Genomic DNA, 137,746 nt, shown 5'->3' with positions numbered 1-137,746 from the left:
TTAGAAAGTTAAGAGAATGATCAATATATTCAAACGCTTGTGCCTTTTTAGTTGTTAGAAACTCGACCTGTTCTTATGCTGCCGTCGTCTGTGTAACATCAGTCTGTCTGTGTTGTTGTTTAGACACTGTAACATAAAATGTAAATTGTAAATCAATGATTATCATAAATGTGAATGTAGCATGCCGCTTATGGTCGGATTGAATTTCTAATGTAGGCTTTTTATTTAACCAGGAAGTAAGTCTTGAGACCTGGCAGAGTAAGCAGCCAAAACCCATTAAAAGACAACATTAATACAAGGCTGTTATGAATGTACCGACTGGGAAGTGTTAGAATGCACAGATATAAATGAACATACTGATGTAGTAACATCTTAAATTTATTTCTGTGTAGATAATGTGATCCCTACCAAACAAACAAAAACATATGCAAACAGTAAACCCTGGATTACCGCTGAGATAAAAAAGCTTTTAATTGAAAAAGAACAAGCTTTTAGAATAAATGACAGACATAAAGGGAAACTAATACAAAGACAAATATACAAATGAAAATTAACGAAGCAAAAAGGGACTACAAAGCTAAAGTTGAGCAACTACTTACAGACAATAAAGGAAGGGAGGCTTGGCGTGGAATTAAAACAATGATTGGCTTGAACTCCCAACAGAATAATGCTTCATATACAATTGAATTTGCCAATGACATGAACAACTTCTTCGCACGATATGAGACTGGTAGTCAATCCCCATTGGAGCCTGAGGCAGACTGGAGAAAATATGGCACTCCTATTCAAATGACAACTGAGGAAGTGCAGTTTGCCTTTTCCAAGATTAATGTGAGGAAATCCATCGGCCCAGATGGGTTAGACGGTAATACACTTAAAAAATGCTGTAAGCAGTTAGGTCCTGTGTTCACACAACTTTTCCAAACTTCCTTAAATTCACAATTAATCCCAAAATCATGGAAAATATCTAAAATTATCCCATTACCAAAAAAGACAATCCCCACTGAATTCAATGATTTTAGACCCATTGCTCTGACCTCAGTTGTCATGAAATGTTTTGAGCGCATCGTTTTATCTCACTTAAGGTCTGAAACAAACAGTCAAATGGATCCCCTACAATTTGCGCAGGTACAGACTGCCCAGGATGAGGACTAAAAGAGGCATTACATCCTTTGTACCGCGCAGTATTTAGCTGCTTAATAAGAACTGATTATACAGGACGAACTCGGCACTCTGCACTTTATTTAACTTTTTGAAATCCCTCAATCATGTGATGCTTTAGTGTGTTCTCATGTGCTGTCCTGTAAATGTAAGGCAAATTCCCCTAGGGGCAATAAAGGTTTCATTCATAATAACACAACATGGGAAACCACAAACATTTTAAAAACATTATCAAATACACAAGTGGCCCTTCATGAAAAACCACCACATGCCTCTGTCACGAACCTTCTTTATGAGGCTCTTTAATTTGTTTAGCAACATCAGTGTGTCTGTTTTTAGCTCTTCATGAAGAGTATTTCTTGCCCGTGGTGTATTATAAGAAAAGGCCGTTATCACAGATCTGTCAGCGCTCTGAGTTCTGTAAAGAGCAACAAATTCAAAGTGGTAACCAAAGTGACTCCCATGCCCACGGTCACTCATTTATTCTGCGTTTTAAAAGAGATCTACACGTGCTTTTAAGAGCTTACAGCGGTATTTGAATTCAGTATGTCACATTATAGAAAAATGACACCTAAATGATTTTGTATTTTGTGACAAGACTTTGCAGATGTTTTCATTTCAATGTTAGGTGGGATATTCGTACAAGCCCTTAGGGGATTCTTTTCAATTCAATTCAAACAACTTTATTAATCCCTCTTGGAGTAATTGGTGTGGACTTTGTGACACGTCAGCATTTTGTATGTACGTGTCTTCTTCTGTCTTATTTTACTCTTCTGCACATATAAATAAAGAATGAAACCAGTAGGACTGAACTAAAGAAGATGACAGAGGAACTTCTTACAGTTTTGCTTTAGAAATAAAAACCGGTGCTGTTGTCTGCGAATTGTAAGTGATGTCCACACCAACAAATCATATGTTGGTTCATCAATGTCACCATACAGTAATCACACACACAAATCACACACGTTGGTACAAAACAAGTCAACTTAATCCAGCAACCAGCTTTTATAATATGAAAAGAAAAGAAACCTGTCAGTCCGGTTTAGCAGGAAGCTGTTTTATTCTTTAGTTATGCTGCATCACGTTTGGTAAACTGTTAAATGGGAAGACGGAAAACTTCTCTCCCTAATTACTCCAAATGATGAACTGAGAAGCATTTAGCTGAGTCGGTAAGTACTTAAGAGAATTGATGATACCGTCGGTCTCACCTGGTGTCTTGTTTTACCTTGGTGCTTACCTCTCTTCCTCCTTGTGTGAGTGACTGAGTGAAGGAGCACACAGGTGACTTAAATAAAATGATTTAATGTGGGAGAAACCCGGAAAAGTAGACGGAACCCTAAAATAGCTCATGTTTCTGTACGAGCGTATTTTTTCTGATGGACCGCGGGGGGACACTCGAAAAAAAAAAACAAGCCGTCTCCGGTTTGTTTGTTTACCACTGCGTGAATTTAAAAACCTCAGATAGAAGAAGTTGTGCCAAAAGTAGCTGCGTGGTTAATTTGGACTTATTGTGCTGCTGCATTGCGAAAAGTATCTCACTTATTTATCTCGCTTCTTTATTTTATTAAACGACTTTTAACTAAAAACACACCCGGAGGCTCAAAGTGAAGCAGCCCCGCTTACATGTCGTGTACGCTGGTTGGGGTTGGTCCATCCGGGGCTCGGGTCCTCCTGGAGGATGGACGAGCTGTGATTCTGGGCCGGGGTCCGGACACCGGGGTGGCCGATAAGAAATGCTCCAGGCACCAGGGTGAGAAGAGAAGAGACGGACAAGAGAAACACAAACATGGGTCATTTCAGTGACGCACCATTCACGCAGAACCTTGTAGTTCTTATGACGCAGAACCTTGTAGTTCTTATCACGCAGAACCGTGTAGTTCTTATCATGCAGAACCTTATAGTTCTTATGAGGCAGAACCTTATAGTTCTTATCACGCAGAACCTTGTAGTTCTTGTAGAACCTTGTAGTTCTTATCACGCAGAACCTTGTAGTTCTTGTAGAACCTTGTAGTTCTTATCACGCAGAACCTTGTAGTTCTTAAATAAGTTAAAGATGAGTTTAGTTTATTTCGGTAATTTTCCATCTTATAAAAAGTCACATACACATATAGATGTAAATCACAGGGTTATTTTGGAATTTACATGATTCGTTTTGATTTTTTATTTCACTTTAGATTGAATCAGGGAGATTTTAGGTTTAAAAATGTAGGGATGCTCAGCTCCAAAAGAGATTGTGACACAGTAGTTCTGTTCAGTTGTTTAACACACTCCCCCTACTAATTTCACTGAACAGCTCGTGCTATTCTCCTGTTATTATACTAGATTTGATTAACTACCATAATGTAAAATGCACCGATTGGGAAAATCAGGGCTGACACCAAAATTTGCCGATTTTGATACCAATGTTTGTTTCATTACTTCTTTTGGCGTCAGACTCCCACAATGCCGACATTTTATCTCATGTGTGACATTAAAAACAAGTCAGAGTTTAATCCACCGGTGACTTCCTCTGCCCAATAAAAAAACCTAGTTAGGTGTAAGAGTTGTCAGCATTAAATTGATTTGACACAACAAATAAAAAACATCCAATACCGACATCAGTTCATTTGCCAATTTGCCAAGTCAACAGGGACGATATCGGCCGATACCGATGTTAAACCGATGCATCGGAGCAGCCCTAACAATAATATTAAGTAGGCTAACGTGTCTTTTACATCACAAAGTAATTATTTTTGTGGAAATATGGAATACGCTGTTATTGCATATCATCGTCATTATCATACAGTTGATAACGTCGTTAGGATTTTCACATCAAGCGATTTAGAGATGTCACATTCTGGGACACCTGGTCCTGTTTTCTATCGTTTACAGGCACAATGATTCGTGATGGGGAGTAACTGATAATAAAAATAAATGATCTCAGCCCCAATAGCATTCATAACTGTCATTTTCTTATAAACGATTAGTCTTCCAACTATTCCCTCAAATGGCCATCTGACATTTTGATAAATAGTGAAACGTAAAAAGAGGCAAAGCAGACGTATGCAAACTGCAGAATTGTGTTACTGCAAAATGTTTAACTTTCTGTCTCTTATGAAATATGCGGTTAGAGATGTGTGTGTCTGTGTGTTTAAATGATGGTAACAGACTTCATGTCTCCTCCAGTGAAGGTGGTGGCTTGCTATGCAGACCAGGATGTGGTCGTAACTCAGGTATGAAAACAAAGCCTGCAGTGTCACATGATGGTTCAGTTTGTCTCCCTCCCTGCGAAACACTCTGACTAGAACGACACCTCTGCCAGACGACACTCAACAAACACCACACAGAGTTAATATTTGGTGTTGCATAATGAAAACATCTGTCAGCTCATAAAGTTTTTTTTAAAAAGCGATGTCAGCAGACCTTTCTCTTCACTGCTTGGACACACCCTGCTTATCTCCAGTCCTCTAAACTAACTGTATAACAAATACTGAGAGTCCAATGTCCACGCTTGTCCTGTTTTTTTATTCCTCAGCTCGGTCCCAATCCAAGTTCTCTTGACGGCGAGCAGCTGAGCCGTGGCCAGTCTGGAAAACTCAAACACGGAGGCACACTCTACCTTGTTAACCAGAACCATCCATTTAAACTGCACTTTGCTCTGAGTTCAAACGGAGCGGCATCCGGCGCTGCACAGAAAGGACTCAAAACCACAGGAAAGACAAAAGGAGGAAAAAACGAGACGGAAAAAGAGGGAAAGTCCAGTCCAAATCCTAAGCGCAGTATAAAGGATTTCTTTTCTACGTCTCCCATGAAGGTGACACACTGTTAGTCCTTGTGTTTGTTCCTATTAAGTACATGTACATAACTGTAGATGGAAATGAGTGACACTTTATTCTTTATTATTCTGAGTAGTCCTCTAAAAGACGACTGAGCCCAGAGAGTGGGCACCCTGAGGGGAAGCGCCAGAGGAAAGGCGAGGAGGCCTCAGCTAGAAGGAGGGAGGAAGAGGAGGACAATGAGGAGGAGGAGAGGCTGGCGGAAGAAAAGCTCAAGCAGCTGCAAGAGTTGGCGGGGAAGTCTCTGACAGAAGAGAGTACGAGCCTTCAGCCGTCATCGTCGTCTTCATCTGCAAAAGGCTGTCTGAAGAGCAACTGGCAGCAGATAAGCAACCTGTTGCTCTACACGGCTGCTGGTGTCAAAGCGAGTGACAAGGTGGGAGATGTGCCAGTGGAAAGGCTTTACGTTTGTATCAGTGTTTTGGTTCAGGGATTTTACTGTTTCATGGTGTTGAGGTTTGAGCTTTGGTTAAAGGGGTTCATAATTTAGACCTACCAATAAAAACATGCAAAGTTGCAATGAGTGCTAAAAGTTTTGATGTAAGAAAGTAGCTCATGGGGCATAGATGGCCTAGCGGTTAGGTTGCACCACTTGATGGAGGCCATAGTCCTCCAAAGGGGGCAGCCCAGGTTCAAGACCTGTGGGGCCCTGTCCACGATTTCCTACTCTGACTATGACAGTGGAGCTCCTTCAAAATAAAGGTTGTATGTACAGAATCAGACGAGTTCCACTACTGTAAAGGGGGTGGGGGGTGGGGGGTGACAGACGTTATCTTCTAGGATTTCTGTTTGGCCTGTGCTGCTACGATGCAAACGTCTGAACGTGTTCTCTTCTTCTTTCTTCCAGATCGCTGGGTTTGACATAGACGGCTGCATCATCACCACCAAGTCTGGAAAAGTGTTTCCCACCGCGCCGGATGACTGGAGGTATGCCTGCAATCCCCGATCTCCCCCTTTAACATAGTTTGCTTCAGCTTAACAATGTAACACATTTTTTTTGGCTTTTATTAGATTTTCTGCTTTATGGTTATTTTCTTTGCACATTCAATTAACAGGATCCTGTATCCCGAGATTCAGCCCAGGCTGGCCAGCTTGCTCAAGAAAGGATACAAGGTGAGAACGAGAAAAAAAACCGTACTGAACATAACTGGAAACATGGCACTTCATTACCTGGTCTACCCTTCCTCTGCTCCCCTCCCTGTAGGTGGTGTTCTTCACCAACCAGATGGGGATCGCTAAAGGCAAACTGAGACCGGAAGTCTTCAAGTCCAAAGTAGAGGACATCCTCACCAAGCTGAAGCTACCTGTGCAGGTCGGTCACGTTGGAGGTTGACTCTGTAAAATAGACGGGTGTGGACCAAATATGGAAGTTGGTCTGGTAGCTGGAGAGGTGCCAGATCACTTCCTGAGCACTGTCGAGGTGCCCTTGTGCAAGGCACCAAACCCACAAGCACCAACCCACAAGCTCCAAATGCATGATAAACAGAGTGTAAAAACTGAAATTTCCCCTTGCAGGGATCAATAAAAGTAAATCTTAAATCTTATGCTCTCATCCCTCTCATGAAAAAGATGATATCCTCCCCTTGTTTGTGTCTCAGGTGTTTGTAGCAACAGGTCCTGGCCTGTACAGGAAACCCGTGATGGGAATGTGGAACCACTTGTGTGAGAAGGTAACAGCACACACACACCCACAAGACGAACCACACCTCACATGGGCTATTTGCACTGCATTGCTGTTGCAGTGAATTAGATGAGTCACATGAGACGCCCTTTGATGATTCCTCCCAGCATTCTTACTGTTGTCTTGTGCTTTGTGTGACTCTGAGCTGTCTATTTAAGTGATATGCATGAGTTACTTTGAATGTGTGTTTCCTATTCAGGCAAATGATGGTGTGACTGTCGACAAGACACAGACTCTTTATGTGGGAGGTGAGTATGGTTGGGTATATGAAGCAGTGTTGCCATAGAGATAACATCCCATACCTGCAGGTGGATGTGTGTATTAAGATATCTGATGTGTTCTCAGAGATGAACGCATGCACACATTCAGAGTTTAATCAGAAAGACAACTGGACTTGGTTGAAGTTCTTAAAGATCTAGACGCAAACAAGCCTTTCACTGGAGAAGTGAAATGTCTTCAAGAATGTCATCAACTAAGTCCATTTGTCTGTTGGATTAAAGCTGGAATCACCATCACCTGAATGATTGAGAAAATGACACACACACAAGCATCCATCTAAAAGTAGAAAACTGAATTTGTCAGGCACATAGAGCTGAATAAATAACCCTCTCTAATGTGGCCATTAAGCCATGGACTGTAGGTACCATGGTAACAGCTGAATACACATGCATGCAAACAGTTTGCAAACAACAGGCTGTAGACGCTGGAAGAGTCATACGGTCGCCATATTGGAAATATTGGAAATCTGCAACTAAATTAGCGATGATTCTACTAAAAGGCAAAGAGCTGGAGTTAAGGCGGGTCTTAAGGGTCTTAGGCAGTCCTTGACTTTTGGAGCCAGCCTCAAGTGGACACTAAAGGAACTGCACATTTTTTGAAATTCTACATTGGCTTGTCGGCAGAGAGACACACACAGACTCACAGCTTTTGATTCTAACTCTGTGCACAGATGCTGCAGGTAGACCAGAGAACTGGGCTCCAGGGAGGAAGAAGAAGGACTTTTCCTGCAGTGACAGACTGGTAAGTCTGGAGATTTTGACTCTGCTTTGCTGTTGCACAACTCTGGGCCTCCTCCTCCTCCTCCTCCTCCTCCTCCTCCTCTTTACCTTGCTGTGTGTTCTAATTTGTCAGCTATTCTTCATACATGTGATCTTAAACATCATTATACTGCAGCTCAATGTTTCCAGTGCTGAAATAAGAGGATTGTGTTCCAGTTACTTTCTTCCTTCCTGCTTTTGTAGTTTGCTCTGAACATTGGGCTGCAGTTCCACACCCCAGAGGAGTATTTCCTGGGCTGGAAGAGCGCCGCCTACAAGCTGCCTAGTTTTGACCCTGTGAGTACAATTAACAAACTGGCATTGAACTGTATTTTTGTTCTCCAGGAGAAACCCTTGTTTGTATGCTCTGTATTTTTCAATATGCTTCTTTATCTAAAATTTTAGAGGATAATCGACTCCACTGTCAGGCTGTACGACCCACCATCCGCCTCCCTCACCTCAAGCAAGACGGAGGTCATTGTTGCTGTGGGTTTCCCTGCATGTAAGAGGAAGTTAAGCATCACTTTTTCTCACCCCACCTTGCACCACAGCCACTCTGATGTTGTCTCTCATCTCTTCACAGCCGGTAAATCCACCTTCTTCCACAGCCACATTATCCCAAAAGGCTATGTGTACGTTAACAGGGTGAGTGGATTTCCCTCCGGTTCTTAAGACACATTCACATCAAACAAGATTGTAACTGTTTGAAATAGGAGTTTCTAGTTTAATTTGCTGTTTGCTACACTTCTTTAATAATTAGAAAATATATAATAACTGCAAATGGGAATCATTTTGATTCTGTTTGCACATTTATAAATCAGTTTTGAGGACTTCCTCCCTGACACGTTGGGACTGTTCTTCTTCCCTGTTCTGTTTTGCATCAGGACACACTTGGCTCGTGGCAGAAATGCGTGTCTGAATGTGAGCGCGCGCTGAAAGAGGGCCAAAGTGTCGCCGTTGACAACACGAACCCAGATACAGAGTCACGCAAACGGTAGAGCACAAACTTATCAGAAACATTTTGTGCAGATGCACCGATGTGTCTTCCTATTTGTGCACTGATTGTTAAAAAAAAAAAAAAAATCAGGTTCAGGTGTTTTATTCTGTGAACTCTGATTCTATGCTTCTGGATCTCTGTTTTGCTGCATGATAATATTCCCACAGCTAACAGGTACGTGTAGTGTGAATTCATTTTTCTGTGTTTGTATTTTTTTTTAGATATTTGGATGTGGCCAAGGCTGCAGGAGTGCCCTGCCGTTGTTTCCAATTCACAGCCTCTCTGGAGCAAGCCAAACACAACAACAGAGTAAGACCCGCCTCTTTACACCATCACTCTTAATTCATTGTGATGTTTGACCGTGCTGCTGATGTCATTTTTGTCGCCCTCAGTTCCGTGAGATGGCTCCATCCGACGTCAAACATGCCAAAGTCAGTGACATGATTTTTCACAGTTACAAGTAAGTAAAAAAAAAAAAAAAAGCTTTCTTTTCACTCTTTTGTATGGGCCAAAACGTGGGCTAAAAAGCAGTTGAATACATGTCACCCAGTGGTTTTAGCTTGTAAACATTTTAACAAGCTCTACCTCATCCTTGTGAGTTTGAAATTGAATCAATATTTTTTGTATTTCTGCAAGTAAAACTTTTTTGAACAGTTAAACCGTGTCCTAACAGCATGCAATGCGATCAAGCGTCAGAATCAGCTTGATTTAATTGTGTCCTATTTGAAGTTTCCTAACAGCCTGCAACAAAGCAGCGCAAAACAGCACGATGATCCTTTTTGCCCTGAAGCCTCGTTCGTTTCTATTTCAATCCTGCCCTCACTTAGGCACAGGAGGTGGCTCTACAAGGCGCTGAGAGCGTCAGAGGAAGCTTTTCTTTTCCTTTTCTTAATTTACATTGTTAGCGTGTTTTACAAAGTGGAGATATTGATTCATTTTTTTAATATCCACATCCGTGTTGAAATATCTTTCTTTTGACTTGTTTCAACCCCCCGGAGAAAAACTTTATTCTGCTCACAGTGAGCCGTTTATTGACGAGCTTTGAGTGTTGAGAATTGAGTCAATGACTCGTCAATACAAAACACCACGTTATGATATTTGAGAGGTGGTTAAGTGTCTTGCCAAAGGCCACTTCGTACATGTAGCTGCAGGAGCTGGGTATCGAATCCCTGAACTTCTGGTTGAAGGGTTAGCTTGTGTGTATTCTCTACTCACAGAGCAGAGATGTTAATATTTGACGGCTTGGATATGGATAGTGAGCGTCCGATGCTGCTCGATGCAACGTGATATCTAACTACGTACTATCTGCTCTAATCTCACTCCCTCTCTCTGGACAGGAAACATTTTGTGGCCCCTGCGCTCTCTGAGGGATTTTCAGAAATCCTCCAGATCCACTTCGTCCCAAACTTCAAAGACAGCCAATCAGAAACCCTGTTCCGGCAGTTTTCAGAGGGCTGATTCGACTCTCTCATTGACAAATCCATCCTGTGAAGCAGCTGACAGTTGACTAAAAATACACCAAGATTGTCTTTGCGCTGAGATGAGAAATAAAACGGTGTGACAACAAGCAGTTTCTTTTTTTTAATGCTTTACACTGCATGAGTTAAATGCACCACGTCTATACAAATCACAGTATACCATTTGTCAATAAAGCTTTGAAAAGCTTGGACTTTGCTGTTCACGCAATATCAGGCAGGAACTGGATCTCGTCTTTGAGATGCCTTTTCAGCCAGGGCATTATCTTGAAGAGGTCGATGTGAAAGTCTCGAGCATCAGGTGGCGGCTTGTCACTCCTGTAACGCCTCAGTGCTGGGTTGAGGTTGTTGCAGATATCTGTGGTGCCCCAGCTCACTACTCCCACCTGGTGGCAAAAGCAGGAAAAATAAAGTTTATTAATAGAGCACTGACTAAACCAATGTCTCAAAGTGTTTTACAAAGCATAAAACGCTCTGTCTCCTTTAGACTTTATAGAACCAATCAGTGAGATGTGTAGTGAGTGAAATGATAAAGTGATCTTACTATATGATCAGACATTAAGGAAACATGTTATGTTGAAGTGCTGGCTTCTCTGACAACAATGCAGCAGCCAGTATGTCCTCCTTCTAACTTTAGATTCTGGTCCTGAATGCTCTGGATTTGTTCGGACCAGAGGAGGTAGGCGGTTTTAAGGCACCCCCACACGGCCGTTTTGGATGCCCGATGCAGCGATGGAAGCGGGCAAGAGAAGTGATTCAGATAGAAGTGATTGTACCCGATCTAAAAAGCCTCTGCATGTTTCTAATAAGCTCCACGAGCAGAAACGTGCTCAAACTAGGATCAATATTGGAGATGATTTTGAAAAATGGAGAGAGGTTAGAACACAGAAAGGTTTACAGACCGATGCAGAGCTGGATAAACACTGAAGCTACAGTGTCCACCACATGGCAACCTGTGTGAGCATTGACTCTAGAGAGGAGGAGACAGCTCTCTACAATGTTTTGAATGTATTTTGACTGTGGTACCCATTTTAAACACTAGGTGTCAGAGTTACATATTGATCCTTTAAGTTTTAGGTAGGAACAGTGAGGAAATAGGCAGCTAGTGTAAGGTCATTAAAAAAGGAGGAATATGTTACATTTTCTTGATTTCTTTGAAGCCTTGCTGCAGAAATGTGTGTGATGAAAATAGTGTACGAGGTTGTTGTTGTGTGGAAAAGTAGCCCACCTGAAAGTAGCGCTTCCTTTTTTCCAGAAACAGTGATCCTCCAGAGTCACCTGTACAGCAACACACAGAATAATGTAAACTACATGCAATGTAGGTCACACTGTGGTGGTTATAATAACTCAGCAGGGTTAGAATCCCGACCTTTACAGCTTATAGTGTAGTGGTATCCCGAGGAGCCCCCAGAACAGAGGAATCTGTCAGGTACGTACTCCTCCAGTGTCACATTGGTCGGCTCTTTGAGGGTCTGTTTCGCCTTCTCTACACAGCCAGGCCTCTGCACACACAAAACACAACTTAAACACTCTTTCATTACTCTTTGTTATTTACCATCTCCAGCTTTAATCTCACCTCACAGATTTTATGCAGGAATGAGAAAATGGGGTGTTATGTTGAATTTCTACAGATACCTGGCGACTTCAGGTTAGAGGGGAGGGAAATACTGACCAGCTACACTGACCAGTGTAAAGCCTGCTGGAATTCTATCAGAAGAAGAAGTAGCTCACCTGACTTCCTGTTTGAATATAAGTTCCTTTGCGTAGGGAGTTCTTATGAATGAAAAAGGCAGCAGTCTCCTTATCAGGAAGTAGTTCCTCCCCTGTAGGCACACATTCATCAGTGTTAATTCAAACTAGTTAAATCTGATCACGTTGCTCTTTTAGGATCAGTATTGGAGATGCTTTTGAAAAATGGAGAGAGGTTAGAACGCAGAAAGGTTTACAGACCCATGCAGAGCTGGCTAAACACTGAAGCTTCAGTGTCCACCACATGGTGACCTGTGTGAGCATCGACTCTAGAGAGGAGGGGGCAGGGGGAGACAGCTCTCTACAATGTTTTGAATTTGGACTGCAGTACCCATTTTAAACACTAGGTGTCAGAGTAACACTAAGACCAAGGTTTAGACAGCATTTCCAATATGGCGACTGCCATCGATAGGCTTTACACATTTCTGTCAGTAACCAATGGGGGACGTCAATGAGTCTCTGAGGTGGTTTTTTTTGGGTCTTCCCTAAATATTACCACTGTTTGAACAGGATAAACAGATTGAAAGAATCTGGTGTACTCTTATCATGAATGCTTAGGTCATGAAAGGTCACATACTGTGCTGCTGACATGTAGAGTTGACTCTCTTCATGGCTCGGCTGGCTGGCACGGTGCATGGCAAGCAGATAGGTCTGTTGAATGACATACACAACACAAACACTCAGCACTATATGGGGGGAATAAAAGACAATGCCAACACACACACACACACACACACACAAGAGAAAACAAAAGACACCTTTTTAAAAAAAAAAAAATAGGTGAGCATTTATTCTCAGGTCTTACCTGGCCTTCCAGGAGAGAGGGATACTCATGTTCACCTGCACCAGAGCTACATCATAGTCGTAGAACTCGGATACATTTCTGTGTCTCAGTGCTCTGGTGTTGTACTTGGGGTGCATGATCACCTTCTTGGGAACCACCGCACCCTCACCTGGAAACCAGAGAAGATGCTTATTATGATTTCAAAACAACAAGGATTTAAAGCACAGATGGATGACGTGAAAGTTCAAGTGAACCCAACATATGTGGAGCTTTTCCTACCGATCTTTTCAAGATACATGTCTAATAAACATTTTTAGACACGATTTCTGTGTTGGCCGATATTGGCCCTGTTGAAAGAAATCGGCACATCTGCAAAAAACGTGGCATGATGTGTAATGTTTCTGCTAATCTCAAATAGTTTCCGGCACTGACCCTGACTATGCTGTATGACCACCTGCTGATGGATACTGTCTGTACTCGCTCTGGCAAAGCAGTGAGCTGCAGTCAGCACCCAGTTGCTGCTCACAATGGATCCAACACATGGCGTCGACTAGAAGGAAGAAAAAAAGTATTAAAGTGTGAAAATGTAGAATGCAAAAAAAAAAAAAGTTCTGCTATGACTTTCATGTCGTAGTACGTAAAGCTAGCTCCCACCGATTTCACAGAGACGTGCCAGGGTTTGGTGAAGATCCCTTTGACATCCTCCTTCTGCTCCTTGGAGATGTGTTCCTGAGCTACCCCGCACATCGTCACACTTTTGTCACCTGCATAATGAAACATCCACAACGGATATATTGGCATTAAGATTGAATTACAAATCTGAAATGTTTTAAACTGGTGCTATGTGTGTCTGTGAGGTGCATGTGTGAACAACCAGATCAGGAACATTTTCTAATAATTTGTCAGTAGTGCTAGTATGAAAACAGCTATAAAACATTGAATTGTGGAAACACAAGCTCTTCGGCCATGGAATTGAGAGAGGGATTTTATTTTATTTTCACTTACTAATGATGCTGTTGAACACTACTCCCAGTGTTTCGTAGTCCTTCAGAACAAAGACGTGCTCCTCACCACGTTTTTTTGAAGCCAAAGAGTTCAACTGATCTCTTTTCACTCGGTCTCCGATACCAAACACATAGACATCTGAAAATACACACACAAATGGACATTTACTTTACACGCACATACACCACTTACAGTGTGTAACAAGTAAAAAACCATTGCATGCCTGATGTAATGTTGCTTTACTGTGATGTTGTTGAAATGACTTATTATTCAATTATCCATCCATTCATTATCTAAACAGCTTGTCCTGTTCGTCGTGGGGGGCTGGTGCTGATCCCAGCTGTCATTGGGTGAGAGGCGGGGTTACACCCTGGACTGTTCACCAGTCAATCACAGAGCTGACATATAGAGACAGACAACCAGACAGAGTCACCAGTTAACCTAACGAGTATGTCTTTGAGGATTCTAACCAGGAACCTCCTCGCTGTGAGGAAACAGCTCTAACCACTGCAACACCAGAAAACCTTATCTTTTTATCATCATACCCAGCATGGTCTCATGTGTATGATCCGGGGCTATTTTGTGGTAACCCAGCAGGCTCCTGATCCGGGCCAGCTCAATCTGAGGTTTGGAGCCTGTGTTGGTGAAACCTGCAGAGAAGAAAATGTCAGACATCTACACCCTTCAAAATAAGATCCCTTATTACGTTCCCACTTTCATTCAATAAGTCAGAGAGGTTATCAAATGAGTTTTATGCGCTGGAGGATCTCAACAGATATGAGAGACATTGGTTGTTTTTACCATCTGTTTCTATGACGATGATGTTCTGAGTCTCATTAAAATGGTTTGTGGCGCTGTTTTGCTTTAAGAAGGCGATCATCTCACTGACACGCTTCAGGGCAGCATGCAGGTTGGTGCCTGTCTTACTGCCGTGGCCTGCAGATAAAACATTATGTAAAAGTTCAGAGCATACTTTACTTATTGTGATTTTCTCATAAATACTGTAAATGAATGAAGCAGTAATAAACACAGTCCTACTATGGTAGTCGAACTCCATCAGATTCCATATGACGTCGCCAACGCTGCTACTTATATCTGAGTCTGTGATGTTGACAATGTCTTTAGCCACGCTGGCAAATGACACCACATGAAACTTCAACTGCACCTCGTAGCTCTCCAACTAAAAAAAAGACATGTAGGAGTTACAGCCACCGAGACAGGCTGACAGGATGACAGGGAAACAGGTAATCTTTTTAATGCTACAGACCTTTCTTATCAGAGCAATGGTGGCTTCCCTGGATTTTTCAAAGTCCTCCTTTGTAATGCTTCCCGACGTGTCCAGTAAAATGAAGACATTCATGCGACTGCCTTCAGCCACACGGAAGGTACGACCAAAAGAGCTGCTTTCACCTAACACACACAGAAAGTACTTCACTTAATGGGCTGAAATATTGCTGAGATATTTAAAGGAAGAATGTGCGACTTTTTGTCCCAGTAGATGTCGTCCTTCAGCACCAGCGTGAAACCAAAACAAACTGCTGTTTGGCTGCACCTCCACTATTCTGAAGCCTCCTCCTCCAACCACTCTCCACTCGCGTTGGCACAAAGGAGTCAAGCACAAGCGGGAGACCAAATTGTCCTTTGCTTGAGCTGCAATTGCCTGTGGCCTGCATTGTTGTGTTAGCATGCTAATGTTAGCGCCCTTTAGTTAGCTCGTAGCTACACATTGCATGGCCGTGATCTAAAAATGCTTACATAGCATTCATAAAAGGAGTGAGTATGTTCTTCTTCTTCTCTCTAGTCCTTGACTAAAACACCTCTGATACACAAGGGGAGAAGCCGGCCGTCCCGGCCATGTAAACACGGCTCTGACAACAACACAGCCGGTAGGACTCGAGCTTCTCACTCATTGTAGACAGTCATGACTCAGAGAGACATTTACACAGGACATACTTGATTTACTGTATTCTATATTTATGTGTTAAATGTCACACATTCTTCCTTTTAAGACACCAATACAAGTTATACCCACTTTCCTGTTTGGCGTCTGGTGAGAGTACATCCATCTTTCCTGCTAGCGACCCCGCCATGACTGCTGCCACAACACTCGGGGAGTCGAAGGTGTTTGGGGCTGCAGTAAGAACAAAGACTTGATGAATTGACATGTGTCATGATATAACAGTTCGCTGTGTGCTGCTCTGGCATCAACTGATGCTGTCTCTCATTTTCTTATTCTATGGTTCTTTATGATAAAAGGGCTTTATTATAAAAGCCTGTTATTAGAATTTTGCACTTAATCGATGTTTAAAAAGGCTGTCAGTCTGCACCTTGGCAGCGTGGAGTTGAGCCACTCCACTCCCTGTTCTCCAGGCAAACCCTTTCAGCCGAGCCGAGCAGATCCATACCGGCCTGACACCAGTAAGTCACTTTCTGCCCCGTGTAAAACCGGCCTGGTGATCTCTGGGCCCCGGGTGGGATCCCAGGGTCATTACAGTCGTCGGATGAATCTAAAGACAGAGGGGCAACATCCAAAAAAAATACACGATTTCATACAACAATAAGTTTCAAGTAAGTGATTTGATTGGACAAGACGTATTCCGTTGATGTCGATAAAGAGAACAACAGCTCTGGGACTTTTAACCATCGCTCTGCGTCAGGTGTTCAGAGCACCGCCAGCTAAGCATGTCACATTTAGTGAGACAACCTTCAGGTAAACATAAGGCTGACAATGAATCTACAACTCCTAAAACAAAGACAAAAAAATATGACGAGTCATGTCTGGCCCTCTGCTTCACTTTAACAACGGTGGGTAATGAAAAGAGACACACGCCTTCCTGGAAGTTTCAATCATAAAGAAGATTTTCATAGTTCATTTTTTAGGGCGTTGCAAAAGGGGGCCGGGCAGAGAGAGTTTGGGTACCTGTGGCCTAAAGTATACTGGTGTTTGTACTTGCTAGGAATATATTTTTTGTTGTTGCAAAAGATGATTATAAGGTAAAGTTAAGTGGAGTAAATAAGTGTATTCATCCAAATCTACTTTACGACGTAAACCTCATTTTAAGTGTGAGATTAGTCCGAGCATGCTCGCTCTACAATTATTTGCTCTAATACACCTAAGAGCCCCTCGTAAGCTGATGTTCTCAGTAGTTCTCTGTTGCACTCATTAAGAGAAATGTAACCATGTTTGTATTTAATTTAATCATACACAAAGTTGTCTGTCCTCACCATCATTCTCACAGACAGGAGTATTTCCCGTCCACTCTCCTGTCAGGGTGCAGTTCCTCTGGGCGGAACCAGACAAGATGAACCCCTCCTGGCAGGAGAAGCTCTGTGTGGCCCCTACATGGAGCCACTGGTCTCTGGGCCAGAAGTCTCCATGATCCAACTGGAGCTGAGCTGGACACAACACAGCTGGGATTTTGACAACGGTGGACAGACAGACGAGCAGATGAGGACATTTTACATAAGTGAAGTATGAAAATCAAAATTCAGACTCTAACCAGAGGAGACCTAAATTCATTCACCCTCAAAAAACATCACCTTTGCATGTAGCACGAGACACCTCTCTGCCACTTGGTAATCTCATGGAGGACCACTCCCCATCTGCACTGCAGGTCCTGTAGCTGACCGGGGAAGGGTATTGCCCCAGGCCGCAGTGATAGGACAGCACACTTCCCTCCATTCCCCCCTGGAGAGGAAACACATGGTCACTTCTGGAGCTAAATTAAGTGACATGAGATTGTGTCACTTTCCAGATGGTATAGTTCCTTTTTATCATGAAAGGGATTGAACCGTCAGTATTTTTAGTATTGTCTCTCTTCTTTTTTATTTCCAGGAATCATACTGACAGATCCTTTTTTAAAAACAATACACATCCTCTTTTTTGCCCTTTATTCTGTCCCTGGAAACTTGGCTGGTTAAACCCTTTAAGACCTTTGAGTTGCAGTGTTTGAGTGCAAGTGCTAAATCCTGCAGTTCGTTGAGGGTCAACTTGAGGCTGGCTCCAAGAACCCCGAATGTCACGTATACACCCCATTCAAGAACGCATGTTTTAACAGGATAAATTAACATGATTACACCCTGGTTCAAAAATATTTGTTTGATTAGTTATTGTCCTCATGGGCACACACTGTACAGGAAGTGAATTATTTTACAACCCATCCATTTTGATTTTATGAACGATAAGTGTTATCCATAGTTAGGCGCGTAGCTGACATGACTGACAGGTGGGCGTAGTGTAACAGTTTGTCAGGAGGCTTAAAACCTGCCTCAGCTCCAGCTTTCAGCATGTCGTTAGGTTGACTGAAAGTTAGACTGAGACAGGATTTCCAACATGGAGACCGCCATCGATGGGCCTCCAAAGCCCGCTGCAGGAACAGAAGGCTGTCACTTCGTCCATTATTACTTACAGTCTATGGATTTATATCATAGAACAGCTGTTTCTTTAATGTCTACTTTTCCACACACTTTGCTGCCCTGTGCTGCTGTTGTTAAGCCGTTTATCACCTCTGTTTTCAGTGTCTCATTTTTAGCCCGTTTAACTGAAATTGTGTAACTCTATACATAAACCATTAAAGGCTTTATATGTGATTTTCTGATCCAGCAGATGTCGCCCTTGAGCACCAGCATGAAACCAAAACAACACTGCTATGCTGACGATACCCAGCTCTTCCTGTCATTCCCGCCAGACGATGTTACAGTTTCTGCAAGAATCTCATCATGCCTTGCTGATATCTCTAAATGGATGAATGAACGGCACCTTCAACTCAATCTTTCAAAGACTGAGCTCCTTGTCATCCCAGCCAGTCCCTCTATGCAACCACAGATCAATATCCAGCTTGGAACAACCAAACTCATGCCCACAAAGTCTGCCCGGAACCTGGATGTCATGATTGATGACCAGCTAACTTTTAAGGTTCAAGTAGCCTCGATTTCCCGGTCATGTCTATTTGCCCTGTATAACATCAGGAAGATCAGACCTTACCTGTCAGAACATGCTACACAGCTCCTGGTACAGGCTCTTGTGATATCACGCATCGATTATTGCAACTTTCTACTGGCAGGTCTTCCTACATGCACTATCAAACCTCTGCAAATGATACAAAATGCAGCAGCACGACTGGTCTTCAACCTTCCTAAAAGAGCACATGTCACTCTGCTGTTCATCTCCTTACACTGGCTCCCAGTTACTGCTCGCATCAAATTTAAAACTCTGTTGCTCGCTTACAAAACAGCGACAAAAACAGCTCCTCCTTACTTTAACTCTCTCATCCAGGTCTACACTCTCTCCCGCCCACTACGCTCTGCCAATGAAAGGCGTCTGATCCAACCTTCACAACAGGGTCCTAAGTCTCTGACTAGACTCTTCTCCTCTGTTGCCCCCCAGTGGTGGAATGAACTTCCAAACTCCATTCGATCTGCAGAGTCCCTCTGCACCTTTAAGAAAAAGCTAAAGACCAAAGCTCTTTCATGAATACCTACTAACTTAATGATGATGGTCTCCATATTATTGATGATGATGATGATGGTAATGACGATGGTTTTTGTTTGATAACGATGACTTATAAGATGGTTTCTATACTGATTAGAGCTCTCAAGAACTGCCGTCAATGTTGTGCTTTGCCTCTGGTCACTTCCTGTCAGCACCTGTGTGTCCAATCGGACTCAAAGCTGATCGTTTGCTCTTACTGACATTGTTCCCTTTTTTCTAGATCCTTGCTTGTGTTGTACTTATTCTCTGATGTACGTCGCTTTGGATAAAAGCGTCTGCTAAGTGAATTGTAGAATTGTAGAACTTGCGGTGCATTGTTGTGTTAGCATGCTAATGCTAGCGATCTTTATTATGCTTGTATCTTCACACTGCATGTATATTTACCCAAAATGAGCGTGATCTAGAAACGCAGTTAAGCAGTGAGTACAGTATGTTATTCTTCTTTTCTCTAGTCCCTCAATTAAACAACTTTTATTTGCGAGGGGAGGAGTCAATATTTCCCTTAGAGATAAATATGGCCACTAAACTTATAACCTAAAACTCTGACACTGCAGGATGTAATAAAAATTGGTATTCAAATAAATAATAATTAAGGAATTCTTGTTGTATAGCATGACATCTTCAGATTGTTATTTTGTCTGGTCATTAAAGTAAAATTCAGAAAGAAATTCAACTTAAAGATGATTAAAGAAAGAAAAGCAGAAAATCCGAGCCATGAACAGAACATATTTTTATGTTTTAAACAATGATTAATAGATCATACATTTTTTGTGTTAATTGAAGTATATGCTGATCAGTTTCAGCTCCCCTGTTCAGGTGTTTGTTTACCTGTGAGTAGGTGACATGTCCACCTTTAATGCTCTCTGTTGTGGAGCAGTTGAGAGGCTGTAGATCCTCGTATGTTCCATAATCGTATTCAGATTCCTGCAGAAACACTGGAGCACAAACAGTCAGTGGTCGTTATAAACATGTGTACACAGACGCCAACAATGCCAATAACCACACTTGAAATGACAGTAAATGCAACACAAAAAATGTTAGGCTCACCCTCCTGGACGGAGACGAGGAGTAAGATCCACAGTACAGGCTTGACATACATGACTGAGCTCTGTGTCCCGTCTGTGGCCTTTGTGTCAAAACCACAGCAAGAGTGTCTAAATCGACCTGCAGTCAGCCGCTTTATTTGATGACTGATTATCCATTAACACAGACGATCCAATCCGGGAAATGAGGGATTGTGCAATTTTGGACAGCACAGATCTGAACCCTTTACTTTCTTTATTGATTGCACTCATTTTTATAAAAGTCTCATGTCATAGGACACTGTCATTCTTTTTATTTTATTTTTATTTTACATTACCAAATGATTTAAAACAACAGTGAGGTTACTATGATGGTATTAAATGTCACACATTATAAATACACTTTACCATGTTTCTCTAACACTAATATGTGTCTCTAGTCTGTCTACAAACCCCCAAATCATGAGACAAGTCCATCCTCTCCGTCTTTTGCCTGCTCCACTTTTCAGAAAATGTGTGCTCAAACAGCCCGTTCGGAGATTTTCCCTTCATGACATCACAAAGGGCAGTAACCCCTCCCCCAGGTGGGTGACACTCCCACAGCTAGGTGTTTGTTCTGCCCTCTGAGTCTGCCTTCTCACCGTAAACAATAGGACATGGCCTAACATCTCATACAGTCTGGCTCCAGGAGCCCCAAATCACTATTCTCCACTATCAACAAACTCCTCAACCCTTTGGACAACGGTTCCCAATCCTTCACAGCAGACAAATGCACCTCCTTCCTGTCATTCTAGAATAGACACCATCTACAACAACCTGGCACCTCTTTTACCTGTCCCGCCTTCTTTCCCTTCCCCCACCTTAACCTCTCAGCAACTTTCCCAGTTCTCCCCTGTCTCCCTGCAGAGCTCTCTGGCCTCATCACGGGAATGAAAACCTCCACCTGCCTTCTGGACCCCATCCCCACCAGTCTTGTCAAGGCCTGCCTTCCCACCCTATCCCCACTCATCATCTCAACAGTTAATTCCTCCCTCTCCACTGGGGCCGTTCCACTATCCCTCAAACTTGCTGCTGTCACCCCCATTTAAAAAAAACCTGGACTCAATCCCGACATCCCAAACAACTACAGACCCATCTCCAACCTCCCCTTTCTCTCAAAACTTCTGGAACGTGCTATTGCTTCACAACTCAAAATCTACCTCTCTGCCAATGACCTCTATGAATCATTCCAATCTGGTTTCCGTTCCCACCACAGCACCGAAACAGCTCTCCTCAAGATCACCAACGACCTTCTCCTCTCTTCTGATGCCGGAAACCTCAACCTGCTCATCCTACTGGACCTAAGCGCAGCTTTTGACACCATCAACCATTCCATCCTTCTCTCCCGCCTTGAAACCACATTCAACATCACCGGCACTGCACTCTCCTGGCTCAAATCATACCTCTCTGACAGATACCAGTTCATCAGCATCAACCACTGCAAATCCCCCACTGCTCCTCTCTCCCAAGGTGTTCCCAAAGGTTCAGTACTAGGTCCCCTCCTCTTCATTATGTACATGCTCCCCCTTGGTCACATCACCCGCCGCCATGGACTCCAGTTTCACTGCTTTGCCGACGACATCCAGCTCCACATCGCCACCAAAGTCATCACTCCTGCCACTCACTCAATCCTCACTGACTGCATCACAGAAATAAAATCCTGGCTTCAAACCAACTTTCTCAAACTCAACTGTGACAAATCAGAAGTCATTATCATCGGCCCCAAATCCCTCATCAAATCCACCAACAACTTCTCCCTAACCATCGATGGCTCCACAGTGCTCCCTTCCCCCCACATCCGTAACCTTGGTGTCATCTTCGACCAAACCCTCTCCTACGACAAAAACATTAAACAAATCACCAAAACAGCCTTTTTCCACCTCAGAAACATCGCCCGCCTCCGCCCATCACTCTCATTCTCAGCTGCCGAGACCCTCACCCACGCATTCATCACCTCCAGATTAGACTATTGCAACAGTCTCCTCTATGGTTCACCATCCAAATCAAGAAACTTCAACACAGTCAAAACTCCGCTGCTCGTCTCCTCACACACTCCCGCACCTGAGATCACATCACCCCTGTCCTTCATGACCTCCACTGGCTCCCCATCCCCCAGCGTATCCACTTCAAACTCCTCATCCTCACCTACAAAGCCCTCCACAACCTGGCTCCCCCCTACCTGTCTGAGCTCCTCCACCAACACACTCCCACCCGCACTCTCAGGTCTGCGGATGCAAACCTCCTGTCCCCCCCCTGCAGGGACAGGGCCTTCTCCATTGCAGCTCCCACCCTTTGGAACTCTCTCCCTAAAAACATCAGAGACCCCCCCACACTCACTTCCTACAAGAAATCCCTAAAAACTCATCTTTTCATCACCGCCTACAACCACTGACTCTCATCCTCTTCCCTTGACACTATTTCTATTTTGTATTGTTCTCTTAGTTTTTGCTTTGTTTTTTTTGTTTTTTTATGTTTCCTGTCAAAGCATCTTTGAGTATTTAGAAAAGCGCTATATAATATAAATCAAATTTATTATTATTATTATTATTATGGAGCAAGAAAGCCAGAGCCACACGAGCCCTTCCAGGGAGGGGAGTGGTGAGACACAGCTCATTTACATTTAAAGGTACAGACACAGAAACAGCCTGTTCTGAGCAGGGCTGAAATAGAGGGGTTTATAGACATGATCAAATACAGGATCAGAGTGGATTTAGAACAAGAAACTTCACACACATGTTTTGAGGAGCTCTGAGACATATTGAAACTGGTTGAAAAGGAGGAGAATATGTGACCTTTAAATAAAAGTCTATGTGGACCCTCATCCTGCAGCATGGGCCTCTGTTACTCTCACCATGCTGCTTGGTGGTTAAATAAACTCTGCTCTGGTGGGCTGCAGGTGTGCCAATATGTCCAGAGGCTGCAGCACCTGAACTGGGTAGAACCCTGCTCACCTCCACTAGCCTGAGCTTGGGGTCCTGCCCCCCTGTGCTGGATTGGCTGGACCGTTTCCCCTGGTTTGCCACACAGTGACACCGTTTGGGTGTTTGTGGTGTTTGGTGGTCATGTGTATCTGTATTTATGTGTTTGTGTACCTGTTCACTCAGGTTTTGTCCAAGCAAACATGCGTGTGAATAACATTTTATGAACTTAAAAGATCATTGCAGAGATTATCGAGATTTAACAAGGACCCCCACCTACACTTTCACCCCCATCCTTTCTCCCCTTCCCCCCTCCTCCGGGCGGCTTAGTCCTCTCAGCTGACTCGGCTTTGTTCAACACTGTGAAGGAGTTTCTAACAAGTCTTTTGTAACCACTCGCATTAAGAAATCAAGAGAAGTTCAGGTCGATGCTGGTAAAACGGAGAGAGGTGGCAGAGGACAACATGGCTGTCTCGACAATTCTCCTAATGTGAATTATATGTTTGTTTTTTTCATTTCTATCTGGGTTACACTGATGGATGTCCAACATTGGGCTCTGCTGGGCTGGACGAGCGAAGGCCGGAAGCTTAAGGAACGTTAGTGGAAGTTTTCTTTTGGAGTGAAAAGGTGAAAAATGTTAAGAAACCCATGTTCTAACAGCACTGTATGAAGCTTCAGTTCTCTTCACAATGTCGCCACCACGGGATAATTCATCACGACATCAGACTCTCTAAAAAGAACAAGTGGCAGCGGACTAAAGATGTCTGACCTCAGCCAAGTTGCAGTGTACTCAGACTCTTCAGATATTTACAAGGTGGGTGAGGATAACGAGACGGATGAAGATGTTAAATAAAGATGATGAGTAATAAACTTTGAACACAGTTATTAAGACGACTATCAGTATATTGTTCAATACTCATTTTGCACATTTAACCCTTTAGGACCTTTCCCGGACAGCTGTTTAAACGTTTGTTTTATATGAAGTCACATTTTCTTTATCTTTACTCAGAATGTGTTTTACTATTACTTTTACTACTTAACAGTGAGCCGTTTATTGACGAGCTTTGAGTGTTGAGAATTGAGTCAATGACACGTCAATACAAAACACCACGTTATGATGTTTGAGAGGTGGTTAAGTGTCTTGCCAAAGGCCACTTCGTACATGTAGCTGCAGGAGCTGGGTATCGAATCCCTGAACTTCTGGTTGAAGGGTTAGCTTGTGTGTATTCTCTACTCACAGAGCAGAGATGTTAATATTTGACGGCTTGGATGTGGATAGTGAGCGTCCGATGCTGCTCGATGCGACGTGATATCTAACTACGTACTATCTGCTCTAATCTCACTCCCTCTCTCTGGACAGGAAACATTTTGTGGCCCCTGCGCTCTCTGAGGGATTTTCAGAAATCCTCCAGATCCACTTCGTCCCAAACTTCAAAGACAGCCAATCAGAAACCCTGTTCCGGCAGTTTTCAGAGGGCTGATTCGACTCTCTCATTGACAAATCCATCCTGTGAAGCAGCTGACAGTTGACTAAAAATACACCAAGATTGTCTTTGCGCTGAGATGAGAAATAAAACGGTGTGACAACAAGCAGTTTCTTTTTTTTGATGCTTTACACTGCATGAGTTAAATGCACCACGTCTATACAAATCACAGTATACCATTTGTCAATAAAGCTTTGAAAAGCTCGGACTTTGCTGTTCACTCAATATCAGGCAGGAACTGGATCTCGTCTTTGAGATGCCTTTTCAGCCAGGGCATTATCTTGAAGAGGTCGATGTGAAAGTCTCGAGCATCAGGGGGCGGCTTGTCACTCCTGTAACGCCTCAGTGCTGGGTTGAGGTTGTTGCAGATATCTGTGGTGCCCCAGCTCACTACTCCCACCTGGTGGCAAAAGCAGGAAAAATAAAGTTTATTAATAGAGCACTGACTAAACCAATGTCTCAAAGTGTTTTACAAAGCATAAAACGCTCTGTCTCCTTTAGACTTTATAGAACCAATCAGTGAGATGTGTAGTGAGTGAAATGATAAAGTGATCTTACTATATGATCAGACATTAAGGAAACATGTTATGTTGAAGTGCTGGCTTCTCTGACAACAATGCAGCAGCCAGTATGTCCTCCTTCTAACTTTAGATTCTGGTCCTGAATGCTCTGGATTTGTTCGGACCAGAGGAGGTAGGCGGTTTTAAGGCACCCCCACACGGCCGTTTTGGATGCCCGATGCAGCGATGGAAGCGGGCAAGAGAAGTGATTCAGATAGAAGTGATTGTACCCGACCTAAAAAGCCTCTGCATGTTTCTAATAAGCTCCACGAGCAGAAACGTGCTCAAACTAGGATCAATATTGGAGATGATTTTGAAAAATGGAGAGAGGTTAGAACACAGAAAGGTTTACAGACCGATGCAGAGCTGACTAAACACTGAAGCTACAGTGTCCACCACATGGCAACCTGTGTGAGCATCCACTCTAGAGAGGAGGAGACAGCTCTCTACAATGTTTTGAATGTATTTTGACTGTGGTACCCATTTTAAACACTAGGTGTCAGAGTTACATATTGATCCTTTAAGTTTTAGGTAGGAACAGTGAGGAAATAGGCAGCTAGTGTAAGGTCATTAAAAAAGGAGGAATATGTTACATTTTCTTGATTTCTTTGAAGCCTTGCTGCAGAAATGTGTGTGATGAAAATAGTGTACGAGGTTGTTGTTGTGTGGAAAAGTAGCCCACCTGAAAGTAGCGCTTCCTTTTTTCCAGAAACAGTGATCCTCCAGAGTCACCTGTACAGCAACACACAGAATAATGTAAACTACATGCAATGTAGGTCACACTGTGGTGGTTATAATAACTCAGCAGGGTTAGAATCCCAACCTTTACAGCTTATAGTGTAGTGGTATCCCGAGGAGCCCCCAGAACAGAGGAATCTGTCAGGTACGTACTCCTCCAGTGTCACATTGGTCGGCTCTTTGAGGGTCTGTTTCGCCTTCTCTACACAGCCAGGCCTCTGCACACACAAAACACAACTTAAACACTCTTTCATTACTCTTTGTTATTTACCATCTCCAGCTTTAATCTCACCTCACAGATTTTATGCAGGAATGAGAAAATGGGGTGTTATGTTGAATTTCTACAGATACCTGGCGACTTCAGGTTAGAGGGGAGGGAAATACTGACCAGCTACACTGACCAGTGTAAAGCCTGCTGGAATTCTATCAGAAGAAGAAGTAGCTCACCTGACTTCCTGTTTGAATATAAGTTCCTTTACGTAGGGAGTTCTTATGAATGAAAAAGGCAGCAGTCTCCTTATCAGGAAGTAGTTCCTCCCCTGTAGGCACACATTCATCAGTGTTAATTCAAACTAGTTAAATCTGATCACGTTGCTCTTTTAGGATCAGTATTGGAGATGCTTTTGAAAAATGGAGAGAGGTTAGAACGCAGAAAGGTTTACAGACCCATGCAGAGCTGGATAAACACTGAAGCTTCAGTGTCCACCACATGGCAACCTGTGTGAGCATCGACTCTAGAGAGGAGCGGGCAGGGGGAGACAGCTCTCTACAATGTTTTGAATTTGGACTGCAGTACCCATTTTAAACACTAGGTGTCAGAGTAACACTAAGACCAAGGTTTAGACAGCATTTCCAATATGGCGACTGCCATGGATAGGCTTTACACGTTTCTGTCAGTAACCAATGGGGGGCGTCAATGAGTCTCTGAGGTGTTTTTTTTTGGGTCTTCCCTAAATATTACCACTGTTTTAACAGGATAAACAGATTGAAAGAATCTGGTGTACTCTTATCATGAATGCTTAGGTCATGAAAGGTCACATACTGTGCTGCTGACATGTAGAGTTGACTCTCTTCATGGCTCGGCTGGCTGGCACGGTGCATGGCAAGCAGATAGGTCTGTTGAATGACATACACAACACAAACACTCAGCACTATATGGGGGGAATAAAAGACAATGCCAACACACACACACACACAAGAGAAAACAAAAGACACCTTTTTAAAAAAAAAAAAAAATAGGTGAGCATTTATTCTCAGGTCTTACCTGGCCTTCCAGGAGAGAGGGATACTCATGTTCACCTGCACCAGAGCTACATCGTAGTCGTAGAACTCGGATACATTTCTGTGTCTCAGTGCTCTGGTGTTGTACTTGGGGTGCATGATCACCTTCTTGGGAACCACCGCACCCTCACCTGGAAAGAGAAGATGCTTATTATGATTTCAAAACAACAAGGATTTAAAGCACAGATGGATGACGTGAAAGTTCAAGTGAACCCAACATATGTGGAGCTTTTCCTACCGATCTTTTCAAGATACATGTCTAATAAACATTTTTAGACACGATTTCTGTGTTGGCCGATATTGGCCCTGTTGAAAGAAATCGGCACATCTGCAAAAAACGTGGCATGATGTGTAATGTGTCTGCTAATCTCAAATAGTTTCCGGCACTGACCCTGACTATGCTGTATGACCACCTGCTGATGGATACTGTCTGTACTCGCTCTGGCAAAGCAGTGAGCTGCAGTCAGCACCCAGTTGCTGCTCACAATGGATCCAACACATGGCGTCGACTAGAAGGAAGAAAAAAAGTATTAAAGTGTGAAAATGTAGAATGCAAAAAAAAAAAAAGTTCTGCTATGACTTTCATGTCGTAGTACGTAAAGCTAGCTCCCACCGATTTCACAGAGACGTGCCAGGGTTTGGTGAAGATCCCTTTGACATCCTCCTTCTGCTCCTTGGAGATGTGTTCCTGAGCTACCCCGCACATCGTCACACTTTTGTCACCTGCATAATGAAACATCCACAACGGATATATTGGCATTAAGATTGAATTACAAATCTGAAATGTTTTAAACTGGTGCTATGTGTGTCTGTGAGGTGCATGTGTGAACAACCAGATCAGGAACATTTTCTAATAATTTGTCAGTAGTGCTAACAGTATGAAAACAGCTATAAAACATTGAATTGTGGAAACACAAGCTCTTCGGCCATGGAATTGAGAGAGGGATTTTATTTTATTTTCACTTACTAATGATGCTGTTGAACACTACTCCCAGTGTTTCGTAGTCCTTCAGAACAAAGACGTGCTCCTCACCACGTTTTTTTGAAGCCAAAGAGTTCAACTGATCTCTTTTCACTCGGTCTCCGATACCAAACACATAGACATCTGAAAATACACACACAAATGGACATTTACTTTACACGCACATACACCACTTACAGTGTGTAACAAGTAAAAAACCATTGCATGCCTGATGTAATGTTGCTTTACTGTGATGTTGTTGAAATGACTTATTATTCAATTATCCATCCATTCATTATCTAAACAGCTTGTCCTGTTCGTCGTGGGGGGCTGGAGCTGATCCCAGCTGTCATTGGGTGAGAGGCGGGGTTACACCCTGGACTGTTCACCAGTCAATCACAGAGCTGACATATAGAGACAGACAACCAGACAGAGTCACCAGTTAACCTAACGAGTATGTCTTTGAGGATTCTAACCAGGAACCTCCTCGCTGTGAGGAAACAGCTCTAACCACTGCAACACCAGAAAACCTTATCTTTTTATCATCATACCCAGCATGGTCTCATGTGTATGATCCGGGGCTATTTTGTGGTAACCCAGCAGGCTCCTGATCCGGACCAGCTCAATCTGAGGTTTGGAGCCTGTGTTGGTGAAACCTGCAGAGAAAAAAATGTCAGACATCTACACCCTTCAAAATAAGATCCCTTATTACGTTCCCACTTTCATTCAATAAGTCAGAGAGGTTATCAAATGAGTTTTATGCGCTGGAGGATCTCAACAGATATGAGAGACATTGGTTGTTTTTACCATCTGTTTCTATGACGATGATGTTCTGAGTCTCATTAAAATGGTTTGTGGCGCTGTTTTGCTTTAAGAAGGCGATCATCTCACTGACACGCTTCAGGGCAGCATGCAGGTTGGTGCCTGTCTTACTGCCGTGGCCTGCAGATAAAACATTATGTAAAAGTTCAGAGCATACTTTACTTATTGTGATTTTCTCATAAATACTGTAAATGAATGAAGCAGTAATAAACACAGTCCTACTATGGTAGTCGAACTCCATCAGATTCCATATGACGTCGCCAACGCTGCTACTTATATCTGAGTCTGTGATGTTGACAATGTCTTTAGCCACGCTGGCAAATGACACCACATGAAACTTCAACTGCACCTCGTAGCTCTCCAACTAAAAAAAAGACATGTAGGAGTTACAGCCACCGAGACAGGATGACAGGATGACAGGGAAACAGGTAATCTTTTTAATGCTACAGACCTTTCTTATCAGAGCAATGGTGGCTTCCCTGGATTTTTCAAAGTCCTCCTTTGTAATGCTTCCCGACGTGTCCAGTAAAATGAAGACATTCATGCGACTGCCTTCAGCCACACGGAAGGTACGACCAAAAGAGCTGCTTTCACCTAACACACACAGAAAGTACTTCACTTAATGGGCTGAAATATTGCTGAGATATTTAAAGGAAGAACGTGCGATTTTTTGTCCCAGTAGATGTCGTCCTTCAGCACCAGCGTGAAACCAAAACAAACTGCTGTTTGGCTGCACCTCCACTATTCTGAAGCCTCCGCTTTCCTCCAGCGACACACCTCCAACCCCTCTCCACTCGCATTGGCACAAAGGAGTCAAGCACAAGCGGCAGACAAAATTGTCCTTTGCTTGAGCTGCAATTGCCTGTGGCCTGCATTGTTGTGTTAGCATGCTAATGTTAGCGCCCTTTAGTTAGCTCGTAGCTACACATTGCATGGCCGTGATCTAAAAATGCTTACATAGCATTCATAAAAGGAGTGAGTATGTTCTTCTTCTTCTTTCTAGTCCTTGACTAAAACACCTCTGATACACAAGGGGAGAAGCCGGCCGTCCCGGCCATGTAAACACGGCTCTGACAACAACACAGCCGGTAGGACTCGAGCTTCTCACTCATTGTAGACAGTCATGACTCAGAGAGACATTTACACAGGACATACTTGATTTACTGTATTCTATATTTATGTGTTAAATGTCACACATTCTTCCTTTTAAGACACCGATACAAGTTATACCCACTTTCCTGTTTGGCGTCTGGTGAGAGTACATCCATCTTTCCTGCTAGCGACCCCGCCATGACTGCTGCCACAACACTCGGGGAGTCGAAGGTGTTTGGGGCTGCAGTAAGAACAAAGACTTGATGAATTGACATGTGTCATGATATAACAGTTCGCTGTGTGCTGCTCTGGCATCAACTGATGCTCTCTCTCATTTTCTTATTCTATGGTTCTTTATGATAAAAGGGCTTTATTATAAAAGCCTGTTATTAGAATTTTGCACTTAATCGATGTTTAAAAAGGCTGTCAGTCTGCACCTTGGCAGCGTGGAGTTGAGCCACTCCACTCCCTGTTCTCCAGGCAAACCCTTTCAGCCGAGCCGAGCAGATCCATACCGGCCTGACACCAGTAAGTCACTTTCTGCCCCGTGTAAAACCTGCCTGGATATCTCTCGGCCCCGGGTGGGATCCCAGGGTCATAACAGTCGTCGGATAAATCTAAAGACAGAGGGGCAACATCCAAAAAAAAATACACGATTTCATACAACAATAAGTTTCAAGTAAGTGATTTGATTGGACAAGACGTATTCCGTTGATGTCGATAAAGAGAACAACAGCTCTGGGACTTTTAACCATCGCTCTGCGTCAGGTGTTCAGAGCACCGCCAGCTAAGCATGTCACATTTAGTGAGACAACCTTCAGGTAAACATAAGGCTGACAATGAATCTACAACTCCTAAAACAAAGACAAAAAAATATGACGAGTCATGTCTGGCCCTCTGCTTCAATTTAACAACGGTGGGTAATGAAAAGAGACACACTCCTTCCTGGAAGTTTCAATCATAAAGAAGATTTTCATAGTTCATTTTTTAGGGCGTTGCAAAAGGGGGCCGGGCAGAGAGAGTTTGGGTACCAGTGGCCTAAAGTATACTGGTGTTTGTACTTGCTAGGAATAGATTTTTTGTTGTTGCAAAAGATGATTATAAGGTAAAGTTAAGTGGAGTAAATAAGTGTATTCATCCAAATCTGCTTTACGACGTAAACCTCATTTTAAGTGTGAGATTAGTCCGAGCATGCTCGCTCTACAATTATTTGCTCTAATACACCTAAGAGCCCCTCGTAAGCTGATGTTCTCAGTAGTTCTCTGTTGCACTCATTAAGAGAAATGTAACCATGTTTGTATTTAATTTAATCATACACAAAGTTGTCTGTCCTCACCATCATTCTCACAGACAGGAGTAGTTCCCGTCCACTCTCCTGTCAGGGTGCAGTTCCTCTGGGCGGAACCAGACAAGATGAACCCCTCCTGGCAGGAGAAGCTCTGCGTGGCCCCTACATGGAGCCACTGGTCCCAGGGCCAGAAGTCTCCATGATCCAACTGGAGCTGAGCTGGACACAACACAGCTGGGATTTTGACAACGGTGGACAGACAGACGAGCAGATGAGGACATTTTACATAAGTGAAGTATGAAAATCAAAATTCAGACTCTAACCAGAGGAGACCTAAATTCATTCACCCTCAAAAAACATCACCTTTGCATGTAGCACGAGACACCTCTCTGCCACTTGGTAATCTCATGGAGGACCACTCCCCATCTGCACTGCAGGTCCTGTAGCTGACCGGGGAAGGGTATTGCCCCAGGCCGCAGTGATAGGACAGCACACTTCCCTCCATTCCCCCCTGGAGAGGAAACACATGGTCACTTCTGGAGCTAAATTAAGTGACATGAGATTGTGTCACTTTCCAGACGGTATAGTTCCTTTTTATCATGAAAGGGATTGAACCGTCAGTATTTTCAGTATTGTCTCTCTTCTTTTTTATTTCCAGGAATCATACTGACGGATCCTTTTTTAAAAACAATACACATCCTCTTTTTTGCCCTTTATTCTGTCCCTGGAAACTTGGCTGGTTAAACCCTTTAAGACCTTTGAGTTGCAGTGTTTGAGTGCAAGTGCTAAATCCTGCAGTTCGTTGAGGGTCAACTTGAGGCTGGCTCCAAGAACCCCGAATGTCACGTATACACCCCATTCAAGAACGCATGTTTTAACAGGATAAATTAACATGATTACACCCTGGTTCAAAAATATTTGTTTGATTAGTTATTGTCCTCATGGGCACACACTGTACAGGAAGTGAATTATTTTACAACCCATCCATTTTGATTTTATGAACGATAAGTGTTATCCATAGTTAGGCGCGTAGCTGACATGACTGACAGGTGGGCGTAGTGTAACAGTTTGTCAGGAGGCTTAAAACCTGCCTCAGCTCCAGCTCTCAGCATGTCGTTAGGTTGACTGAAAGTTAGACTGAGACAGGATTTCCAGCATGACGGCTGCTGCCGATGAGCCTCCAGAGCCCCCTGCAGGAACAGATGTGTGATGTCACTCAGCTTCAAACATTAATATTTACAGTCTTTGGTTTTTTGTCGCCCTGTACTGCTGTTGTTAAGCCGTTTATCTCCTCTATTCTCAGTGTCTCACATAACTATTTTAACCCCTTTAACTGAAATTGTGTAACTCTATTAATAAACCATTAAGTACAAGAAAAACAACACTGTTAGGGAAGTTAAATTATGCAGAAACAATGCCATCCTTAAAGTAGCAATCTTTCCCTTAGAGTAAAAACTTACAACCTAAAACTCTGACACTGCAGGATGTAAATTAAAATTGGTATTCAAATAAATAATAATTGAGGAATTCTTGTTGTATAGCATGACATCTTCAGATTGTTATTTTGTCTGGTCATTAAAGTAAAATTCAGAAAGAAATTCAACTTAAAGATGATTAAAGAAAGAAAAGCAGAAAATCCGAGCCATGAACAGAACATATTTTTATGTTTTAAACAATGATTAATAGATCATACATTTTTTGTGTTAATTGAAGTATATGCTGATCAGTTTCAGCTCCCCTGTTCAGGTGTTTGTTTACCTGTGAGTAGGTGACATGTCCACCTTTAATGCTCTCTGTTGTGGAGCAGTTGAGAGGCTGTAGATCCTCGTATGTTCCATAATCGTATTCAGATTCCTGCAGAAACACTGGAGCACAAACAGTCAGTGGTCGTTATAAACATGTGTACACAGACGCCAACAATGCCAATAACCACACTTGAAATGACAGTAAATGCAACACAAAAAATGTTAGGCTCACCCTCCTGGACGGAGACGAGGAGTAAGATCCACAGTACAGGCTTGACATACATGACTGAGCTCTGTGTCCCGTCTGTGGCCTTTGTGTCTTTGAGCGACCAAACTACAGAAACCACAGCAAGAGTGTCTAAATCGACCTGCAGTCAGCCGCTTTATTTGATGACTGATTATCCATTAACACAGATGAGCCGATCTGGGAAATGAGGGATTGTGCAATTTTGGACAGAGCACAGATTTGATCCCTTTACTTTCCTTTTTGATTGGTGGTTAAATAAACTCTGCTCTGGTGGGCTGCAGGTGTGCCAATATGTCCAGAGGCTGCAGCACCTGAACTGGGTCGAACCCTGCTCACCTCCACTAGCCTGAGCTTGGGGTCCTGCCCCCCTGTGCTGGATTGGCTGGACCGTTTCCCCTGGTTTGCCACACAGTGACACCGTTTGGGTGTTTGTGGTGTTTGGTGGTCATGTGTATCTGTATTTATGTGTTTGTGTACCTGTTCACTCAGGTTTTGTCCAAGCAAACATGCGTGTGAATAACATTTTATGAACTTAAAAGATCATTGCAGAGATTATCGAGATTTAACAAGGGTCCCCACCTACACTTTCACCCCCATCCTTTCTCCCCTTCCCCCCTCCTCCGGGCGGCTTAGTCCTCTCAGCTGACTCGGCTTTGTTCAACACTGTGAAGGAGTTTCTAACAAGTCTTTTGTAACCACTCGCATTCAGAAATCAAGAGAAGTTCAGGTCGATGCTGCTAAAACAGAGAGAGGTGGCAGAGGACAACATGGCTGTCTCGACAATTCTCCTAATGTGAATTATATGTTTGTTTTTTTCATTTCTATCTGGGTTACACTGATGGATGTCCAACATTGGGCTCTGCTGGGCTGGACGAGCGAAGGCCGGAAGCTTAAGGAACGTTAGTGGAAGTTTTCTTTTGGAGTGAAAAGGTGAAAAATGTTAAGAAACCCATGTTTTAACAGCACTGTATGAAGCTTCAGTTCTCTTCACAATGTCGCCACCACGGGATAATTCATCACGACATCAGACTCTCTAAAAAGAACGAGTGGCAGCGGACTAAAGATGTCTGACCTCAGCCAAGTTGCAGTGTACTCAGACTCTTCAGATATTTACAAGGTGGGTGAGGATAACAAGACGGATGAAGATGTTAAATAAAGATGATGAGTAATAAACTTTGAACACAGTTATTAAGACGACTATCAGTATAATGTTCAATACTCATCTTGCACATTTAACCCTTTAGGACCTTTCCCGGACAGCTGTTTAAACGTTTGTTTTATATGAAGTCACATTTTCTTTATCTTTACTCAGAATGTGTCTTACCATACTTTAAATCAAGCCCTGTAGATATGGAGCCGAGCCGAGCTGTGCCAGTTCATATCTGTTTAGTCGTACTCGTAGTTGAAGTTTAGATATGAGAGCAGTTATCAGGTCAAACCAATAGGTGTTGCAGCGATGGAAGCGGGCAAGAGAACTGGTTCAGATAGAAGTGATTGTACCCGACCTAAAAAGCCTCTGCATGTTTCTAATAAGCTCCACGAGCAGAAACGTGCTCAAACTAGGATCAATATTGGAGATGATTTGAAAAATGGAGAGAGGTTAGAACACAGAAAGGTTTACAGACCGATGCAGAGCTGGATAAACACTGAAGCTTCAGTGTCCACCACATGGAAACCTGCGTGATCATTGACTCCAGAGAGGAGGGGGCGGGGGGAGACAGCTCTCTACAATGTTTTGAATTTAGATTGTAGTACCCATTTTAAACACTAGGTGTCAGAGTTACATACTGCTCCTTTAAACAAATGTGCCAATGGCAGATAGAGCTTTGTAAGCGTCACTATTTTTCCCAGTTGGCCAAACAGCTGACAACAAATCAATGATAATGTTGCTCCCTAACTACTAGATATGCAAATAAAAGACTGTTTGCTTAGAATTAAACTATTGTTGTGTTTAAGACCTCTTTCTACTGTCTAAAAGTAGCCAAAATAATCCGTTTATAGCTGTTCTGATATGTTGGATTAGAAAATGTTTGAAGTGTATTGACTCAGTAATGGTCATTAGACGTGAATTTATCTAAACTACTCAAACTTCAGCTAACAGACCAGGTAACATTGTTGAAAAAAGACCCTTAACATGATGACGTAAGCTAAAATGTGTTGGTCGAATTAAACCTTACATTTGAAAGAAGACGGAAATGTACTTTCTCCAGAGGTCACAGTTCACAAACGTCATCTTCTACAACTAAATAGTTTGTTTGTATTTATTTTCTGTTCTCCTTTCTGCAGAATGTGTTTTGCAACCCTGCCTTTGAGCTGGAGGGGGAGCGAGAGGAGAGGGTGGAGGGATTCAGGACGTCATCATCCACCCCTGAACCAATCAAACCACCAACAACAAGTGAGTCAGCCAGTCGACTTGTTGCTTTTTGAAACTAAACTTTATCACATTTGAATATGTTTGTTTGTTGGACGAGAAGTATTTTTGTGGCCAATTTTCCCTCCAGTTTTTTGTTTTTTTGAGAAAGGTCAGAAAATGTGTGTAAAACATTGTGAATCTGATGACCTAAATCAAGGATTAAAGGTGCAATTCAACAGTTTTACAAGTAAAAAACAAAATTAGGTTTGTGCATCAGAGGCAGTCTGTCTTTGTGGTTGAGTGGGAAAACAAGCCTGAAAGTGTCTTAATGCACACATTCTCTACAATTATAGAGAAAAGCGTATATTAGAAAATCCAGGAGTAGTGTTTGACAGACGAGGATGTTTTCTAGACAGTGAAGGGTCTAATGAAAGGTTTAGTTCCAATATGAGAGACATGCAGGGTATAGGTTTTGTCTTAAATTCCTTACAGGGACTAAAATGACTAAAAGGACATTTTGATTTATCTTTTATCGATCAGGAAACAAACATGGAAGTTACAATAAGAGGAGCAAATTGAATTAACACCTCAAATAAAATAAGACAGTGGGCAACGTCTTATTTAATTTTTAGTGTTTGTTTTGATTCATGATAAACTTTATATATAGGAGGGGTTGCTGTTTTCTAAATGTGTCACAAAAAAAAGGACTCAGGTCAACATACTGTGGGTCTTCTTTGACAGTAAACACTGTTTGCATGTGTGACACTTTTTATGTGTGTGTTTGTGATCTGTCATTCAGACCTGGCCTGGGGTGTGTTCGGTGTGTGTGCGATGCGTCTGCGGGGCCCTGGTTGTGGATGGGGTGTTGTGGTGATCTCTGCCGCTGCCCTGCTCCTGTTGACAGCTATCGGACTGGCACTGGCCCTCATCCTCACACGTGAGTCACCGCTCTAAATCGGCACAACTGAAAAGAAAGACCAATTGGAAAGGCTTCAGTTTGAAGTTTGATTCCAGAGTGACAGCTTTTCTCATTTTAAATGAGCTTCTTCAGTTATCATTTATTATGTCCATGTTTGCATCATGTGATTGTGTTTTCTGTCTTTGATTTAGAGATAAAAGGCCAGGAAGTGGAAGATCAGATGTTGTCCACCAGCCCTCCAGACCTGCAGAGTGCCGGAGATGGAGCGTCTACGTTACCCACAATGCCTGCTAACAGAAGTCAAATGGACATCACAGCTTCACCCCATCCTGCTAGGATCCCACCATCAGAAAAACGTACGAGATTCAAGCTAAATGGTCATTTATACGATATAATCTGATCAATTAAATGCACATGATTAACTTCATGTCCATCATCAACCAGTAAGCTTGTTATCTGCAGGATTTTCCTTTCGGTGCATAAGTCAAAGAAGGTGTTCCTTTTCGCTCTCTCAGGTTGTGGAGGAGTTTTAACTGACTCAGAGGGAAGCTTCAGTTCTCCAAACCACCCCGGCTCCTACCCTCCAAACCTGCTGTGTCTGTGGGTGATCCGAGTCCCACCCCCCTCCCTGGTCCAGATCCATGTTTCCTCTCTGACCATAGAGGGGCCTTCTCCCTGTCTGTTCGACTGGCTCGAGGTGCAAGAGCAGAGGGAGCAGAGCTCTGTGGTTACCAGGTTGGTCAGACCTCCATGTTTCCTTTAATCACTGGTGAACTGAAAATAATAATAATGATAATAATAATAATAATAATAATAATAATAATAATAATGCAATTTATTTTGGGTGCCTTTCATGTCACTGGAGGTCACCTTACAGAGAAAGAAAACAGTGAATACAAAACAAGAACACAATCAACTACATAAATAAAAATAAAAACAACAATAGAAAGAAGGGCGTGGTCAGAGAGAGTAAGCTATTCTAAAAAGGTGTGTTTGAGGTGTGATTTGAAAGTGGGGGGAGAGTTGATGTCACGGATGGTTAGTGCGAGAGAGTTCCAGAGACGGGGGGCTGCTCGGCTGAAGGCTCGAGCCCCCATTGATGATAGGCGGAGAGGAGGTGTGGTGAGGAGCATGGAGGAGGCTGAACAGAGGCTCCAGTAGGTGTGTGTATGTGTGCAGGAGATCAGAAAGGTACAGAGGAGCGAGGTTATGGAGAGCCTTGAAAGTGAGAAGGAGAATTTTAAAATCAATACGATATTTGACAGGGAGCCAGTGGAGTTGTTGCTGCAAAAGTCAAAAGTGCCCTCTGTGGATGATAAAATATTCCACTCTATCGCCCCATCACCCTCTCATGGCCCAATATGTGCAAGAAAATGTAATTAGGGTTCCATTAGGCACTCACTGTCACACTTGTACATAGTATACTAATAAAAAATGCATAAAATGTTAATCGTTACATCTCTATCTCACTTACAAAGTAGTGCCTATCTTTTGGAGGAATTTACAAATTAAAGAGGAAGCAAACTATTGATGTGTGGTCTCTAATAAATTTAAAGTTTACATTTGCATTATTGACTCACTTTTTAATGATTCTGAATTATTCAGAAATGTTTAACTCACTCTTAAAACATTGACTTTATTATGTGCCATGTTGTTACCTTAAATTGCCACTAGATGGCACTAAAGGTGTGTGCATAATTGGAGAGTATACTTCTGTAAAAATACAACAGGTTCCATTTAAAAATGGCATGATTTGTGGTTTTAATAAAAAAGTGTCTTTCTCGTGAATCCTTTTGAGAATTTAAAACAGAACAGTGCAGAGCTCAGAGGAGTGGAGAGAATTAATCAAAGAAAAGTCACGGATAATGAACAGATGTCTCTTTTTCTCCTACAGGTTCTGTGGTAACGTAGCACCGCCAACAGTCAACACAAACAGCAGCGCGGTGTGGGTCACCTTCCGCTCTGATGGCAGCATCACAGGCAGCGGCTTCACGGCGCAGTACAGGGCCATACTGCCTGGACACAGTCAGTAGTGTGCATGTGTCTGCATCCAAATAAATACATTCACTCCTATCCATTTGAATTCATGTGCATCCGTGCATGTTTTCTGCGGTGTGTTTCCTCAGAGAGCTGCTCCAGAGAAGAGTTCATGTGTGACGGTGGTCGCTGTCTGCTGCCTGTGTCTGTGTGTGACGGTCATCCAAACTGCCAGGACCAATCAGACGAGGCGAACTGCAGCCATAAACACAAAGGTGAGAGTTCACAGACAGAGTTGATCTAACATGGAACACACATGAAAAGGTCTATGAACTAGAGTGGACTAATGCACATTGTTTCTTGTCTGTTTTGTCCCAGAATGCGGCGGGCAGAAGACCGAGCCACAAGGCTACCTGTCAAGTCCAAACCACCCCAAGCCTTATCCTCACCAGCAGGTGAACATTAAACTGTCCAACACACTCAAAGCTGCCTTCAACAGGCCTGCCAGTGTGTGTTTTCACTCGTCTCCTGTTCTTTTGTTTCCGTTTAGTTTTGCATATGGTACATATCCGTCGAGGAGGGGAACGTCATCACACTGAGCTTCAGGAACTTCAGCCTGGAGACTCAGGATGTGTGCGAGTTTGATTATGTGGAGGTGCACGACAGCGCCGATCCCGGAGCTGGAAGAGTCCTGGGAAGGTGAGAGCCCTCCCCAGATGTTGGATTAAAATGTACAGTAATGAAGTTAATCCTTGTTGTGGAAATCCATTATGTTGAGGGTAAATAAGGATGAATGCTCGAGTTGTGTAATCACAAAGTTCTGCGGCGGCTTTTGTTCGTCTGCCTTTGTCTCAGGTTTTGTGGTAACACCTTCCCTCCTGAGCTGACCTCCTCTGGGCCCCACATGACAGTGCTGTTTGTGGCTGATGAGGGAGTGGCAGACAGCGGCTTCAATGCAACATACCAGGCTGTGTCTGTGCTGGACAGTGAGTTCTTGCATTTGTAAGGCTAATTCTTAATAATCTAAGTGCCATCTGTTGTTTCCTTCACCTTGAAGAATGATTCACCTTTGTCCCTTTCTTTTCATATCTTTAAGTCTTACCTCTATTTGCAAAGGGGGGCAACGATCCAAAAAGTATTCAATCAAGTGAAAGTACAGATATCTGTGCCAAAAGTCTCTGGTAAAAGTAGAAGTCATGTTTGAACTTGTATACTAATAAGTACAGGTTGACTGATCCTCACGTCACATCTTTGAGACTGTTCAAAGACACATCCCAGGATGCACTGGGACACGTCCTCAGGGATGTTTCATGAGGTCAGTGGATGTTTCTGGTCTCACAACATCTGGCACCTTCTGTCAAGCAGCATAGCCAGGGTTGATCCGGCTGCATTGAACCCCAGTTTGCACCTCCTGATCCAAAGTCGCCTAGAAGCCCTCTCTGCAGCCTCCATTGTGGACTTGATAGCCCCTCCTTTTGGCAGCTCCTTTGACGCCAAGCAGGGTGTAGACCTTGCATAGTGCATGGTCAGCAAAGCCTCTGTACCCAAACTCGATGGGCTCAGAGCTCGCTTTCCAGCCTCTCCTCAGACGCCGCTCTACCAGCTCCTGTTACTTTAACCGCTTGTGCTCATTAGCCTCTTCCATGCGGTCCTTCCAGAGGACGGCCAACTCTATTAGGAGCACATGCTTTGAAGAGACACATCTGGCTACAATAAGTTGACGTAATGCGGTCAGGGAACTTGAGCTGCGTGCCCAAGTCTATTCGCACACATAGTTCCCAGTCCGATGTCAATGTGAGCAGGCCGGCTGCTTGTCATGCCGGTGGCTACAGCTGCTCTCCATCCCTGAGAAAGGCCATGCACCTCTGACTTCAGACCTGCTGGTTATTGGCCACAGCTTTAGAGAGGGTCTCTGCCTCTGATTTGAGCACCTGGTTGTGTTCAGAATGTGTTCAAGTGAACCCTGCACACAGCATAGAGAACATGCTGGTCTGGCTTCCCAAGCTAGGTAGGACGTCATAAACAGCTTGGCCCATGACCCGTATGCCCCGTGGTTCAGTCCAGGTTCCAAACTCCCTGCTCCCACATGCCCACCATCCTGCTAGTCCGCTCCCTCTTTACACCTTCCTGACTAGATGGCGTCTGTCCTTGCCATGGGCCTTGTTGTTTCAAGGCTGCAGGATGGCCACTAGTTAACTTCGATCGATAGACTTGAATGTTATTTATTTCAAATGAAAAAATAATGTGTAGTTGTATGTTTCTTCACTGTCATTTACATCACCTGTCGAGTTTAGCTCTGCTGTCTGCTTCATCTTGATTTCTGTCTTACAATGAAATATTTACACCTTGTAACTTTTTCTTTTTTTGACTTTATGCTTTTAAAAATCTGACCATTCATACCCGACTCCTTTAAACGCCCCCCATTCTTTCCATTACAGTTTTCCTTCATGCCTCTCTCTTCGTTCTTCACGTCCCATTTTGCCACCTGTAACCGGTTCGTTTTGTGTATTCTTCTTTGTTCAAAGGGACGTGTGGTCCCAGCCAGTTTGCCTGCAGTACGGGGGAGTGTCTTCAGCAGCAGTGGTTATGTGATGGATGGAACGACTGCCCTGACGGAGCAGATGAACAGGACTGCAGCAACTCCACCTACCCTCTGTTCAGTGAGTCCCTTTTATCTGTGAACCCAATCACAGTCCCACTTAGAGCTACTGTTTTTGTCTCCAAAGCCAGAAATGTTCACATGGAAATCTCGCTAAAAGAAAAAAAAAACTCACCAGAGATAACGTTTGTAGTGACTTGCCAAAGAAGAGGAAAAATAAGCCTTTCTTTGTACTCTGAAAGCCAAATGACAGAAAAGTAATGAGTTGTGTTCTGCATGCCTCCAGCTTCTTCGTGCGAGTCGATAGAGGTGGAGATGTGTCAAGGCCTCAGCTACAACCTCACCTCATTCCCAAACATCTGGCTATCTATTGCTGACCAGAAGGAAGCTGCCACACTCCTGCGAGCATACCAGGTAAAAGCTTCTTACTTAAATCACCACCTTAAAGCTCTTCTCAGGAACTTGTGATGTCTTTGGCGACCCTTGTTTGTCTCATCTCTTTGCTGATTTTGTCCTGAACATGTCCAAGAGTCTGCTGCTAGCTGTTAATCACACTGTGTTTGTGTTTTAGTACTTGAAATCGGTCTTGGTCTCAAGACCACTTTTTGAAGGTCTCGGTCTCATCTCAGAATCGAAAGCATTTTTACTTGATATTGCCTCGGACTGGGCGGACTCCGGATTTTAAATGAGCCAGTCAAGACCACCACTGATAGGCAATTTTTCCATGTCATTACTGTGATTTGAAAGAAAAAGCCTTTTTCTAAAAGAACAAATTACTTCACTTCTTTCACATTTCGATTTTTATCCCCCAGTTACAGCAGCAACCTTCCCTGTGTTACGGTCTAAGTAGCCTAAGTGACATGCCCGCTGCACACAAGATCATGATTTATCAGTGATCTTTATGGTCTTGGCCTTGACTTGGTCTTGGTTAGTGTGGTCTGGACCACAACACTACACCGTCTGACACCTACCCTGCGGCAGAGTTTTCAGACATTCATTGTAACTATATAGAAATAATCAGTCTTGTCGCTGATCGTCTAATTTGATCATATAGAGACATTATGAATTTCAGTCATTTTCATAACCGGCTTAAAACTCTTCACAGGAGCTTTAAATTACTAATGGACATTAGAGACACTAAAAGGTTTTGCTGCTACCTGCAGGTAGCACCAACAATGTCAGAAAAAACAGAAAGCTGTTTCTTCAACATGCTGTTTCACCTCATTCTTACCTCTTTTTTGTTGTGCAGGTGCTGATGGAGCTGGCTTGTTTCGAGCCCTTGCGGACGCTGGTGTGCGGGATGTTTCTGCCCCAGTGCAGCCCTCAGGGCGGCGTCCTCCAACCGTGCCGCTCTGTCTGCTCCTCGGCTCAGCAGCAATGTAGCCACGCGCTGGATCTCTTCTCCTTCAGCTGGCCCTTCAACTGTCACCTCCTGCCCGACTCACAGGACCCCATGGAGTGCTCGCTGCCTTAGTGTCAGATGATCATCCACAACCTGGTCCAGTTTGATGACACACCATATGCAGAAGTGATGAGGACCTGAAGACCTGCATTTGGAGGGACTGGTCTTTACCAATAGATCCAGAGCATTTAAGACTTGTTGTGTGAAAGCCTAACTGCAACCCTCCCCTAAAAATCCTTCAGTGCATGTATTAAATGGTTTACAGTATGTGTAGCTATTTTACTAGAACATCTTGAAGATACAGGAAGATGAGAAGATTTATTTCAGTTAGATTCAGAAACCAGCAAAAATATTTCCTCACTATTTATTGCTTTGATTTATGATATAAAAAAACACATCTTACCTCCTACCAGTACAGAGAGAATTTCTTAAAATGACCTTTATTGTGTTGTCCATTATCACACCACACATTGTGCTTTAATTGTTTCAGTGCTCGTCGAGAGAACAGTCCAGATTTGAGTGTGTGGAGGATTAAAATGGACGGGTGCTGAATCAGATATACGAGCTTCATATGGCAAAGGTTCTCTCAGAGATAAAGAGATCAGTTTAACTTATCAAAATGATAACTTAAGGTAGAAATTATTTCAAATTGAATTAACGTTGTCTCAACGACCAACAGGGTTTCCTGTGCACAGCCGACCTACGATAGCAGGTGCAGGTCGGTTGCAGGAACATACAATGAAAACATAAATAAATCATGGCACACTGAAAACGACTGTACTGTCACTTCATGGTGAGCGGACAACACATTTCACCTGTGAGGAAGCTAAAGGTGAATCCATAGACTGTAAATATTAACGGATGAAGCCTGAGTGATGTCAGCCATCTGTTCCTGCAGGGGGCTCTGGAGGCTCATCGGCAGCAGCCGCCATGATGGAAATCCTGTCTCAACCTAACGACAGGCTGAGAGCTGGAGCTGAGGCGGGTTTTAAGCCTCTTGACAAACCGTTACACAGCGCCCACCTGTCAATCGTGTGTTTTAGGCTGTGGTGTGTTTGTGACTTCCGGTGTTCCTAGAGCCAGGCTCAAGTGGACACCTGGACGACCTGCAGGATTTTGCACTTCCGCATTGGCTTAATTTTTCAAGAACGGAGGTTGCAGTTTGGGCGAAGCGCGTTGTTCGCTCACAATAAAGTGACAGTAAGGTCATTTTCAGTGTGCCACGGTTGTGCCATTAGTTGTGAGCATTCAAAGAAATGTAAGCGGTCGATTATACTGAAAATACTGGTAGTTTATGGGTTTCAACCAATCAGGTGAGATGATTTTTGTTGCTGCAACTCCTCTTAAAAAGACTTCCAGCACCTGCACTTTATCAGCTGGCCCCCGTTCTATATTACACATCCATCACTCAGAGCGTGCATCGCTAGGAAAATAAACCCTCTTCTTAACTGTGCTGCTGCAGAGAGAAACAAAACTCATCTTCAGAAATAACCATATTTTATATTCAGTGATTCCTGACATGGTATTGTTGAACAAAGCTTGATTGCACATTTTATTCCACATTAAGATCTTTCAGTCACATGAAGGTTGAGGGTGTACTTTGGTACCGAAAAACTGAACTTCAAACTGGATTAGCTGCGAATGAGCTGCTAACGAGGGACAACGAGTTTCAGGGTGTAGTCTAGGGCCATAGCCGTGAGACCCCACACTCGATACTTCCCGTTACGAAACACTGGCAGAGTGTAGCCGTACTTGTCACCGGTGCGAAAGTTTGTGTAGCCTCGGTTCTGAGGGTTGCACAGGTGGGACAAAGACATGGTGAAAATGTCCTCCACCTGGAAGGGAGGCAGAGACAGGAAGGACAGTTTAGAAAGAGTTGGCTGTAAAGAAAGCAACTAGAGGGTGGAGTCATTTGTTTATCAGCCTCTGCCAATGAATGTGTTTGTTTTTGTAAATAGGTAAACATGTTTGGGTCTGTGTTGTGACATCGAGTAATCAGGTCATTGGTCCAGGAGATCATTTGTTGAAAGTGAAACGATGATGTAGACTGCATGTTATACTTCTATAAGCTGTATCTGATCAGAAATGTTTACAATAAAAATATAAGCACACTCATTACGACATTCACACATGACAAAGGGTAGGATGACAATACCTCTCCGGGATTTGGTTTGAAGGATAAATCCTCTAAGGGGCCGAGGTTAGCCAACACAGGAGCGATGATCATCCCCGACTGGTGAGAGAGACAACGACACAAAGAGCATCAGATTCAGAGACAGGATTGGTGTTAAAAATTATCAAACTTGGGGCGCCGGTAGCCGAGTGGTTAGTGCATGCGACCCATTTACAGAGGCTGTAGTCCTCCAAGCAGGCAGACCGGGTTCAAATCCGACCTGTGGCTCCTTTCCTGCATGTCATTCCCCCCTCTCTCTCTCTTCCTGATTTCTACTCAGTCCTGCCTCTACAATAAAGGCATTAACAAGCCCAAACAATAAATCTTGAAAAAAAACTTGAAAACCACAATGCTGAAAAATAAAAGATGCAGGATAATCTGTGATTTTGGTGAGATTTGCATTTTAACAATGTTATCATGAACGCTTGGAGCTATTCAATGAGCACTATTTACCATTTTCATCACATATTTTGGGTTTGATTTTTTTGATTGATGAATGATTAATCCAAACAAACGTTTATCAGATTAAACAATTTTAAAATGATGCATCAGTAGCAACAAAACAGCCAATTTCACACATGCACACCAGAGAAAACATGCAGCTCAAATCTTCCTCAGTAGCTTATTCACACATGTCCCTCACAGCAGGTGTGGGAAAGTTTTCCCTGTCGGACAGGGCTGGGTCGGGAAGGTTAATGCTGCATTCATGTGCTGCTCGGGTAGTCCAAGTTCTTGAGTTTGGAAGTCGTTCTTCCGACTTTGGTGTGTTCACATGATTTCAGTTCAGAAAGTCAGAAAACAAAAGCAAAAAATAGCGTTGATGCTTCGAAGAAGATAAGTGAAATGTTACTGTTAAAAGTTATATTTGAGCAAAAAGTTGATGTGCAATACGTCGGGAAGTCAGGCGCCTAATTCTTTTCTGAGTTTCCGATTTGTTGTTCCGACTTGAGCAGGTGTTCATGTGCATTTTTCAACTCGGAAACTCGTTTTTCTGATGTGTTCGATACCACATGAATGCACCATAAAACCTGACATAAAAGAGATGCGGCAGCATTCCAAGATGGCAGACAAGGCAACAGAGACTGTCACTTTAATGACAGTGTTTAGCCTTTATATCACTAACGTGTAATTCCCCGCATTAATGAAGAGATCATTCTAACGGGCAGAAAAGAGAATGAAGAAGGGCCGCATGACTTTGGAAAAAACTGACACTGTGATATCTCTTCGATCCGCAAGAAGTTTGCATTCACACCTATAGTAAGTACAGCTCATCCTTTCCTCACATTGCATACGTTAAAATTAACCAGCACTTGCACTCACCCGGTCCCTGAGAGGCTTCATGGTGCCCCAGACCCTCTCCATTGGCACAGTGACGCCCAGCTCCTCCCTGGCTTCCCTCAACGCTGTGTCCACGACATCTCTGTCTGACGGATCACTCTTACCTCCTGCAAAGCTGCAAATTATTGGAAAATGAGGACACATACAGAGCTCTACTAGCAATGTGTTTTTCACATTTCTAGCCTTCTACTAACCTGACATCTCCTTTGTGCCGGCCCTTCAGCATGCTGGAGCGCAGAGTGAAGAGAAAAGCCGGCTCCCCGTCGACAGAGCAGAGGGAGACCAAGACTGCAGCCCATCTCTCCTGGTTCTTTCCCTTGCTTTGACTTTGTCCTATTTTTATCTTGTCTGGATCGTATAGACTCAAGTTGGGCGCCAGCCTCTGTCGACACCTGCGTTCATTCTCCAGGGATAGACAATATTTCCAGGGATCTGCTTCATGAGGGGCCGCCTGATGAAGAGCTCTGTCTTGGTCAAACTTGAGGACGGAGGGGTGCGGTCCATTGTGAGAGTGGTTCAATAGCCATTGTGTACGTGTACACGAGCTTAAAGGTCTAACTAAGTGATGTCTGTAATATAAATTGCTGTGAGGAAGTTTGCACTGACTCCTGTTGGTAAGAAGGAGTGAAGGTTGGCAAATGTCCCAAGGCCTTCCCCGGGGTCGAAGGCATGTTGTGTTGACCAAACAGTCTGGGTAAGAGCTCACAGCTTTGACATTTTTATCTAAATCTTTCACAAAACTGCATTTCAAAGACTCAGACACTGGCTTGGCGTTTACAGATGCAGGAAACTTAGAGGGGTGGTGTGCGCTGGATAAAATAGCATTGGATAAGAGGTTTTTAAATGAAGCTTTTCTCAGCTGATGAGTTTCACAGTTCAGGCTACATAAGGGCTGCTGCACTGAAGGGGATACAGTCTCAGACCCCTCCTTACTGTCACAGACCCTCTCATATCTCCTCTCCTTGAAGTCTCTTGCGGGTCCAGTGAACTCAGACAACGCAGAGAGGTGGGATTCTCTCAGTATCAGGAGAGGTCTTATGGGGCAAGACCAAGCCAGGATCTGAGGGCCCCGAAACATCCTTTAAAGAGAAACAGAAACACACAAAGACAGGCTTGATTAAGCATAGGTCACACGTTAGTTAATTAAACCCTAGACAACACCTGTCTCTACCTGCAGGGGGAGAGAGGAGATGATTTTGAGTCTTGTTTGGGAAGGTCAAAATCCAGCTGATCTGATCTTCACCAGAACGTACTGTAATACTGTGATATCGCAATCAATCGTCTTTTTAGGCATATTATCCAAAACTGATTTTCCCAAATTGTCACAGATCAGCTGTTTGTGCCCAACTTTCCACCCCTGTCAAACTTTAGCTTTGACTCTGTTAAAGCTAAAGTTAGCAAGCTTAACCAAGTTTAACATACTTAACTAAACCATTACGACAAATGTATAATGTCAGACTTCTCTGCTCTAAACTCAAGATAAGATGCGAGCAATTGTTTTAGGCTTAAAAATCAACAGCTGACTTGTATGCAGGCTAACTAGCATGCTACCACGTTAGCATAAGGCTAGCACACACAAAGCTAGGTTGACATCTTAAGCCGAAACTTTTAAATTAAAGGGGTCCAGCACGTCTATCAGATAATAAAGAGGCGTGCAGAAGACATATTTACAGCATGGGTACGCATTCTTTCAAAACGTCAAACATTCACCTTATAGGCTAAGTAGCTGGCCTCTCGCCCGGCTAGCCGGTTGCCACTACTCAATATGGCGTCAGGTAGCTTCATGCGCGTCAGTGTTGCCCTCACTGCGCTGTGATGACGCCAAATTGATTTCACAACCCCGCATCTCTTCTTTGTTTAGCTTATTTTTTTACTGCAAACCTTAAAGATGGTGTGTACGAGACAGCTTGTTAGCATTATTCATTGATAAAACAATCCTATTATGATTTAAATAATATCACTAATCAACCAGAGGTGTAGAAACCAGTCTGTCCTCAAAAATACCCTTACTAAATTACGTTTCATGAAGGTTTTATTTCATAGCAGCCTATTACTTCACCTTCATATATTTTGAGCACTATAGCATATGTATCTACATTTAATTTTGTGTTAATTTAAAAGCACTATAAACTAAAGTAACCATTAGTCCATTTAACCTCAAATGTATATTTTAGGAAACGGGGAAGCAGGAAAGAGTGACATAAACGAGAGTAAAACCTCACCCCACCTGTTTTGCCAGCTCCACCCTGAGCCCAGGTTCCCTGAGTTTTTAAGCAGCATGTGAGTCATGTGAACTGGCATTTCAGTCTCATCATCCTTGTGTGTTTTGTTAAAACTAAAAGGGACTCTGTAACATTTTTTGTGGCTGTCCACACTTCTAGTTGTGACCTCCAGGACATTTAGATATTCAGTCTCTGTTTCACCCAGCACCACATGGCCTCTGCCTGGTCTGAAGAGGAGACCTTTATCTGCTCAATATGCCTGGACACCCTGAAGAACCCAGCCACTCTGTCCTGTGGACATTCATACTGCTTGGCTTGTATCCACAACCACTGGGACAAAAGAGACAGCAGAGGTGAGTACAACTGCCCCCAGTGCAGGCAGGTCTTCAACCCTAGACCCTCACTGGCTAAGAGCACTGTGCTAGTGGAAGCTATGGAGAAACTGAGAACCAACAGCTTCAAGCAGAGCTCCTTCACCGCTGGGTCTTCTGCCCCACCATCAATGCCGATCTACATAGAGGTCCTACCAGACAGAGGGCCAGAACGACAGGGCAGCATTTACCCTCAGCTTCCCACAATGGAACCCAGGCCCTGCCCTCAACACAACCGACCCATGGACCTGTTTTGCCATGAAGACATGGAGTGTGTGTGTGAAGTATGTTGCCAGCAAGGACACAAGGGACATCATGTGGTCAAACCGCATGAGGAAAGGAGGGAGAGGCAGGTGCGTAATAGTCAAGACTAGGTGTGACCAGGTTTATGATATCATTGCTCCCATGCTGTTTCTAGTCTTTTCTGTCGTCTTGTTCATGCTGAATATGATGAAGTGACGGCAGGTGAATCATGAAGTGTGCTTTCATATGTGTAGCATTTCCAAAATGTGGCTGAACTTGAAGTTCTTGTAAGACAACAGCTTTGTGTATCCCTTGAACAAACGTGGAAGCGTTATTTCCCTGCTCTAACGCGATTTTCTGGCCAAAGTGTTTTGTAACTTTACCGATGACTTCAGCTCAATCCAATGCAATTACTACTCCAAAATGTGCGTGGGTATGAGATGCCTCTCTTTTTTAGTTTGTATTCTAAGAATTTAATTATATGTTTTGTGTTTCTAGAAAGAGCTTGTCCAAATGCAGGCTGACGTGCAGAGAAGAATCAGGGACACAGAAAAGACGCTTAATGTGCTTCCACATGTTTCCCGCCAACACAAGGTAAAAGAGTGGTTATGAGTTACTTGTTTTTTTTGTTCATGATAAACACAATTACATTCATTGCATCCTCTTTTTTTTCCTTACTATTCCCTCACTCCTTGCTCTTCTCTTTTCCCGCTTCAATCCCAGGCCTTGGTACAGGCTCTACAGCAAGAGAGCTCAGATTTGTTCTCAGAGCTTGTGAAGAGCGTGAATCAAACTGGAATCCAGATGGGTGAGCTCCTCAGCACCCATGAGGCCTCGCTGGGCAGCCAGGTAGAGGGGCAGATCAACAGCCTGGAGCAGGAGGTGGCTCAGCTGCACTGGAAGAGTGAAGAACTAAACAGGCTGGTGGGCATGCAGGACCACATCTGCTTCTTGAAGGTAAAACAGATTTCAGAAGAAAGAATAAGGCTTAGCATTGATAAAACCAAAAGTGTAATACTTGTATTTGTAATACTTGTATAAGAATTTCTTCACCATGGAGCTGCCGGGTCAGACTGGTGCCACAGGAGAGCCAAACCTGAGTCAGGATCAAGCAGAGGTGTCCTCCATCCGCTCAGCCTTCAAAGAACTTCAAGAGGCAATACAGGAGCAATGCAAAGCAAGCGTGGCCAAGATCTGCAGCTTATGTCAGTATTACTCTTTCCTTTTGTTGTTTTACTCCATTTTCTTTTCTTCCTAAGTCAGTCAAAACTTTCCTTTTCTTTGCAGTGAATCAGGACCATGTGGCTCCAACAACCAACGGCACAGAAGCAGCAGCAGGGGGCGCTACTGCAGCTGATAACAGTGGTCAGTGCAGTGCAAGAAACACAGGTAAAAGTCCTGTGAACAAAATAAGCCATTGCAATTTAAAGAAAAAAACCTTTGTTAAAAAGAGAGTTTTTGCAACGTATGCACTTTTTTTCCTTAGTATATGAGATGACAACAGACCCTCCACCTTTGCCACCACCACGATCTCAGGGTGAGTTCATTTAAAATCTTCAAATTCTGTTTGATTATCGTTCATAGAATAAATGCTCATGTTGCTGTAGTAATACTGGTTGTTGGAAAGTGCCTCCTTGAGTCAACATGTTCGCTATCTATCTATTTTCCCCACTCAGGTCAGGAGTCGTCCCCCAAATCTCAGTCTCTGCGGCCTGCAAGTCTTCATGGTAAGAAGAAGAGCCTGTTCTAAGAGCACTTAAAACAAGTACTTGTGATGTTTAGTTAATCAGCTCCTTTGTTGCTTTTCTTCTGCTCTCTCTCTCTCTCTCTGGACATGAAGCTTCAGCCCCCCCTCCTCCGTACCTTCCTCCTCAACCTGAAGGTAAATACAAACAACAACCCTTTAGTTAGCACTAAGTGAAGTAGGCATGACTTTTGATTTTTTTTTTAAAACCGACAAAACATGCAAATTAAGACAACCAATAGTTCTATTTAAATTTCCATTTATACATTTTGTAAACCTATAAGCTGACAAACTCTAATAGCAGAAATAGTAACCATCCAAATCATAAATGGTGACAAAGTTTTTTTTTGAGTAAGAGGTTATAAATATTTAATCATTTGATTCCATGAATCTGTTTTGTCCTTTCAGCACCTCCTGCAACTAAACTGGGACTTGCTAATCCAGACCCAAAAACCAGAGGGGAACTGCTGAAATGTGAGTCGTTCATTTTCTACATTTTATAACAGACGAAAGAAGGAAATGTGAAACCTTTATGAGGGTCAAGGTTGTTCACTAAAATGCATCTCTTCCTTTAGTTCGCTTTGAACCCACCATGGACCCTAACACGGTGTACCGCCATGCGCAGCTGTCAGATGGAGGTCGCAATGCCAAAATGCGGGCAGAGAACCTGAACCCACCGGACCATCCAGAGCGCTTCGACTTTTGGAGACAAGTTGTCTGCACAGAGCCCCTCGCAGGGAGTCCTTACTACTGGGAGGTGGAGTGGACTGGCCAGAAGGTGAGCGCTGGGGCCTCAGAGGAGGGATGGGTTGTTTCAGCGAGGGTGTTTGCTCGTTCAGCTTACAGGGGAATCCTTGTTATTTGACAAGAAAGTTAATATAACATTAAAGCACTAATTTTAGGCTCCAACAAAGGACTGTGAACTTCAGGGACCAGTTGTTCATAATGGTTTAATCCAGATGAGAATGATCCGGATTTGGTAATCCTCTTTTTTTCTGGCAAGAATCAACTAATCGAGCTCAGAAAAACTGATTCGGATCACCCAAATCCAGATACAGACTTTTTAAACGATTACCAAATCAGGATTAACATTGACACTACATACTTTGTCCACAGAGGGTGCCAAAACTCACTCTAACGTAAAGATCCTCACAGTTACTTTAAATTATACATTTAATGTTTAATTAATGTATGTTTTTTTTTCAGTGGTTAGCATTATTGTTTCACAGCAGGAAGGCATGGCCTGGAGTTAACATGTTCTCCCTGTGCATCATATGCTTCCTCCTAAAGTCCATAGACATGCTTTCTAAGTTAATTGGTGACTCTAAATTGCCCTTAGGTGTGAGTGTGTTTTGATATTTGTCTCTGTATGTCAGCCCTGTGATAAGCCCTGGGGTGTAACCCCACCTCTCGTCCAATGACAGTTGGGATAGGCTCCAGTCCCCTGCAACCCCAAACGGGACAAGCAGTACAGATAGTGGATGGATGTTTGATATTGCTGCTATTTGGGACGCACTTCTTGCAAGTCATTCTAAAATAACAAAATGAGAAGCAGTGAGATTTTGGGGAACACGTGTTGTCCACTGACAAACCTCTAATGATGAAATATTTCCCATCAAGATTTTACTTTCCTAATCTATATCATCCATCCATTGCTCCCCACAGATCACCATCGGCGTGGCCCACAAGGAGATGGAGCGTAAAGGCTCCGGTGACACAAGCCGTTTGGGCCACAATAATCTCTCCTGGACCTTGTACTGGTCCGGGACCGGCTTCTCCTTCTGGCACGATGGCAAAGAAAAACATCTGGGCTCATCTAAGGCCCGACGAATCGGGGTATATCTGGACCAGCATGCAGGGATTCTAGCTTTTTACCGCATCGCCAAGAACCAGGCTGAACTCATCCACCGCCACCAGACCCAGTTCACAGGTCCGCTGTATCCAGGGTTCAGGTTCTGGGCAGGAGTAGGGACAGGAGTGACTATTTGTCCGTTGGATTAAACTGAATCTGACTTGTGATGATATTCTGTAAATGACATACGATGTGATGGTGTTTAGAAATGTCTGGGTTTATGACATCATTCTGTCTCAAGCCTGTATTGTTGTGAAGGAAATGTTCTAAAGTTATTCTTTGTAATTTAATAAAAAAGCAGTTTACTCACTTTACCGTCACAGTTCTTTTTTTTCTTTTTTTACATAGTACAAGTTTACGACGAAGGTCTAGTCCTTTCCTGAGGAAAATTGTGACTGCTGATTACGGTTGTCATGGTACCAGAATTTCAAACTTAGATGGGACACTAGTAAAAGTCAGATTTCAGTATTGGATAATTTCTTGTTTTTAGTTACCAAAATCTGCACGCAAACTCCTGCACACTGTCTTAATTTCACAAATACACAGACAACAATTTAGTACTGAAGCATTAAGAAAATGCCTGAAGATCAGTAGGTTTTTTTACAGGGTTAGGATACTGTTTGACGCTGGTTGATTAATTTTATAATAACGACAATGGTATGGTTTTAAATCATGTGGTGTTGATAATCCTAAAAAGTTTTGACTGCTCTTGACTTTACGGACCCCATTAGCAAACCTCCCCCTTCTTATGTGACTAAAGGAATAACCAGGATACTGCTGATGTTATCTTTCATCCCAACTTCTCACTGACCTGGATGCTTTTCCCTCTCCTCCTCCATACTCCAGTTATCTGTAGTATCTCTTCTATTCCCACATGGATTGGGAAAGAACTTCCTAAACTTTCTTTCTATTGACGCTGCAAAGTCTGGATTTGTCTTCCATCAAAGATTCAATTTGACCAAAGTTGGTACATCCTCACTTATTATCTCTTGGAGCCAACATTTTCTAAGTCGCTCTCTTTCTTTTTCCAAACCTTCATAAGCCTCTGTTTGTACCAGTAAACTCTCGTAATACAAAACTATTCATGGAGGGACAATGACGCTCTCATTTTACATGTGGTGGCAACAGGTTGTCCTGACAGAAACAAGTGGACAAAGCACTGCTGGCTTCTGGGTGAAAATATGTATCTTAAATTAGAGATTTTAAAATCTGATTGGAGGAAAAACAATAAACACAAACACATGACACCCTTCGCGCTCACTTCCTGGTTTAGCCTTCCATAACAGGTTTATGAGTTGAAGCCCCTGAGAGGAGTTTTTACCTCGTTATGAAACAGACTGAAATGAATACTGATGCGTCAGAATTACCCACAGAAGCAAACAAGACCATCAAAGTGACAAACACTGTTTGTTTGTAAATTGTTTATAAATTATTTATGACTATTTCTGTTACTGCTGCGACGGGATAGGTGTCAGACAAGATGATTTACAACAAGCTGAAGAAACAGCATTTTAGTCCAGCGGAAAATTTCACATTTAGTGTGTTTACATGGACTTGAGTATCCCGTTAAGAGCCTCCTCCTGGTTTTCATCACATTCAGGATGTGGTGTTTACCTGCACACAGAAACCTGGTTGTTCATATCCCTGTATACATTATAAATAAATACAAGTATCCTGTTTTCTGATTACTGCGTCTTATTTGTTCAGGCGTCTACAACACAAACTGCAGCAATTTAGAAATCTGAGAAAAACGAGACCACTGTGGTTTATTACGGGATTAGCACTATTAAATGCCAACATTTCTTCATCATTCCAGAATAAGACGCTCTCATTGCTGCCGCCATGTTTGTTTTGCTGGTGGACTTGGCTGACGCCGTGCCATGTGCGGGTGGTAAAGAAACCGGGGTAAAGCATTTACAGTATCCTGATTTCTTTTGGAGTTCATTAGGTAGTGAAATCTGGTTCCTCAAAAATCAGGATATGATGTTTACATCCACAAACACAAAATCGGGATACTTAAAAAACAGATCAAAACCAGGATATGTAAACGCACTCACTAAGTGATACGTTGAACTGTTTAAAGGAAGCAGGATGGGATTTTTCTTTATATAATGTTATTGCCACATGCACAAGACAAGAAAAGCTAATAGGTAATATGTACCGCTTTGTCCACAGGGGGCGCCACGCAGAAGCTTTAATATTTGCTTTTTCAGCGCTGCAATCTGACTTTGTGTGATACATAATGACACGTATATTACACATGTGAACACAGGAAATAGTCTTTATGTGCTAATGGGAACTCAGAAGCAGGTTGCCTTAGAAGATAGTTGATACCTGACCTACATCTAAAACTCAAAGCCCTGGAGGTGTATGTGCGTGCATGTGTGTGTGTGTAAAGCCATCAAAGGTAAAGAAAATGTATATATGTGTACAGGTGGTAAGAAAAGAAAGGTGGCCTGTAGGGTAAAGTGGGAGGAGCTGTTTGAAAGCTAGAAGACTAGAACTGATGGAAGACATATATATATACAGGTGTGACCCTGCATTGGTCCATCACGCCTCCTGCTCTTCTGAAACCAGCATCAGTTTCCAGTCTGACTATGAGAGGTGAGACTACACGTTCATTATATATCACTAAAAGTGAGACTTTTCGGACCGTCATATTTTCTGTTCTCACACGAGTGCAATGTTGGCAAACTTTTTGGGTTTTAGTACTATATGCATTTGCTCTTCTGCTCCCAGGTTTTGTATTGCTGTGCTTGCTGGAGGCGGCCTTTATCCAGGCCAAACATTATACCTGGGGTGGGCCTGGAGACACTGGCAATGGAGCTGTTGATCCCAACACAGAAAATTGTGAGAGACTGCCAACCAACTAGTTAATGGTCTGAATGTATCTAATCAATGTCGCTGCCTATCCATGTCTGCTGCAGTTGTCTGTTGTTATGTCGATTTTACAGAGTTGTTGTATCATGTGTGTTACTTCCTAAAAGCCTAACCAGGGACAATGACCGCAAATTAGCCATGGCTAGAAGTCCTATATACACATTGCATCAGTTGCACTTTAATCAGATGTATCAATCAAATAAACTGACTTTCTGTTTTCTTCTGTGTGTGTGTGTGTGTGTGTGTGTGTGTGTGTGTGTGTGTGTGTGTGTGTGTGTGTGTGTGTGTGTGTGTGTGTGTGTGTGTGTGTGTGTGTGTGTGTGTGTGTGTGTGTGTGTGTTCAGTGTGTCTTGTGGACCAGGCCTCGTGTGGCTGCTGTCTGATGCAGCAGCAAATCCACAGGATGAAGGAATTCTTCAACATGAGCCTCAATGAGCTGGAGAGGGAACTGACAAAGACAAAGACGGTCCTCAATAATGTCAGAGGTGAGACAAAAATGCACGAGCTACAGTAACCTCCTCAATCACTCTTTGAAGATGTAATTTAGGGTTTATACACATCATGGTAAGCGTCAAAAGACAATTAAAAACCAGAATACTTTCATTAAAGTTTCTGAAAACTCTCTTAGTATTGGGTTGCAATTAAAAGCGGTTTTGAATGAAGTCTCCCAGCAGCTAATTTGCTGTTTATTTCAAACCTTTGCATCGTTCTTGTCAAAGTCATCACAGTCGCTGGTTTTGAGTGTTGACCAAGTTTGACTCAGCTGTTTGCTTTTCCAAATGCATCCTCACGTGTTCCCTCTCTCCTCTGTCTCTGCAGCCAGCCGCAGTGCCTTCTCTGTCGCCCTAACCAGTCAGAGCAAACTGGAATGCTTCGGCCCCCACCGCGACGACAAGCTCATCCGTTACAAACATGTCTTCATCAACCTGGGAGAAGGCTACAATGTGGACACAGGTGTCTTCAGCGTTCCCCGCTCTGGGGTCTACAGCCTCGCCGTCACCGTCTACAGCGACTCTGGTTCTCCTGGTAACACCTTGGCAGCCTGCGCGGGGCTACTGGTTAACGGACTGGTGGTGGCAGGGTCGAGAGAGAAAAATATGCAAGACCAAGAGGACAGTGCCACCATCGTCATGGCCATCCACCTGAAGGCTGGGGACAAGGTGGCTGTCAACCTGCCCATTGGATGTTTCCTCTGCGATGACAGCAGCCATTATAACACTTTCACTGGTTTCCTGCTTTATGCTACTGACTAAGTTAGGGAAGAGTCGCCGCTCAGATGCTTCGACAACCCTTACCCGCCTGACTAGAGTTGAGTGATGCATGAAATCTTTCAGCTGTGACAATTTCTTTAGTATTTTTATAATGGATATGACCCATATCCAAACACTTACGCTCTCATCTACACTTTGCCTGATGTTTTGGTAATGTAGGGAAAGTAAAAATGCAAGTTAATTGTTGTGTTGTTAAGATGTCTCTGTTCGAGCTTTCCTCACCACTCATTCCTGTCATATCGTTTAAGTACTTGTGTTTGAATGAATCTGGCACTCATTGGTTCGACTGTAATGAAAACTGTGATTGAAATCTGTGACATAGGCTACCTAAAAAATAAATAAAAGTCTACATAGCTGTAGACGCTGTCTTCTTGGATTATTCCTTTGCACAAATACATTTTTCGTCTACACAGTCAGCCCCAGATCTGGTAGTTGCATCCAAACAAAAAAAAGTACTTTAGTCAGCGCCTCATCTCTTTTCAGTTCAAGGAAAGACGGACAAATAACCGCCTACTTTGGGCTTCTAATTTTCCTTACTGACAGTAAAATTAGTCTGTTATTATTGGCTGCAGAAGTTAAACCTGAGCTCCAGATACAGAACACCTCACCTCAAGAGATAAGTGACACCAGGATGGCTTCCTAAACAAAGCTGTGGAGGGTGTGTCTGTGGGTGTGTGTGTGTGTGTGTGTGTGTGTGTGTGTGTGTGTGTGTGTGTGTGTGTGTGTGTGTGTGTGATATTTATAAAATGAGAGCTCCTAGCGACGTAGAAATAAATTGCCAGAATTTAGAGATTAAAGGGCGGAGATTAAAAAAGAAAAAAAAAAACAAGACAAGGAGGAGCAATGTGTAAAGAAGAGGATTAAAAAATGGAGAGGTAACGAGGGAGGGGCTCCATGAAAAATATAAATGCACAAATTGTGTCTCATGTTCGCTCTGCACACCTTCAATCCTTTCTGATCCGTCACAGTTTCCCAGCATCAACATGAGAGGTGAGAGTGAATATGAATGTTTTGGAGCTTTACAGGCTGCTTTGACTCTATGACTGCAAAGTTTAAACATTATGGTGAGAGTAGTCGTGACTAAGGGTGGTTCATATCCAAATTGTGAAAAAGTAGAAGTTCTGTACATCACAAAAATGCATTTAGAGGACATGCAAATTCATCTTTAGAAGAAATTATGTAAAAGGTCGTACTTAGAAAAGGTCTTAAGTCAAGATTGTACAACATGCTGTCTTCTGACTCGCCTAAAAATTCAGAATATATGATGAATGCGAGGAAAGAAAATGTGCATTCTGAAATATCGGATGAAGATTGGAAAGTATCTTGTGCTTTCTCACACTGAGTCTGTAAATACATGCGTTAAACTATTGTAACATAAGTGGTGGTTAATGGGGACTCAGCCAAATGTACATCAATATAACAAACCCGTGGTAGTTATCTGCATAAAATATACGTAAATAAGAGGGATGTTCTGTCATTGCACTGAGCCATGCAGAACAATTCAAATGTTTAGAGAAGAGGAAAGACTTGCAAACCGAGAAGATCTTTTCAAAATCAGTCGCTTTATCTTTCTGATCACAGTAATGACGTGTAAAATAGCCCATCAGTGGTGGTCTTGACCAGTTTTGATTTAAAATCTGGAGTCTGCCCAGTTTGAGACCGAGACATGACAGAGTAAAACTTCTTTTTCGATTCTGAGACGAGATCGAGACCCTCAAAAAGTGATCTCCAGACCCGAGTACTGGATTTCATAGCCACCTTCTTTTCATTGCATGTAATCTCATATTCCTACCGCTTACTTCTTAATTCTGACATTTTTAAATCTTTATCATCTCATGTAGCATCACGGACCTTAGAGGAACAACATGCCGTCTCACTGTGTACTTTGTAAATGGTTGAAATGACAATCAAGAGAACTTGACTCGACTTGTTCTGGTGGTAAAAGCATCAACTTCTCGTCTAGAAGTTCAACATGTGAATGTAAAAAAAGCTGTATCTTATTGTGCAAAAACTTAAATAAAAAACACTGTGGTCAAAAGGAAACGTTTTTAATATATTAAAACAAAATGCAGAATAACCTTTAGTATACTGAAGTTTGATAGTGTAACTTTATTCATGAACGGTCCAATCTCAAGAAATGGCTGTTAAATAATTTGTAAATCTATACATTGGTTTTTTTGTTTCATTATTTTTTTGTGTTAGTCTGATGTCACTCTTGCCTGACACCTTATTCGATCTGCCATCTTGTACTGTGATAGAGGACCACAATGGAAATAAACCCTCAGGCTTCTTCGTGTATTTTAATACTCGACAATTTTTTTTTCTTAGAAAGAGTCTGACATGATCAGCCTGCCATGTACAGTATGTGTTACATTTTGTCAAATAAATCAATCTATCTAACGGTCTTCAACTGAGAGACAGGACAGTGGATAGAGTAGGAAATCGAGGAGAGACAGAGAGTGGGGAATTTCATGCGGCAAGGGAGCCTCAGGTCGGATTCGAACCCTGGTTGCCCACTTAGAGGACTCCAGTCTCCTTACATGGGGCGCACGCACTAACCACTAGGCTACCAGCAGCTTACATTTGTCTGAAAATTACAAACTGGCAGGAACAGATGTTGTCACACTCGGCTCAATGCCTCTAATAATCAATACTTTTCTTCGTTCACCAGCTGTAGTGCTGCTGTGTCTCCTCCACGCTGCTTTTGGCAAACTTGATGGTAAAAAATATTCCTGGACCGGACCTGATCACGAAATGCTCTGGCCAGTTGACTCCAACCAAAACCACAGTGAGAGATAGATTGTTCAGGTCTTTTCTTCATGTGTCAGTGTATCTGCATGTGCCCCGTGTTAACGACCTGATGTATTAATGTGTGTGTGTGTGTGTTTGTGCTCACACAGAGTGCGAGTCGAACATGTTGACGTGTGGCTGTTGCCTGATGCAGCAGCAGATGTGGAGGATGGAGGAGTTCTTCAACTACACCTTTGAAGCGATGAACACGGAGCTTACAATCGCAAAGAGGACCCTCAACGATACAGGTGAGCGATGAATCTGTGAGTAGACCGAGGGACAGCAGGACGCCATCAAAGAGTAAAAACCGACTTCTCATACCTCCAGCTTGACTTTTCTCTTCTTCTGTCTACATTTCCAGTCAGCCGCAGCGCCTTCTCAGTCGCTCTGAGCCTTGACCAAGGCTGCTTCGGCCCCTTCGATGACAGCAGGATCATCATCTACCAGCACGCCTTCTTCATCCTGGGAGGCAGCTACAGCTTGAGCACTGGTATCTTCACCGTTACCTGCTCCGGGGTCTACAGCCTCTCGGTCACCATCTACGGGGCTCGTGTTTCTGGGGAGACCATGTTGGCCTGCGCCAACCTGGAGGTCAACGGCAAAGTGGTGTCTTCCCTCCTGGAGAGTAATGGCCAGGACCTTGAAGACAGTGCCACAGTTGTTTTGGCCATAAATCTGACGGCCGGGGACGAGGTGGCCGTCATCTTGCCCAAAGATTGTGTCCTCTGTGACCATAACAACTACTATAACACGTTCACTGGTTTTCTGCTGTATGCTACGGCCTAGTCTGTTAGATGAAACACGTGTGTTGTCACATTTATGACTTGTAGTGTCTGATCTCCAATGGATCTTTGTCTGGTTACGCATCAAAAACAATAACGAAGTAAACCGTATTGTGTGTGTATTACCTTTCTTAGATGACCCGCTTATAAACTCGATAACGTCTTTGTTGCGTCGTGCTGTGAAGAGTCTTTGTTCTATAAACTGATCATCTTGAACCGGTGAACAATGAGATTATATCTGTATTAGAAATATGAATAAGAAACAAAACGCTGTAACAAAACTTACAGAAATAATAAACTGCACTTTAAAAAAAAAAAATTACTTGTGTGCTCCTTTTTTTTCATTCTTCAAACCTGAATCAAAACAAGAGATTGTTGCTTATGTTGGATTATTAATGAATCAGGGGATCAATCCTCAAAGAGCTTTAAAAACTATCATTAATCTTGTTTCCATGGAAACGGTATTAATCATTACTCATGCTATGGATGGAAGAATAAAGGGGGTGGTAATCAGGGGCGTGTCCAGACTTTTTTTTGACTGGGGTGGGCCAACTGGGGCACTGACTCATGCAGGGGGGGCCTGAAGTGTGATGTGCACATACACACACACACACACACACACACACACACACACACACACACACACACACACACACAAATGAATATAAGATATTTACCTTAAATAACTTCAGTCAAATCGACTATAAAACACAAAAAGATGTGTGTTCAAAGCCGCAATTTAAACTACTTAAAACGTTGAATGCAAAATCCTGCACACTTTTAAATTGGCAAGAATACATGACTTGGCAATGTTTTGTAATATTTACAATTACTTTATTGCAAGATTTTAAGTCATATGTAGGTCTCACTGTCTTGAAATAGATGTGCAAAGTATTTATTTAAAGGTTAAAGTACAAACAATAGAAAATATGCTATGCTAAAAAAAAACCTCCAGCACACTTTTAATTTGGCAAGAAAACATTAGTTGGCGATGTTTTGGTCCTGTAACATTTTCATTTACTTGTTTTACAAACAATAGAAAATATGCTACATTAAAGAAAACTACTAGCAGCCTTTTACAACAAAAAAAAACAGTAAGTGTGAACATAAGTCCACCTCTGACAGGGCAAATAGCCAATCACAGTTTAGGATTTTTGGGGCGCCAATCAGATTTAAACCCGCTTTAAATCTCGGGACACCCCTTAGGACACACCCCTTGTGTTAGGTCTGTTTTAAATATTTCATGATGTAAAACTTTAGAGTTCATTTCCCAATGAGAAACAGAAGTTATCGAGGGACTATCTGTGTGAAATGTGGATTTACAGATTATTGGATCGACTCCTCGTTTGGATTAGAGTAACATTTCACAAGTTTTACTTTTAAGTGAACATTAACTTTAGTATGTATTCAAGTGAGATTAATGTTGTAGTAATACTTTGAGTTATATTAAAGATGCAGTCAGGTGTCAGCTTATGACGTCGAAGATTAAATGCATGCACACTCGCTCAAATGCCACAAAAAGTTTTTATTCCATCGCAATCACAGTGTTTGTACCAGAGGTCTTCTTCAGGTGATAACTACTGAACGTAGAAGACCTCTGGTTGAAACGTTATGACTATGTGTGGGTGTATCTTCTTCCTCAGTCTTCTGTTTTTGAGCTGCCCTGCACCTATGTGATATTTGTATAACTACCCCCCTTTTCTTGTTTTTTTAAAATGGAAAATATCGAAAAGAATACAAAGTTTAAATCAAAAGGTATCTCCAGTAATGATTACGTAGAAATGAGGACCTCAGATTAACAGCTGGTTGATAGTTTTTTCTTGCATTATTTGTGTTTTGAGTTTAGGATTTTTGGGGCGCCAAAAATGACCCAGGACAACAAATTATTCAGTGAAAAGAAAAAAAATCCTGCACACTTCTCTTGCTCAGAATCACAAATATATTCAAAAATGTCACAGCGTTTCGGTCTCTCTGAACCTGACCACACTTGACGAATGTTCAGAGGGGCCGAAACACTGATTAAATTTGTGATGCCAAGCAAGAGACATGTGCAGGTTTTTTTTTCTTTTCAATATAAAATTCTTGACACACCATATCTGTTTCAAAAGCCGTGAAGAATATAATCATGAACAGGTCGTGTCACTGAGCCAGTATAACAAAAGGAATGTCTGAGACAACGAAGCTCATCTCTCTCTTTATTCTAGAAAAAAATGATCATCAATTTTTATAGTTATCACGAGATTCTTTGTTGATAAATGTTTCTTTTCTGGAATAAATGTGACATTTTTTCTTTTCACCTCCCAACTGAATCAGCCTACACACAACAGTTCTTACCAAAAGATCTCTTTAATTATCCAGTGAGTGTATTTTGATGATTTCAGTGAATATTTGCAAATCTCATTTTTACAACCTTAGAACAGACAACGCCTCACGTCCCCTTTGAGATATCAGGCGCCCCCTAAGAGAGGCCTGGACCCCAAGCTGGGAACCAAAATAGGATAATAAAATCATCTGGTCTATCGTGCTCATCTCCCTGCCTGTTTGTCTGCTGAGGAGACACACCTTTATAAACAATAGCTCCAGGAGGTGTGAGTCTCTTTGTGTGTGATGTTAGAAAGTGAGAACACCTGGCGACGATGATAAAAAAAAAAAAAAAACATCCTTCATACGGTGTTGTTGTAAAGCAAATTTTGGGCGGATTAAAAAAATAGAAAAACAAGGAGGAGCGATGAGACAGGATAAGGAATAAAAGAGGTAACAAAGGGGGTGGTTTTGGAAAAAATATATATCCAAGCCACTTCCGCTACTGGTCAGTCCATCACTTTCAAACCTCCTGAAACCATCACGGTCAACATGAGAGGTGAGGCTTTCTGCACTTTTAGGAATCGTTAGGATATTCAACAATACAGAAACAGGAGACTAATACTTTTTTTTTTTTACCTTCCAGCTCTTATATTGCTGTGCCTACTTCACTCAGCTCTTGGTGTGAGATACTCCTGGCACCCAGAGACCAAAGAACAACGCAATGGTGAGCAATCCTGCTTACATCATCAGAGTGTCTGCGTGTATTCTTATCTGAAAAAGTTTGAATATGTATTTCTGTTCAGAGTGTTTGGAGGACCAGGGTTCTTGTGGCTGCTGTAAGACCCTCCGAGAGATCGAAAGGATGGGGACGTACTTTAACACGCGCCTGACTGAGTTGGAGGAGGAATACGAACAAACAAAGCAAACTTTCACCGACACGAAAGGTGAGTGACACATGAACGAGTCGCACAAAGTATGAACTAATGCAGATCATAAATTAAACATTTCTTACTCTTTTCGGCTTTTATTTTTTGGAAATGGTCATGACCGGACCTGCGGCCTCAGTGCTGAGTTCAGGAGGGGAGAGGATTTTGGAGTGTGTACTGCTGTGCCTCTCAGGGCGGTTGCTGTCTAATGATTTAGTTGTTTGTCACCTCATTGGGTCGATTTATGCGTAGCTGTTAGTCCCATATAGGGCCGCCTTATGGTGAGGTGTTAACACAAGCCTGTGACTGATATGTGACTGATGTGTTACAGACTATAGCCTCTGTATTTGGGCCGCCTGCTCTACAGACCGGGCTTAACCGTCGCCCCACATTTCTACTTTTTACCCTTGTAATCTGTTCTTCCTTTGCCTCTCCAGCTAACCGCACTGCCTTCTCCGTGGCTCTATTCGAGGATGGTCCGTTTAAGTGTTACGGTCCATTTGCTAACGAACAGCCTGTCATCTTCAAAAAGGTCTTCCTTAACTTGGGTAATGGCTACAATCCAAACAACGGTACCTTCATCGTGCCTCACTCTGGTGTCTACAGCCTCGCCTTCACCGTCTACAGCGATGCTGGTTCTCCTAATAGCAAGCTGGCTGCCTGTGCAAAACTGCTGGTTAACGGCGAGATCATCGTTGGGTCAACTGACATAAACAAACACGACCAAGAGGATAGTTCCTCTAATGTCTTAGTCCTCCACCTTAATCGCTCAGACCAGGTGACTTTGTCCCTTTCCCCTGGATGTTTCCTGTGCGATGACGGGTACCATTACAACACTTTCAGCGCGTTCCTGCTTTATGTGCCTGACTGCGACAGGGAGATGTACTAATTTATGTTTTTAATGATCAGTCTGGTAACGATATTAAAGAAAGCTAGATGAAATCCTTTAGTTGTTCCTTGACTTTTTTGGGACAGATGCATTTTAAAAGCTTGCAAATGTCAAAGTATCTTTGTTCTGTTACAGCTCTTGTTATTCTTGATGCAATGATGTAATGCAGCATTTGAGATCAATAAACATAGCCTGTACAATTAAAAGAAAATAAAACAGGGTTGGATTAAAGTTTCAGTTGAGGACATGGTGATGTCTACATTGAAGAGATTGTTGACCTCCTTTAAGAATTCAAATCGAAGCCTTAATTTGCTCTCAATTTTTGACACAGTAAATTAAAGTTTGGATTGAAATTTCCTTTTGCAGAATGATTTCTGAACTGTAATTCAATAATATATCACATTTTAATAAAGCACTTTAATTACACTTGTTGACTCTTTGTAAGAACAGTTATTAATTAACATCAGGGGAATGACCAACTGACTTGTGCAATTGCAATCCTGCAATCCTGGAACTTTTGATGCATTCATTCTTCTTTTGCACACCTTTATCACAGATAAAGGTGTGCAGATATCAGCCCTCTTTGATAGTATTGATCAATAAAATAAAGAGATGCATCGTTTTAAATGTGTTATTAAAAAGTATTAACAAAGGCATTTTTGACGACCTTATTTGGATGCTTTTAATGGGTCATTAGAATGATGGAGGCGTGGTTACAGTAATATCTCAGGGTGGACTGAGGCTGTGGTGGAGGGATTGGATAAGAACATTTACACTTTCCCAGAGGGGCAATTTGGTTTGCAACCGAGGTCCATAGAGGCTATACACATCATAAAATACAGTACAAAGACATGAATACATATAAAACATAACTCCCATTGATATCATCGTGATAAGTCGTGACTGAGATAAGAGACACAAAGACCAACAGTCCAAAGTGAAAGTGTACTGTCAACAAAGCCTTCAGCTTATTTAGAAACCTAAATGATGATGGGTCAAACAACCTCAGATATTTGTTTGATTTGGACCTCCATAACATAGGTGAACCTCCTCCCTGTTGGCAGAAGTATAAACTCTGCATGCAGAGGGTGCTGAGGGTATTTCAGGATTCCCTATGCCTTCTGATTGGCTCTAAATTGTAAAACACGACCAAGATCACTCAAGTCAACGCTGACTGTATTTACAAGCCTGTTTTTGTTAATGATGCTGAGGTTACCAAACCAACAGATCATCACAAAAGTTAAAATGGACTCCATACAAGAGGAATACAATCTTTCTAGAAGAGATTTGTCAACATTAAAACTCCTCAGGTTTCTCAAGAAGAACAGTCTCTGATTTTTGCAGATAGCGTCAGTGGGCCAAATTTGATTTATTTTCACGGGGCCCATAAATCCTGGAGACCGCCCCTGACTGTTAGCATATAGACCCATTTTGTCACAGGGTTGCCAATGCATGCCGTCAATTTATTGGAATTGCAAGTATAAGCATTCACAACGAGTCGGACTCTAGGCATGAGCAAGGTGGGGCGATGACCCCCCAAAATGACCTGACTGCTCTACCAAATCATCATCTTCATCTCAAAATGTGAAAATAACTGAAAATGTAAATACATTATGGGCGTATGTATTAAAAACCGTGCATGTTATAGCTTACAGTCCTAAAGAGCTTTCATAGAGTACCTGAGTAACGAGTCATGAGGAGATCACATAATAACTGCTGAGCCTCTTAAGAGATACATATTCAAACATTCTTTACAATATTCTGCGGTTATCCATCATCAACCTCTGAGGTTTTGCTCCAGAGATTTTTCTTTCAGCAAAATGGTCCCTGATGCTGTGCAGCTAGACGGCCTCCTGAATTTTCCAAGGACTCTTTATAAAAATGTTCGTTCATTTTTGCCTAAACAGTCTCTTTTTTTTCTCAACGGACAAAGACATGCACACATACATTACGATAAAACAACCAAAGAATCACAGGGATGCCAGTTCATTAACAAAAATATGACTTTATGACAGAAATGATCACAAAAGACTCAGAATGTGGCACTAAATGTTGTTGTTTTTTTTTTTAGCTTGAGGATGGTTCGTTTATTAACTTGTTTTTGTAGGTCAGCTGAAAAACAGACCAAGCATCAATGAGAATCTTTTCGACCTCTGCATCAAACAATCTCAGAAAAACAACTGAGACTATATTTCACACCATTATGCTGTAACTCAAAGCTCGGGATTGAAATCACATCTGAGGTCAGGGCACAGTCCATCCCATCACACTACTGTGCAGGTGAATCTTCTCCAGGACTGGTCTGTTTTTGAAGAGATGTTTGAAAGCAGATATGAAAACACCAGATACACCCTGCCCTCCTTCTAGCAGATAAGACAATTCTGAAGAACCAGGCCAGCTGACGTGGGACTCTAAACACACAGGTGGTCAAAGAAAAACCCACAGACAATGCACTGCCCCAGAGGCCAACAAGTCTTTAAGGATAGCTGTGAACACAGGAAACACCCTGTTATCTAATAGGACTTATAGTGGAACAACGAGGACAGTAACAAATGGCTGTGAAAATTCAGGTTACAAACAATCAGTTCGGTTTGGTACAGTACCCATTTATTGGCATTTCCACTGTCAAAAGTTGGGAATGGTACCAAAAGAAGGGATCGTACCGTCCTACTTTGTTGGTACCCATCTGTTGGGGTGCCAAGGGTACCGATCCGACCCTAAAGGGTCCCTTTTGTTTACTGTGTCCCTATTCTTCTTCTTTGTTGAACTTAATTAATAGCGGGCTACACTATGTTGGGCTGCTATGATGTCACACTATTACATAGCTGATGCGGCTATCTCCATCATGCTTACACTCCGCTTATCAAATAAGGGTACGGTTGGCTGTGGAAATGCAAGTAAGTTCAGGGTTTACCGAACTGAACTGTACCAAACTGTTCTGAACCAAATCGAACTGCTTGGTGGGAATGGGACTATAGAGAAAGGGTTTTTTGGCCAGTGAACCCCAAAATAGTGTGCTAGAGACTGGGGACCCACACTGTCCATGCAGGTGGTTAGACCTTTACAGTTGTGCACAGCAGCCTTTACTTTCCCCCTCAGTTTCTATTGATGAGCGTAAGACCCTCTGTTACCAAATGATGGTAACACAGTCATGGTTACTCATCCTTTAAAACTATAAAGTCTTTGTAGAAAGCAGTTTTTACAATGTTAACATTTAAGTCAGCAAACAAATTAAGGTAAAACGACCTTGAAGACACAAAACAAAATCTCCAAATCAGGATAAAGAATTGAATTGCTCGTCTCTTTGTTTGTCTGCTGTGGACAAACGTCTAACGCGTCCTTTTAAATGGATTTTCTTTGAGCCTGTGATTGAAAAACACAATGAAATATGGCAACACGTAGGCGGCTTTGTGGCTTCATTGAATAATATTCACCCACTGCACAAGGCCATTTCATTTAGATAAATCTGAGATATAGCAGATATCTTGACCCATAACAAACCAGAATCAATACGGCTTCCAACAACATCCAAGGGGAAAGTAGTTATGGGAACACACAGTATCACTTCTCTCTTCCTTCTATCGCAGCATGAGAACCAGGCGGTGTTGTACATTGTTCCCCGATGTAGGCCTGAATCGATGGACTGATAACATTTCCTATTAGCTCTTTTTGTTGTCTTGTTTGTTGACCATTACATCCTCAGGGACCTGACACCAATGATCTCCATATCAGTATTTCAGTAGCTGGTGTCCTCTGAAAGAGTGGCAACCAGACACCACTGTCCCAATAAGGAGCATTATGGTCCCAACAATGGGCGCTGGGAGTTCCAGCGTGATGGATTCTTGTTCTTTTACACCAAAGAAAAACGATGTGAAGCCCTTTGTCACTGATGTGCAAAGCTCTTTTGGAGTGACAGTGTTGTCCTGTGAAACGTGTGTTCATGCAGGTTTGCAGTGTGTGTCTGTGTTTGAGTGCACAAAAGGAGGCGGAGCTTCTGAGATTTACCTCGTCATGGGGAAGATCACCTGTACTGCTAAGACGCTCAAACATTCCGCTGTGTATTACTCCTACTCTCAGTTTCACAAACGCTGAAGAACTTGGTGTCTTCCTTCAGAACAAGAAGAGGGAGGAACGTAAAATAGTAAGTTTTTATTTACTTATTTCATCAATCACCAATTTCATTGTTTAAAAAATGGAACCAATGGAACCAAAATTGGTCTTAAATGCACTAACGTTGTCGTTAAGGCACCTTAAGATAGACTACTTCTAATTTTATTGGCCATGTCTCTTCTCTTGCGTTTATTTCTGCTCATTAATTGGTTTAAATTGATCCACTATAGTTTTGTGAGACATAAATCGGTGGAGTGTTGAGACTATTGAATTTTTAAAAAATCATTAATGTTAGATTATCAGAATCAGAAATATTTGATTAATCCCAGAGGGAAATTTGGTTGTTACAGTTGCTGTTTAACACAATAAAGCAGTAGGAAATATAGAAATAAATATAGAATATATTGAGTCTAGACCACGCTGGTGGTGGTGGTGTTGATACCCCCCTGATGGAGTCTAGACCAGTGATACTCAACTGGTGGGTTGGGACCCAAAAGTGGGTCGCAGAGCTGTTTTCAGTGGGTCGCATATGTATGCTTGGAAAAAAACCCGGTGTCAAAACATCTATAAAGTGCTTTATTAACCTGTTTGTTTTGATCTGTCTCTTTGTTCTGTTACATATTTTGTACCATTTGAGGTCAAATCTGTAAAGTTTTTACTTAAATTAATTTGATTGGTAAAAAGAAAACTAAAATTTGGGTCGCAATTTCTCTTAAAGGAGTTGGTGGTGGGTCCCGAGGCCAGATTTTAACATTTGACTGCAGCAGGATGATTGGTTGAGAGAAGTTGTGGCTTCGTAAATTTTGTTTGATGATACATCTAAACTCAAGTCTAATTCTGTACACACTGACATACTTTAATCAGTCTTCATTATATCATCCAGTTAACGACTGCAGTCACACTCCACCATTCATCACATTTGAAGTCAGAAAAAATTGGGTTGAGTTGGACTAACATTGAGCTGAGTTGTGACGAATTATACAACTGATCTTACCCCGTTGCAACCCCCCGGGGCTGGATGGCAGACATGCTCCAAGGGGGCGTAGCAAGGTGCGTGGTCTGTCAACCCCCTTGATAAGTCACCGTATAGGTTCGACTCCCAATCACAAAGGTTGGCTATTTGCCTTATCAGACGCTGGATTCATGTAAAAATGAACTATTGGGCCACAACAGGCTGCTTGTAGCTTTCTTTACATTTCATCTGAGAACCACTGCCAAAGTATTGTAAAGTAATTTAATTGAGCTACAGGCTGAATTAACCATTAAAAATGCTGCTGGGTGTTACAACAAGTGGAAGTGGAATAACTAATTCCTGCGTTCTGTTTTTTCAGATGTTTGTATTACCAGCTTTGTTCCTGCTGAGGTCGCTGTTTCTCTGTGGCCATGTGGAGGCCCAGTCCAGCATCCATGAAATCATGAAAGTGGCCGCATGTGAGCAACACAACCTGCCAAAGATCATTACTGTGATCCATTTTTACACACATATCAAACTTAACATATTAACAAGTTGTAGATTTTGGTGAATGCTTTGCAAACCAAATTGTTTTCTAAAGAGCCAGTATGTTTACATGAATGAATATGTTCACTAACAAAGACCACACAGAGAAAGTTTATTGTAATATGCATGGCGGAGATGGAAATGATGAGCGAAGTTGGATGATTGGAAGATTGAGTGTAGATAGATGAAGGGGAGGAAGGGATGAAGCTAAGGGTCGAGGGTATGGAGTTAGGATGGGGTAAGAGTTGAGGGATAAAGAGATTAGGGTAAGGATCGAGGGAAGAAGGGATGTAGGGATGAAGGTAAGAGTTGATGGACGAAGAGATGGAGGTAAGGGTTAAGAGATGTGGGATGAATGGATGAGGGTAAGGGTCGAGGGATGGCGGTAGAATGGGGTAGGAGTTGTTGAAAGAAGGGATGAAGGTAAAGGTAGAGGGATGAAGGTTGGGAGGTAAGCGTTGATGGACGAAGAGATGGAGGTAAGGGTCAAGAGATGTGGGATTGTTAAGGTAGAGCGATGAATGGATGGATTTAAGGGTCGGGAGGTGAATGGAAGTAGGGCGATGGGCCAGTGTCAGACAATGTACGGCGTGAGGAAACCAGAGGGGTTGAGACTCAGGGTGGAGGAGCCGTCTCTTTGTTGCTGTCGGTATGGACCCACGTGGTTCCTCTATTTAGACAAAAAGAGAAGTGAAGAAACACGGAGGGGTTTGGGGAGGAGGGATGTGAAATCAGTGTCAGAGAATAGGAATGATTAAGGCGTGCTTAAATATGCATGAAATGGAAATGGGTTGTGTTTGAGGCGTGGTCTATGTTCCTGAACCAAGTTTCAAAAACTACATTTGGATATTAACTGACAAAGTCAAACATATTTGGCCTCCTTGTTGAACATCCTCGTCACAGAACAGATCAGTCACCATTTCTCCCTCTCATTTCAGTGAAACTGGACACACCTCTGACCTGTGACAAGTGGGACTGCAAGTGTGCCTTCGAGCGCCAGCGTAGCTGCTGCTGTGGCGCCAATGATTTGTACGCTCTGGAGGACTATACCTTTGACAGGGTTAAATATTTGTGGGAGGATATCAGCACACTGAAGTACAGTGTAATGGGGCTCACAGGTAAACACACCCATCAATCTTTGTTTGTGTAGCGCCAGCACTTAACAAAAGTTATCTCAAGACACTTCACAGAAAGAGCAGGTCCACACTCTTTGTTATATCAGCAGAGACCCTTCATTAATCCACCATGACCACAGCACTAAGCCACATTTAGCAGAGTAACAGTGACAGGGAAAACTTCCTTTGAGCAGAACCAGACTTAGGTTGAACTGCAGTCTGCTGCTCTGTTGGTCTTGCGGAAAAACCTTCAGTGATGGAGGTTAGATGTTGTAGACTTCAGACTGCTTCACTGTACCATAAACATTCATCTCTCACTCTCAGAGGGATACAAGGTTTCCTTCAAGGCCACAATGGACTCAAGGCTCGGTCCCTGCTTTGGACCCTTCAACACTGATGTGCCAATCCCGTACTCCTTAGTTGCTCTTAACGATGGCAACGGATACAACCCTTCCTTGGGTAGGGATCAAACACAAACACACACAAAACAAACATTTAAGAAGTAAAGTTAAAGGACTTTAGCTGTACCACATATTTTTTAATTAAAGATGACTTCACTGCATTTCCACTAACTGTGCATGGTCGTCTCCAGGTGCCTTCACCGCTCCTCGTTCTGGCGTTTATCTCTTTTCCTTCACGGTCTACTCGGCTGTGGGGAGTGGGGAGCGCCTGTACCATCAAGTAAACCCAAAACCACACTCAAGACACATTATGATTGCCCAATCAACTCTCCAGCAAATGCAAGTATCTTAACCTTTTAATTTCCTTGCATCTTTAGATCCAGATGAAAAAGAATGGGGTCGATATAGTCGGTGTGTGGGAGAATAATCGAGAGGATGGAGAAGACAGTGCCAATCAGGTAAACACACAAAACAATCTATGTTTTGTAAAACCACAATTTTTTGCACAGAGGGCTGCTACATATACGTTAGGTCGGAAATGTATGGAGCCACAAATTTCTTATGACTTTGACAGGATTTTCTTGACAGCTCTTTTCACCCTGCATGCTTTCTTTTCAGGTTGCCATACTTGATCTTCAGAACGGTGATCAGGTCTACATGGAGCTGATGTCCGGGAGGAAGCTCTGTGACCACCTGCAGTACAATATCTTCACTGGTTATATGGTGTACCCCAGCACTGATGACTACTATAGCAGATGAACATCCTGGCGCTCTGAGAATCCGTAATGACCTTCCACAAGCCCCATAGTTTTTAGCAGAAAAAAACAAGAATAATGTAAACACACATAGACTTGTGCATATATATGTAGACGCACACAAATGGGTTCACAATTGTGTGCAATGCAGGAACAAATCAAGTGACACCTTTGGAAGTATTTGCATTTCTAAATGTTTGTGTCAATAAACAACAACTTCAAATACAGTGTGCAGTCGTAGTGTGATACTTTCTTCTTCTTCTTTCTTTTGCAAAGCATTTTCACACCGCAGGTCACACCTACCCATTCACACTGAGGTTAGAGGCTGCTGTGTTAGGAGTCCATCAGAAGTAACTCATCCCATTCATACACATTCAGACACCACTGACGAAGCAACAGGATCAACTTGGGGTTAAGTGTCTTGGCCAAGGACACATCAGACATGTGGCTGCAGGAGCTGGGGATCGAACCCCTGACCTTCCAGTTGAGAGACGACCGACTCTACCAACTGTATATTCCTCTGCACTTCTCATCCCACCCTCAAACACACACACACACACACACACACACACACACACACACACACACACACACACTCTTACACACACACCGATGGAAATCGGTACACCAGAGGCTTGGACATCATCTGGGAATGATAACAGCGGGCTGTAATGTGCTGCCAATGACAGAACTGCAGTGATGTTAACCAGCACCTTTTATGTTATAATAAACAACACCTGGATTGAGTGAAGGTCCTTCCGTTAAACACACAAAAACATAAACACATGATGTAGCAGCTTACACATGCTCCACACATTTTTGCACACATGCACACACACACACACACACACACACACACACACACACACACACACACTTATTGATTAAACAGCACTCGTCGGCCCTTTCACTTTGCCTCAGTTTTGTTATTGACGCACTATTTGAATTCTTTGTTAATCATTTACTTTACTTCACCCACAACAACGGGTTCTTCAAGTTACTTCCCTTTTCCCCTATGAGCTGGGGTCGTAACTGTGAATCATTGTCATTATGGAAATATGTTTTCTTTTATGATTCCAAAGCTGTTCATTCATTAGTCAGACACCGACCCGACCCCTCTGCAGCTCTGACAGACATGTCAAATAATAACTACAGAATTATAATGTTACAATAACCACCTCAGAATTTATATGAGAATCGGCTGCCAAAAAATGACTATAATGCTGAGTGGTGGTGGTGACACACACACACACACACACACACACACACACACACACACACACACACACACACACACACACACACACACACACACACACACACACACACACACACACACACACACACACACACACACACACACACACACACACACACACACACACACACACACACACACACTGGATGCAGCCAAAGAAGACCCTGGACTTAAATGGAGTTCTCTGCCCAGATTATGATCAATGGTTGTGTTTGAAATCACACCCTCGTTCCCTCCTTCCTATGGAGTTCTCTGTAGCGGACTCTATAGTGCACTCATTCAGAACAATCATCATGCTGACACACCACATCAACATGTTCCCAAGGTAGAACATTTGGATTTTGACCTGAAGGGGTCTATAAGTTCAGTTAACCTTGTTCTTCAAGTCACTCACTTTTTTTTAAGATGGTTTACTGTTAGACATCAAACAAATAACTCTGGAAAATTTGACCTCTCCTCTCCTCTCCTCTCCCTCTCTTTCCTCTCCTCTCCCTCTCCTCTCCTCTCCCTCTCTTTCCTCTCCTCTCCCTCTCCTCTCCTCTCCCTCTCCCTCTCCCTCTCCTCTCCCTCTCCTCTCCTCTCCTCTCCTCTCCTCTCCCTCTCCCTCTCCTCTCCTCTCCTCTCCTCTCCTCTCCCTCTCCCTCTCCCTCTCCTCTCCTCTCCTCTCCCTCTCCTCTCCTCCGCAGAATTATTTTCATTCTCCTCTTAACCCAATACATCAATCCTCCAAACAATCCTTCCCCACTGTAGTTTAAACTCAAGAAATTCAAATTAAAGCAACCATATGTACGAGTTTTTGTGCTTTAGCATCTGCTGAAGGTCTTTGTGTGCAACTGCATCGTAGTAAAATACTGTAAGCCTCGCCCACATAGACAACTGGTGCTTCCGAATTGTGTCTACACAATCTGACAGTAGACAGTCCCTTCAAACCATACTGGTTAGTAATATCTGCAGGGATGTACACTCTGCTTCTCGCTCAGTCACTCTCTCCTTTGCTCTTCTTAGCTTCATCCATCACTGTCCTCTTCCTCTTAGCCTCAGCCGTTGTGTCAAAGAGTACAGAGACGTACCCGCTTCTTGCGAGAGATCTCGAGATCTGCTGCTAAACCTCCATGCTATAAGCAGCCGTCGAGGCGATCTGTGAGAGATGTGAGAGATGCTTTTCTGCCTGTTGAAAGTTGCAGTTCTTTGAAACGATTATTTTAATGTGAAAAAGTTACACATTGTTGCTTTGAACTTCATTATGGCATCAAGGCCCCGGATAAATCAGGCAGCCTGATTAATAGAGACTGGATCTGATGTCAGACAGGAGCAGGATGATTTCACTCACAGAAGCATCAAGTTGGCAAAAGATTCTTACAGCTTTGAGAGTACTGACTCTCATTTTTCACATTTTTCTCCTATAATGGAAGAGCTTAAAACATTAACTGCCCTTTTCCACATTCATCGCCTCCTTCTCAATTTCTCTGAGCGCCATCTCCTCTTGCTCCGTCTCTCTCCGTCTCTCTCCCTTGCCCCCATCATCTCCCTCTGCACCTTGTTCCCACTTTAAATGAGTAGCGATGTGGTGAAAGTATTTGGAGAATTCCTGCTGACCAAAACCGACGCTGCCTGTCTGCTGTCTCTACATGGCGCAGCTCTACCCAAATAAGGCCGGGCTTTAAAACTGGACGTGAGGAGGAAGAGACGCACAGGCAGGGAGAGGGAGCTGCTGAAAGGCCATTGCCCATATAAGGATGAACTTTCCTTTTTTTTCTCCCCCTCTTCCCTTCTCTCTCTCTCCTACACCTCCGTCATTTTCCCTCCCTCCCTCCCTCCCTCCTCTCTGTAGACTAGTGAAGTCATCCTTCCTCATCTGCTCCTTTTAAGCCGGCATTTTTGGAGAGGGAGGTCCCCGCCTAGCATATACAAACACTAAGTCAAGCATCCTCAGTCGATCCCACACGCTCAAGTAGTAGCCAGCAGAGAACTGACCTTTTCCTTACACAGTGAGTATACTTTTGTTTTGTTCCTCTTTGGAGGATAAACAGCTGGATTTGGGATTTTGGGTTTAAAAAGTATTTGCAAAAACTTGTGCACATGGCGTCATATTGAATCTAACAGGACAGAAGAGGAAGTTTAGAGGTCTGCGTGCAGATATATCAACTCTGAAATGCATCTGCACTTGCATGTGTGCATATTTAAGGTTGTATGACATGTCTGACCATGACGTTTTTAAAAAGTTGTTCCTGTAGTAGAGCATCATATAATCTGGTGAATTTAATCATGCACGTGTGCTATTTCTGTAATAATACTGTAAACATTATGTGAGCAAAAGTGGTATGCATATTTCTCCTTTTTCTATTTCTCTTTTTTGATTTAAAGAAACAGATGAAGTTGTAGTAATTTCATAATATATGAAATATTTGCCATTAAACGACCAAGATGAAGTATTTACACGTTCAGAGACTTGTATCTTGTATTTAAAGCTCCTGTGAGGAACTTTCAGGTTGCGTTAATTTTGGCGCCCCCTTGTGGACGAACTGGTGCCTCTTATTTATTTGCTGATTTTGACCTGAAAATGTAAAGGAAGAGTTCTTTTCTTTTCTCATCCGGTTAATTGTATGTTAAGATAATCGTACAGAAATATAATGTCAAATTTTAAAGAAATAATTACTCTTGTCATTGACAGTATTGTAAAGTTTTATAGTGGTATCAGTGTTTATCTCAGTCGGTTTCACAACCCCTCCCCAAAAGAAAAACTCCCCACAGGAGCTTTAAGGTCGTTTGTGTATTTAACTGTTCTGTTAAAATAAAACTCAATATATACAGTTGCATTTAATCTAAATATCATTTATGAGTATGATCCATCAGGAATTATTCCCTGATTAAATCCAACCGGTAACATTTGCTGATTTGATGAGGGCAAGGATGCTGACGGAAACATTTAAAAAATATATATTCACAGAAAGGCCGATGCATTGACAGACACCTCTTTGTTACAGAGCATGGTGGTTAAGAATATTCCTGCAACGCTTTACTACTTGTTTAGCTTAAAGATAGGAAGTACATGACTGGAATAGGAGTATCAAACTGGAAGCACCAGCAGCTTCTGAGCAGCAGCAACACGAGCAGATAACACTATCTCTCCTGCCAATCCAGTGGCAGCGCACGAACACAGCAGTCCAAGTCCAGGAACAAACCACTTTGACGTAACAGTGAAGCCCAAATTATATGGAATGAGATAAAAAAAAAAAAAACATTTAGACAGAAGATTTAGTTGAACTTCAGCAGTGCAGCCGCTCATTGGCTCTACGGCATGGATGGGCAAATTTGGTCACAGCAAGGGCCACATTCATTAAATTCTCACTACCAGGGGGCCAAATTGTAGTATACAAAAATGATTAAAGTCAATTCTGTCTCAAATTTAACTCAACATATACCAGTGATCAAATATTATTATGGACATATTTCTGGTTTTCATGATGTCAAGGCAGATTTTGTCATTTCTTCATGTTTCCAATTAATTGATATGTAAACATTGACCTGAGGGCCACGCTGAAGGTTGATGGGGGCCGCATGTGGCCCCCGGGCCAGCAGTTGCCCACCCCAGCTCTATGGTTTGACAGAATTATCAGGACCATGTCAGCGGTTTCTAAAGCTACTTTCAGAGCTCAGTTGAGTCCAAGAAAAACAGCAGATTTCTGTGCTGCTGGCATAAATCACATCAAGTCAAGAAGACAAGAAACCATTATTCACTGTGAGGATGTAGTCAGCCTCAAGAACATCAGCAAGCTGGAAGTGCGTCAAATCAACCCAGTAACCAAGATTAAGCCACTTACTAACTCATTATAACCCCCGACAGACTCTTAAGATTAAAAGCTTAACACCAATAAGTCCCTGGTAGTTCATGCAGACCAGGGTCATTACACGGTGGTTAGCTGGTTAACGGCGGAGGGTGAGGGTGAGGCTGCATGACACTATGTGCTCTCAGACTTCAACGGATGCCACAACCCTCATACTGGTTTCCTGTACTGGCGTGAGGCAGGGTTACCATGGCGATAGAGAAACAGAGCAGGGAAAACACAACTGGGAGAGGAGAATGGATGAATGGAACGGAGGTGATGATGTCATGGTAGAAGAGGAAAAAGGCTCTCTTTTGAAATATGGGACTTTTTTCCATCTCCGCATTTGCCTTTATGTGAGGTACTGGTTATAATTCATATTCAGCATCATTATTTTTATGAATGCTTCCTGCAGTTTTTCATTGAATCAGGTCAGACTACACGGTCATTTTGTCTGTTACTGTACGATGGTTTCTGTGTCAGATCAGGCGTTCAACGAGTCATACATTTGTGCGGTGACTTGATCGACATACATGACGGACTACACGGTACCCAATCATCAGGACCGACGTGATGACGTTTTAAGGAAGAGGGGCGCGGCTAGGCAACACCCGGAAAGAGCTCGGCCATTTTTTAAAACTTGTGACTTTAACGTGTGCAGAGTGCTCTGTGCTCTCATTGGTCAACATCGGTGACATGAGGGAACGCATCATAGAGAGCAGATAAAAAAATCAAACATGTAAGACTTTCTGTCGGGAGGTCTAGAGGGGTCCCAGATGTGGGCTTGATTGTTGTTCACTATAGGACACACTACACGGAATAAAACGATAAAAGGGGTTATAACCTGTTAGCTAAATCTGGTACAAAGCATCTTTTCTCTTCTGAGACAATTACTGTCCCTGATTCAAGTAAACAAAAAAACTAAACTAGTCTACATACAACTCGTATCTCCTTAAAGCTCCTAAAGTAACTTTCAGCTTGTGTCAAGTTTGGCGCCCCCCTGTGGACAAAGCAGTACCTCTCATCTCTTTGGTTTTTGATAGTGTCCTGAACAAAGGCTGTAACTGCAGCTTGCTGTTGACCTACTCATCTGACTCCTCCTCCTTTCAGAAATAAGTTAAAGGCATTTCATGTAGAAATGATCGATCATGTCACTGATGGTCTCGTTTGTCTTTGTAGGTCATAAGTATGACCTTCAGTCTTCTTTCAGAACCACCTAAAGACTCCTCACAGGAGCTTTAATGTGATTACGCTTATCAGTGGATTTAAATGAGCTCACTGGGCTGTTAAAGGTACAGGGGCAGACTTTATACATGGATATTTATATTGTTTTTATTGCAGACCTTTTAGAAGCCTTTTACCTGAGAATTACTTTTTGGGGGAAACTTTTACTCGTCAACATTTAAAAGACAAATATAGTACTTTTGACTCTCGCTACTTCAGCTCTGAAGTCAGCTGATGAATTTCCTTTTCTAAAATCTGATCCAAAAGACAACAAACTGTGTCCCTGGAGTTCTATGCGTGGTTTGTCTACGGCTCTAAGCGGTGTTGCTGTTCCTCTACGTTTTGCATCTTTATGGTTAAATGTAGAGCAAAGTCAGGGCAAAGGTTACTCCGATCAGGCGGTTCATTTAGAGGCGGTTATCACGGCTGCGGCAGAGATGGATGACAATTCTCCACCTGAGAACTCATGGCCATATCTTTGAAATTTGAATGTTTTCTCTCTGTGTGAAGGTAAGCTGACATTTTCCCATCAGCTCATCCGGTATTTTTGGTTGCTCCTACTCTTGACTGCACTCACGCATCGTGAAAATACAACAATATTTTTAATCAGAGTAGTTTTATTTTTGACCAGGAGGATCTATAGTTTGATTTGAGAAGTCATGGAGTTGTGTACTTTCTCCACCACTGGTAATGGACACACAAACTAATACAAATACACATTTCACTTCTTCACATTTTTCACAGGAGAAGTCATTGGGTGCACAATGTGGTCAACGCAGCTTGTATTTCTGCCCCTACAGAGAGCATAATGTGTGTGATTTGCAGTTGTGGTCCAGCAGAGAATACTTTATGAGGCGAGGAGTTAGAGGCCAATGGAAAAAAGGGAGAGTTACTGTACTGGAATACCAGACAAACATCTTTCTGTAATAACAATTATACAATGACTCATGTCAGCCAGAGTAACAAGGGGTAATCGTGTGTGTGTGTGTGTGTGTGTGTGTGTGTGTGTGCAGACAGATGAGGAGTAAATATAGTGTCTGAATATGTGGTTGTGTGTAAGTGAGCATGTTGCCCAGCATGTGTGTTTGGTTTCTTGTGGTCTGGAAAAGCACCGCAGGGAATGAAGAGAATATTAAACAAGGCTGGCGGTAACACTCTGCAGACGCTCTGGGCAGAGATCCATAAACGCTGCTGGCCTGTAGTTTCCAGAATATGCACACAATCAGAAATAAAACTCAATATAGCACCACCAAAAGTTTCATATTCTCTTTAGCCTCCCTTTTACTAGGAATATTCCCATTGACAATCAAAATCTCTTCAACAAGAGGGGTCCTGGCTGAGGCTGCAGCATGAAAAATTCCTCCAAAGAACAAACAACAGACTACATCAGGCAGAAATAACATCAGACAATGAACAGTGACGGACTAAGTACACAACTTGCATTGAGTGCAGTCAAGAATACATGTGCATACATTCAGCTATGTTGTGTTTATTTAGAAAATATATATTTTTTAATTTTTTTATAGTGTTACAATGCTGGAAGTCCAAACTAAACGTGGGCCGCGTTTCAGATCATTTGGGACTAGTGGAGAGTCCTTTGCTTTTGCAGCCAGCCTCAAGTGGACACTCAGAGAACTGCAGTTTTTTGCACTTCTGCATACTCGTTCTTCAATAGTGGAAGTTGCCGATTGATTAGATGCCATATACAAATTCTTACTTTTACAGCCACACTTCAGCAAAATCCTGTTTCTGACCTAATACTCTTGGCTCTGTTTGTGGTTTTTTTCATCGTTTGAACTATGCAAGCGAGATCACAGGAGAGACTAGAAGTGTTACAGTACATGCACAAGTTTCTGTAATCCAGATGTTAATTTTTCCCGCCACATCTACACCTCTTTTCCTGTTTCTAGAGCCAGAAGTTAGTTAGCGGCCACCATTGATCGTGTTTATAAAGCGTCTTTAGAAGCCAGTGGGTGACACCACTGAAACTGCGTCCATTCAATCCATGGTTATTAGCAGCAAGTGTTTTGAAAATGTGAAGAACGAGATCATCTTGAAACACAGAACCTCCACTCATGGTGCAACTCGTGGTCAATTGCGACATTTTGGACATTGGAAAATTCAGTGACCTCTATTTACCCACCAAGACAATAAAAGCGGCTGTGTATTGTTCCCAAACATGACTTTATTGTTCTCCATGGCGACAACAGAGACAATCCTCCTTCACTCAACTCATGGGGGTTTAATACCTCTAACATTTTAACTTTAAACCCTCCCCAGGAACAGGAAGTGGAAGTGACCTGACATCGACATGGCAACAAAGGTTGGATGGTGCAGACAGCACTTTGTTTTGGGTTTTTTTGCACATGGCTGTTGGCCCAAAGGCAATACAGACAAAAAAAATGCTGGCAATGATATGAGGCAATGTGTTGATAGAGACCGAGAGGGAGCGAGTGTGTGTGTGTGTGTGTGTGTGGGTTAAGGACAAAAATATGCAAAATATGAGCTTGCTGGTATAGAGCTCCCATTGTACACCACTTTGCCTCGGACACAGAGACTCAGGTCCTTGTAGGGCTAAATGGTGTGCACTAGGAGACACAATGCTGTCAATGTGGTTTTTCTGGGAAAAGGTATTTAAAATGAAATGCTGAAAATGTATGCTTATATACACGCTTTGTACATGCATGTCTTCAGTGTTTATGTTGGTGAATACATTACGAACAATATCTGTAAATATGCGTTAACCTTCACACGTCTGTGCATGCTTCTGCATAACGGTTACAAGCATAAACTTTGATGTTGTCATTGATATTAACGCTGTTGTTTGTTGCCAAGGTGGGCGATGAGGATGAGACCAGAGAAAATCCAACCTTATTCCTTCTGTTAGATTTTACACTAGTAAACATTTTGTAACACTGTTTTTGATTCTTTCCTTTAATTCTTTTGTCTTCTGTGTTTCCTATCCATCTCTCCTGTTAAATCCCCCTCGCCCACCCTTCCTCTGTTTCATTGCAATCTCTCAGGGAGTCGGCATGGCTAACAAAGGTCCATCCTATGGCATGAGCCGGCAGGTTCAGGATAAGATCGACAGTAAGTACGACCCCGAGCTGGAGCTGATCCTGGTGGAGTGGATCAGCCGTCAGTGTGGCTCCGGTGTTGGGAAGCCAGAGGCGGGCAAAATGGGATTCCAGTCTTGGCTGAAAGACGGCTGTGTGAGTGCCACATGTCTTTTTTAAATACTTATTTATTGGGATAGGGGGAGATGGGCTAAGTTGCAGGAAGGATTTCTCCTTTGTATTCTTCATATTCCTGTTGTCCACACTTCCTTGCCGCTGAGGTGGGGGTCGGAGCAGGCCGTGCATGAATGAGGACGGCGGTGGTTGTGGGGACGACACAGTCTGATGGTGGTGGCTGGGCGTCAGGGTGGTAGTAGTCCCTGATCACCTCGCTGAAGGTTTGGGGAGCTACGAAGATGGACAAGGCCTCCTGGGCTATCCAACGAGTTAGCGATCTTTTTGTAATGCCTTTCCTTTCTTCTTCTTCTGTAACTTCTCTTTAGGTTCTGAGCGAGCTGATAAACAGCCTGTACACAGCAGACAAACCTGTGAAGAAGATTCAAAGCTCAACCATGGCCTTCAAACAGATGGAGCAGATCTCACAGTTCCTCAATGCTGCAGAGAAGTATGGCGTCACCAAGACTGACATGTTCCAGACAGTGGACCTTTGGGAAGGTTAGAAGGTTTTGATGGTCGTACTTTATATCGGGATGAATGCTGCTGGAAACTCAATTTAAAAAAAGTAATCATGTAGACACTAAGTGAGCTCTAACCCTGGCTTATACTTCAACATTTGGTTGAAAAACAAATTGTTCCTTGTGGTTGGCGATCCTCATCGGGCAGCAGGTTTTCAGTCTCAGCAGGAGTTATAGAAAATCTAACTAGCTACTTGCAGTCATTGCAAGTAGCTTTATATATATGCCGTCAGGCTTGCTGTTCGTTTGCATGTTCTCCCAGTGCCTGGTGGGTTCCCTCTGGGTACTCTGGCTTCCTCCCACAGTCCAAATAGGTGTGAATGTGAGTGTGGCTGTCTGTCTCTATATGTCAGTCCTGTGACTACCGGTGACCAGTCCAGGGTGTATCCCACCTTTCACCCAATGACAGCTTGGAGCGACTCCAGCCCCCCCCACGACCCTGAAAGGGAATAGATGTATAGATAATGGATCTATGATTCCTATTGTAATAATCTTTATTTTATGTGTGACTCGGTGCAGGTAAGGACCTTGCGGCGGTGCAGAGGACCCTGTCAGCTCTGGGTAGCTTGGCCGTGACTAAGGATGAAGGCACATATAATGGAGACCCCAACTGGTTCTTCAAGTGAGTCTGAGGCATAAAATGTGAAGTGTCTATAAAACACGGATTGGTTTCTTGTTTTCCATTAAATGGCATTTTCAATAATGTGTTGCAGAAAAGCGCAGGAGAACAAGCGAGACTTCAGCGATGACCAACTGAAAGCAGGCAAAAATGTGATTGGCCTACAGATGGGGACCAATAGGGGAGCCAGTCAGGAGGGCATGAGTTATGGAAGACCCCGACAGATCCTGTAAATCACTGTGCAACACTTACCAGAAAAAAACCCTTCCACCCCTCACACCTTGTTAGAGCCTGTAAGCTTCAAACTGGTTTTCTTAACTCCCCTTTTATCAGAAAACCTTCCCTGCATTAGAGTTTAGTTACTTTTTACAAGTGCCCCCTACCTCCTGACACTGACCCTCTTCATTTCATGTAGACGCTTGCACTAGTTTTCACTGCTCAGACCAGAGCTCACAACCCTGAGTCCTTTCCCCTCTAGCTTGGACCAGTACGACAGAATTTTGTAGTCCTGATTGAAAATAGAACTTTGAAATGACTAATGCATTGATTGGAGGTTAAAACACCAACGTGATCATGTGCCAACGTTGAGCTGTTCCTTCCTCAGGAACAGTATTCCTATTAGGCTAAAGAAATACCTGACCAGTTGTATCTGGCACGTTTCGTCTACCACTTCCCACAATGCTTTGCCTGCTGTATCAGTGCCAATATTTTTTGTACATTGTCTTATTAAATAATGACTTTGAAAAACCTCTCTGGATTTGACTTTGTGATTCTGGGAAATTGGAAGATTGGGTTTCATAGTTTGTACACTGGATTGGTCCTTCACCAACATTTAAAAAAAAGGATGAAGTGTGTCACCCATACTGGGATAAACCACAAACCTGTGTCCATGCACACACCTGTTACTCCTATTGGTGCATCTCACGGGATCTCAGGCAGAAATTCCTAGCTGTTAGTCGTATACATCATCAGAAACGCTCCCTAAAGTCGTAACTCAGACTTTTGGAAACTTGAAAGAACTTTAGTAACCCAAGCTTGAAATCCAACATGGCTGCTCCATACATCGACAGTAAAGTATTAGCTGTACATTAGAGTGTTTATTAGCAACTTAGTCTTGTTTTTGTGTAATTTAATCAATCACACCGAGAGTATCGTGCAAGTTCTATCTGTGGACATGATGTCATGTTGCATTCACACGCATTACAGCACCTAGTGTGTCGTTATCGCCTGGCATGAGCTAACAAAACAAAGGTACTCCTGGAGGCGTCCATGTTGCTTTTCTGACTGGAATGTGGTTCAATCGGTTGTATGGTTGTAACCTCATTCCTGCCTTACATCCGAGGTAAATGGAACGCACCGTCACTTCCTTTCATTTCTGATTTAATTATCTAATGACATTCCTATTCAGACCAGCTGAATGTTATTTCTTAATGCAAAACGACAGGGTAATCTAAGGTGATAACCATGGTTAGCTTAACCTGTCTCGGCTTACTCAGTATCACTATAACATTAACATGTTGGCTCAGTTAAAAGCACAGCTTCATCCATTCTACTGCCAAACAATGATGCAGCTGCAATAGCTGTAGATCAGTTGTGCTTGACAGAATTTTTTGCAATTACTGGAAAAAGTTCAAATAAAAGAACACATCAATTTAAAGCTTATACTCGCCTGGTGTTGCAGCATTTTTCGACAGATAAAGCAAAGGGGCCGTGGCCAGGGTGGAGCCGATCCCAGCTGTCACTGGGTGAGAAGTACTTTACATGCTGGACTCACATTTATGGTGCATTCATGTGGTGTCGGACACATCGGAAAAACAAGTTTCTGAGTTGTAAAATGCTCACGAACGCCTGCTCAAGTCGGAACAACTCGGAAACTCAAAAGAATGAGGTGCCCGACTCCCCGACTTAACGTCAGAATTGTCATCACATGGAGGGCAAACTACGTTTTGTAAATGTTAACAAACTTTTTATGAATTCATGTATTGCACATCAACTTTTTGCTCAAATATAACTTGTAACAGTTACATTTCACTGACCTTCTTCGTTGCACCAACGCTGTTACTTGCTGCTGTTACAACATTCAGACTTTCAGAGCTGAAATCGTGACAACAGACTGAAGTCAGACAGACGACTGACGGACCGATGCAGCAATAGAGACAGACAACCAGCCACACCTGTGGGCAATTTAGAGTCACCAGTTAACCTAACGAGCATGTCTTCACTCAGAGAGGCTCCTCCTGCCTGATGGGGATTCAAACCAGTAACCACTGCACCACATTAAAGACCGGCCTTTTATTGACGCCTGCAGGGTCAAAAACATTTGATTACAGCCAACAAGCATGTTCAGCTTCACAAAATGATGATTTTATTACCATTCAGATCACCTGTGACTTGCACAGCAAAACACAGTTTCCAAATTCAGCCCAAACACTCCGTCACATAAAAATAGAACTCTTTAATACATCCTTTAAAAACACTTTGTAGAAATCAATGAACACAGTTTAGATCTGTACAGCAGGAATACAGCTCGTATATATTACACTTCTTATAAAAATACTTATACAAGAACCGCACTTGAAAACCCCACTTCAAGTTTTTATCAGTAGTTGGTTGGAAACCCAAAGATAATTATAATTACAATGATAATAATAATAATAATAATAATACTACTAATAATAATAATAATAAACCCCAAACATAAAAAAAAAGAGAGAAAAGAAAATGCATAAAAAACACCTCAGAAAATAAATCTTTTCCCTTAAATACATCAGCGCCCTCCTCACATGGGAGGGCGCTTTTTCATGGAAGACGTTGCATATTTCAAGCTCACTCGCTCATATCACACACCCACACACACAATTCACACGCACTCAGTAGTGTACACACACACACAGCAGATTTGAAACCTTTCTCTAGTGCACATCATTTTATCATCCTCCCCCGGATTCAGCCCCCCCACAGGTGTCTGTAAAGTCCCACCAAACTGATACCTCAGTTTTTTGTAAGGTTCACATTCACATACAAGACACACCTGTTTACACACTGAACACTAAACTTCTCCAGGGATGTCTGACCTTTCTATATCTAAACCTTATCCTGATTGGAAATTAAATCCCTCCCCTTTAAAGGCAGGGTTGGTAATTTTCTCCGGATACACTTTTTAAGATTTTGGTTGAAACTGTCTTTAGGTCCTGACAGAAATTAATAACTCATGTGCTCTGAAAATCCGTCATCTGTATCAGTTTGTAAGCCTGTAAAAACTTTGACCAATGTCTGCCACAAGGTACCAATCTGATGAACCAATCAGACGCCTCCCTGTCTCCCTGCTCGTTCTCTACCTCTTGCGTGCTCTAGCCCACACTCAAAGCATGAGCTGAGGTCCACTTCTGGAGCAACGGTGCTCGTGCATGTAAGTGAGGGGGCGTGGCTTTTGAGGGAGCACAGAGGGGAGGGGGTGGATGTAGACGGAGCACTGAGAGAATGCTACTTTCAAAATCATGCTAGTTTTCGAAAATTACCAACCCTGCCTTTAAGCTAAAGGTCCAATAAGTGTCTTCACTTTGGAGGATTCCCTCATCACTTCGCTCCTTATAAAAACTAAAGTAAGAGGGATGGGAGTGTGAAAGCATGCACGCAGTCCTGCGTTTCCTGTCATAGCAGAAAAAACAATTTTCAAACAAGGCCACGTTTTTGGAGAATGCAGACAAGGATAAATACCCAACTCCACAGTCAAGGTAGTCTGCAGACCAGACTGTGACCCCTCCACCACATCAGGTAAGGTAGACCGGGGCCAGAGGCAGTATAAGTAGGCTGGGTGGATGGGGAGTAGTAGGTTCAAGCCTGAGATGCAACAACAGCACAACAATCTGGCTCAGTGCTATGTTGCAGGCCGCTCTCCATTTAAAAGAGACACGGCCTCGGAGTCCAGCACCGTTTGCAACTCCACCCCGGAGTCCCCGTCTTCCTCCTGGCCATCCTCCTCGACTATGGCCTCCTCCACTCCTCTCCCTCGGTGTCCCCGCTTGTTCCGGGGAGCGCCCCGCCTCCTGCTCGGGCAGAAAATGCCTCGGAAGTACAGGTGGGCCAATGTGACCTCCAGTGTGTAGTAGAGAGACCAGAAGAGAGCAAAGCAGCCCAATAACAGCAGGAACTGAAGGGAGGGAGGAAAGGGAGAGAGTGAGGTTAAGAACATCAAAACATCAGGAGAACTGGAGTCTCTTATTCACTAATAGCTTGACGTGAGGACGATGTACAAGAAAAAACAGCAGCAGAAAAGACTAGGAAAGAGGACAAGTAGATGGAGTGTCATGTACATCTTACCTTGAGGCTGTTGGAGGTGAATGGGCTGACTATCTCTGGAGGGATATCCAGGCCTGGTGGGCAGGGCAGAGAGAAGCTGCTGTCCAGATACTTGCCACTCATAGCTTCCTCCACCAGCCTGTCAATCAACACACAGAACATTTATCTAGCTTTCACAATCGAGACGTTTCATCAATCATTATTATCGTTCTTTTAAAGTTACAGGGACTGGATTTCAGTTCAAACACATAACGGACTGACACTGTTTTAGCATAGCATGCTAACTCCAAACAGAGCCATTTAATCTGTTATTTTAACCCAGTTAAACCAAGTTTTCAAGGCTCAAGCCGGGCTCCTGAGTCTGCTCGCTGCTGATGAGTTAGAGTGAAGGGGATTAGCCCCAAAGTTAGCTTCAACATCCGACCTGGAGCAGACACATAGCTCTCCCCTGTCCTCTCTGACTTAGGGTCAGGACTCAGAGAAACAGAGAGATTTAAAATGTATTTTGCAGCATCGGGGGTGAAATCCTCCCAGAGCTAAGAAGTTTTAGGATGTGATGATGTTGCATCGGCTGCTGTTATTAAGTTGTGTTTCTCCCAGCAGAGATAGTAAGAATGCAAGATGGTTGACTCTGCAACAAATCAACTCAGGAAAATGATGTCCACACACAGCATGAAAAACACCCGCAATGACTTAAACAACGGATTGTCAATAATTACATTTGTCCTCAGCTTATTTTGTCATCTAACTTCTAACAAAAAACTTTTAATGCACAAGTCAAACCACATAGAAAATAAAAATGATCTAACAGTATCCATATGGCAGCACAACACGTCTGTAGAGTCTTACATCTGTCTGTCCTTGACCTCGCTGAAGGTCATAGAAGAACCATACAGGGTCAACGCCCACTGCTTCAACACTCCCGCGGCGGCACACTGCAGAGACGTCGGCTCTTCTGCAGGAGCAGAGAGGAGGGTCAGTGTGGACAGGGAAGGTGTGCACAGTTTTTTCTTTCAACAGTGAGTTAGTGAAGGGTGCCTTACTGTGGTCTGATATCTTGAGCATGTACAGGCCTTCAGCTCTCTCTCCCCAGCAGCGCACAGTGGAGAAAGTCCAGTCCTGGTAGCCTGCAGGGTCTCTGTCAAGGAGAGAAAACACGTGTTCATTTGTTAGCCCAGTTGTCTCAAAGTCTGTGTATTACATTTTTCTTCAGTGCTGCTGGCAGTTTGAATTATGATTTCAATTTAAACACTGAATTAACAAACTGTCGTCATTTTTTTGTTCTGATAATGACATGTAGGCTCAGGTTTACATGTGAGTGTCTGTACCTGTCAATGGCACGGCGTGCCCCGATGACTGAAGTCATTCCACTGGGGCAAACCAACACAACCTCCACGTTTCCGCGACAAGGGTGGTTTATTGTCACGGTAACAGCGACATGCTCCAGTGTCTCCATCCCGGAGTGTTTCAGATCGGCAGGCGAGACTGAAGGAGAGGAGGGAGCAGCTGAGTGTCTGAATGTATGTGTGTGTGTGTGTTTGACCATTTCCTCATTTGATACGGGTTAAATCAAGTGTCATCAACGTAATATCATAAATTCTAACCCTGGATGTTTCTTCTTCACTTTCTGTTCTTGAGACCATTAACCGTCTTCCAGCCCACCTCACGCCCTTCGACTGGAGTGTCTGTTATTTCCTAGACTCTGATTACTAATGAGCCGTGGAGCTCTCTGACCATGTAGGGCTGCGCACATCCCGGGGGCAGAGAGAGCGAGGAGTGTAAACAGAGGTGTGGTGGAAAGGACACATCGTCAGGGGACCCGGGTGTGTGTGTGTGTGTGTGTGTGTGTGTGTGTGTGTGTGTGGGGGGGGGGGGGGGGGGGGTTCAGGACAAGTGGAGACTGAGTGTTAAGGGGTGAAGACACGGGGAAAAGGAAAGAACATACAACTACAGGGATAAACAATGCTACACAGATACTAGAAAGGTAGCGTGGTACCCAGCTGTTCCAAACGAGACGTTACAACCTTTGATTAATACTCGTACTTTATGACTGACAGCGTTTGAAGAGCCGTTTTTCTCCTCGTGTTGTGCTGCACGTTACTGTCATTTGTGTGTATTGTTTTTATGGGTTATTAATCTGACTTATTAAACTATTGAAACTAACATCGTTAATAAATCTCTCCCCCACCCTACAAGGCACACAAACTGATGTCAGCTAAATCTGCAACCACCCAGCTGAGGCAGCCTTCCCTTCCAGCTGTGTTTGAAAACAACAGGAAGTCTGACAAAAAGTCACAAGATTAAAAAAGACTGACCCCCAGAGCGCACTCTGCTGGTGACAGCCAGAAAGAGAACTGCTAGTTTATTACAATGAAAGTCAAATGAAATGCTATCTGACTGGTGAATAAATCTAATAATATAGGCCCATATCGCTGATGATCACTTGATACGCTAATATCAGCCCAAATTATCAACTGGATGATTAATCGCTCAGGCTATAAAAATGCTAATTAATCAAATGTGTAAGTTAGTAGTGTATGTATGACTGACAAATTTTATAAAAGCCATGTCATGCCTCTTTTTCTCGTTTAATGGCAGCATGTAAAGTTACACACTTGGAGGACAATATAAGCATCGCTTGTCTGCATAAAATCATGCTTCTTATTTACTGCGATAGCTCGTATTGCTGTAACGATTCATTTTGCATGGGATGACAGCAGTCTGCAGAAATTAAGACAACACATAGAAACTACAAAACTACAAAAACAAACACTGTTGTAAAGTGTGACAAATGTGACAGGCAGACCTGAACCTTTCAGAAAATACTGAGGGTTTAGTTTTATTCTTAGTTAAGATAGTCTTTGCTCCTTCCATGCATGAGACCACACACTCTTCACTCTGGCCATGCTCCTGTCTGGGAGGAGGCCATTCAACAAAAAAAAAGGAAAAGATACAGATTGAAGAGGGAGAAGGGAAAGCTTGTGAAAGAGTGTGCGAGGAAAAAGAAGAAACGGATCAAATTCACAGACGGTGGATAATCAGTGAATCATGGCGGTGAGATGTGAAAAAGGAAACATAAGTAAGTGAGACGAGATGTAAAATAGAGATTTCAGAAGAAAAAAGAAGGAAAAAATAAACGCAGGCCATGAAGAAGAATCTCAGACAGTATTTTCAATGCTGATGCGGGGACTCACAAAAAGGAGAACATTACCTAATAAGGAGAGGCGGACTGACTGAGGAGCAGGCAGGGCAGGAGGGAGGGAGGGAGGGAGGGAGGGGAGCTACGTAGTGCAGTATGTAAACAGGACAGGCAGCAGTCAAATACAGAGCCGAGAGTGAGAGAGGAGCAGATAGAGTTACCTTTCCAGGTGCGGATCAGCTGGTCAGGATATGTCGGGATGGCTGCTTCCTCCTTTATCACTGAGTTCTGATAGGACACCAGGAACGGCACAGACTCCCAAACCTGAGAGACAGAAAACAGTGTCATTTCAGGCTCTGGCGGTAACTTAAAGTACAAGTGCAAATACCTGGACTAGATCATTAATTAAAAACACTTCTGTGAGGAGATTTTAGTTGGTTATGAAACAGACTGAAATTAATATTGAGGACTTTTTATATGCTCCAAAAGTACAAAAGGGACATGAGCATGAAAAAGACAGTAGATGTCGCCCTTGAGCTCCTGCATGAAACCAAAACAAACTGCAGTTTGGCCACACCTCCTCCATACGGAAGCCTCCGCTCTTCTCCAGCAACACACCTCCAAAGCCCCTCCCTTTACGTTAGCATGAAGGAGTCAAGTGCAAGCGGTGGACAACATTGTCCTTGCCTCGAGCTGAAATTGTCTGTGTTCTGCATTGTTGTGTTAGCATGCTAATGTTAGCGCTCTTTAGTTAGCTCGTAGCTTCACATTGCATGTAAACTGACACAGAATGAGCGTGATCTAAAAACTCTTACTAACATCCAAACAATCAGTGAGTATGTTGTTCTTCTTCTCTCTAGTCCTTGATTAAAACAGCTTTTATACACAAGGGGAGGAGCCGGCCGTCCCGTCCATGTAAACACAGCTCTGACAAAACCACTAGCGGGACTCAAGCTTCTCACTCATTGTGGACAGTCGTGACTCCAGATATTTCCAGAGGATATATTTGGAACAAACTCGACGATATCAGCAAAGACATGAGATGTGCCCATTTGTCCACAGGGGGCACCAAAATCGATGTAAACTGAAAGTTCCTTACAGGAGCTACACATGCTAAAAGAGATATTAGATTATGTGTATTACTGCACATACGTACCTTGGCAGCATTGACGAGTCTCCACGCATTGAGCAGACCAAAGCCGTGCTGCGGGCTGTGGTTAAATCCAGCCCCGTTTACCCGCCAGTCTGCACTGGTGTCACACTGTTCACACAAACATAAGGACAACACATACAGGAACACATGAATAAAACCATGCTTGTATTGGCTTTCAAAGGTCATGGAAACGGACAGAGAGACTCAGACTCAGATTGAATGTAATGACCATGCTGATGGGTAAATCTTTCTTTCTGAAAGGGGCAGGCTCTACCTCATACCTGTCTTCTGACTTGTTTAGCTCACTTTTTGTAGAGTAGTAGAGTATCTACACCAGCCTGCATGTACTTATAACTGGTGTGGTGAGAAATGTCATGATGTCATGTCATACCTTGGTGGCGGTGAAGGCGATTATGTGCTGCACGTCTCTCCAGCTGAGGCAGGGCCGGACCTGCAGCATTAGAGCCACCATTCCCGCCGCCAGGGGCGCCGCGGCAGATGTGCCTGTGTGGCTGTCCGTACAGCCCGTCCCGTGCTGCAAGGACCAGTCTGACGTCACCTGCAGAGACAGACAGAAGGACTGAGTGACAAGGATACAACCGAAGAGATTTACGTTTAGTACAAACAGTTCCAAAGGGGAAAAGCCCTGGCGGGAGGCCAAACACAGTCTGCTGTATACATTCACAAGTTACTTTATACAGAAGCTTTACAGGCTATAAGAAACACAAAGTATTCACGTCTGTCTGTAACTAAACTAGGAGGAAAGAAACAGGCGCCAATGTCATTGAAGTGTCCAAACAGAATCTGAAGTTTACTGTACCAGTCAGAGTTCAGCAGTGTTTGTGTACATTTAGAGGACTGTGTGACAGGAGTTTAAAGGCTTAAAGGGGGTCCATTTGTAAGAGATGAAAGGAAGCTGAAAGAAAAGGAACACATAACAACCAAAAAAAGAAAAAGTCGGATAGCTAAAATGTATATAAATGGGAGTGTGAGGATGGAGACTGTATTGATGTAGGAGATTTACTCTATAAGTAGGGGGAACAACAATGGGGAGAATAGGTGGGGGTGGGGGATTAGTAAGTCAGGTTTGTGGTCATAAACAATAATACTAAACACGCCTACAGGTCTGCTCAACCTGGTGAGAGTGTGAAGAATTATTAATGAATACATCTGAGCTGGGGGAGGTTTAAAGGTCGGAAAATATTTGTGGAAATTTCCCATCTTTGATCAATACTCCTGTGTGTCACACACACAGATTGTAAATATTAAAGGACAAAGCCTGACTTTCAGTCAACCTAACGACAGGCTGAGAGCTGGAGCGGGTTTTAAGCCTCCTGACAAACTGTTACATCGCGCCCTCATGTCAATCACGTCAGCTACGCGCCTAACTATGGATAACACGTATCGTTTTCAAAATGAAAACGGAGCCGCTTTTAAAAAATTCAGCCCCCGTACAGTGTGTGCCAGTGATGTGTGTGCCCTTTGGTTTTTTGTTCCAGGCTGTAAACATGTTTATTTATGCTGTAAAAACTGCTTTTCTGCCTATGGTATGCATGTGACTATCTGTGTTCCTGGAGCCAGCCTCTAGTGGACACTCGAGGAACCGCAGGATTTTGCACTTCCGCATCGGCTTAATTTTTCAAGAAAAGGAGGTCGCCGCTTGGTCACACATTGAATGATTAAAAAATCATTGAGGATTTAGCCTCTGGAATATCAGCAATCAATGAGCAGAAGGTTTGACAAGGAAATCTTTAAATACAAATGCACAAGTCGATACTGAACTTTAAAATGATTCTGAAATGTTCTGTTCCCGACCAAGTACATTTTGATGAAATGCATGTGAAGGCAGCTGTTATTGTTGGGAGAGTCCAAATGGCGTCTTCAGAATAATCCACTAAAGGTCAGTGTGTGGTAAGGACTTGGCCAGTTTGTGTTAATGTGGTCACTGGTGGATCAGTCTTGAGAGTCCAAAGAGGGACAATCTGGGTCAAGCTCTTTGATGATCAAATCACTGACAACCCTTACAGCTGTGTTGCCATGGTGACACGCCATAACAGCTGCAAATAAATGTCAATGGATTCTTTGGGACCTCGTGTAAACATCTGATGTTGTCTTTGGATGTTTTCTGCTACTTTTCTGTATCTATTCAAATTTTTTGGAAGGCATCTTGCGACCCGCGTATTGACATCTGGAACCACTGAGATTCTCTGTTAGACCAAATTCAAAATATGCTACTGTAAGACACTTTTTTCCTGGACGTAGCGCGTCCTTTGTGTGTGTGTGAGTGTGTTTTTGTGTGTGTGTGTTTGTGTTTGTGTTCCAGTGAGACCTACAATGCTCCTCAGCTTGTTCCCTCCGCTGCTGAAAGTGACAGCCAGCATGGACGCACACTCCTCAGCGTAGAAGGGCATCCTCCCATTCTCATCGACTGCTCCTGCAACACACACACACACTCCCAGAATGATTATTCATGGACTTATCCCACATGTCCACACGATCTACTAAAAATTAGAAGTGTAATCAGCGTCATCAGGTCACCAGTTGGTTTGAGGGGAAATTCTGAACCAGAACATTAATGCCCCGATTTTTGCTTTTGCATTCTATCTGTATGTTGCGTAGGCGTAATGGGGGGATGAAGTAATCAACCCTCTGTATCGTCTTACTAAAAGAGGCGTTACAGAGGCTAGACAGTTTCAGAGGAGGAGTACAGCACTGTGTGTGTGCACGACTGATTTGTCTTTGTGGAGCTCCCTGCCGTGCTTCCACAACCTCGAAACACAATGTGAATTCACAGTCTGGGACACCGATATTACACTGTCACAGAATCAATATGAATGTACCAAGATGTTCAAGGCACCTCTACATTGGCCTCACTTTTGAAACAAAGAGCCTACACTCACTTTTTATATGCACGGCCCTTGGTCCTTTCTCCGAAGCACAAGTAAACTCACAGGTACACACTCGTGCACACAAGAGAGGCTTCATGGCTTACCGACTGTGATGGTGTAGATGGAGTTGGCGTAGCCGTCGTAGTTGCAGTTGTCGTTGTATTGACCCCCGTTGCCGCTGGCAACCACAAAGATACTCCCAAAGCCTTTTCTGCCTGCGATCACCCCATGTTGCAGCGCTGCCTGAGGGGAAGAAAAATAACATGTTGTCATGAAAAGAGGAACGATTTGATTTCATACAATAAAGAAAGAAACAGTCGACTAAATAAAATCACTGGATGTTTTTTTTTTTTCAACAAGTGTTCCCCTCTCAATATAAAGTAAGTTGATGTGTGCTGCCCTCTGCAGGACAACACAGAAAATAGAATACAGAATAAAATATAGAAAGCCAGAAAAATGTGTTTTACAGGTAAAAGAGAGGAAATATATGTATTTCCCAGGTAGAAAGTATAAATAGTACAGGTTAAAAACCTATATTGAACAGTAAGACGATATACTGCATGACTGAAATTAGTGATTTTTGGGAGAGAAGGAGGGGAATAGCAGAGGTGGGATGATGCATAGAGCTTTTCTCTTACCTTGCCCAGGGGATGGGGTCCGTCCACAGTGTGTCCGTCATCATCTGGACCCCAACTTAAGAGACAACAGAGAGAAGAAAAAAAATCAGAATCCAAGAAGGCTTCCACAATACTAAAGTATGAAACAGCACAATATTACAAAATAATAGCTAATACAAAGGCCTGTGTAATTGATACACATGGTATATGTTCGTGCACATCTGGGATATTTCCATGTTTATTGTAGATATTCACCTGAAGGTCACACCTTTTAATGTCATAGTGAAACGTTCTCACCTGCAGCTGTAGATGTCGTTGACCTGGTAGTGCTTGTTAAAGGCTACAGCCTCCAGGCTGTCAGTCAACGGGCCATCCAGGACTCTGATACCTGAACAGAAAGCAACAAGCAAGAGATGCTTAACCAACTGCACGATTCCTGAAATTTTTACAGGTTTTTAAAAACTTGGACACTTCAACAGTTTTAAAGTAAATAAAGAGTTGTTTTTACCTGCCACCTTGCTGCCGTAAGCCACACCAACGGCACAGAAGCTGTTGTTGGGGACGGCTGCGATCTCTCCTGCACATCGCGTCCCGTGGTGGTTGTCGCTGTGGACGTCCGGGTGAGGCATGGGATCGGGGTCATTGGAGTTCAGATCGTAACTGCCCTCTGCACTCTGACAGGATAAAAAAAAAAATGTTAATGTAAAAGAAAAAGATAAATTAAGTAAATACGTTTTTCTTGGTCTGGACTTACGTAGTTGGGCTGGATGTCCTGGTGGTCGTGCTGCACCCCGTCATCGACCACCACCACCGTGACTCCCTGGCCGGTGATGTTGCGCTCCCACACTCCTGTTACGTTAATGTCCAAACCCTTATTGATGTTGTTGTGCTGCAAGAATAAGAAAAGTGAGGAGGGGTGAGATCTTTTACCGTGCAGGAGGAGACTCAGTGAGGGACTGAAGCTGACGTCTCACACTTTACAATAACCAGCGATATGTAGCAGAAAAATATCTAGTGTTGGTTTCCAACTATTTTTAAACTGAGTGACAGTCTCCATCTCAAAGACTGTATGAAGAATGGACAGCACAACAGCTGTCACTATATATATATATGAGAAGCCAAAAGGGTTAGAGCTCCCCCTGCTGACTGGCTGCAGTATAGATCACATCAAATACATTTTTCTACAACATGATGACGGTCATAATGGTTCGTTCTCTTTCAGATTTATGTCCAACTTTTTATTTTTCTAAGAGGATTAGTTTTAATAAGTCACTTGATGTGACGTCATGGTCGACAGCTCTGTTGACAAACGTTCTTTTCCAGCTTATTAGAGGAGAGCAGGAACAGCAGGATAAAAGGGACTAACACTGACACAGGAGTTTTAAGTCCGTATATAACTGTGACACTATAAGTGTCAGCTTCAAACGGACCCAAGAAACTTTTGTGCTTCAGAGAAATGCATGCTCTGGTGTTCAACAGCACATCACGCTGTCCACACTGCATCCATTAAATATACACCACTCTGCTCTGTGAATCTTAGTTTTCCCTTGTGAGCAGAATGACATGTAGTGCTTTTGTATTGAAGGTGGACAAACTGAAGTGTGGTGCAAGACCCCCAGGCCGCCCCATCCTAGACTTCGAGACCTACATTACTTCTCAAGAAAAGTTGTTCCTCTCTGCTCTGGTGTTTTCATAACAGCCATTAAAAACATAAAATCTAAAGAGTGCACTGCTGCATAGAAAGTGATAAGGCATTTATTAGGCTCATAAGTTGATTCTCCTTTACCCAGCCCAATACGCACACAGTATCATTTGTGTAAATAAAAGAATATAGGAGGAGAGTGGTGATGGAAAAGTACTTTCTATTTAATTACAGTGTTAAACTAGCCTTCATCCGCAAATAGAGAAGTAAACAAAAGTTTGATAAGCGTCCTGACAGAAAAACAGAGCGGTAAACAAGACAAAAGTGAACACAAGGTGATAAGCAAGGACGAAGGGGAAAACGGTAACTCCTGACTTTCTGCATCTTGGCCAGAGAAACTATCATTCCAGGTGACTCGATCAGACAGCGGTGAATGTTCCACATCGGGCAAAAAGGATTTGTCCAGGAGTTTGGATATTGTGACACTGACCAGTTGTTTACATATTAATACTCAATGTGCGCTGTGACTAGATCAAGAGTTTTTGTGGCTCCTCTTTCTCTAACCACCACCTGACACAGTTTCTGGTAAATCTTTGAAGGTTTCATGTGAATGCTTGGGGGATGGAAAGTATCACGAGGACATTCTGCAAGACACAAAGGGGGGGGGGGGGGGGTACTGCAAGGACAAAGGAAAATCATATCTATACTTCAGAGACATACCTTTCTGCAACTTCCAAACTCCCAGCTTTTCTGACGGCTTTAATAAGTCTCCTTATTGAATTTTGCAAGAAAAAAAAAAGATTTATATGTTTGTTTTTTACTTCTTATTTTATTCTTATTGTTTCTTATTTTTCAGCCCCATGTCTGATGTGTCCTTCAGCAAGACTCTTAACCCCAAGTTGCTTCCACTGCTTCGTCAAGGGACTATGAATGTGTATGAATGGGATGAGTTACTTTTGATGGACTCTTTACACAGCAGCTTCTACCATCAGTGTGTGAATGTGTAGGTGAGACCTGCGGTGTAAAAGTGCTTCGAGTAGTCAGAAGACTAAAAAGGAACTAAACTAGCTTGAGTCCATATACCATTTTTTGGGGGGGACTGAGCTTATAAAGAACAAAAGTACCTGTTACTTTTGCTGACTGAAGTTTAAAACTACTAAAGGGGAGTATCAAAACACAGTATGGCAACGTGGAAATAAGGCCACCTGCTCGACTGGTTTTCATATTTAAGTGCTGAGAACAATTCACTTTTGAAATCCAGCACACCCTCTTCATGCCCTTCTTGACTCTACAGAACACGTTTAGCCACAGGCGGATTTCAACAAGGTGCAGGAGTTAGCATTACAGAAAGGCCTTTCCCTTAGCTGCCATCAGACTGATTCATGAGCAGGAACACAAACAACAAAAAGGCACACTCAGGTACAGGAATGGCTGTATGTGCTCATGAATAGATTTTTTTAAAGATTTATGTTTGGGATTTTTGCTTTTATTTGATTGGAGAGCAGACCGAGCAGGAAATCGAGAGAGAGATCCAGAAAGGAGTTGCAGGTCAACCTGGGCCTCTGCTTGGAGGACTATAGCCTCTGTATATGTGGCGCAATCTAACCGCTAGGCCATCAGCACCCCACTCATATTTATACGTATATTTGTATATAGATCGTTGTTTATATTTATTTATTTTGGACACTGGATACTTTTGCACACTTGACATGTTTATCACATTTCTTAGTTATCTTTTATTTATAATTTGTACATTTTTGTTTGTTCTAAAAACATATTTTTGCATTTTTTCTGTCTTGTTTTTATGATCTGAAACATTTTTATGTTGTGTCTTGAATGTGATTGCAGCTCCTGTAACAGCTTCACTTCCTGCAGAGGATTAATGAAGCACCTTTCTACCACTCAAACATAAACAAACTAAAATCATCATGAAGAAAGAAAGAAGTCAGGACTCTCTCACCAGGTGCCACTGTTTAGGGTAGTTCGGATCGTTGAAGGCCATAGATCTCTTGGAGCGGCTGAGCACTCTCTCCTTGGAGAACCACGCGACATGCGGGTGAGCTGCGAGGACGTCTCCGGGGTGCACACTCTTACTCCAAATATCGGCCACGAATTCAGGTCCAGGCTTGTCAGAACACAGCAGGTAGTGGCCTTCCAGCTGTCCAATCTGGCCCTGGTTCTGCAGCCCAGCCTGCTCCGCTACCTGGAACCAAAGGGTACAAACCAAACTGAACAATCCTTCTCAAAATTTGGCAACTTTTCCTGACCTATTAAACAGATCAATAGAAACTTCAATGGAGAAACCTGAAGCACCAAAAAGCAGCACAGTCTTAGAAAAGCAGTTGGTTGTATGCTTTTGTCAATCATTCAAGATGCAATTTACACCTTTCAGTTTTTCCCACAGGTTTAATGTGCAACTGTGGCTGTGACAGAGGACACCGGGTTTACTTCAACACACAGTATGAAAAGTAGGCCTTAAAAAGGAGACGTCACACCGCTATTATTTAGAGCAGAGACATTATACCAAGCCCTTCTTTCTGTGTTTCTCTTCAGGGCATGGGATTACCAGTCAACTGATTTGCAATAACAGGAGAAGAGCGGGGCAAAGCGCGGGGGGATAGTCCACTGATCAGTTACAGATGGAGTTTTTCTCTTGGAGCAATAACATGATGAAAACTACACCACATGTACGACTCCATTTCCTAAAGAGTTGGGACGTTGTGTGACATTTTGAAAAAACAGGTGATGATTTGCAAAACATTCAAACTGCACATCTGATTGAAAATAGCACAAAGAAATGTCAAATGTTGTGACAGAGAAATGTAAATGATCTAGAAAAATTATACGTCCAAAAAGAGGTTAGTGCGCTATTACCAGGACATGATGACGTCACTGTGAAGTTGACCATGGATTTCTAGACATCATGCGTATTTTACCTTACATTTTTCTTCAAAGCTTAAATTAGTTTCAGAAAAGATAAATTGAATTTTGGGGAAATATTCAGGTGGGTGCAATCTGCACGATGCAAACATGTATTTGCAGAATATATTACAGACGTATTGTACCCTGTTGGCTATAACATCCAAGTGCACAGAGTTCTGGTCAGCATCTTCTTCCTCGTGATGTGGTCCGGCGTGGAGGCGGACGGCCCAGGCCTGAGCCTGACCGCAGGAGGGCGACGGCCAAGGTGAGGAGGAAGGAGGTGACGAAAAGGGAAGTGATGGGGCAACCGAGGGCAGCAGGGTCAAAAGTAAAAGGGAGAAGGAAGACATGAAAATGAGGAGAAGGAATGTGGGGAAATATAGTGTTGCCATAGCAACTGAAGGAGACAAGCAGGCTCAAGCAGGTAAGGCCCTCTCATCTGAAGAGCAACCTGGACACGGGGACAGAAACAGACACACAGGGAGAAAAGAAAGTCTTGTTAGTGGTGAAGACAATGTGAGAATGAGTATCATGGTTGCTTATCATCCACGTGCTGCATTCGGACGACGCTCGCTAAATTCACAGCATCACACTAACTGGACGCCAGTTCAGAGAGAGCAGTGGCTGCAGCACACTCGCTGTACGCTGTGGTTACATCACAGCTCCTGTACATGAGCGCTGTGAAGTGGCACAACAGATGAATGCTATTCTAGTAGCACTGTTAGACTACAACAGACACAAGATCATCAGATTTCAGGAGAACTTTAGCCTTTTCTTTGGTGGAGTCTGAGTACATGCAGAACACTTCAGTTATCTCATTGAGCGAAAAATATCAAAAAGCTAAAAGAGCGGCTGGTTTAACCTGTTAGGGGGACACTCCCAAGCACAGTCAACATTAAAAGTTATACACTGCACATTTATTATTTGTACAGATAACCTTTACATCTGTTTCAGAACACTATCAGGCACCAGGTTTTTCCATCTGTTAATTCACTTTAACACAGCTTTATTTCCGACAAGCCCCCCCCACCCTGAGGGTCTTATACCCAGAGGAGGCCGCCTCCTCTAATCCAGCCATGACTTCAATTTAAACTGAATGTAAGATAGATGACCTTAGAGTGACCTCATTCACCTGGAGTCAAATGACACAACAACAACAAGTCTGATCATGGAAACCTAATGAAAAAGTGCAATAACAAAAAAAAACAGAGAGAGGGTAAAACGATGTGCAACAATAACAATGAGGAGAAAAGTGCAATCATGTAGAGATGCAATAACACAAATAATAACACACAGATCACAACAAAGATACATAACAAATACATTTGAAATAACAACAGGACACATGTTCTTGTGTACTTCTTGTGACTACAGATTCATTTAGTTTTCTGCTCTTTGGTTTTTATACTAAATATTTTGTAAAGCACAAAAATGCCAACGTGCCTGCTCTGTCCTGCTCTTGTGCAAATGGAAATAAACATCTATTCTATCCTATCGTATCTAGATGTCACAACTGTCACACTTTGTCACAATCCGCTAGTTAAATCAGACCTAATGTTGGAAGAGCCCGACCCACTAATCAGCCGGCCAATTATATCGGCCGATATTAGCATATCACATGACTATCGGCTTATTTTATATAACTTCAGTCCATAACTTTCTCCTCCTCTCGCATGACTCAGGTAGTGTAATGTTTTGTTTGGTAGTGAAGTTTGTTCTGTAAAAGGGGTGGGCAATAAGCCAAAGCCTCGGCCGGCACCTTTTCTGTCACTTCAATCCCTAAATGTATTTATTTGTAATGGTCATATAGTTTTGTGTTTTTGCTTTGTTTTCTAGCAGTACTTTTTTGGTCCATATTTTGGTTGCAGCACTTCTTCAACTGTCTTAACTAAACAGTATGAGAAAGAAAGTGAAACGTCGTGATGATGTTCACCACAAAGGTTCATTCACTTTCTCTGTGACTTCACTTTAAAAAACCGAGATGACTCAATACGTTCAGGGTGTCAGGAGGTTTTATGACACACATATTTAGGTGTTTCCCAACTGCGTTAAAATCAGCTAGTTGTTAAGGAAACTTGCTGATCTTTTAAGGACGTTCAGCTGCTTTAGTTTCTCTTTCTGTGACATGTTGTTGTATTCACTTCATCCCCCTGTCACCTCCTCTGTCGGCCTCTTTTTATTATTCCAGCTGGATTCAATAAACTGCCACCATGACACCCAAATATTACAGCTATGAACATAAAAGAAAATACAACTGAGGCAGCTTTAACTTAAAACAAAGAGATACAGTCAGAATATCAAGCGAGTTGTAGTCGAGTTTGAACCGAAGCTTTGTAGTTGTTGTTTGTTTATTAGCTAGTTTTACTGACGTTAATCGTTTAGAGCGCTGTTCTTTAGTCAAATAAATCAAATACACCTCCCACAATGTGGTTAATAATACCCTGAAGTCTTACCTTTCTGCTAAATGTGCTGTTCTCGTCGGCTCCCCGCGATTGTTTATGAGTATCGTTGAGCTAGTCATTTCACTTCCGCAACTGACAAGCCTTACGTTCTACGTCATACAGTAATTGCGTAGACGTCGTGCGTGCCACCTGATTGGTCCAAAGCTAGAGCGCAGGTTCTTCTTTTTTTCGGCTGATCGCAAACAATTAAAAGGTGCATACATCCACCTACTGTACAAGAGTATACGTCACGTCATTTACCTATACTATATAAATTCTGCCTGCCAACCTCGTGTCATACATGAAGTGAGCCCCCCTGACAGCTCTTATCCCTTCTCCCTCTGTGCCCAGTATTCCTCCCATATTCCCTTCACGTCCTGCAGCTCTGATTTTCTCTTGCAACCTCTCTCTCTCTCTCTCTCTCTGCTGCATACTAAGTAGGCACAATATAATATAATATGTTCTACATTTTCCTGAATTCCACATATTTCACTGTTCCTTTCCCCCTTATGAAGCCAGAGTAAGATAAGATAAGATAATCCTTTATTGATCCCCAGTGGGGAAATTCATCATTGACCAAAAAGAAATTGCACATTTGTTCCTAACCTAATGAATTTGTACAACGCAACCTTTACCTTAAATTCAGAAAATAAATATCGCTTTTGCACCTAAATAAATGTGCTGTAAGTGATTCATGTGCTCCAGTACTTTCTTTGGATCTTGCCTGAGAGAAGGAGTCCACTGAATTATATCTTGAAAATATATCCTGTATCGCCATTCAGCTTAAAAATGTAGAGATAAAATGTTTGGTCCATATTGCCCATCTGTAGTTCAGGTTTATGTTGCCTGTCCATCAGTTTTTGGAGGTCAAGGTTTGGTGCGTCAAAATAAAAATCAGACCATGTCATAGTTACAATAAGTACTTTATTGGTTCAACAGTGCTGCCAGCGCCTGACAGATAAATATACAGTTCTGAGTTGATCTATTTACAACTTGCAGAAGGACGATACAAACTGTCCCTTGTACACATACATAGCAATCTTGAGTGTATAACATACTTTGGGCTAGCTTCCCCCGTCCAAGCATATATGGTCCCCGTTGAAAAATGTGATGGGTTAGTCGGTTTGTGAAAGAAGCCCTATCAAGTCTGGGTTTGTTAACATGTAATGTAACATGTGCAAATCATCAGATCAGTGCAGCAGGAGGATCATGTGTTTACGAGTGTGTGTCAGCGCAAATAGTACTTCTGGAATGCAAATGTTTTTGTACAATAGTTATATTCAAGCTACCGATACAAGAGAAGAAAGTGACATCTGGTGTTGACCGTGTTCAGTAGTCTTGGTTTTTAATTTTATGCAGTAAATTCTGTTACAATCTTATAGTTCATAAAATTAGCTTCTTTATGCTTTCTTAATGTGCATTGCATTTTTTGAGTCGCTGGCATTTGCAACATGGTGTAATTTCATAAATGCTTTTTATTCTCAGTAGTACAATTCTTCGTTAAATCTTTCTGTATACTCTTCACTTCACGCTAACAGCTGTGCACACATACAGGCATGCTCACACACAAACAATCATTCATAAGCCACAAACAGTAGATCTACAAACACATATATATGCGCACGCCGATATGGTCACATCTTACCATATCACACCAGAGCCGACTATACGACGGATTCCCATCATGACGCGCAGGTTGTGAATTTCTTCATTAAGCCATGAGAGTTTGAATTATCTTCTTTCTCGTTAGTCCCCCCCCCCCCCCCCCATATCCCTAAAATCACTCCGTGTGGAGCCGTGACAAATATTTGAAACTCCCAAATCCAGCTCATGTTTCCGGTCTATTTATACACTATTTATAAGAAAGAGCGGGTTCTCTTTACTTCTTTTTCCCCCACTTCACTTCCTCTTGCCGTGCTGAACTGCAGCAGAAGCTTAAACAGGCTTACAGTTGACGCTGATGACACCTACTTTCTCCGCTTTATCCTTCATGTTAGTAATGGCTCCAGTTTACATCAAATGCGCTCCAAAGTTAAGGGCAGCACGTTTCTCTGTGTAGACACAGTGAGTTTTATTTATTATGTTCCTGCAGAAGGTTTTCAAAGCGCAGCACCGGTATTTTGACATCCCTTTAAAATCAATCCTTCTAAGTCTCTGTGTTTTAAATGGAAGTCTCTGCGACTTCTTTTGTCCCCTTTTTCCCCTCTTCTTCACTTAAGGAGCGATATGTCGTCAGCAAAGTCCCCGTGTGGGTGGAGGCAGCGGGCGAAGCGCCACTGGCAAACCATGAGACACAGAGGCAGCATGAAGAGAGCGCAGATTCCCGCCATGATGTAGGCGATGGTCATCAGAGTGGACTCGTCCGTCTGAGGGATGTTGTAGCCGCAGTCCTCAAGGTCGACACCATGGAACGGTCCTCCCACTGAGGCAGTGCGAAACTCATCGTGTACTGCAGGTAAGCAAACAGGATGGTTAGTGTATGAGACAGACGGAGATCAGAAGGAAGGATACTTTATGTTTACACAGCTTTCAATCTAGTGCTTTGTTGAGAAATCCATTAAAAAGAAATATCCCACATTCGTCTTTCTATAAATATCTTTATTTCTTTTCTTTAAACTGAAAAACATGAAACTTTTAGATTCTATTTCTCATCCCTCCAGCCTCTCCTCCTCACCGTGGCACGTGCTAACAGCGAAGCCGATGCGTTTCTTCTCTCGGTCGAAAACAACATAGAAGCCCTCCATGATGACGGCCCCCATCACTGTTCCAGTACTGGACTGGGACACAGCGAACTTATAGCAGTCCTCCTGGGCCGACGCCACATCCTCGACCGGCCGCAGGTATTGCTGCAAGAAAAAAAGAAGAGAATCTATAAAAGGAGAGAAAATCAAATGGCCGTATTTGCAAATGCAATATTAGGAGATTAGGAAGACAAGTTGCACGACTTTGTCAAAGTGCCCAAACTTTCATTGAATGTGAATTCACTCGAAAGAGAATACTTTTATTTTAAATATCTAACCCGACGACCGCTCACCGACGGTCCAACCAGGACCGACGGCCAACGATCTCCTTGTTGTGTCAGGGCCTTTAGGCTTAAATAGTTCCACTCACTTAGTGTTAAATGTGCACAGCATGCAGCATTGTAACACTATATGAGAGTTTTGAAATGGGGATCAGAACAGGTCAACTTCAATTCTTGTGATTGTGATTAGAAAGTCAACGTCCACCTCAAGTCTTCCACTCTAGTCGACTGGTTTCATTATCTTCACATTCGTCTGCAGAGACAAAGGGACAGTATACATGCCATACAGGTGGATTCAGAGTTCTACCTGCTATTGAAATTACAAGGCAAAGAGAGTCTTTTTTTTTTTTTTTCAAGCGTTTCATTCTGCCGTCAGCACCAAGGACACGAGCCTCCCACAGGTTTACATGTACGAGTCTCTCTTTAAATTCTCCCAGTCTGATCTTCCTCATTCAGAACGCATCAAGGCCTCTCGGAGTGGCTTTGAATCAAAACCGTTTAAGGACTTTTTTCAGAGATTTATGAAAGGCTTTAGAAAAATATATTCAAAGGTCATTCGCTTTCAAACGTGGTCATTATTTCTTTCGTCGTGGGTCATTGCCAGACTTTCATCCATTGAAAGAGTACGGCTGAAGGATAGAAAGACTTTCTGTGAGGGGGCGCAGGAAATGAAAAATCTGAATGTATTCAGATAACAGGCAGTCGGTGAAATCACCTTAAGACCTCTGAATATGAATGAACGTACATGACTCATAGTTGTAACTTACTTATGAAAAACTATTTTCAAGAATTTTCAAGTGTCTTGGAAGCTTAGAGAGTAAATACAACACATGTCCCCTCACAGTATTTAGCAGGACACTATACATTCGTTAGCACTGGAGATTTAATTTTAAAGACTTTTTTTATGCGTTTATTCGAGAGACAGGACAGTGGACAGCGCAGGAAATCAGGGAGAGAGAGAGCGGGGAACGACATGCAGGAAAGAAGCCACAGGTCAGACTTGAACCCGGGCCACTCGCCTAGAGGGCAAAAACCACTGCACATGGTGCGCATGAACCAACCACCAGGCCAGCGGCGCCTCTGGAGAGTCCATTTTTAAAATAAAATATGAGATGCAGTAGACGATGCAGTGAATTACCTGCGGTAGAATTGAGATTCTGAAGGACTGGTTGTGGTTTTCACTCATCAGGTAGAGCGATATGACTGGGAAGATGTGCCAAGGCGTAGTCCCCGCCTGCCAACATACGAGCTGCTCCCCCAGCCAGAACCCAGAGGGAAACTGCTCTGTCTGAAACACAGGGTCAAAGTGAGAGTCATTCTTTTCTTTTCCCGCATCTGTGAATCAAAACATCAAAACATCAGAAGTCAACAACAAAGAAAGAGAGCAGCGTCACACACAGCTGACCACATGTCCTACCTACCCATTCACACACTGATGACAGAGTATCTATCAGTATCAACTAATCCATTCATAAACATCCACACGCAGCTGACGCAGCAGTGTGAGTGGATGTCGTCATCATGTGGCTGCAGGAGCTGTGGATCGACCCCACTGACCTTCCAAGGCAAATATTCTCATTCTAGCACCCTAAAGCAGACTCTGCTGCACTTCCTCTGGCACTTTTTTTTGCAAACCTGCACTGGCTTTATTTTTACAACACATGAGGATGCTGCTGGTGAACACATCATAACTACAGGTGTTGGCAGGCAGGTTAAAGAGGAAGTGAAAAGTAGCTCAATCGACCTCAATATGCCGAAGCTACATCGAATATCTGGGTGATTTAGTTGAGCATTTTTGGCCTCATTGCCAACTAAGCGTCTTCATAGAAATAAATGGGGTCCCTCCTTCTCATACATCAATGATGTAGCCCACTTAACCTAAACTAGTGATTCAGGCAACCCAGCATGGCAAACCAAGGGAAAAAAAGCATATTAGGATTCAATCAGGTAACACAAATGAGATTTTTTTTAAAATCTGAAACTTATCTTTTGTACACAACAGTGACTGGACTGTCCAACTATGCAGAAAATGAAACAGACACTATAGAAGTTTGTGAAAAGATGAGCTGCAGTGCTTTCTACAAATGAGTACTGATTAGGGGGAAAAGATGCAATAAATCAGAGACACACATCCAAACAGTGTTACACAGACTAATAATGAGGACATAAAGGTATCTGGACTGACCGAAGAAGCTGCTTCAATAGCCTTGACTGCAGCCTGGAAGACTTTCCTTGGCAGACGCAGGTTGGTGGTGCCACTGTCTACAATGCTCTTATCGTAGTTGTACTGGAAAAGACACAAAATAATTTCAATTAAAAATCTTTAACATGACTTTAAATTGAATTACAGACTCATGTGTCAGATCTTACCTCTTTACAATCCATGTTCAGGTCCTGTCCATTCACCTCAATACGTACAATAATGACCTCATAGTACCACTCCCTGCGTATGGGTGTGTACCAGAGATCTCCCACGTAGAGGGATGGGTCCACTCCCCCAATGATCTGAGAGCAGAGAGACACATATTCCAGCACAGTGTGAGATCAGAAGATTTGAATGTTAGTGTGTGCCTCTGCGTGTGCCTCACCATGCTGCCGCCGACAGTCGCACTGCCGAGGGAGTAGTTTTGGGTGAAGCCAGCTCCACACAACTGGAGAGAGAAGAGGTTGGGGACAGAAGTCTGACGGACCAAAGAGTCGAAGAAAGGCTCCAATGTCTCGTCTGGCTGCAGAGAGAGAGAGAGTTAGAGACAGAAAGAAGAAGTCACAATCAAACTTCCCCCTGTTTTAAAATGTGAATTTATCAGAAGATTTTTTCCAGGTTTTGAGATATCCGGGTATTCATTCTTCTTACTCGTGCTATGTCAGCGTATGCCAGTCCCAGGATGCCTTCCCAATTTGAACCATTGATGAAGAAGCGATCAGACTGGGTGATGGCGGCGATGTTAGCCCGCAGTGTGGCGTTTGGGCCATGTGGGACAGAAACCAGGTCGGTGCCCAGCTCCCCCTCCCAGCGACCCTGTGTGTAGGGAACATACACGCTCCTACCCTGGTCGCGGTACGAGCCCGAGCTGTGGGGAAGAAAGAGGGAAGAAAAGAGGAAATAGTGGAGAAGAAAGAAGATGAGTTCCGTTTACAGTTACAATTTTGGTTAGAAAAAAAAAGCTGCCACATTCATGATGTTTTTTCATCCAAGCACAAGGTGAGTTTTGATGCTTTTGCGTTATCTGGACAGGGCAGTTGAAGATAGACAGAAAATGTAGGGAGAGAGAGTAGGGGTCGGATTACATGCTCCAAATAGCGTTAGGATCGGGAGTCCAACCTGCCATCGGTGCGACCAACTGAGCTAAGCAAGCGCCCTGTTTTCTTCTTCTTATATTTGTATATCAACGACGTGAAACATGTCAAATTTAGAGTTAAAAATATAAATGCACAGCTTATATGATTATCGAGTTGATCATGTGATTACACACAAAAGGAGTATTTTGAAAGAGTAAACAATGCTTTCTGTTGTTAAAAAGTATACCTTTTTTAATAAGATTGCACCAATACATGTACTCACAGTGAACGATGGTAGTATCTCCGCAGGAAGGGATGAGCAGCTGCACCTACAGCAAAGTTACTGCTTCCTGTATCCACGAGTATGTTCAACTAATGAGACAAAGACAGAAGGGGGAGAGAGAGATTTATTTAAAATATGCATGTACATTTTGCAAAAATCAATGGGCTCGTAAAAGTGACTTCAAGTTTATGATGTGAAACTGATAGTCTTACATCTGTGTGGAACAAGTTGAATGAGTAACACTCTACTTTGGGGACTAATATGATCATTGTGAAACAATTTTCTGTGTTTTATTTTTGATGTTTGCAATAAATGTAATTTATTTCCTCCAATTAATTGTATAAAAGGCTGATATCTAAGTACTAGTGAGCCTCACCTCTGACACATTTTCCTTCTCACACTCAAGTCATTCTCTGTATCCATTCCTCTTTTCCTTGTAGTGTCCTGTGCTGCTTCCTGTTGCCCTGAACGCCCTTCTCCGTCCCCTCTCTGTCTCCACTCTAACCCTCCACTCCTCTCGGGTTGCCCATCCTACTCCCTCTCTCTCCTATCTCCTCCATGACTGTCTGCATCTCTGTGTGAGTATCATATTTTGTGCTATCAGTCAAAACAGTTACTGAAAGTGTGAATGGAGACGTACAGAACCTGCATTATGCATTATGAACTCTACTCTTCAGCCTTTTATAAACCGCTGTATGCCACATATCACAGCTGGAGTTTGTAGCTTCTTTATTGTTGTTATGCTCCTCCGGTGCACATTATGCATGTTGTGTAAGTCATACATTTTAATGCCAGCATTAACTCTTTAATCACGATTGCTTACATGTGCTGATGTTGTAGTTCCAGGTTTCAGATTATTTTGTTTCGCTGAAGTACAGGCACATAACGTTGTATTTTACTGTCTCAGTCTTGGTAATGGATGGACGGCTCGACACGCAAACACCCAAACAGATGAACAGACAGGCAGCCGTAGAGCCACAGCAAGCTGTTCAATAATGGATTGGCTCTTAAAATACCCAGAGAAGTGGTACTGTCTCAAGGGCTTGGCCTGAGAGCTCAGAATAAATACTGACTCTGTCCACCTCACTTTTTCTACCACACACACATGAATCCATCTGCTCCACACAAACATGCCTAGATGCACCGTCTACAAGCGGATCTTTACCAACTATCCGTCACTGAAGAATCTCTGCGCAGAGAGATGTGCTGACTGCTCGGGTTGGATGTGTCTTTCATAAACAGAAACTAAAGGCTGCATCCGGATACACTGAGACCTCATGTCTCTCTCTCTGTCTCTCTCTCTCTCTCAGTCTTCCTGTCCTCCCTGGCAGAGTGCCCGTCTGTTCCAGCCATTATACTTGCCCATCCCCCTTCTGCTGTGGATGAGACATCAGCTACTGTAGTAGTTACCAGAACAGAGCACAACATATCTGACAATAACTGTAAATGATTTGAGATCACTTATAAAACTTTGTGTTAGCTTAGCATCTCAAGGTAAATGGATGGCACACATGCACTACTGCAAATATAATAATTTTAGTTCTGAATTTTGAGTTTTTTATACTATATAAATCCCTGAGGGAAATTCTGGTTTTATACTCTGTTATTGAGAGACATGCTTCTCACACACATAGTCCTGAATCACACACATGCACAAACAGGAGGTGTGGATAATGCATTAGTGGAGAGATGTCAGAGTGGCGCTGCTACACACTGCAACACACCCAGAGCACTTGGGGGGTCACTTCATCGGGTATTTTAAGTGTCCTGTTTTTGTGTTTGTGTCTCATTTTTCCTCTGATTTCTAAATTGCTGTGGTTTGTGTTGTGAAAAATAAATATCACAGGCGCCTGCACAATAAGATGCAATAATCAGAAACCAGGATTCTTGAGTTCACCGCGTATACAGGGATATGAATAACCACACCGTCTGTATGCATGTAAACACCATAATCCTGAATAAGATCAAAACCAGGAGGAGGCTCATAACCGGGATACTCAAGTCCATAACGGACTCATTGCTGCACAGTGATACTAAAAGTTAGGGTCATCCATCCCTCATTGTTTCTCTTTGATCTCCTTCTACCAGAAAAGATAATATACACCTTTCTAATTAAATTAAATGTTCCTCTAAACTCCCTCTTTGTCTCACACGTCTCTTCTTCTCTCTCTCTCTCTCTTGTTGCTCTAATCCGGTTGGCCCTTTTGTCATTTCTTCATTTCTGTCTCACTCCCTCTATCACCTTCACCGGCTCCTTCATCTCATCTTCTACCACCTCATCACTTTCTCTCCCTCCCTCTCTCTCTATCCGTCGCCCTCTGTGTGCCAGCCTGTACACTGCAGCTGCACCCAGCTGGCACCCCTCACTCTGCAGAATTAATGGTTCCATTATCCATCTCATTCAGCGCTTTCCCTCACATTCACAAACTTGCACGTACACACACACACACACACACACACACACACACACACACACACACACACACACACACACACACACACACACACACACACACACACACAGGCCATCTGTCATTGCAGGGCCAGCAACAGTATAGAGCTCAACAGTGACCGCCCACTTTTTCAGCAGCTCTGGTCCCGGAAGTGAATTTCTCCGTTCAAATCCTCCGTTGACATTTCAGAAAATCCTTATAATATTTTAGTCCTGGAATCAAGCCAACCAGGTGCCTTAATACTCATGGTTACTAAACTTTTGATTCGGCGCAAAGAAATTATTGTAAATTTGAAAAAAGGCAAAGGTACAAGACTGTTTACATAATTTTTCCAGGAGTGAAGAAACTACACATCCAACAATGCATTGCGATTCCGACAAGACCCAACTCTCTCTGAACGGACACAGAGCTTCTACATTTATCTTAATTGTCCTGTTTACATTGTTTATATTTATGTTGCTATATATTGTAGTTTGTGTTTATATAGTGGGTCGAACTTCTGAGGACTTCAGTGGTAGCAGCCGACGAAAGTTTGGGGGCTTGTGTAACCATTTCCATGGTAACAACAGCAGGCTCCACCAATCAGAGATGTTGCTATGATACTCTTAGATTGTGGGTAGTGTTGTTATTTTTTTTTGTAGTTATAATGTGAATTAACCATGTTTTTCTTAAAACGAGGTTGATACCATACATACTCGTTTCACACTCAGGTAGCACGTGGTAAGTCTACCTTGGATGGTTCTGACTACCTTGGATGGTTATGACATCATGGCCAATAATAAAATCCGCTATGGAGAACATGAATGGGATTGTTACACCTGGAAACACATTTTTGAGCTCTATTAACAATGTGTTTGAACTTTTATTTGTGTAACATTAACTTTGAAATGTCTAAAAAAAAGTGCAAATCTTAATTTGTCTTCTTTTCTTTCTCTACCCTCCAAGGTGAAGGCTTCCTGTGTTCCTTTGAAAATTATTTCATGTCATGTTGAATATGGAAAAAATCTTTGGAAGAGCAAAATCATCAAATATACTGCTTATGGAGGTAAAAGATCGATTGAATTACATTGTTATTGTAAAGTTAAAACTTGTGAAGTTGGTCTGAACGGAGTAAGAGATGCACATATAATAATGCGTGCCAGTGACTCAGAGCTCACTGGAGGGATTATATATCCCATCTGGCCTGGGAACGCCTTGAAATCCTCCAGGAGGAGCCGGAAAAGTTGCTAAGGAGAGGGAAGTCTGGGTTTATTTACTTCGCCTGTTGTCCCTATGACCGACCTCGGATAGGTGGAAGAAAATTGATTGATGGATGGGATTGATGGATGGATGAATGGATGGATTGGTAGATGGATGGATGGATGGATGGATGGGTTGATGGAGGGAGGGATTGTTGGATGGATGGATGGATGGATGGATGGATGGATGGGTGGATGGATGGATGGATGGATGGATGGATGGATGGATGGATGATGGATGGTTGAATGGATGGGTTGAGGGATGGATGGAGGGATTGTTGGATGATGGATTGTTGAATGGATGGGTTGATGAATGGATGGATTGGGAGATGGATTGGTAGATGGATGGATGGATGTATGGATGGTTGTATGGATGGATGGATGGATGATGGATGGTTGAAAGTATGGATGGATGGATGGTATTGCTGATGTTCTGGGTTATGTTAAGGATTCGATTGGACAGGAAGAGAAATATCTTTACCTTAGGCTTCAGCCTATTTAGTTTTTAGCTATTTACATTTTTTAAATGTTATTGTGTGAAATGTAAAGAGATCATTGGTGTTATTTTCAATCTTTAAGTGGAATATTAACAAACATTTAACTTGTGTTATTCTTTAATAAATGGTCAATATAAAATATTAATTCATTAATAAGCCTTCTGTATTTTTTATTTGCAGGATGTTAATCATGAGACTTGTCTGACATCACTTCCTTCATGCTGATGTCACTGGGACTTTGGGACACTGGCAATTTAATAAATAAAACGTGCCTGTTTTCAGAAAAAATAAAGGCTATGTTAAGTCAAAGAAGACAAACATAGTAGGCCTACAGCAAAATTTGGGCATAAATTGCATTTTTCTATTGCTCAATGTTCAGAGAAAGACTTGTGGGGACATGCAAAAAGTTAACCCTCTGTTACTTAATCAACCGATTTTAAATAATAACAAGGAACATTATTTATGTTGAGCTATTATTTGATAGCTTTAGAATTTATTTTGTGGTTTTTTTCTGTGTATAATAAACATTTAAACTTGGTCTGGGGCACTAAAAGGGCACCTCTTTGACAGAATCACCTAAAAAATATTAATGCATTCATTTCAATTTCAAGTAAATAAAAACACCTTTACCTTCTGCGGAGGAGAGCCCACGGCCATCTCCACGTAGTACCCCTGGCCTGACTTTCCACGCAGGTTATCAATCATGTCCACGAAGCTGATACCGCCCGTTGCCGCTCCTCTCCGCTTGCGCACAGCGTATTTCCGCAGGCTGCCGCTTTGACGCTCCTGGTTCACAGAGGCGGCAGCTGCGGCAGGTGACACGAGCGGCTCAGCGCGAGCGCCTTGCCGCAGTGGCACGCGGATAGCTAGAGGCAGGCCCGAGGTGTCCGAGGCGGAGTGACCGTTACCGAGCAGGCACAACATCGTCCATATGAACACACCTGTCCACCAGCAGGGCTGCAACATTGACGCCCCCATGGCGGTTCTCGGTTACGTTGTCCTTTGATGCGTTTAGTTTAAGCGCTTTGTTCAGTTTGACATCCTGTCTGCAGCGGCTTCGGAGAAGAGATCAGGTGATGCAAAAATGACGGCGTAAACCATGATGGCAGATGAACCGCAAATATGAAGGAGGACAGGGTCACTTTGTTTTATCTCCAGTTTTCTTCAAGTCCAATGAAGACCAAATAAACAAAATTACACAACTAAAACGCAACACGTACGTATAAAACAGCTGACACTGAGAATTAAATCACCCTACAATTAACCCATTAACCTCGGTGTCAGATTATTTGAAGCGACGAGTGATTGCAGGCTCCCCCCTCAGAGCTCAGTGAATCAACAAACCGCAGGCCTTTGTTGTTTTCTCCGCAAATCCGTTTGTCCAACGACCGAATCCATCGTTGGCATGCAGGCTGACCGACGGGCTGCTGTAGTAATCCGCATCCTTCCCCTCTCTAACCCGTTCATTCTGTTCTCCGCCTTCCAGTCTTTCACCTCCTCCTCCTCCTCCTCCATCCACCCCGCTGCATCCTCCAGAGCTGCGAGAGAGCGCAAGCAGCAGCGCCACCGTCAAGCACAGCCACAAAAACATGACAACATCCGGTCAGTATTTACAAAATAAGACGCTCTTACAGAGGCCAACACCTGAGACATGAATCAGTTTAAACCTCAGTCTCGGCCTACAACAATGTGTAAAATGAGAATAACAATAATCTTAATATGTATGAGGACAAAAACAAGATTTTCACATTAAAGGAAACTATTCCAAATATTCCACTTTACTTTAATTTAAATTTCACTTAACCATCGTTAAACCATAGTGAGATGGAAGGAGTTGTATTACAGCATTGATTCAATAGATTAAAGGTATAAAAAACATCAGTGATCACAAGAATTGTCATGTTTCTATAATAGCTCTAGTCTTTATTAGAGATGGGAGAGATCCAATCTGATATCTGTTTCGGGTCTGATATTGACGTATTTTGTATGTTGGATATCGATTTGACGGTGTCGATTAATGTCACCGATCAAGACAGACTGTTGGGTACTTTACAAATTTGTACAATCTTGCTTTCAAGACATTCAGACTGAATTGTACATGCCCACAAATCGTCTCCATGACGACATTCAGATGAGATGGAACAGCTCCTTCTCAAAAATACAATTCTTACACTTCAGTTGAAAATATTTAATTTGAAAACCTTACAGTTGTCGCTGCTTCCTTAAATTTTTATGCATTTGTATTTATATTTTTTTGCTATTTCAATAAGAAATGCAATGGTGCGTTTACTAAGGCTTTGTGCAGCCTTACACATTATACCAACAACATTCATAACAATTTTAATTATGGTTAAAAAACTGTTAAAAATCAGAATTAGTACAGTAGCAAGTAACAGCAGATGGCAGCAGTTATGGTACATTTTCAGTAACTTAAATAGGGCAGTGTACTGGTTAAAACATAAGCACTTCAAATTCTCAGACAGAGTTCATTTGATATCAAGGCCCGCCTTTAATAGAGTAGAATAAATCTCTAGTGTTTTAACAGCAAAGTCATTAAGTGCTGTCAGATGACAGCACTCACTGACAGCACTTTTCTAACGTCGTTGTAAATTTGCACATTTTGAGCCCCTGCTGTACTGCAGTTTAAAGTTTGTCAGCCCTTAGGGGCCCCCTATTGGTTTGGGGCCCCCGCAGTTGCCTTGCCTTGCCTGTTGACTAGCAGCGCCTCTGCCTATGTGTGGTGTGTGTAAAGGAATTATAAATGATGTGTTTTACTTTGAAGGCAAAATCGCTGTTGTCTCATGACTCTTGAAGCACGATCACACAGCAGCATTCTGGGTAATGTATTTTCCATCCTTGTGTAACTTCTGGAATCAAGGGATCACATACTGTTTAATCAGAGTCATTGCTAGGTCCTTTAATCCAGTGTGCATGGTGCTTATTTGGGATATAAGACAAGACGAGGCGTAATAAAGTGTATTGGCATGCAATGTTGTACTCTGGTGCGACCTCTTTTTGTATGCTTTGGTTTATCTTATAGTACATGGAGTCGATGCAGCTTCTTTGTCATATTGCTAAGGACATAGTTTGATGGAGCACCTCAACAATCCCAATTTAATCATTTTGTAACAGTCATATTTTTTGTACATTTCTTGTAACACCCAGATTAATGGTGTGAAAGATAAATAATGTCACTTTGCTCTTCTTTCTTTACAGCAGTCCGCCTCTCTCTTGTGATGATCCTGCACATTCCCAGTAGTTAGAAATAGGGAGAAAGGAAGCCGGTGTTAATATACTCTCCCCATCTTTTCTCTCCATGCTGAGTCCCACCGAGTCTTTGAAGTGATGTAACAGTCCACACTGCTCCTCCAGCAACAGGGCTGGGTCCTCCGCTCCTGAGGAAGCAAGTGAACACAGATTGAAAGGTACCAGTTGCTTAGATACGATGTTATTATATCCTCTAGCTTAGTGATTCCATAAGTGTGGCCCGCACCACCTAGAGGTGACCCGTGGTTATGACAGGGAGGGCCAACAAGGCTAAATAAAAAATGCACATTGTTTTGCACTGCTCGGAAAGCATGTCAGAACTTGTGAGAGGACTTCCAGGTTAGCGTAAGGCTGACAATGAATCTACAGCAGATGTCACAACTACTAAAACAAAGATACATTAAAATGAGGCTTTATTTTGGCATTGAAAAAATCGTGGTGGACTTCCTGTAGACATTATGTTAAGAGGCTTTTTTGTAGGTATTGGCATTGTTAACATGCTAAAGATTCAAGTGCATATAGATGAAACCGTAGCGATGGGCTGAATTTTAGAAAATTTCAAGGGGGGAGCCTCTTAGTCATTTTGCCTTGCACTTCTACGGAAACACATACGTAAATTTCACGCACTCCTGATCTTGGTGCAAAATTTTGTGAGTTTTTGTGCATGTTAAAGCCCCCAAACAAGCGATTCATTCCTTCGCATTTGTTTAGGGGTATGACTGCTTGCAGTGGTACTGTGAGAAAAGCTGCTGTAGCACCAGCGGAGAGGCTAAAGTACAGCGATCTCTAACCTGATTTTTAGCTTATGCACTTCCTGCCATGGACCCTCTACAGATCTAGGGCCCCTATAGGTAACTTCCTGGTTGCCCTAATGGTTAATCCGGCCTTGCCCCCATGCTGCATCAGTGGCCTTTTGATTATGTTTGATATAAGTTTTATTTGTTTGTTTTTTTCTCCAGACAAATAGCTGCTACACTTCCTCTTTAAAATCTGCTTGCTAGTCGATTGATTTGCTGTGGATGTGTATGGTGAGGAGTGGGGGGTGCCTTGAAAATATTTCCATCAGGCAGAAAACGTTTGGGAACCCCTGCTCTAGCTATCAAAACTAATCAAATGAACCACTAAGCGTGCATCTACCTGTGTATTTTAGATTATTTTATTCTACCCGGCTGCTTGTATGAGACATGTATCAGCAAATAGATCCAAAAGATTTACGTCAAAAAGAAAAGAAAATTATGAATGTAGAAATTGCAGAAATTGTGAATGTAGATGTAGTATTACTTTGTTACAAAAAGGGGAAACCTAATCATGATACTGTTTTTGTTTCACTCGACCTAAACTGTTAAGAAGAAGAAAAAAAACTCACTGGATGATGAAGTGTCTGACCCCTTTCTTCTCTGCTCTCCATGTTTGGCACTGAGGTGCTCAGCTCTGCCCTCTGGTGGGCACCATGCTGCCAGGAGTCCAGAATGACCAACCCTACACACACACACACACACACACACATACATATGTATAAAAGTGTCTTTACACACAAACACATACATGCACACTCCCATATTTCACCTCAGTGTCATCATACATGACACACAGCCTGCCTCTTGTGAACAATCTTTGAATACAAAGGTCGATTAGCTAACAGCGAGGCTGCTTCCTTATCACAGTGTGCCAGCTGATAACATGCACTGATAAAAGATACACTCATGATATCGACTGAACTTGGACTGAAGAACAAAAAGAGATGTTAACAAACACTATTTGATCAAGTGGAAGTACAGATACTTCTGTAAAAGAGTTTTTTTTTAAACTGGTAAAACTTATTTACTTAAGTAGAAGTTGGACATTTTTCGGATCGTGTTTTCACCTACTGCAAACCAAACTCTGGTGCTAGTTTGTTTTTTGTTCTGCACCAGAGTTTGTTTTAGCATTAGCACCAAACTAAACGAACTACAGTTTCCATTAAAGCGCACCAGAGTTTGTTTAAAACGGAAATAAAGAAGAACATGTGGATGTTAGGGATGGAGTAAAATAATCGGACGCTGTGAGGACAGATTTAGCCTCTTATTGATGCGTCAAGTAGTTGGACGTATTCACAGAAATCAAGAGGGCGAAATAAAAATATTTTGAGAAAAGAAAATCCAAGTAAAGTAAAAATAAACCACCACTGTACTTAAGTGCAGAAACAAAGTACTCATGCCTCTTCTAATGACTGATAGACACTTACCGGTCCTGAGTGTCTGTAGTCCTGAAGCCTTTAGCAAATGGGTTGCTAGCAATTTTGAGCTGGGTGATCTAGCAGGAAAGAGGGAGAAAGAGTTGTAGAACAAGAACGACATACGTTGAGAAAAAAACCGGGGTGATGTTTACTTTAAGCATCGTTATTCTGGGTTACATACCCGGTGGTTTTGATAGGCAGTGACGGCCATAAAGCGTGTCTCTGGAAAGGAGAAGGAGCAGAAGTTCCTGTATGCATTCAAGTGACTGTTGGGAGCAGGATCCACATACACCACATGGAAGCGCGGCTGATAGCGATGCATGGAGTTCAATATCATCTGGCAAGAAAGAAATCAGAAAAAAATGTATAACCGGTAATTAAAAGAACTATTTTATATATATTATTTTTTTTTTATAGATGATGTGCCCTTTTTTTTCCTGTCTCAACAGTAAAAAGTAAGTAGGATATGTGTAGAAGACATCGACTGACATGCCCGTTATCGTCCAGCAAGTTGTTGGTGAGCTTGAGTGTGTCGAAGGATACAGTCTGCTTCATCCACTGGGCTCCGCAGGCAGGCGAGTCTGGGTGGAAATGCATCCTGCTTGGGGCTACCACATCCGCTCGCCCTGCCACCATCCAGGAGGAGCTGTGGAAAGCATATCTGATACACACACACACACGCAAACATGTTTCAAATGTGTCAAACTGTACAGGTAAGGTAAGGTAGGATAAATCTTTCAGAGGAGTAACAAAGCAACGGATAAAGCGGAGATGGAAATTCTATAAAACATCACAAACAGGCTTAAAAGTAATTGAGTATTATAAACTTTCATTACATACTGAACACCTCTCTCCTCTCTCTGTTTGTCTCACCTGTATCTTTTATTATCAACAGGGATGAAGTCCATGAGGAGGACGTATTCAGCAGCAGGATCCATCCCAGAGATTTGCACCTGGAACGTAGGAAACATCCTCCTGCGATATGTTCACAGTCAAATACACAAATCACTTTTGATCAGAGGGTGTCGGTAAAAGAGGACAAACTGAAAAGTGCAGAAGAAGGTGATAAAGTGTTAAGCCTTGCCTTCCAGCTTTTGTAACAATCATCTCTGTGCTAAGCTGGTCGAACTGCTGCCAAAGTGTGTGCATCTCGAGCTGAACTCGGACACCACTGACTTGGAGGGCCTTGGCGTCGCACACTGACCCTCCGTTTGCACAGCAGGACATGGATAGCTCACAGCTCTGGGACAGCTGCGGACCTAGAGAGTGTGTTAAAAAGTGCATGGGAGGAGAGATAAGTGGTGAGTTTTTGATTTAGTCCCATTTTGGATCAGTCTTTTCTCTGTTGATTTCACACAGGACGGATGAAAACAACAGCCTCTTACCGTTCATAATTTAAATATCTGCAAGAGGAATTGTATGCTTTGTCAGTTCCTCTGATCCTTCTCTTCACTTCGGTCTCTTCTGACGACAAGCAGCAACCCCGCTCACTCCTTCGAACCCCTGTTGAGGACAAAATTCTCTCTCCAATGCTTGGATAGATGTACATCCAAATTGTCTGAGCGCCTGTGTGCAGGAGCGGGCTTCTTTTATACACCATGAGTCTCTCACAGGGGACCTCCATACCTGCCTCATCCATTACAATACCCATGGTGCCACTGACATGCACTAATCACAAGAGCTGCCCCAAGAACTGTGAATACAAGAACGTTCACACACACACAGACACACACACACACAGACACACACACACACACACACACACACACACACACACACACAAAGCCCGTCTAAGGCATCTGGAAATCCCTGCTTGCATTCCCTTTTGTCTAATATAGCCTGAAGCCTTACGTGGAGGTCGTCTTGACCAATCAGTACGACATTAATAACATCCTAATCAGCCTGGTGTTACTGGGTGTGGACAGATTAAGACAACAGCAAACTGCTTTTATTATTCATGGGCAATTTTCCTTTCAGGCAAAGTTTCAACACCGTACTAATTAAGAGTCAGTTACTCCCCACCGCTGACTGAAGCTTGTGTATCTATTATGGTTCATAGAAATGGCAGCATGCAAACATATTTATGAATATTAAAGACATCATACTGCGTCAGGACTCCTGCTTTTATTTCCAGTGTTGTCGTTTCTTTCAATGCTGTGAGGTCTTAAGGTGTCCTCTTCTCGCTTCGCAAGCTTTCACAAGACGTGAATGAAACGATAGGCCTTTATGTTTGTGACAAATCAAAGATGTGTGATTAAAGTGTAAGCATTCAGTGGTTTGCTTGTGTGGCCTCATGTGGCGCTCTGATGAGGCCGTGTTGAAGGGTACTATAGCCTGAGGGATCAAAAGCAGAAAAGAGGACTTTTTCCCGTATAAAAAACACCAAATCTTGAGTTCGTCAATAGACCAGTTCACATCCTGGTTCAGGTCATTAATCACAGCCTTCAGGACCACAAGAAGAAAAACACTCACATGTCATTGGGTGTCTCTCTTAAGTAGAACTGATTGTATTAATATTTCTCTTTTCTAATTGACCTTGTGATCAATGATGACCCCCTTAAAGCGTCGTCGCTGAGATATAACAGTCTAATAAAGCTAAAGGTGTACTGTGATAGTCCTGAGATGTTTAGTGGTAAGCTTTGTCACCCCCATTTAAAATTTCAAGTAGACACATTATCCCCCTTTTCCACCTTTTCAAACAGTCCCCTGTGGTCTAAATGAAACATCTGTGCTGTGCTTTGGTCAAAATATAACATGAATCAAGCACCAGAGGAGGTTTGTGACCCTGTATAAACCAGCTCTCTCAGAAAGCTCCGTTTTGGTGTGTGTGTCTCTTTAAATGTAATGAGCCCCCCCTGAGTTTTCCCGGTAGACATCACTCCTCTGTAGCGAGAATAAAAATGGTGGACCTGTGCAAAAAGTTTTGTTCTAGGCTGGGGGTGGAGTCCATGGGTGGAGATACCAGAGGAGGGGAGGGGATTTTTTTTTTTACCCCACTGTGACGTCACAAGGAGAGCAAATTTCAAATGGAACATTTTTCTCTGTGTTGTAAGACTTATGCAGACCACAAACAAAGGACTGGATGGGTTTATTTCACATTTTGTGTGTCAGTAGACACTCAGGTTACCCAAATATATGTTCAAAAACAATGTAGAAGTGGATTTTTCATAATATGTCCCCTTTAATATTGTTTCATATGGACTTGAGATTAGAGCTACATGGATGTAAAGCAGTGGATTGCAGGCTGTTTTTGATTGTGATGGACGATATTGTATTTCAGTGCTGACTGCGTAGCGAAAAAGACAAATCACATGATACACAAAAACCTTTCAAATTAGAGTCAGAGATTATAGTTGTATTTAACAGTCAGATGTTTATTGATCTGTTTTTCATCAGACAAGCATCATTACACAGAGGTTCAGGTACTTGGTTGTAATTCACATACATTTCCTACACAAAATGTGAGCAATATGCCACAGCATGCACAGAGTGAAGCATGTGTGAGTACATGTACGTGTCTAGTTGAGCCTGCATGTGCACCCAAAACTGTTGCCTGGTAGAGAGAGCAAGAGTCTCGCCATTTTGTTGCAAAGCGTTGCATCAGTTAGGCTTTGGCGTCACCGGGGAGGTCTCCGTGAGGAAAGTTGGAATGGAGAGGAAGGTGGAAGGGATCTTCAGAAAGACGAGGAGTGGGAGGGGAGGTTGGTTGCAGGAACATGGGACAGAGGCTTTATGCCTTTGATATGGTACTAGCGATGGTCTCCATGATTTCGTTCAGCTTGACAGTGATCTCTTGGGCCAGTGGTGTGACCTTTGTGTTCAGGGCAGCCATATCTTCCTGGGTGATGCTACGCAACTGTGTGATAACATCTCCAATCTTATCCTTGTATTCTTCGACGTAGGGATCAGCAATGCCCTTAGCACCCTCCACCCATTCAGTAACCTTGGCACGCACAGCTTCCACAATGGGGATCATGGCGACCTTGGTCTCCTCCACATTGGTCTCAATTTTCTGTTTGAGATCGGGAAGCAGTGGCTCCAGCTTGGTCTTAAGCATTTCCAATCCAGTGTTGTGCATGGTGGAGTATTCTTGGAGGGTGGGGCCGAGCAGGGTTTTGTAGTCTTCCAGGTGTTTGTTGACAATTGTTTCCAGATTGGAGCGGAGAGGCACAAGCTCAAGCTTCAGGGCCTCAACATCAGCATTGATCTTTCCACGGAAGTCGGCGGTGCCTTCAAAGACGGTTCCGACAACAGTGTCGGTCATGGGGGCAACAGCACCCTGAGCCGCCTTGATCTGTGTGTGAAGGTTATCCACACGCTCGACCAGCTTAGCCCTGAGAGAGGGCGGGGGGGGGGGAGCAGAACCATATTAGCATTAAAAAAAATAAACACATTAATATGTAATTGATGACACCTTTATGGGGAAAAAATAAATCAGTAACCCTGGAAATATTAATGACAGGAAGAGGGACTGGCTGAGGAGAATGGCATGGACTTACTTGAGAGAAGGATCGTCGATCTGTTCCAGGGCTTTCACGGTACTGTCCTTCAACTGGGTCAAGTACACATCCATGACGGCCCTCGCGGTTGCCAGATATTGAGATGCATCGTCAGGCAGGGAGGCAGCCTGCGAGCCTGAGGAGGAAAGGAGATGAAAGGTAAGAAGGACAAATAAGCAAAAGGAGGAGCATGGAAAGCGTAATGTGCTCCAAGATAAATTAAGTGTATTTTTGAACTATGAGCAATGTAGGTGCATGCAGGTAAAGAATTAACCAGTGCATTCAGTACTCACCGACGGCGAACACAAGGGTGAGAGCGAGAGCGACAAATTTCATGACGACGGTCTGGAGAGGAGAAAGGGTTAAAAGTTATTTAACTTTTCAATAAAATACAATCACTCCACATTCAAAAGGAGTACATTTTTAAATACACGACCAGTACATCTCGAACCCTCCACCCTAAGCAGTTTGATAGCCAGATAAGTCAAAGTAAGCACTCGGCTAATGCTGCACTCTCATCCCTGAATTAGTCCAAATTAGTTCTCACTAAACATATGGCCGCCTACTCAAAGAAGCTGTAATCTGCGTGGATCAGGGCCAGTTACAGATTGAAGAGACAGCTCGAGCAGATTAGCTCTGGATTTCTACAAAATCCTGATCAAGGTTTTAAAGTAAACCTCGGTCAAAGAATCAGACGTCCACCTCTCTGATCTCAAAGGCAATCTCAATCTGAAGGAAGTTCAGTTTTGGAGCTCTTAAAATGTTGATAAGTGCTAAAATATCCCTGCAAGCTAAACATCTTTAACTCAAACTTGCAATTGAATAAAGTTAAACACATCAGGTACAAAGAAGTTACCAGAATTCACAACCTGATCAAGACTACAGAGCTGACTCTAGAAGTCAAACATATTTAAAAAAAAATCTTCCCAAGTTTTTTCTGTTCAAGCTACTTTTCAGCGCAAGTTGCAAGTTTCAGAGAAGCTGCTTGTCTTACCTGTTGGAGCTCTTGATGAGACTGATGAACTTCAGCTAGAGCAGAGTTTTTATAGTGCCAGAGCGAGGGATGAGTCAATGGGGGGAGGAGAAGTGTCTCCGTGGAGGTGGACCTCACCCCCCAACCGTCTCCCTCATCATGGGGACTGGGCTGTGAGTTCAATGGTCACCTGCTGGGAGCCAGCACACACACACACACACACACACACACACACACACACACACACACACACACATTTTCAGTGCCATATAATGCATTGTGGCTTTTTACAGAGGATCAAACATGAACTAATAGAAGTATCTGATTTAATCTACCTTAATTTAGGAAATATTTGTGAGTAGAATTTGGCATTCGTAGCTCTCAGGGCGTGACCTCTCCTGCCATGTGAATTAATGAAATTTAGATTAAAAACCAAAAAAAAAGTTAACGTGGAGAGAGGGAGATGTAGACCCTTAAAGTAGGCATGAATGTAAAGGACAAGATACATATCTAAAGTTTTTGTATCACACATATAGGGGTCAGACACAGTGAGATAAAGATAGATAAAAAGGGATTAAAGAAGGAAATCAGTTCTGAAGAAGCTGCCTGACTCAAAGTTTTTGGTTATCTTGCAGGACTCTGCTTTGATCTCTTTTTTAAATTAAATCCGAGTGGAAACACTTAAGACAAAAGTCCCCCCCATCCTCTCTGTGGTTTTCTGAAGCTACCATTTGTTACTGAGGAGCATGTGGGGGAAAGCAAAGCATCATTATGAAGAATCTCAGAGTTGCCAAAAGGCTCTTCAAAGACAAAAAGGAAGACCGTCTTTCATTCTTTTCTTTTTTGCCTTTTTTGCGATGAACCATTGAATCAGACAATGAGTGTGTGTGTGTTTGCATACGATGAAGCATCCACTCATAATCAGACCGACCAACATTAATCCCATGTTATCTCAGTTCACGAATAAGAAAGTTTGTGGTTGGTGAGTGAGCGATGATTAATAGTTTAAAGAGTGGGTCGTGTGTGTGTCTGTGTGTTTGTGCCATGCTGTTGTTTGTTTTCCTATCAACCAGTGGACTTTGTCGCTCGGCGTTGTGCAACGTGAGGACTAGGAACAATCAATGCATGAAAAGTGACTCTTTATTTATGCACGGAAAGAACTTTTTTTTTTAATCCACACGAATGAAAAAGAAATGAACAGAGTGAAAGAAGTCAAAGGTGAAATATTCACTTTCAAGAAGCAGAAACTCTTAGAAGTTTTACTTTTACATGTCAGTACAGCAAACACTCTCAGTCACGCCTTTTAAAGCTGCCTTCATTAGATCGGACAGTTGAAGAGAGACAGGAAATGTTAGGAGGAGAGAGCGGGGGATGACGTGCAGCGAAGGGCCGAGGTCGGATTCAAACCCACGGTTGCTGCAACAAGGACTGTTTCCTCTGTTCATGGGGCTTAAAATCCCCAAAACCACTAGGCTATCCTGCACCCCTTCAGTCACACGTTTAACATTTAATTAATTATTGGCGATAGGGTTAGATTTTGATGATTTTACACGGTCATGACTGGAGCATGAAAGAAAGATGTCGCCTTCCCTGTATCAGCAATATTAAATAATCTGCAGGGAAAGTTGGTCTTCAAGTACAGACATGTATTAGGTGCAAGGTTAATCATTGTCAGGGTTGATCAGTGGCGATCAATTCAAACCGACTGGTCTCTGTTGCTCGCATGACATTTGCTCCAGTAGCCCAAATATAGCGCAAATTTCTTCAAATACCATACCATATCAAATTCTTGTTCAGTCAGCCTTGCTCTGAGCGGTTACATTATTAATCATTTTCTCATCATCTAGAGCCGTGTGGTCCCCAAACTATGGTGTCTCATGAGCTCACACACCCCAAACACACACAGCTTTTTGCTTCAAGTTAATTGATTTCATTCATGTAATAGTTGTGCTACTGTGTTTTATTTGATGTATTTATTGAGTGCACATTCATCAACACAATGTTTGAGTTTTATTTGAAAGGTTAAGTAGTTCTCACAATCTCTGATCCCTTTTAAACTAAATTCAGTTCTACTCCTCGGTACATTACAGTCTCCTCTAGTTTGTGCTGCTCTGGTATTTATCTGGTATTTATGGTGTTGCAAGTAAACATTCATGGTAGACCACATTTAGGCATTTTGTGTTTATTATTGTGGACAGAGGAAGAAAGGCTTGGAGGACATTTCCGCATAGACGAACAGACAGAGACTCTGCAGGTTTCTTGTTTTGGTTTTGACCCACATTAGACTGTAGTGTTGTAGTCAAGACCACACTAATCGAGACCGAGACAGGACCAAGACATTTAGGGGTCGAGACCAAGGCAGGGTGAGACCGAGACAAGATCATAAATATCAGTAAAAAATCATCATCATGTGTGCAGGGGACGTGTTACTCACTTAAACGGTAACAGCCGTAACCAGGGGATAAAAATCAAATAAAGAATGAATTGAAGTTATTTGTTGTTTTAGAAATCACAGTAATGACGTGGTGGTCCCGATTGAACAGCTGCATTTATTAAACAAAACATTTTGTACATTTTGTGTTTTTTTATTTTTGTACATTTTGTGTTTTTTATTTTTTATATTTTTTAATTCTATTTTATATATTGTAATAGCTTCTTCTACCGTATTATTTAAGTTGTTGCTAGTTCTGCCTTATTTCCTTGTTAATTGTTTAGCACCAATACACCAAGTCAAATTCCTTGTATGTGTAAATGTACTATGTAATAAAACCCGATTCTGATTCTGACTCTGAAGAAGAGTTCTGTCCGTCAGGAGAATTAAACACCACGACAATCCAATCCTCCCTCTCTGATGGTCTCAGTAAATCTCTGCAGATATTCCTGTGAGTGTTTAAAAGCTAAATCTTCCTGAAAAAAAGCTTCCTCTTTTTCCATTTTCCCTTGTTATTCATCATTCGACACTCTGGGCTCTGTCTTTAATCACCCTCTCTGCATGTCTGTGGTCTCGGGGCCGAGCTCAGCTTGATGATGCTGTGAGGACAAAGAGGTGTCAAAGTTGTCACCTTAACAAGCCTCATCAACGCCTCCGAGGCCTCCAACGCCAGACCGATGTTATCAGCTCCGGCCATTTGTCTGACACCAATGAGTAAAGTAAAGCAGACAGATTAAAGGGGAACATTTGCAAATGTGTGTGTCTGAAAGAAGGGGTTCATTCAGTCAGACATGCTGCCTGAAGTTTTGAGCAGGGGTTCAAAAAGAAACTGTGGGAAATTTTAGAGGTAAAATTTGTAATTTCCTGGACTAAACAAAAAGTCTGGATAATTCTCCTTTTTTAATATGTTTGAGAGAGACCCAACGTAGTCACCTAGTATGAGCGAGCAGAGGCAGGAAGAAAACTTCCTTTAAAAACATATGAACCCTCTGAAATAAAAAAAAACTGTCAGAGCTGCACCAGAAGAAACTCCGGGTGTAGCCCGAGTTAAAAATTCAGCTGTTTGCATTCACAAATACAGCTCCTCCTGGAAGGGTTAAAAGAGTTGTACTTACTCTCTGATGTACGTCTATCCTTTGGATAAAAGCGTCTGCTAAGTGAGTTGTAACATTGTAACATTGTAACATTGTAACATTAAAACTTTGTTTCATTCAGTTTCTTTGTTCCATCATGCTTTGTGACGTCTGAGGTCCAAACTGCACAATGTTTCTTGAAATAAATTTGAAATGTCTCGATTTTTCATGAAGGAGGTGTTGGAGGGTCCTGAGGCTTGACCAGTTTTGAACCACTGCACTAGACTACAGCGCAGTGGTGATGAGTGCAAAAGATGCTGAATGATGTCATTATGTAACAGATCATTTACAGCAGCGTGCATTGATTGATGTCCGATGAGGAGGACAACAATATTTACATGATTAATAAGTGAAGTGAGAACTCTTTATTTTTGTCTCGTTGCATGCACACCAGGAACAGTAAGTAGCGGGACAGATCCCATCATGAGGCCCCTTCTCAACATGCAATCAGTGTACAGTTGTCTTTAGGGCTTTTGCCCTGGCCCCCGAGATAAGAGCTTTCACGTATCAGCTGCTCTGAGCTCATCTGACCAGGAGTGAAAGAGGCCGTGTCAGAAGAATTACCTCTTATCTGGCACAGCAACCTTTGAGACTGCTTGCATCGCACCACGTTGATTCAGCATCCACAAGGAGACGTTTCTAGATTACTGCCATCGTTAACTGTTATCAACACGAACTCAGGACTCCACGCTGGCAAGGGAGGTTGCTGAGGTTGCATGTTTTGTAATACTGCGAGGGCAAATGAGCACTGACTAATGACTTTGAGCGTCTTTATAACAACATGAACAAAATGTTCAAAGTTGAGAGAAGAAGGGATGACTGCACGAAAGGTTTTAATTCATCACAACGTTTCCATTCCTTCAGGTGATACGTTTCCAGTCGAACAGTTGTGATTAATTCAAACTTTATGTGGCATTAGAGCACCGACGTGATGTGCTTATAACTTTCCCCTTTTTTAAAGAAAGAAAAAAGTTATCCTTCAGGATGCTAAAAGTATGGATTTTTTTAAGGGTTTATTTTTGGTAAATGGTAAATGGACTTGAGCTTGTATAGCGCTTTACAAGTTTTCGGACTACTCCAAGAGCTTTTTACATTGAGGTCACACCTACACATTCACACACTGATGGTAGAGGCTGTTATGTAAAGTAACCATCAGAACTACAGTAACTAATCTACTCCTGAGACAAGACCTAAAGATTGCCTGTTGGACAAAGCAACAGAGTCTTCTATTCAACATTATATTGAGAATACTTACCTTTCTATCAATGCTATGTATAGTTCAACAGAATCACAATCTGAACTAAAGAGTGGAGAAGAACATACTGGGGAACAGAAAACAGAATGCGGCATCTTAATTACGTGCATGGAGATTGAATCGGTCTCGTGCAGACAGTCTATGGTCGTGCAGCGATCACAGGGAATAAATGTCACCACCCCGTCCTACTCGCTCCAGGTGAATTCTCCTGATTATATCCTGCTGCGTTCTCACATCAGCTCTCTCAGGCTTTCTGCGGAAGAATTACTAGGAGGCTGGCAGGAGAAACTCTGGATAAATTCAGAATAAAAAATGTGGCTGTTGCGAAATCTTTTCAGGTGTTTTTTGCAAGCATGAACTAGGCTTTAGAGACAACTCTCTGATGATCTATTTTGCTTTTCTTGTTCTCATATAGGGCTTTCACACTTCTCCAGAAAAACTCCTGATAGTCCCAGGAGGAGCTGTATGTGTGAACGCAAACAGCTAATTTTTTCGCTCAGACTTCACAGCCAGGAGAATATCAGGAGCAGTCCTCCAGAAATTATGTAGATATTTTCAGGAGTGCAGATGTGAAATGGCTATAGATGTATCCATATTAAATCCAACCTGTTTCGAGCTAAAAAGATCCTTCCAGGAAGAGTTTGGTCAACTTTTTAGGATTCAACATAAAGATTGCTAGACTTAACACAGGTGATGGGTTTCAGTGGTGCTCCACTAAAAGAGGGACTTTCTTTGTTGATGACCAACAACCAGGTTTATAGTCAGTCACACAGCCAGACAGATGTGGGGTTTATTGCTTGGAGCTGATAAATATTTAATCAGAAAATGCAGCATTTGATCAGGCCCTGGCTGAGGTTCAAAGGTCCTGTCATTGTTCCAGCTGCGTCCGTGATGGAGCACTGTTCTCAAACCAGCAGGGGAGGTTATCTCAGCTGTGAGCACCAGTGTGCAGCCCTCTCTCATTTTATCCAACACACACACTCACACAACACAGTACAACACAGTGCAATACAATTCTAATAAACTAGTGATGTTGTTTTGCAGTGTCACATCTGTTGAGGTCGCTCCTGCTTTCATACGGATATGTGGAGCATAGCCCTGAGTGTTGGAGAGTCGCTGTAGGATGCATCGCCCTGCCAGAAAAGCCACCCTGAACTCAGATAACCTGAATTATAAGAGAAGCAAAGTGAAGGCAGGAAAATAGTTTAATGATCACACTTCTGCTCACGTAACCTGATAATAACGAGGACAACTTGTGAGTTGACTATCAATAAGTTATCTTCTCCTTTTACGAGCCTCTGCAGCCCTTCACTGTTCCTGAGACTGATAATGCAATTTATGAAGGAGCTCCGTTAAGAGTTAGGACATGCTATCGTTAGAAGAACATATTCTGAAAGGCAACAACAAACGCTGCAAAATATAATGACTTTGTGAGTGTTTTTAAATGATCCAGAAAAGAACACAGAATAAGTCAAGTCTGAAGTTTTCAGCATGAAATAGGCTACATGTCTGGGAAGGACACAGCAAGATAGACAAAACCTTTGCACATCCATTTCATAAGAAGAGAGCGATGTGTCCATCAAAAATGTTAAGGTAAACTCCCTCACACTGTCTTTAAATTGCAAAGAAACATTTATTGGCATTGGTTCGGTACTGGACCTTCATCAGGCTAACAGTGAGAAACACAGCAAATAAAGTTAATTTGATCACTTTGTCACTCTAAAGGTAGACCCAAGGTACTGGAACTGTTTTAAAATTACCTTTTTAGGGATTAATATGCTACTATATGTAAATTCAGATACATTTATCTATAAAGGGATCACATATATTACATGCAAAACATGCAGAAAGCTCAAACACCCTTTCTATTCTTCAGGTTAGTAGGTTTCAATTCAGGATACATTGGGAACATTTCGTTTTGTTTTCCACCACTTTTAATCAATGTCTAAACTGGATCTTTAACCCTTCACTCGTCAGTAAAAGAGAACTGTGCTTACATGGATTTTCTTAATGTCACAGAGAAAATGTCAAATTGGTCATGATATCATGAAAAACATGATGTCTTTGTTTATGACACATGATGAGCTGGGCCAAACTTTTAAAAAAAAAAGACTGTGTCTGTTTAAATAAAAAAAACGTTTAAATGTTTAATGTTCTGAAATTGGAAAGCACATTGCAATCCTGCAGGAGGTCTGTGTATTTTGTGGGTTGGTGCGTAGGTGTTCAGTTGACGATCTGAGTTCCAAGGCCGCAGTTTGTAACACAAATCGTAGCATTGCCAAAGACAAGGAGGTCATTCACTCTTAATAACCAGAACTGGACTGCCCACACTATAGGCAAACACACGGGAAGGAAAACTCGTTTTTACCCGAATGCAGTCATGTCAAGGATTCTCCTTATAGAATCAGGTACACTCATTATGATTAAACTCTTTTTACTATCAGTTTGGAGAATCTTGCTGCATACTTGATTCCAAAAAAAGGAAGCAGGTCTGAGGTGAGAAACACAGTTTGATCTGAAAGAGGGGAAGTTAAAAAATGTAGTGGAGTATGTGCAAATCTTACTCTGTGCAAATACAAAAAAAAACAAAGAGAAATCCTCATGAAGATTTGTTCTAACTTGTTTGATCACATTGTCTTCTTTGAGCCTCATGTTATATATCTACACTGTGCATTTAGTATATTTATTTTTGTATACATGGTTCATATCTCCAATTGTGGGCTTTCGTACTTATTGCTTTTTTCTATTTCTATTTCCGTCCATATTCTATTTTACGTTATTTTCTATATGAAAGAGTTCATTTGAAAAAGCAGATAACTCCATTTTATACATTTTCATTGAACTCAGACTGTTCTGGCCTTTGACCCAGTTTCCCATATAGGCTCAATTTTGGATCAGAAATCAGCTCTTTTTAAATAAAATTCTCAGTTTATATCTTATTTCCCACTTCCTAACTTGTGTATAACAGGAACTGTAACAACAAAATCTCCCCTCTGGGGTTAAGAAAGTATTTCTAATCACAGACAAAAGTCAAAACAATTGATTGCAAGAGAAGAGTGTCAACGATGTGAGGTCACCTCCCGGCTCCGGGGGGCTGAACAAAAGCCTCATTTAGCAGCACAGTGTCAATGAAGCTCCCCGCTGTGAACGAAAGGAACAGAGAAAGTGCCATTTTCCACACATCAGGCATCTTTACATTCAGCCCCCCCGCATACCAAAGACGCATGCAAAACACATTCCCCAATAACAACAAACCCACTCCAAGCTTTGATGAGTAGTAAACAGATGTTGGAGGCCATTTTTTATACTTACATTAACACAAAACATTTAACTGGTAAACATTCAATATATTTGAAGATAACAGTAGAGAAACATACATTAACTATTTTTTTTTAAATGTTCTGATACAACTGAGCACATGGACCATGCCCTGAAACACCGTCCTGCTTTATAAAAATGTTCACAAAACTGTGTTAATCAATAGTTTTATTTTCATTTTTGACTCGCCTTAATTAGTCTTTAATATCATTGTTTGTTTGACGTAATGTGAAAATGTGGTTTCCTTAAAAAAAGAATGTTTAAATTAAATATATATATATTTAAATAAAATAAATTAAAAAAATAAATAAGGAGAAGTAGAAGCGGAATGTTACGAGGACCCTTGAACGCCTCTTGTAGCTCAGCCAATCAGAGCCACGTTTCCATCGTCAACAGGAAACAAGGGAAGCGTCCTTGGAGATGTTGTCAGTTATGTTTTAGATTTCGCATTTCTGCCCTTTTACACATAAATATGTGTGTTTAAAATTTCATATATCATAGTCGTTGGTACAAGGGCTAACTTCTGACCGGAAAACGGGCAAAAGTTAAAAAGGTAAATCACCTATAAGCTCTTTTTTGTAAATAAAACTACTTATCCGTCTGTGCTAGGTGGCGCCCAGCTAGCTCAGATGCTAGCTTAATAAGCTTAGCTCGTCCTTTTATGTCCTTAAAATGTCTTTATTTGATTCGTTTATCGAGACGTTTAGTGGCTTTACTGATTCCTGAATACTCACATACTCGCTTTTTAATTTGCTCCATAATAAACCCTGGCTCTGTAATGTAGCAGTATTGAACAATGCAACTCGTTAAAACATGCTGAAAGGCAAGAAATTATCCCCAGAAGGAAGGGAGTTATTGTTACATCATGGTGAAGAGTTGTAGAGAGAGGCAGGAAGCTTTGCTAAGTTTTGTACTTCTGTGTTAAATCACTTTCTTTGGCCTGATATCCTGGTTCTGCAGAAACAATGACTGCAGCTGCTCTGATAGGAGACCAGCTGATCCTCGAGGAGGACTATGATGAGAACTACATCGCCTCTGAACAAGGTACACATGGGTTAAGGTTTTAAAGAGGACATATTATATCACGTTTCCACCTTTTCAAACAGTCCCCTGTGGTCTAAATGAAACATCTGTGCTTTGGTCAAAATATAACATGAATCAAGCACCAGAGGAGGTTTGTGACCCTGTATAAACCAGCTCTCTCAGAACGCTCCGTTTTGGTGTGTGTGTCTCTTTAAATGTAATGAGCCCCCCCTGAGTTTTCCCCGTAGACATCACTCCCCTGTAGCGAGAATAAAAATGGTGGATCTGTGCAAAAGTTTTGCTCTTGCTGGAGGTGGAGTCCATGGGTGGAGATCCCAGGGGAGGGGAGGGGATTTTTTAAACCAGATTCCCACTGTGACATCACAAGTTGATAAAATTTGAAACTGAGCATTTTTCTCTGTGTTGTAAGACTTATCCAGACTACAAACAAAGGACTGGATGGGTTTATTTCACATTTTGTGGGTCAGTAGACACTCAGGTTACCCAAATATATGTTCAAAAACACTGTAAGAGTGGATTTTTCATAATATGTCCCCTTTAAGTTGGACATGAGGCATTGAAATGAAAAGCTAAATCTCCTGAGCTGGGCAATATGGCCCCATAAATAATGGCCCCTCTGAGTTTTTTTTCACATCAAACTTGATTTGCGATTTTAGTTAGGGCTGCACAATATATCACAATGGTATCGTTATTTAAGAACAACATCTCTCGAGTGTGATATTGATTTTATACAACAGTTCAGGGGCTCTTAGATAGGATGTGGTCTGCACTCACAGCAGCCCTGGCCTTTCTTCTGCTGAGGAGGAGGAGAAGAGCAGCAAAGAAGAAGAGGGTGTGGGTTCATGAAATCCTCAGGGCAAGACAGGATTCAGGGGAATGTAGGCTCATCCAGTAGCTGCGGCTTTATAACAGCTGCTTCACAATCACGACACACATGTCTCACACCTGTTGGACATTTGTTTTCAAACAAGAGCTTTCTTGACGGTGTCCTGGTAGGTCTTTAAACTAGAGTTGAAGAATGTTTAACTTCCGTGCAGCACGCATGGACAGCAAGTGCAACCATGCGCTCAGCCCAGGGCGGTGCAGATACGCTCTTGCGGCGCACAACACATAGACAATGAATGGGTTTAAGAGCAGCTTGCAGCATCCATCGCATCTTTTCTTAAAGGCCCTTTATACAAGCAGAAAATAGTGTAGTAAAAAAGGTATGAAATATGAGAGAAACTCTGTCAGCTGTAAATGTTTATTTAAAGTATTCAGAGCTCCTGCATGCTGAGGAGGAGGGATGATGTGAAAAGTCCCAGTGATGTTGTTCACTCAGGGAACGCCTGTTGGCCAACCCAATAGCTTGGTCTGAACTAACGCTTGTACAATGCAATATGGGCTTTTGCAATAAATACAAAAATATCTATATTAAGAAGACATTTTTTTACTCACTCAGTATGTTCACATTTGATCTGCTTGATGGAGGCCTAGGTTATTATAGCCATGCTGTAACAACATGTTGATGCAGTCAGATGAAGCTCCAGCAGACGATCAGCTACCCTCAGATTAATTGGTGCCCATTTAGTGATGTAGTGCCGCTTTCTCCTGACGTCTATTTAATTAGTACCTGATTTCCCTTTTTGTCTTTCTCTGATTAGAAATTCAAGAGTATGCTAAAGAGATTGGTATTGATCCTGAGACTGAGCCGGAGCTGCTCTGGCTGGCAAGGGAAGGCATCGTGGCCCCTATGCCTCAGGAGTGGAAGCCCTGGTAAGTAAGAGGGAGGGAGGGAGGCGGCAAGGCGGCATCATGGCCAGCGACAGAAAACATCCTTGACCACAGATCCTTTGTAATCTGAAGCAGGGTGTTACACACATTTCTGTCACTCTAGATTGAAGGTGAAAATTGTTTTCACATAAAGCTCCTGAAATTTTTTTTCATTCACACATCCCTAACAGCGTGAATTTTCCCTGTCGGATGGGAGGGGCGGGGGAGAGCGATAAAGAGGCAGGACATGATGTTAAAGGGACACTGAGGTCGTAAAGTTAACAAGATATACAAGATGGCGGAAAAAGCAAAATCTGAGACTATCATTTAAGTGTTATTGGTGTAAGAAAAAAGTATGAAGCTGCCTGATAAAGGGCAAGGTGATCCCACTGGTCGCCCCCTATACAAACATCAGTTGGAGGCCTGCAGATATATTTCCTGCCAACGTTTCTTACATGATCCGAGCTGGAAGACAGATTGAACAGGCATGCATGCCAGCTGTTGCCATGGTGATTTCAGAAGCTGTCTGTCAGTATGTGCAGGCACAATCAGGAATAAAAGTCCGGGAGTAGTGCAATGGGCTCTGGCTCTGCTCTTGCTGTGCGAGTGTGTGCAGTCATACAGCCAAAATATCCAACATGTCAACATTTTTGGTTTATACTCACAAATCTTTGATGAGTTATTTTATGATGTTCAGTGATGGAATTATACAGTTAGTGCATCATTTACCATCCGTGACACAACCGCTGGTGGCTAACTATGTGTCTTTGAGAGGCGCTGAACTTTACCATCTCCTCTCATTTTCCCTCCTCTCCCACAGCCAGGATGTGACGGGGGACATCTACTATTTCAACTTCTCCTCGGGCCAGTCAACCTGGGATCACCCCTGCGACGAGCATTACCGTCGCCTGGTGGTCCAGGAGCGTGAACGAGCCCAGCTCAGCGCGGCCGCAGGAGGCTCGGGGGCGAAGAAAGAGAAGAAGGAGAAGAAGAAGAAGAAAGAAAAGAAGGAGAAGAAAGAGAAAAAGAAGAAGGAGCTGCTCAAGACTCCGGGTGTCAGTGATGAATCGTTAATTTAATACAATAAAAAAATTTAACTTGACTTTATATCCATTAATCCTCTAACCTTCATTCTGAATTTCCCCCTGGGATTAAAAAAGTATTTCTGATAATCAGCTAGTCATTGAGAATAATGTTCCAAAAAAAGTGAATATTAGATATTCCCCAGAACTAAAACCTTCTCAGTAAAGATCGTATGTGTCTCTCTTTCTACAGGCACTGAGTTCAGCCTTAGCCCCCCTCCCGTCCCCTCTGGGCAGTCTGGCTCCTCTAAGAGGTCTGGATGCCACCGGGTCAGGCCCACTCTCAGGTTCTGCTCCTGCTCCTGCTCTGCGGCGGTCGCTTGGCACCTCTGGGGGACTGGTTCCCCTGAAGACATCTCTCGGGGTAATGCTTAATGAAGGATAACATGAATCCCCTTCTGAAATGTTCCGTCTCCCAAACCCTTCCTGCGTCCTGTTGTTACATTTCTTTGTCTTCCAGGCTCCCCGAAGCGCCGGAGCATCCAGCGTTTTGGGCAGCAGGCACGAGGAGAGGGTTTCTCTCTCTCTGTCTGGATTTGATGACGATGAAGATGATGAGAAAATCTCAGACCAAGAGGTACACAACTTACAAAACAATAGAACGATGATGAATATGGTTGTGTGAATGTGTGCACTTTGTGTCCTCTGATGAACCAGACGTTTCATCCTTTTTCAGCCAAGTCCTCGAGTTTCAGACCGGTTATTGAAGAACCTTCATCTGGACCTGGACGCTCTTGGAGGAGGCCTACAGTATGAGGTAGAAAGAACATTTAGCTTTTGCTTTAGAGCAGCTCTTACAAGACGGACACGGTTATTTTCATAATGATTAGATATCCTTGTATAAAAGAGCCTTGCACGCTTGTATTGTTATTATGCTCGATATATTTGATTCCATATTAAACTCAGATATATGTACAGTGTATTGGTTTTTATAGTGTGTTTTTCTGTTCTGTGGAAAATGAACATTTTCATGTACGTGTGTGTTTGTCCGTACTCTCTACAGGACAGTGAAGACAGTGGTGGAGCTCCAGCAGAGGAGCGGACGGAGCCGGAGCTGCAGGACCTGGCCCTATCTGGGGACCACAGCCCTGACCCACCATCCCAACAGGTGAGAACTACACACACACACACTCACACACACACACACACTCACACACACACACACACACACACACACACACACACACACACACACACACACACACACACACACACACACACACACACACACACACACACACAGAACCCCCCTTTCTACGAGCTACGGACTTTGTTTCCTTGTGTTCTCTCTCCCCCGACGTGGTCTGTATGTAACACCTGTGTGTTTTGTTCTTGAAATAACCAGGGTACTTCCATTGTTCTAATAAGCTCCACGAGCAGAAACGTGTTCAAACTCGGATCAATGTTGGAGATGCTTTTGAAAAATGGAGAGAGGTTAGAACACAGAAAGGTTTACAGACCGATGCAGAGCTGGATAAACACTGAAGCTTCAGTGTCCAACTCATGGTGACCTGTGTGAGCATCGACTCTAGAGAGGAGGGGGGAGACAGCTCTCTGCAATGTTTGGAATTAGGACTACAGTACCCATTTTAAACACTAGGTGTCAGAGTTACAATTGTTCCTTTAACATTGTGGAGCAAAGATATGTGTACCTGTATTTTTAAAGTGTAGGCTAGTCCTTCTTGTTTGTATACTCTGCATCATTCTCAGTCTATCACTGCCACAGTGGACTTTGTTGTTGTTGTTTCATATGCCTGGGATTCTAAACCATCTGTTATTACTTCTCTCTTTCTTCTGTGACCTCTTCACCTTTGAACCTCTCACCTCTGCACCGTGACCCCGGGGATTTGTCCACGTAGCTGCTGTGCTGCTGGGACTTGTCCTACGGGCGCGGCTGTTACTGCGTCTTCCTCTTTGTCCTG

General features: G+C 42.6%; 16 protein-coding genes and 1 long non-coding RNA gene across 19 annotated transcripts in view; 9 read left to right on the top strand and 8 right to left on the bottom strand.

Annotated features, from left to right (window-relative positions):
• The first annotated feature begins 2,554 nt into the window (after positions 1–2,554).
• On the top strand, positions 2,555–10,258 carry pnkp (polynucleotide kinase 3'-phosphatase). Its single transcript, XM_061045638.1, has 17 exons — positions 2,555–2,911; positions 4,327–4,373; positions 4,676–4,954; positions 5,053–5,352; positions 5,824–5,903; positions 6,032–6,089; positions 6,181–6,288; positions 6,575–6,646; positions 6,857–6,905; positions 7,607–7,677; positions 7,899–7,991; positions 8,100–8,196; positions 8,278–8,339; positions 8,579–8,688; positions 8,913–9,000; positions 9,084–9,151; positions 10,029–10,258. The coding sequence occupies exons 1-17, from the start codon at positions 2,785–2,787 to the stop codon at positions 10,147–10,149; spliced, it is 1,830 nt and encodes a 609-aa protein (XP_060901621.1). The 5' UTR covers positions 2,555–2,784; the 3' UTR covers positions 10,150–10,258.
• Positions 10,259–10,354: 96 nt separating this feature from the next.
• LOC132979789 (complement C2-like) lies at positions 10,355–20,313 on the bottom strand. The gene is made up of 19 exons (XM_061045622.1): positions 20,243–20,313; positions 20,024–20,130; positions 17,245–17,392; positions 16,930–17,115; positions 16,032–16,211; positions 15,737–15,835; positions 14,972–15,114; positions 14,743–14,884; positions 14,506–14,640; positions 14,250–14,354; positions 13,705–13,842; positions 13,354–13,463; positions 13,132–13,249; positions 12,721–12,868; positions 12,493–12,566; positions 11,898–11,989; positions 11,536–11,668; positions 11,395–11,444; positions 10,355–10,552 (listed from the first exon to the last, which is right to left on the bottom strand). The coding sequence occupies exons 1-19, from the start codon at positions 20,292–20,294 to the stop codon at positions 10,370–10,372; spliced, it is 2,343 nt and encodes a 780-aa protein (XP_060901605.1). The 5' UTR covers positions 20,295–20,313; the 3' UTR covers positions 10,355–10,369.
• Positions 20,314–24,772: 4,459 nt separating this feature from the next.
• Positions 24,773–33,581, bottom strand: LOC132979790 (complement C2-like). The gene is made up of 19 exons (XM_061045623.1): positions 33,378–33,581; positions 33,159–33,265; positions 31,764–31,911; positions 31,449–31,634; positions 30,550–30,729; positions 30,255–30,353; positions 29,472–29,614; positions 29,243–29,384; positions 29,006–29,140; positions 28,750–28,854; positions 28,205–28,342; positions 27,851–27,960; positions 27,629–27,746; positions 27,221–27,368; positions 26,999–27,072; positions 26,404–26,495; positions 26,042–26,174; positions 25,901–25,950; positions 24,773–25,058 (listed from the first exon to the last, which is right to left on the bottom strand). Exons 1-19 carry the CDS (start codon positions 33,427–33,429, stop codon positions 24,876–24,878), a joined length of 2,343 nt encoding a protein of 780 aa, XP_060901606.1. The 5' UTR covers positions 33,430–33,581; the 3' UTR covers positions 24,773–24,875.
• A 592-nt stretch (positions 33,582–34,173) lies between these two features.
• On the top strand, positions 34,174–43,011 carry mfrp (membrane frizzled-related protein). Its single transcript, XM_061045640.1, has 13 exons — positions 34,174–34,509; positions 35,679–35,787; positions 36,545–36,682; positions 36,856–37,020; positions 37,180–37,399; positions 38,559–38,689; positions 38,791–38,916; positions 39,020–39,096; positions 39,192–39,340; positions 39,497–39,627; positions 41,167–41,301; positions 41,527–41,654; positions 42,490–43,011. Exons 1-13 carry the CDS (start codon positions 34,456–34,458, stop codon positions 42,712–42,714), a joined length of 1,788 nt encoding a protein of 595 aa, XP_060901623.1. The 5' UTR covers positions 34,174–34,455; the 3' UTR covers positions 42,715–43,011.
• LOC132979847 (uncharacterized) lies at positions 38,416–42,602 on the bottom strand. Its single transcript, XR_009674105.1, has 3 exons — positions 42,472–42,602; positions 41,416–41,475; positions 38,416–38,896 (listed from the first exon to the last, which is right to left on the bottom strand). It is a non-coding gene; the product is annotated as an uncharacterized LOC132979847 (long non-coding RNA).
• Positions 43,012–44,117: 1,106 nt separating the features above from the next.
• Positions 44,118–48,464, bottom strand: nudt8 (nudix (nucleoside diphosphate linked moiety X)-type motif 8). The gene is made up of 5 exons (XM_061045662.1): positions 48,381–48,464; positions 46,348–47,232; positions 46,136–46,268; positions 44,798–44,875; positions 44,118–44,477 (listed from the first exon to the last, which is right to left on the bottom strand). Exons 1-5 carry the CDS (start codon positions 48,452–48,454, stop codon positions 44,292–44,294), a joined length of 1,356 nt encoding a protein of 451 aa, XP_060901645.1. The 5' UTR covers positions 48,455–48,464; the 3' UTR covers positions 44,118–44,291.
• A 122-nt stretch (positions 48,465–48,586) lies between these two features.
• ftr86 (finTRIM family, member 86) lies at positions 48,587–52,876 on the top strand. Its single transcript, XM_061045636.1, has 11 exons — positions 48,587–49,099; positions 49,488–49,583; positions 49,713–49,946; positions 50,032–50,194; positions 50,277–50,378; positions 50,476–50,526; positions 50,666–50,716; positions 50,830–50,871; positions 51,142–51,207; positions 51,309–51,511; positions 52,399–52,876. Exons 1-11 carry the CDS (start codon positions 48,587–48,589, stop codon positions 52,732–52,734), a joined length of 1,857 nt encoding a protein of 618 aa, XP_060901619.1. The 3' UTR covers positions 52,735–52,876.
• A 2,164-nt stretch (positions 52,877–55,040) lies between these two features.
• Positions 55,041–57,095, top strand: LOC132979833 (complement C1q-like protein 4). The gene is made up of 4 exons (XM_061045676.1): positions 55,041–55,189; positions 55,325–55,435; positions 55,810–55,950; positions 56,285–57,095. The coding sequence occupies exons 1-4, from the start codon at positions 55,183–55,185 to the stop codon at positions 56,716–56,718; spliced, it is 693 nt and encodes a 230-aa protein (XP_060901659.1). The 5' UTR covers positions 55,041–55,182; the 3' UTR covers positions 56,719–57,095.
• Positions 57,096–57,679: 584 nt separating this feature from the next.
• LOC132979834 (complement C1q-like protein 2) lies at positions 57,680–60,606 on the top strand. Its single transcript, XM_061045677.1, has 4 exons — positions 57,680–57,726; positions 59,408–59,524; positions 59,637–59,774; positions 59,888–60,606. The coding sequence occupies exons 1-4, from the start codon at positions 57,720–57,722 to the stop codon at positions 60,310–60,312; spliced, it is 687 nt and encodes a 228-aa protein (XP_060901660.1). The 5' UTR covers positions 57,680–57,719; the 3' UTR covers positions 60,313–60,606.
• A 2,495-nt stretch (positions 60,607–63,101) lies between these two features.
• LOC132979835 (complement C1q-like protein 2) lies at positions 63,102–64,998 on the top strand. The gene is made up of 4 exons (XM_061045678.1): positions 63,102–63,168; positions 63,256–63,336; positions 63,416–63,556; positions 63,976–64,998. The coding sequence occupies exons 1-4, from the start codon at positions 63,162–63,164 to the stop codon at positions 64,425–64,427; spliced, it is 681 nt and encodes a 226-aa protein (XP_060901661.1). The 5' UTR covers positions 63,102–63,161; the 3' UTR covers positions 64,428–64,998.
• A 3,388-nt stretch (positions 64,999–68,386) lies between these two features.
• cbln18 (cerebellin 18) lies at positions 68,387–72,533 on the top strand. The gene is made up of 7 exons (XM_061045675.1): positions 68,387–68,568; positions 69,869–69,968; positions 70,974–71,153; positions 71,475–71,609; positions 71,743–71,831; positions 71,929–72,009; positions 72,170–72,533. The coding sequence occupies exons 2-7, from the start codon at positions 69,869–69,871 to the stop codon at positions 72,308–72,310; spliced, it is 726 nt and encodes a 241-aa protein (XP_060901658.1). The 5' UTR covers positions 68,387–68,568; the 3' UTR covers positions 72,311–72,533.
• Positions 72,534–75,434: 2,901 nt separating this feature from the next.
• tagln (transgelin) lies at positions 75,435–83,731 on the top strand. Its single transcript, XM_061045679.1, has 6 exons — positions 75,435–75,544; positions 80,884–80,935; positions 81,636–81,824; positions 82,172–82,343; positions 82,883–82,985; positions 83,077–83,731. Exons 2-6 carry the CDS (start codon positions 80,924–80,926, stop codon positions 83,213–83,215), a joined length of 615 nt encoding a protein of 204 aa, XP_060901662.1. The 5' UTR covers positions 75,435–75,544; positions 80,884–80,923; the 3' UTR covers positions 83,216–83,731.
• Positions 83,732–85,324: 1,593 nt separating this feature from the next.
• pcsk7 (proprotein convertase subtilisin/kexin type 7) lies at positions 85,325–102,195 on the bottom strand. The gene is made up of 17 exons (XM_061045624.1): positions 102,096–102,195; positions 99,786–100,093; positions 98,681–98,923; positions 95,833–95,967; positions 95,587–95,752; positions 95,376–95,466; positions 95,100–95,154; positions 94,566–94,704; positions 93,907–94,007; positions 91,965–92,132; positions 91,577–91,681; positions 90,642–90,744; positions 88,610–88,766; positions 88,325–88,419; positions 88,131–88,236; positions 87,303–87,420; positions 85,325–87,132 (listed from the first exon to the last, which is right to left on the bottom strand). Exons 2-17 carry the CDS (start codon positions 100,032–100,034, stop codon positions 86,860–86,862), a joined length of 2,304 nt encoding a protein of 767 aa, XP_060901607.1. The 5' UTR covers positions 100,035–100,093; positions 102,096–102,195; the 3' UTR covers positions 85,325–86,859.
• Positions 102,196–102,987: 792 nt separating this feature from the next.
• Positions 102,988–114,399, bottom strand: bace1 (beta-secretase 1). Its single transcript, XM_061046105.1, has 9 exons — positions 113,486–114,399; positions 108,668–108,756; positions 107,960–108,176; positions 107,694–107,831; positions 107,476–107,610; positions 107,291–107,392; positions 106,244–106,393; positions 104,758–104,929; positions 102,988–104,532 (listed from the first exon to the last, which is right to left on the bottom strand). The coding sequence occupies exons 1-9, from the start codon at positions 113,831–113,833 to the stop codon at positions 104,294–104,296; spliced, it is 1,590 nt and encodes a 529-aa protein (XP_060902088.1). The 5' UTR covers positions 113,834–114,399; the 3' UTR covers positions 102,988–104,293.
• A 1,065-nt stretch (positions 114,400–115,464) lies between these two features.
• On the bottom strand, positions 115,465–119,686 carry LOC132979842 (T-box transcription factor TBX1-like). The gene is made up of 7 exons (XM_061045689.1): positions 119,422–119,686; positions 119,211–119,312; positions 118,827–118,998; positions 118,519–118,674; positions 118,347–118,414; positions 117,489–117,601; positions 115,465–116,250 (listed from the first exon to the last, which is right to left on the bottom strand). Exons 1-7 carry the CDS (start codon positions 119,619–119,621, stop codon positions 116,066–116,068), a joined length of 996 nt encoding a protein of 331 aa, XP_060901672.1. The 5' UTR covers positions 119,622–119,686; the 3' UTR covers positions 115,465–116,065.
• A 2,004-nt stretch (positions 119,687–121,690) lies between these two features.
• Positions 121,691–123,289, bottom strand: apoa1b (apolipoprotein A-Ib). Its single transcript, XM_061045670.1, has 3 exons — positions 123,130–123,289; positions 122,837–122,972; positions 121,691–122,671 (listed from the first exon to the last, which is right to left on the bottom strand). The coding sequence occupies exons 1-3, from the start codon at positions 123,170–123,172 to the stop codon at positions 122,068–122,070; spliced, it is 783 nt and encodes a 260-aa protein (XP_060901653.1). The 5' UTR covers positions 123,173–123,289; the 3' UTR covers positions 121,691–122,067.
• A 9,048-nt stretch (positions 123,290–132,337) lies between these two features.
• The window catches only part of LOC132980153 (centrosomal protein of 164 kDa-like), an 18,266-nt gene continuing 12,857 nt past the window's right edge, over positions 132,338–137,746 (top strand). For all 3 annotated transcript variants that reach the window (XM_061046102.1, XM_061046103.1, XM_061046101.1), the window contains exons 1-8: positions 132,338–132,499; positions 132,907–132,990; positions 134,634–134,745; positions 135,563–135,797; positions 136,018–136,188; positions 136,285–136,401; positions 136,501–136,581; positions 136,828–136,932. In XM_061046102.1, coding sequence (XP_060902085.1) covers positions 132,912–132,990; positions 134,634–134,745; positions 135,563–135,797; positions 136,018–136,188; positions 136,285–136,401; positions 136,501–136,581; positions 136,828–136,932 — 900 coding nt within the window. In that variant the 5' untranslated portion in view covers positions 132,338–132,499; positions 132,907–132,911. The remainder of the gene's footprint in view (positions 132,500–132,906; positions 132,991–134,633; positions 134,746–135,562; positions 135,798–136,017; positions 136,189–136,284; positions 136,402–136,500; positions 136,582–136,827; positions 136,933–137,746) is intronic.

Source organism: Labrus mixtus, chromosome 9, assembly GCF_963584025.1.
Source record: "Labrus mixtus chromosome 9, fLabMix1.1, whole genome shotgun sequence".
Lineage (NCBI taxonomy): Eukaryota > Metazoa > Chordata > Actinopteri > Labriformes > Labridae > Labrus > Labrus mixtus.
This window is presented reverse-complemented; position numbering and strand designations above follow the sequence as displayed.

Bases quoted from the DNA above. Each gene is read 5' to 3' on its own strand.
- pcsk7 (XM_061045624.1), bottom strand. From the start codon at position 100,034: ATGGCAACACTATATTTCCCCACATTCCTTCTCCTCATTTTCATGTCT. The intron at 92,133-93,906 runs GTAGGTCTCACT...CTGTCTCTGCAG, and splicing joins GGAACAAGCTGAGGAGCATT to GTGACGTCAGACTGGTCCTT. The intron at 88,767-90,641 runs GTAACTCTATCT...CCTCTCCTTCAG, and splicing joins GCTGATCCGCACCTGGAAAG to TCTCGCCTGCCGATCTGAAA.
- apoa1b (XM_061045670.1), bottom strand. From the start codon at position 123,172: ATGAAATTTGTCGCTCTCGCTCTCACCCTTGTGTTCGCCGTCG. The intron at 122,973-123,129 runs GTGAGTACTGAA...TTTCCTCCTCAG, and splicing joins CACCCTTGTGTTCGCCGTCG to GCTCGCAGGCTGCCTCCCTG. The intron at 122,672-122,836 runs GTAAGTCCATGC...GCCCTCTCTCAG, and splicing joins ATCGACGATCCTTCTCTCAA to GGCTAAGCTGGTCGAGCGTG.
- cbln18 (XM_061045675.1), top strand. From the start codon at position 69,869: ATGTTTGTATTACCAGCTTTGTTCCTGCTGAGGTCGCTGTTTCTCTGT. The intron at 69,969-70,973 runs GTGAGCAACACA...CTCTCATTTCAG, and splicing joins AATCATGAAAGTGGCCGCAT to TGAAACTGGACACACCTCTG. The intron at 71,610-71,742 runs GTAGGGATCAAA...GGTCGTCTCCAG, and splicing joins CGGATACAACCCTTCCTTGG to GTGCCTTCACCGCTCCTCGT.
- nudt8 (XM_061045662.1), bottom strand. From the start codon at position 48,454: ATGCCAGTTCACATGACTCACATGCTGCTTAAAAACTCAGGGAACCTG. The intron at 44,876-46,135 runs GTGAGTGCAAGT...CTCTCTCACCAG, and splicing joins TGAAGCCTCTCAGGGACCGG to TCGGGGATGATCATCGCTCC. The intron at 44,478-44,797 runs GTATTGTCATCC...CCTCCCTTCCAG, and splicing joins TCAAACCAAATCCCGGAGAG to GTGGAGGACATTTTCACCAT.
- LOC132979789 (XM_061045622.1), bottom strand. From the start codon at position 20,294: ATGTATGTCAAGCCTGTACTGTGGATCTTACTCCTCGTCTCCGTCCAG. The intron at 15,836-16,031 runs GTGCAGACTGAC...TTCTTACTGCAG, and splicing joins CTCAACTCCACGCTGCCAAG to CCCCAAACACCTTCGACTCC. The intron at 14,355-14,505 runs GTAAAAACAACC...TCTTCTCTGCAG, and splicing joins CATCGTCATAGAAACAGATG to GTTTCACCAACACAGGCTCC.
- LOC132979842 (XM_061045689.1), bottom strand. From the start codon at position 119,621: ATGCACTTTTTAACACACTCTCTAGGTCCGCAGCTGTCCCAGAGCTGT. The intron at 119,313-119,421 runs GCAAGGCTTAAC...AACATATCGCAG, and splicing joins ATTGTTACAAAAGCTGGAAG to GAGGATGTTTCCTACGTTCC. The intron at 118,675-118,826 runs GTCAGTCGATGT...CTTTCTTGCCAG, and splicing joins TGCTGGACGATAACGGGCAT to ATGATATTGAACTCCATGCA.
- ftr86 (XM_061045636.1), top strand. From the start codon at position 48,587: ATGGCCTCTGCCTGGTCTGAAGAGGAGACCTTTATCTGCTCAATATGC. The intron at 49,100-49,487 runs GTGCGTAATAGT...TTGTGTTTCTAG, and splicing joins AGGAAAGGAGGGAGAGGCAG to AAAGAGCTTGTCCAAATGCA. The intron at 51,208-51,308 runs GTGAGTCGTTCA...CTCTTCCTTTAG, and splicing joins CAGAGGGGAACTGCTGAAAT to TTCGCTTTGAACCCACCATG.
- LOC132979790 (XM_061045623.1), bottom strand. From the start codon at position 33,429: ATGTATGTCAAGCCTGTACTGTGGATCTTACTCCTCGTCTCCGTCCAG. The intron at 27,747-27,850 runs GTGGGAGCTAGC...TCTTCCTTCTAG, and splicing joins GGCACGTCTCTGTGAAATCG to TCGACGCCATGTGTTGGATC. The intron at 27,073-27,220 runs GTAAGACCTGAG...GTCATTCAACAG, and splicing joins CCTCTCTCCTGGAAGGCCAG to ACCTATCTGCTTGCCATGCA.
- pnkp (XM_061045638.1), top strand. From the start codon at position 2,785: ATGTCGTGTACGCTGGTTGGGGTTGGTCCATCCGGGGCTCGGGTCCTC. The intron at 7,992-8,099 runs GTGAGTACAATT...CTAAAATTTTAG, and splicing joins AGCTGCCTAGTTTTGACCCT to AGGATAATCGACTCCACTGT. The intron at 9,152-10,028 runs GTAAGTAAAAAA...CTCTCTGGACAG, and splicing joins ATGATTTTTCACAGTTACAA to GAAACATTTTGTGGCCCCTG.
- LOC132979834 (XM_061045677.1), top strand. The intron at 59,525-59,636 runs GTGAGAGATAGA...GTGCTCACACAG, and splicing joins TGACTCCAACCAAAACCACA to AGTGCGAGTCGAACATGTTG. The intron at 59,775-59,887 runs GTGAGCGATGAA...CTACATTTCCAG, and splicing joins GAGGACCCTCAACGATACAG to TCAGCCGCAGCGCCTTCTCA.
- tagln (XM_061045679.1), top strand. The intron at 82,344-82,882 runs GTTAGAAGGTTT...GACTCGGTGCAG, and splicing joins GACAGTGGACCTTTGGGAAG to GTAAGGACCTTGCGGCGGTG. The intron at 82,986-83,076 runs GTGAGTCTGAGG...AATGTGTTGCAG, and splicing joins GACCCCAACTGGTTCTTCAA to AAAAGCGCAGGAGAACAAGC.
- LOC132979833 (XM_061045676.1), top strand. The intron at 55,436-55,809 runs GTGAGAGACTGC...GTGTGTGTTCAG, and splicing joins TGATCCCAACACAGAAAATT to TGTGTCTTGTGGACCAGGCC. The intron at 55,951-56,284 runs GTGAGACAAAAA...CTGTCTCTGCAG, and splicing joins GGTCCTCAATAATGTCAGAG to CCAGCCGCAGTGCCTTCTCT.
- LOC132979835 (XM_061045678.1), top strand. The intron at 63,337-63,415 runs GTGAGCAATCCT...ATTTCTGTTCAG, and splicing joins GACCAAAGAACAACGCAATG to AGTGTTTGGAGGACCAGGGT. The intron at 63,557-63,975 runs GTGAGTGACACA...TTGCCTCTCCAG, and splicing joins AACTTTCACCGACACGAAAG to CTAACCGCACTGCCTTCTCC.
- bace1 (XM_061046105.1), bottom strand. From the start codon at position 113,833: ATGGGGGCGTCAATGTTGCAGCCCTGCTGGTGGACAGGTGTGTTCATA. The intron at 106,394-107,290 runs GTCAGTCCAGAT...CCTGTGTTTCAG, and splicing joins CTATTGAAGCAGCTTCTTCG to ACAGAGCAGTTTCCCTCTGG. The intron at 104,533-104,757 runs GTGAGGAGGAGA...GCTTACCTGCAG, and splicing joins CGCTGTTAGCACGTGCCACG to TACACGATGAGTTTCGCACT.
- mfrp (XM_061045640.1), top strand. From the start codon at position 34,456: ATGTCTGACCTCAGCCAAGTTGCAGTGTACTCAGACTCTTCAGATATT. The intron at 34,510-35,678 runs GTGGGTGAGGAT...TCCTTTCTGCAG, and splicing joins ACTCTTCAGATATTTACAAG to AATGTGTTTTGCAACCCTGC. The intron at 39,628-41,166 runs GTGAGTTCTTGC...CTTTGTTCAAAG, and splicing joins GGCTGTGTCTGTGCTGGACA to GGACGTGTGGTCCCAGCCAG.